We start from the raw sequence: 144,179 nt of genomic DNA on the forward strand, positions 1-144,179 counted from the left end.
ACTCCCAGATCGAATTGCCCACACTCGTGGTCGTACGTTTTTGAAGACAGATGTAGCAGTTGCCAGCCACACTTAAATTCGGAAGTCACTGCAACTTGGGCAAGACAGGGACGCCGCGAGGAACAGTCTCAGTTAGAAATTGTGGAGCAAGTTCAAGTTTATTTTTCTTTCTTTAAAACCACACTCCATTCCAGCTATGCAACACTGGTGAGTAAAAGATCAAATCGTCGCCAGTCAGCCAAGTGATTGACATCATGAGCATCGATATGCGCAGTTGGTTAGGCGATGACATGCATGACAACCTGCCCACCCGATCCTTTTAATAAACTGTATCATCTGTGATCTTCATCTCTGAAGATATCTGAAGTGGCTCGCACTTGTGAATAGATTTTGGAAGAGCAGTCACTCCTTCTGACTGAACATGCGGGTCATCCAAATGCCGTACCGCGGATAAAAACACTAACAATCACAAGAAAGTATACACATATGTCTGACGACTGACAGAAATGAAACAAACACTCTGTGCAATGGCAGTGTATGTCGAAATAATCCACATTGACCCGTCTGGACATTTATGTTGTGACATGCCGTTTACTTCCCCAGTTTAATTTGCATTGGTAGCTACACCCTTAACATACTGGACAAAAATAGTTAGGGATATATGTTAATTTTGAAATTATGAATAATGATCTATATATTCATTGTCATACTGTTGAAATATCAATCATAAAGCTACCAATATCCCTAACTTATTTTGTCCTGTGTAGTTTCAGTTTTAAAGTTACTATTTTTGCGCCAGCTATCGTTCATAATAAAGCTAAGTTTAACTTTAGAATGGGCATTTAAAAGTGTCATTTGTAATACAGTATCATCACATACTAATTTCCATAAAGTCATGATCTGACCCAAGTAAATCGCTTTGGACTTGCTCATTTCTGCAGTAATCTCCTCAGTAAAGTTCTTTTTCCACGTTGTCTGTCTCCCTACCACTCAGGACTGTAGTTGGGCGAACTTTGTTTAGCAGATAATTCACACTTTCACATATTAACATAACTTCTAGATATAAATGCGAAAAAAAGAAAAACGAAAACAGTTTTATTCTATTTCCGACAATACTTTATTTATTCTATGGTGTTGTACTGTATGTGATGTGCTCATCAAAAACTGGCGGATGTAACGAACTTGTGTCATATATTTTGGTCAAAATACGTAATGTCATGAACTATTAGGCTCTTTATAATATGGTGTAATATACATTAATCTATAGATATCATATGATGGATATTTTAGTATAAAGTGTAGTTCATTTTTCTTTTAAAAAATATTATCTGTAAGCGCTTGATATTTTCGATTTACAAGATTTATGTTTCCATACCTACCAGGTTCTGTTGCTAAATAATGGGAGCTGAGTCTGAATTTAGATAAGAACTTCCTTTAATGATATGGAGTAGATTTACATAAATAATATTGAAGCGTACACTGGCTGATGATATCATTTATGAAATGCACATTTTGATGAGTTGGATAACTGACGAAAGCTTAACTGAATAGCCTTATTATTTATCTTTGTTTTATAACTATTAGAAAATCTAGTTGTAATTCCTGTCTTAACCATAATTCGCTTTTCCCGCCAAAGACTCATTTTAGATTTCCCACGTGGGTACAAAGTGTGAAGCTCATTTCTGGTATCTCCTCCATGACATTGCTGGAATATTGATTAAAGTGGCGTTACGCTAAACTCACTCACTCACTAGTCCAAAGAAATAATATTAAGAACTAGGGAAATATGAAACTAAATATACTGAGCTTACATACACATGTAGACTACATACAGCTGTAGTTTACATACAGTTGTAGTGTACAAACTAGTGTGTTATACTGGTAGTAGATGTGTTTAACCGGAACTCGGATTCGAACCTGAGAAAAGCATTTTGGCCTAGTCCTATTACTTAATACAACTTATTGGATGACTGGCGTTCACGTGCCCATGGAAATAATGATACACCGTAAAACACCCTTGTGTCCAAGTTTCAAAATAGTGCGAGTTATCCAAGGTTCGACACATTCGAAACTGATCAATAATGAAACCACGCCATGTCGCCATGCTTCGAGACAACCCTCACTTAGACACAGCGACAGTGTCACTTTCGTTGAATGTTGTTTAACGACACTATGGTGTTTGGCAGCATCTTGTTTTTCAGTAGCCTGGCTGTTAAGTGTCACCCCTAGGACCCGGGTTACAATGTGTCCAGCCCATTTCTGTGCCCACGTTGCTGGAATATTGCTAAAACACTCCGTCGTAAGACTAAAATCACTCTCTCAGAGGAGTTCGTGTTCAGTCCATTACGACTGGAGATACACAGTCTCTCAAGATACTTCATCTAGGACTCTTTAACCACTGTACAGGAAAATATAAGTCGTCTTTTCAAGCTGAGTCACGAGTCAGCCAAAATCAGGCCCCAATACGCCATGAACTATTTTAACCATGTCAGTTACCGCGACAGGAGACAAAATTGAATCGCTGAGTGAGTGAGCTGGTCGGCCCTGCCTCCTTGACACGAGATGTGTAGGAAGATTTAGTAGCGAGCTCTGACAACTCATGCAAGGTTCAGATTTAGCAGAGTTCCGTTCTTCAAAACCGAGATCCATTAATTATCAGCTATTCATTCACGCCATCGGGACTACATTAAGAAAATTATCTGTATTGAGGAACCTGTCGGGTATGCTTTTATTATGCTATCACGGTCTGACAATATTAAACACTGAGTCGGACTTAAGTCAAATGCACACACAAAGTACATCAATAATGGTAAATGCCGGCTTACTTCAAATATATGTCTGCGAGAAAAATACGCTTTTGTCTGACCCATCCCCACAGAATGGGGATGAAGCTATTTATCTTCCATCGTAGCTTATCGGGGAATGTCAGAATGGCAAGTCATTAGTTACGCCAAGAATGAATTCTAGTTTCGTCAACAGATGTGTGGACATCTTTGAAAGAACAGTGAGTCTAGATAAGATGTGGAGGAACTTGTGGAAACAACAGAAAATCTAGACGAAATGTGGCGAGATTTCTAAATCGTCTGTGAACCACCACATTATTTATTCTACAATACTGAAAATCTATAACACACGCATCTTGTATTATTATCAGCCTGGAGAGAGACCGCTGTAACTACTAAGCTACCTCGGCGACCATGACAGCTGTTTCAGCATCGCAAGTTATCTTTTATTTACATTAAGATCAAATGTTTTGAATGACGTCCATACAGTTTGAACAGGAGCCTCTGTCACAAGACGCGCAGGCCTTTCTCAGAACAAATTACGACATCATCGACGGTAGTGTATCCGTACCCTCGGCCATCAAACATCGACGTGGTCACATAACGACTTCGCCATCAACAATGAGATTCTGATAAGCTCTCCGCTAACATGCATTGACGTGGTTGTTTTGGTTTCAAGCTGTCAACACAATTAATTGCAATTTGATTTTTCGATCACAGGAAGGCTTTACATCATCGATCTCATGTAAGGAGATCATGATGATTGATATGAGAAAGAAGTCCTCTTCTAGAGGTTTTGACTCCCAATTGCTCCTTGTCGAACAATAAAGAGAATAAGACAAAAAGCAAATAAAAAACGGGGAAAGATGCGACATTATGGGTTTTGTGCCTCCTTAACTTACAAAAACTTGAAGGTCAGACAAATTTGGATTCCTGTGTTGTACAAGTCCTTGACAGAGTGGCGGGATGATGACACTGAAGAATAGAACACAGTTGGTGCTGACAAACAAAAGGGAGAGTTCGAGAGAAGGGGAGGGCTGAGGGAGGTTTTAGAAGAATAGAGCACAGTTTCTGCCGATAGATAAGGGAGCGGGGTTGGGGCGGGGTACTCGGGAGAAGCTGAGCTGAGTTCAAAGAATACCATGTAGATGGTGAGGGGATGCAATTACAGACGTATATGATGTGTACTTGTCAAAGATCAGCTTGTGAATAGATGAATAGCAACATGACTGACGGAATGAGAGAGTTAGTTTAGTTTTACGCCTCACTCGGCAATATTCCAGCCACATTCGAGTCAGGACCTAACAATCCAGTGATCAACAACATTAACATCACTGTCACCCAGTCAGCGAGCCTGAGCACTCGATTATTTAGTCGCCTTTTATACATGGCGCATGATAGATTAATAGAAGAAAGGGTTAGATAAGTGTATAGGAGAAGAGGCATGGTAAATGAATAGCAGATGTGGCGTTAATGAACTAACAAACAAAAGAAATGGCAACACGGGTTGTGCGACTGACTTTGTGTGCAGGCGATTAGGTGCCTGACTCTGAGGGTATGGGTTCGAGTGCCAGATTGGACCAACACAAAATGGTACAAGATCGTGTACTCAACTAAGAAAGTGTATTTCCAAATATACCATTATGTTACACACCACAACGCTGCCATTCGGCTGAGAACACATGACATTCTTGGACATGACATGCCGACAAGACATGACACAACACGCTGGAGCCTTCTGACAATATTTCACCACCACCGTGACATCGCAAGGTAAATTTTCTAAACCCCCAGCGCTAACTCCAACTAATCGATTAATTTCGCAGATGACCACGGAATTCGACGCTTTGGACAGTGTGAAATAACAGCACTGGCGTGTACACGTACTTACCTCCCTTGTCCATCCCTTGGCCAGTCGCTAATTGGTCCCTTTCCGTGTCTGTCAACAGCTTCTCAAGAGACACTCGAAATAATACGAGCTAATACGGTCCAACATGACAGTGTTTAGCTAACACTCGTCTAGGCGAGAGGTCTTTGTAAGTGGAGACTTGGAGTGTTGGCTGAATGAAATAATCACTCAAGTTGAGCATCTGGTCGACAGAAATACCAATCATAATTAAGAAACCTGGACCCTCTGTCCCTGTAAGTAAATATTGAAAGAGTTTGTAATGTCACTTCGAGTGTCTGTTTTGGATGAATGGTGGCTGATGATGATATAGTTTTATAAGAGCGTTTGACGCAGATTTGGAAACGGTGGGTGGCCAGTTGGTATAAGCATTGGCTCGTCATGCCAAAGGTCCGGGTTCGATTCCAAACGTTGGTACAAGGTGGGAGGCCAGTAATGTGCGAAGCCGTATTGACCATCACGTAAACTGTTGGAGATGACATATGTAATTGGAACTTTCTAAATGTAAATTAAAGAAACACGAAGGTGAGAGACAAGGCTAAATTTGTGGCTCTTGTTCAAATAATATATTACATTCATTGTTGCCATTATGCAGTGATTTATACCGACTGTACCATCTGAACAACCAGGGTCCACGTGCACAAAGCGATCTTAGCGCTAAGACTATCTTAAGCTGTGTTGGAGAATGGGAGTTACAATCAATGTAGCGTTAAGATTGCTTTGTGCAAGTGGGCCCAGGACAACAGGACGCATACTCACGTGTTTGAAGACAGCTAAGTAATTGATAATATATGATATTTTATCCGCGCAACTAGAGCTTGCTCAAGGCGGTGGTATTTTTTCCTAAAGCGAAAACGAATATTTTAGGGCAATGTAGTTGATACGGGTACCACAGATATTTTACATGCATTACTATAGGCGATTGTTTTCGCCCATGTAACGATCGAGTTTGTAAGAGTTCCTTTTGCCCGTCAGTTTGGACCTAAACACCAGTGACAACAGAGAATAACATAATTCACTACCCAGCCAAGGCACCTAAGCCCATTTTATAGTGTGTCTTTACAAATACGTGAAACATGAAAATTACTTTGAAATACAGCAAGAACATGTTTTGGCAGCTATGTGTTTTGTGTGGGATATGGCACGACTCGGAGGTTATGGTAGGAAACGTAAGATCCAAAGAAGACGACGGGAAGAAGTAGGACGGAGAATGCAATGGTCGAGGGTTCACTTCCCTATCCACTGCAGGGGGGAGTTTTATTATGTATGTAAACCGTCATGAATAGATGAACATGTAATGAAGCAACATAACAGTAACAGAAGCGCTAAAGTGCTGAAGCGCTAGTAAAATCAAGTATATGACAGTAGGACGAACTTTAAATAGTTAATTCGATCCCTGCTTCTTCGTCGTCATGGTCGCCGTTATTTAATAAGCTGACACACGCGGTTCTATTCCCGCTCAGGGGAAACGTTTGCAGTTTCAAAGTGATCTTTGACGATAGTTTTCAACTGATTTCAAGCAGTCACATATCTGAACTGTGCGACACCCAGAATTTGTATGTAGTTTTGAATTTATTCCCGTGCGCTTAGAGCTTGGTAATGCACGGACTACAGCGCTATATAAAAACACTCACATACAATTATAGATTGGTTATGAGGTCTATTCCCATTTTATGGACCCGCAAAAATCAACACTGACCGAGGACGAAGTGCAAGTTGACCTAACATGGAAAACGTCTGAATATGCATCACTTTGATATTTCCCCAGCAAAAACCTTCAACGTCGTGATAGTACTTGAATACTGTTTAAACCGACGTTGGACCCATCTCGCTAAATTTAACATTTCATGCATTCATAAATGACAAGAGACAGAGGAAGTCAAATACTTTCAAATGTTCTGACATTACATAATTTTTGTAATAAAAAGCATGAATAAAATAACGACATACTGAAAACTGATCTCAGTGGGATGACCTTGACATTACAAATGTGTAGATTTATACATTTCAAGTTCATAATATGAAACTGATCGCCACGTCATGTCACTCTATGACCTTGATCTACACCATGTCCATGACCTCTTCCACAAGTTCCTGCAGCGCCTGTAGTTCCTCCGGTGTCGGCTCGTACGTCTCTGCGACCTTGCCCTTCTCATCGATAACCATCCCTGGCACGTAGCGGTTCATTTGACCTTGAACTATTTTTCCAGGGTCAAGGAACTTTTCAACACATTTCAAAATACAAGGGGAGATAATCAGACAGCATGGGCTTCCCGTTCCGAAGGCGATAATGCATTGTTTGGGGTTGACAAGGAAACAGAACGCTATGACGACAAACAAAAAGACTGCACCCAGTGTTATTCCAACATACATCAGAATGTTCTTCATGTAGAGGTGCTTGGCGCGAAGAATCTCCTCGCGGTTGATGACCTGTCAGGGAAATAACATAATAAAACTGCTTTGCGTGCCACATACAAAAACACAATTCTTACGTCATTGTATGAGTGTTGTTATAGGGGGGTAGCCTTGAATTTCAAGAGCTCGCTCATGCCGAAGACGTCCCGGGTTCGATTCCACCTTCGGTAATATACTAAACAGCAAAAGCAGCGCAAGTTTCGAAAAAGAACACGAAATCTCATAAAAGTAAGCGTTCATGTGTATGTCTTCTGATTAAAAACTTGACAGCGTTTAATTTGCTGTACGACATATGTGGGAAGGCCGATTTGGTGTTCACTTCCGATATTAAATGACTATTGCTGAAAGTGTCGTAAAACAATATTCAGGCACACACTTTAGAAATAGTTTTTGCCCTTTAAATAACAGATTCTTATATAAGACCAATATTCCAAAGGCAAGACATTTGTTTTCAAAAAATGATGTTTATAAATAGCCTAATTATTCCGTGTTTGGTTTATTGTAAACAGTCAGACAGATATGATATTTAAGTCTCACCAAAGTGTATCTATTATATACTTTTCAATATTAGACATAAGACTCAGACAGTTAGAAAATGATACAGCGCCACTCATATTAAGATAGGTAGTTGTAAGTACTCAAACGTTCGATGTTAATATTGGATCGTAATTCCTAGCATTTGACAAAGCGTGTTGACAAATTCGAACTGGTACCTGAAAGTCGTCAACATCGTAGGAGTCCGATGAAGCTTTCGGCGTCGGGGAAGTCCACGACACCTCCCAGTCTTTGTTAGCCAAGCCATGAAGGTGCGCACTTCTCCTACTACGCATGCTCCTTGGACGCTCTTTCGGTGACGTCTCATGTCTCGCTGATTGGTCTGTAAGTCCTCATAAAATAAACATCATCTAGAAATATTAACGTCGGGATTTATAGATCAATACATGCAACCTATGAGTGTTTCTTAAACCAGTTTGGCGTTTATCACAGCAGAATACGTCAGCTACGCTTGTGAAACATATTCATTACTCAAGATAATCAAGTGATCGATATCATGACCTTTGACGTAACTACGACACGAAGGCCGATGCCGATTAACGTGGCTCTTCGAGGCAACAATCAACCGTTATTAGACACGGGATCGCATACTGTTTTCTTTTAAGAGACTTGTACTGTGTAAACTTGACTGAATGGCGTTTTAGGTCACAGCAAATAACAAAGAAAACAACCGTTAAAGCGACTGAGCTGCCCGTCACAGACGATAATCAAGTGAAACAAGCGCTTTAAAATAATAAAACTTGTTACATTTAAAACACCTGCGTCAAATAAACTCGAACACAAATAACCTGTACCCACAAAAAGTGCACTCTTCTATATAAGGAGTTTGGGTGTGTCCCGTATGCTGTTTTGATACATGTCAACGTATCACAATTGCGAAGATCGATACTCATGCTGGTGATCACTGTATTGTCTGGTCCAGACGCCATGATTTATTGTGCTGCTTTATAGCTTGAATATTGCTGGTTCGGCGTTAAACAAACATGCTAACACGGCAACAAAACACAAACAAGAAATCACTTTGACGGGAATCGTTGGCACCCAGCCAAAAGGACCAGTGGAGCAGCAGAGCAAAACTAGGTCATCTTTATAGAAAAGAAGAGTCAGAGAGAAATAAACTTTCTCATTTTCTGTAATTTTCAATACGATATTTAATAAATATTTTCAAACTATTGAGAGCGATCCAAGGAGTAAGTTCATTGGGTCGCATTTAGAAGTTTGCCTATTGAACAACCGGCAGAGTTCCGTGGATAAACAACTTCTTCATTAAAATGTGCGCGACGTTTTGGTGTAAAGGTTTTGTATCCATATGTGGACCCCTCCCCGTTACACCCGGCCAAGCAATAAGCTACTAGTCAAGGAAGCCGTTGAAGCGTACGTACAATACACCCAGGCGATTTCCTTCACAAAGTGACTAGGGGTGATGAGTCCCTTATATTACTGAAATTGTGTGTCTCCTAGATCTGCAGGAATTCAAGCCGTCCTTAAACTAAACTTCATATTTATCTTAAATAGAATACATCTCATCGCCATAATACTACACTAGGCCAAACCAAACAACGCCGTTTTCCCCTATTTTAGGCTTAATAATACTTGTGTATTAGACGTTTGACATCGAAATAGCCATGGTATTCGAGTTATCCTGAGTTACCTATATTTCATCATTTAGACTGTCATCCCCTATGACATTTACTGCCTCAAAAGGATGGAAAAGTATATACCTGTGGCCATACAGAGTCACATTCCTTACCTCACCATGAACTGAAGCAGTTTCTTGTCTCACTTAAACAAATATATTAAACAGAAGATGCAAGACCTCAATTCCATAATAAAAACAAAACAATCCATCATAATGATCGGTGACCCAATTCTGAAGCTAAACCATTTAAAAAAACAGTAACTGTTTCCATCAAACAAAATGCTATTCAACATAAAGTACATTTCAGGCTGTTAAAGACTGTCCGAAATACTGATACGTTCTTATGAGAGATGCGTGAAGAAAATCTCCGTGCCTGTGTATGCTCTTAACCAACAAGGGGACGTGGCTGGGCACGTGGTGTCCGCTGACGGTTCGGATCCCTGGTAGCACCAGGCCGGAGGTCAACAAGGTGATAAACGTGAAAGGCAACCCGTTAGTATTCTATTTAAAGATATGCTAAACCTATTCTTCACTTACCATGCCAATTCGTCAGTGGTGTTCTAGTGTTGGCGAAGCAGAGAGAAATTCCTGTAAAGGAAATTTATGTTAAACAATTAACCTGAAAACAATATGTGTTAATATTGATTGCCAACTGTTTAATAGGCGTTAATATTGATTGCCTACTGTTTAATAGGCATCTGGACCCGTGAAGATCCGGGATAGAATGAGTCTTCAGCAATTCATGCATGCCACAAAAAGCGACTATGTCTGTCGTATGAGGCGACTACACGGGATCCGGTGGTCAGACTAGTTGACTTGTTCAACACGTCATCGGTTCCCAATTGCGCAGATTGATGCTCATGCTATTGATCATCAGATTGTATGGTCCATCCTTGATTATTTAAAGACCGCCGCCAGAATACTGTTGGGTGCAGCGTAACACTAAACTCACTCACTCACTCATAAGGCGTCTGTAACTAATCCAGTGACTGATATCACGAACAACGAACCTGACCACCCGGTTCATTTAGTTGCCTCTTATGTTATAATAATTTTGTATGTGTTTTTTCGACTTTGTGCAAGCTCGTGTTAATGGTCGCATGAATGAGATCCCTGTTTTGGCGGCAATTTCATGAAGCCAAAATTCTAAAATTGAAAGTCGTGTGATGAAGCCGGACAAAAATATTCTCAGGTAAGCCTTTTTTAAAAAGGGAAACAAAAAGCGATGGTCTCAGGTGAGAATTGGTGCCACCACGTCACAGAAGGATAGCAAATGGGTGTGTGAGTGAGTTTGGTTTCACGCCGCTTTTAGCAATATTCCAGCATGGCGAGGGACACCAGAAATGGACTTCATATTTTGTACACGTGAAGAATCGAACCCGGGCCTTCGGTGTGACGGGCGAATGCATAGAAACCACTAGGCTACCCCACCGCAGCGACTAAATGGATTGGGGGATCAGACCCATTGTTGACGCGTCATCATAAAGGGACTATTGCTCATGATATCGATCACTAGGCTTTCTGTGCCAGACTAAATTGATGCCAAGCCGCTGCCACATAGCAGTAATATTCGGTCAGCTAAACACAACAGTCAGTTGAATGAAATTATGAAATCTATTATGAAATTAAGATTTTACGGGGGTGAGTCAGTTTAGTTTTACCCCGCACTCCACAATATTCCGGCTATATTGTGGCTGTCTGTAAATAATCGAGTCTGCACCAGACAATCCAGTCATCAACAGCATGAGCATCGATCTGTGCAATTGGGGGCCAATGACACGTGTCAAACAAGTTAGCGAACCTGACCACCCGACCCTGTTAAGCATAGTCGCCTTTTGTGTTAAACATAGGTTGCTGGAGACTTACTTTACTCCGGATATATTTTAGGACAGCATTATGCAGTAACGCACGTAAACAGCTGGTTGTTGAAGCTATGCTTATATTTGTATACTTACCAGATGCAAAACAAACGACAGCCAGTAAACGCATATGGCACAATCGTCATTTGGCGGGAATGGTGAATCGGCCATGGACATGTGACGTCATCAACTAAAATAAATTAATTGCGATGAAATGTCAAAACGATTCTATTAACACTGATCTAAATTCGCTTCTATTCGGGAACAATAAATTATTTTCGAGTTCCATGCATTACTAGACCTACTTACGTAGCATTCAGAGGTAAAAGCTCCACAGTCAGTTGCGTATACCTTGAACATCTCCATATTATGACGTCAGTGGTACAATGACGTCATATCGATGCATTCTTTTAGAATGTTCGTTTACAAGTGCTTGGCGCTGTTTTGTTTTATCTTCCATCTTGTGTATTTAGCGGCGCATACAGGGTGAACGTTATAAATAAACGCATGTTCCACACACCTTTTTTATGGAATCGCAGAAACATAAGGTTCATTACGAAAGTTATGTTTCCACTGTACAGATAAAACCCACAGACGTCCCGACCAATTTAACAAAACAAACACAAAACGGACACAAATGTTTAAAACAGAACATCATCTTGTCATATAATCTGCATTAAAACTGAGATCTCATACTCGGAATAGTGTAGAATTTTTGTGTGTGTTTCACCTGTTTCTTTTGGGGTTTTTGTTGTTCTTGTTGTTTGAGTTTGTATTTCGTTTTCGTTTGTTTTTTGGTTTTTTTTGGTTTTTGTTGTTTTGGTTTTGTTTATGGGTGCCATTATCTATGTTTGGTTTGTTTGTTAGTATGTTTGGGTTTTGGCAGGGTTTTAAGTGTTTGTTGGTTTAGTTTTGTTCGGGTTTTTTTCTCTCTGTTGTTTTTTGTGTGGTGTTTGTTTGGGTGTTTTAATGTTTGGGTTTTTTTGGGTTTTTTAAAGAAAACTATTTGGTTGTTATTTTTCGCTTTGGTTTTATTTGAGGCAAGGGATAATTCTTACTTTTTCGGTTTCTATTTCTGATGTTGTATTCGTTATTCGTCTTTTAATGTTTGTTCTATGGGGAGCTAGGAAAATATTTAATCATCCTTTGCATTAACTTAAGATTAACTAATTTTGAACAATTGGTGCAAGCAATAAACATCCGAATGCTACGAAAATGTCGTAGTCACCCCCTTGTACACGTATTCGTTGCATCCCCAGTAAAATCCTCACGGCCAATGAAATCATTCATCGCGTTTTGGTGTAGGGGAACTAACTCTGAGTGAGTCGAGATTATCTTTCCTTGCAAGCTCATCAGAGGGCGCAGTGTTGACATAAACACCGGTATGGCGAAGTACGTGAGCCGTGGGTTGAGAGGTGAGTGTGTGAAATATAATTTTGAAAAAACATATTGCCTGATTTTAGCAGCAGGTTGCACGTATCATGATTTTGACTGCAAGCCGAAGCGATGTCATTCACCGCCTCGCTGTTTAATTTTGACGACATATCACCAGAGCGCAACGTCACATGCATGTCATGGTTGAGTTCACATGTTCCACAATATGACCTGCACTGAAAAAGGTAGTGAAGTGATATCGTCAGAATCTGATAGCGTTATATAGAAGAGTCCCTAATAACGACCCAAACAATCTGGACAACCTTTTACCTGACAAATTACAAGGTCATGCAACTGTCGTTTATTCAAGTTGAAATTTAGTTAGGAAGTAGGTATTGCACGACTGACAGGTACAGGGCCGTAGCTTTTGGTGTAGTAGAAACTGTTATATAACCGTTATGTAATGGATTAATAGTAATTCATTTCCATCCATTCGAAAGTATTTGAACATCTGTTCATGTTTTGTGGGTTTCCAGAGGAAATTAAGGCTTTAGGGTCATCCATGTTTGGCAGAGATATATAGAGATGAGTTAAAAAATGACAAACTATTAAAGGGGCACTGATGCGGAGTGAATAATGTTTCTCGCCAACGGTCTAATTACGAAACCAAACCGCAAATTGGTCAGCGCCCGCTCCTTCGACCGTGACGGACAAAGGAACTGGGCTCCTGTCCATATTAGCAGAATTTCTTCACCTAAACAGTCAGGAGGCCGGATGCCCATCATATGCCATTTGTTTAAAAATATCCATGGTATTCCTTGTCTGATCGTAACCAAATATCCCAGCAGTGTAGTTCTTTTCGGATGTTTGGATGGTATAGTTACTACTGATCCAATTTGATCCTATTTCTGTGTTTTTAACCTCGATATTTAATCATGTTACATGAAAATATTATGTCTACAGGCATGTAGCAAGCCATTTGTTTCAGTACGGAAGATTGCAAAGCTTTATATTTAGGTAGTTTTGTGTGTTGGTTCAGCTGTGATAGCAAATATCGTACGTAAATTTTGGTAGCTATGGTAGCTACAATGGTTTATTATTTATGATAATAAAACACACAGTTGATTTATTTGAATTCGTAAACAAAAACGATGACTTTGCCTTTGGTAGAGAAATCTGAAAATTTTCTTACGTGAAAAAACCCTTATTTCACCTATTTACCCAAGTACACAGCAAATGCCTGTGTGTATTCCTTATGTAACGAAATTCCGTTGGTATCCTCAAAACAGTTTCGGGCCATAAGTGTTTTCAGGCTGCATGCGACACAGAGATTACATCTTCCTTGCTGTAACTCGCGTTTGATGGTGTAAACCTACGTGTTATTTGTCATCATTCTCTGGATGGTCAATTAATGAATTTATAACAAGTATAATTAGTAGTAACACCACTTTGGTTACTCAACAAAGGTTCCCGTTTGGCATATCTTCTGTCTGCAGTAAATACTCAACATTATAAATTAAGGTCTGTAGTGGCAAATGTATTGTATGTTATGTAATATGTGCATGTAAGTGATGCATGAGGGTTTATCAGCTGAGTTACAAAAACAAACATCGATCAAAGGATTAACCGATAACACACTGATTGATTAATTACTTTTATCTTCTAGCGGATTTGTCAAAAGGCAGTGTGTGTAGATGACTACACCCTGTCCTAAAGTGTGAGTGCAAAATACAACATCCTCCCTTCAAAGAATTAATTAACCACCCTTGCGTTGATTGATTGCTCATTATTGGTTAACTAACTTACTTGAAATAGTGGACATCATACAATTAGTTTGCCAGGTGTCCTGTCTTGGGAGACCAATGAGAGGTTTATCAGGTTTTCACCAACGAAAGACGTGAAACGATGTGTTACTTTTTCGCAAATGAGACAGTTGTAAGACACGCGACACAGAGCAGGATTTTTTACCAGCTGCAGATGAATGGAATACGATTTCTTTTACGTGGATATTGATGGATACATTCCTGAACAAGGTAGTAGCCTGACATTGTTGCTATAAAATTAGTCTGTTTTACATTCATTTTTTGCATTTTGTTTTAATTTATTTGTTGTAGCATTCAGCAGAATCTGTATGACAGAAAACACACACTAGATCGCGTATGTGTGTGAAATAGGATCCACACTGGCAATCTATACAATGTATAAATGTTGCTGTTATGTTAGAAATTTACTATGAATATAAGCAGATCGCGTGTTCTTTTATTAATTTTCAAAATCATACAAATATGACAATAAACTAATTAGGGTTATGAGACAAAATATAGAGACGTACCTTGGCTTCGTTATTTTTCCGTCCTAATAGTTTTTTACCATTTCTACCACTGGCAGATGATTAACCTTCAAAGTGTTTCATTTGTTTTCATAATACATTTGTTATGAAGTAAAAATGACTTCACCTGAGTTGATCTGTCTATAATTAAACTATCAATTGCGCTTACGGACTGCGCAGCAGAGGTCACGAACCAGTCACGAATTCTGGGATATCATCCGGGTACTCACGGGAGAAAAACAATAACAAAAGTTTACACCAGTCCACGGAAACTGCTCCGCATCAGTGCCCCTTTAACTAAATCTGTGCAAGCATGAACCTATTCTGTACTGTCATCATGTTCAGAAAATCATTCTTTTCCATGAGGTGCATTTGGTTTTATTATGTAGAAAGTGAGCAGACATAATTACAAATATTTTGTACTTCATGGCATCATTATAACCTGGTAAACAGGAATGATAGCATGAACCATTGTCAGTTTTGGAGTGAGGATTAGACTGAAACGTATCACAGGTACCTACCTCTACGGCTCAAGTACCAATGCCATTCAGTGAAACTATGCTATTTGTTTGTTGTTTAGTGTTGCACTCGGCAATATTCCAGCTTTGTGCCAGCATTCTGTAAATAATCAAGTCAGGGCCGGACTATCCAGTGATCAACAGCATGAGCATCAATTTAAGCAATGTGTGAACTGATGATATGTCAACCAAGTCAGCGAGCCTGACCACCCAATCTCATTTGTCACCTTGTAGGACACACTTGGGTTACCGAATACCTATTCTGACCTGGATGTGTTTTCACGGGTTGAACTATGCAGCCTCATTGATTGCAAGTCAATGTACTGTGGAGGAGTGGATCAGGATGATACATGAATGTTTCATGTTTATACATGGATAGTCTGGTCTGGACTCCATCATTTATTGGTTGTGAACATGTAGAGCTTGGATATATCTGAGAACGAACTATTACAACCCAAAGCAAACCGTTCCTTGTATGTCAAAGGAGACAATCAGGATGATGCATGAATGTTTTCTGTATAACCAGGGCATTTTGTCATGACTTCTATTTGGTTAGTTGTCTGGTGAGTGGTGTGCGATTCTGGGCCCCACCGTTGACATGAGAATTTCTCTCTGTATATTGAGAGAATGGCTCAGATGAACTTATAGTATCACAATATTGTATGAGAAACCCACGAGTTCTCCCAGGACGTTGTAAACTAATGTTGTGCATAGAGCAGAAACTAGGAAATACCTGGGGACTTTTGTTTGTGAAAAACTATTCCAAAAATAAAAGGACTTGAACGCCATACTGGACTTATCCTTGAGTATTCCATCTAGCTACATCACCCCAGACAAAGACTTGAAAGAGTGGAGGAAATACAGATTGCCTAGGGAGAAGGGTATAACACCCCGACACCCTCAGGTAACACATGACATTTCCATATTGTCAACATCCCTTTTATATCAAATCTGTTTTGTGAACATTCAGATGTATACTGTCTGGTTATAGCAAGAGCTCTAAGGGTCCGGAAAACAACCAGTTACTCTCTCAGCAGTCCAGGGATATATCTTGACTTAAACACTGAGGTCAGCGAGAACACCCCCTACCCCAACAATAACCACGGTATTGTTAACTGAACCCTATTCCAGACTTCATAGTCTTAACAGGAGTGGTGGGGTAGCGTAGTGGTTAAACCTGTTCAGTCGTCATGATGTCGATTCCCCACAATTTCTTTGTGTCCCACGTCATGATATTGCTGGAATACTGCTAAAAACCTCTCTTAATAAAAATTAACTCTGGTGTCTATCAAATGGGCCAATACTAATGCATGAACTTAATGAATCATTTGTGTAGATCTGTCGTATATATTGTTGTAGAGAGTTTAATTATACATCGCCTTTAGCAGTGTTCCAACAATATCACACTAGAAATGGGTTTCAACCACAAGGCGACCTCACTGCCCTTGTTTGTTGTAATATATGCACAGTAACATGAAATGGGGATGTTCTTCAGGCCACCCAGGAAAGGTGCCAGATTATATTTATTTATATTTTTTTTGTTTATTATGTAGGTACTTATATAGTGCTCTAGTCCATCCCATCTACCAGCATGCTGAAAGCGCTTTGTGTTTTTCCCCCAAATCATTTGATGTCAGTCTCAACAGCACATCATACTTTCAATCTCCGCTCCCTGGGAATCGTGCAAGTTATGCCGCCATTTTGGTGCACCAAGTTAATCATAATGTGACTTTCCCATTCTTACGGGTACCCATTCACAGCTGAGTGGACTAGGACACATTGTCACAGCACCTTGTCCAAGTTTTACTGCACGTTGCTGTACCACCAACTAGGTGTTTACACATATTATTTCATGTGGCCATCATGTGGTCGTTTGCTAACAGATTTAGGGTTGTGTACTGTACACTAGGGGTTGTGACAACACGGAAAGTAGCACAGAATGTTTTTACATCCGGTCACCAAGTTATGTATCAATTAGTAAATGATACAGGTAACCTATTCAGAGACACAGAATTGTACAATATTGTGTGTTGTTTTGCCTGTCTTTGTGTGATTATTGATAAGTTACATGCTTTAATTCAAACCACAACCTGATAATCTGAACACATGTTTCAAATGGCCACAGAATGTTGCTTACTGCGTAGCTTTAATTTCACATCAATATTGTACAGATAGGGGTATTGTTTACTAAACGCCATACCTGACTTAATGAAGGGACCACAGTTGAACACATGTTTCATATCAAGTACAATGTATTGATTTTTAAAATCCATAATATATATCCATAATTACTTGGGGTTTCAATATCTTTCAGGCTCTGATATTAGTTCTATCAATGCTGTCTATTTTTCATTCAGGCAGATAAGATTTGGTATTACTATTAGCTGGAATAAAGATTTAATCAGGCAGTTTATCTTTACATTTCACGTCTGGGTTGTTTGTGCAGCAACACTGTGGGTGTATTGTTCATTGTATCACAGCCATAGCAGCTGTCGGCCATTGTTGATCATGTGTTGAAGTTTGAGTGACATATGTTTGTTAAATATATCACACATGTGAAAATTAATATCCTGATCTGAGACTTGCATATCTGTAAACCTGTCTCGCTTGAAATGTTTCTGTAATAGGCTGTGTTATGTGTGTCCTAGTTATTGCTCCCAATACTTAATTTTCCAGGGATTGGGAAGGGCAGGGGCTATGGTCCGTTTTGCACATTAGAATATAAAAAGGCCCATTGAAGTTTTGAAGTTTTGTTATTGACACAAGGGAGGTTGTCCATTATGAATTCAGAAAATGGTTGGTTATCTTGGAAATGGTCCATTGTCAAAGTTCTCTATCCCAATCCCTGGTTTTCACACCTGTGATGTACATTATCACTATTTAATGCTTGGAATACTTCAGTGCTTTTAAAAAGTATGGAAACAAAGAGATGTGTATGTAGAGTGTGGGAATCATTGTTAGATTTCGAGCAGCGCTTGTATTACTTGTATAACAAATTGTACAACAGGGGCTCCTTTCATGAGTCAACCTTTATTAAGGTTAACCTTAACTCCCATTCTTTAACATAGGACTGTAGTTGCCTTAGTGAGTTATGATCACCTTAAGTGCTTTGTGAAACACTGAAAGGAGGCCCTGTACTTCAGCTTTCGAAAAAATGACCTTTTTTCCATCATGAATTTTAACCATAGCCTAAAACTTTTGAACCATTAGATATGTGTAAATGTAAAGGAATCAACAGTGTCATGCAATCATATGCCTTTTTGTAGTATTGACAGTAGAAATAGTAAAATGTTCTTCTGTCTGTTTGTCCTTACATCCATCTGTTTGTCCATTCATTCATCTAGGGGCAGTGGGGTAGCCTAGTTGTTAAAGCGTCCGCTCGTCACGCTGAAGACCTGGTTTCGATTCCCCACATGGGTACAACGTGTGAAGCCCATTTTCTGGTGTCCCCCGCCATGATATTGCTGGAATATTGCTAGAAGCGGCATAAAACTAAACTCACTCATTCATTCATGTAGTAGTAGTAGTAGTAGTAGTAGTAGTAGTAGTAGTAGTAGTAGTAGTAGTAGTAGTAGTAGTAGTAGCTGTTACAACAGATCCCCTCTTTAAGCACATAAATATTCTGTCCATATGTTTTATTTTTTCCCCTTTAATGCAGAGACACCAGGTAGTCTAACAAGTGGCGGTGTTCGTACAAAAAAACCTGTGGACAAAAACCCCTAGCACAAAACCCCCACAGGACAGAAACCCCCACCAATTAGGACAAAAAGCACCAAATGAATACTGAAGGTACATAATGATACAATATATTAATTGTTAAAGTTACTGTCAAAGTTGTCTTCATAGACTCATGACATATTATGGTTGTACAACAGCTACAGAGTTCTTTGTATACATTTAACATGACACCACCTCTATTGTTCTGCAATATCTCCATGATGGACAGCTACTGCCTGCTTAGTTTATCAAACATATTTATACCAGTTGTAATGTGACTGTGAGCTGAAATACTTAATAATGTGTGCATATGTAAACACTAGTGGATTAGTTAAACCTTTTCAGTTAATCCTCATAAATAATGAATCTTCACCTTTGATAATGTTTACAAGCAAAATGCTAAGTAAATTAATGAAGTCTGTTAATCCCTGTCACTGATAATTTCTGTTACTGATTCAATCAAAATCACTCAATAGTCAAAACATGTTTTGGCGTTTTGTCCTAAAGGTTTTGTTTCTCCACAAGAGCTTTTGTCCATAGGGGGTTTCTTCTACAATCTAAGAAACAAAATGTATTTAGACTGGACTCGATTTAAAAGATGCTAACCTACTTGCACCAGGTGCAACATAAGATATGGACCTAGTTGCACCAGCCAAATTCCATGTGCACCTTAGAGTGTTAAATGTCAGAGGTTTCGGTGCACATAAACATATTTCTGTGATGTAGTACCCATGAAACCATAGCAACACAGTTAATCTCTGTTTACAAGAATTGTCATAGCCGAAACATGTCAATGAATAGCAAAGTTTCAGTGTCAAAACAATTCAAAGTTTGGATGAAAAATCAGCTGACATATTTATGCTTATGAGATAAGATTTATTGTTGATTTATTTCTCAAAAATTGACTTGCATCTTGTGCAAGTTAGACTCCAAATGAGGTTGCACTTTGTAATGTTAGGTTGCACCAGTGCAACTGACAAAGCACTTGAACGAATCCTGCAAGGGGTTTTAAAACGGTACTACTCCTTGTTCCTACATGTCAGAAGCTGACTCTAAAAGCGTGATGTTTAGGGCATTTAAATTATGGTTTGTTCACAGATGTATCTAATTTGCTGATCGTAGCTGACAGTGCAGAATTTTACTAGACAAGGGCTTGGGACCAGCATCTTTAACTGAAAACTAGGACTGTTACATACATATGTGTACTTGAGAGTTGATTTACAACAATCTCTCTGTCTTCCTGTGACAGTAGGCCTGATTCATGACCCCTACATGGACTCTCAGTCTGATCGCTGCTGTCCTTGGCACAGATTCTAGCCTCCCACTCAAGTAGAGACCTGCTGTTGGTGAAATATTTAGCCTTATGTTTGTAGTAAATAGCTAAAAAATTATTTAATTCTCATGAATTGCCTGCTTTGGGTCAAATATTTGTGTCAAATTCAGCATCAAATAACATAAAATGTTCCATGTTGAATCATACTATTTTCAAATTCCTTAGAGTTTGTGAAATTATGAAACATGATTAATTGAATTCATGTTAACCAGAAAATATTATTAAACTATATCAGGTAAGTTAATGTTAGTAGTTGAAAAAAACAGTATCAAGATAATTTTTGAGATTTGTCTGCAGACGCATTTTGTGTTCCTTGACGAGTCTAGTGAATATATATTCCATTACCTTCAGAACTGCAAAAGTACTGCACAGAAAAAATTATTGCAAGTGGCCAACAGTTGCCTTATGTATGTCCAAAAAGTTTTGTGTCACCAACTTGATGCTAATGATAGATTATAAGAAGTGAGTTTTGTGTGTGACACTTTTCAGGGAGAGGGAGTGAGTGTGGTTTTACGCCGCTTTTAGCAATGTTCCAGCAATATCATAGTGGGGTATAGCAGAAAAGGGCTTTACACATTGTGCAAATGTTCAAATCAAACCTGGATCCTCGGCATGATAAGCTGAATTTTTAATCAGCTAACCCACTGCCTCTCTTCAGTTGGAAGTGGTGTGATTGATATGCAACTGGATGTCAGTCAGTGGTTTTAGGCTGTAAATAAGGAAGACCTGAGTAGGGTGTTTATTACTCGCCCGTTGAAAATACTGCAGTGTAATATTTTAATGGCAGTATTGCACTAGTGTAATACGGCTTGACGTATGACGTCAAAATGGTTCAAAGTTGTGACGTCACAATGCTAATGCTGATGTCGCAATTCTTACTAGCCCTTGCTTGACTCGGAAAGCTGAGAGTCCTCACACTGTAGGGAATTTCGCAGCAGTTTCTGTCAATTTATGTTGGCGAGTAATAAACAGAATACTAAACTTGCTTCCATGAAATATCATTTTTATTAAACTCGTTAAAGATTTAGTATCAAACTCGCTTTCGCTCGTTTGATACCAAATCATTAACTCGTTTAATAAAAATGGTATTAGATGGAAGGTCGTTTTGTATCCTCAATGTATCTCGTCTGCTCAGTGTTATGTAAACAACTTTATCATTATTATTGTTTGTGCATATTTTGCAAATGTAAAGAGTTGTCCCTGAGAAACAAGTGGTGTTTCTGCTTTCCTGATGTTTTCATGAGCCACAAGTATAGAGAGTCCCAGGATAAATCATCCCAATTTTGAATATTTTGTTGGAGATAACATTGATCGGGTGTTCAAACTAATTTTAGACAGAAATAATCAACTTTAGAACTTGCAAAATACTATTAGGTTCATCTATGGTAATCTGTTCAGAGTAAATGACAAAATCATGAAATCCGAGAATAAAAAATGTTAATTCACAACTTTGATGTTCCATGTTTGGAAATTTTATGGGACTCTTTGATAACTCCAAGCCATGTTTGCACCCAATCAAATTGGTGGCATGGTGATTGAATGAACTGTGATGAAACACATCAGTTAGCACTGCAGAGTGCATTGTCTCATGTACATGAGACGATAGGCAGTCTCAGGTACATGTTACGTGTCGGACTGATTGTAGGATGTTTATACAGCACACATGTCCATGCAACTAGTACATGCTCAAGGCACTGGTGTTTTTTCTTGATCAACTGATTATTCTGACATACTTTCAATCAGCTCAACTCCCTGGGGAGTATTCACCTCATGCAGACTGTTAGGCACAGCTAGTTATCACACAGCCTGATCACAGCCTTGTACTCACTCGCAGCTGGGCGAACTTTGAAGTTGTGCAGATCTCGAACTTTCACTACTTTGATGAAATCCACAAGCATGGGGTATCAAGGCTCATATTTGGAAATTTATTTTGAATTCAAGTTAGTTGTGTTTTGTTGCAGGATGGCTTCAGAAGTGCGGGGGTGCCAGGAATATGGGCATCTCCCCACCTGTGTCTGTTGGCACCCTTCAAGTCAGTGACACCACGAGGCACTCCAGTTCACACAGGTAAAACACGTGATGGGAAGTTATTGGATTATTTTATCTCTGTTCATTGCTACAATTAATGGATTATATTTATCGACTACTCAGTATCTTGCAATATACAACCTGTGAACTTTTGGGGTAGGATAGGCCTTCAGCAACCCATGCTTGCCATAAAAGGCGACTGCTTGTCGTAAGAGGCGACTAACAGGATCGGGTGGTCAGACTTGCTGACTTGGTTGGCACCTGTCATCGGTTCCCAATTGCGCAGATCGATGCTCATGGTGTTGATCAATGGATTGTCTGGTCCAGACTCGATTATTTACAGACCGACGTCATATAGCTGGAATATTGCTGAGTATGACATAATTCTAGACTGACTCACTCACTCACTTGCTATACACCTTTACATCAGTTGGTCCTTCCTTCATTGTTGACTGTTTGTAGCAATATCTACATAAATCTAAAATGTGACGCTGAACATGAAACTAGTCTAATGCTTGGATTTATACTTTCTACCCTCTCATGATTTATCAGGGCTCTATTAAAGAGATATTAAACTACTTGCACCAGGTGCAACCTAAGATAAAAACCTACTTGCACCAACCAAATTCCAGCCGCACTGCTTTTATTGCAATATGTAGATGCAGATATTTAGATGTTTTATGCAGAGGTTTACAGACTCAAAAATTCATTTGCACCTGGCACAATTTAGACTGAAAACTAGGTCACACTTTGTAATATTAGGTTGCACCAGTGCAAGTTTGAGAGTACTAAATCCAGCCCTGTTTATTTTAGACAGTTGTCTTCATACATAACAAACATGCTCATTACAAATTGATTGATATATCAAACTGATGTCATTTTGCCTGTCAACTTGCTGTATATTTCATTCCGGATAACTTATTGACTTAACCCCCTGGAAGCCACAGGGACATATATGTCCTTCCTTTTCAACCCTCACTTTGAAGGCCCCAATAAAATTCTAAATATACCATGCACATATATATATATATTTCGCAGTTTTGAAAATTCCCTTTTCCTGATACCATCCACTATTATCTCAGACCAAACTAAAGCACTTAAAATTGTCTTTCAAACTAGGCTTCATCATAAATGTCGTCATTATTCTCACTATGCCAAATCGCAATTCAGAGCGATTTTTGCTCTAAGTTTTGAAACGTGAAAATCAGATAAATACTGTGAGTATTGAATTTCAAAAATAGCATATTAGTGATCACTGATATCAAGTTTTCATGTAACCAGTAATGATAATTCTGAAACGTCGCCAATGAACCTAGAATCGGTTGAGATGTTTTTAAAAATACACTTACACGAACGCCGAAGTGCACTTTCCGCCACATTGGAGAGTGTTTACAAAATCACGTTTCAAGAAGGTCGTTATTGAGACGTCTATTACATCATGTATATTTCACAGTGAGCTGCGACAAATGCTTCATTGAATTCCCCAAACATCTTAGAATCAAATTACAAATGGTCTTTGTCACCAATACCAACTGTCTTGATAAAACGAAACGAAAGATACTTGGTATGAAAATGAACTCTGTGCTTGAAAGACAGCGCTTGTTTGAAATGTAAACAAGGAAAAATTCTGATTTTACACTACCTAGCATTTTCGGAAATTTTTCCAACGTCCATATGTGTAATCATTGCTTACAATGGCTCAATATGCTTAGAATATTCAGGGGAAGATTATCATAGCAAGAAATAGCAAATTAAAAATAGATACAATGCACAAATTTGATAATTCATAAGAAACTGTCAAACTTTTAGTGTAGCATGATGCCATGACTGATGCAAAATCATGCAGAATGACGATGTACTTCTCAACATATCTGGCTTCTTCCGCCATTTACAATGTAAATGATAAAAACAGTACACAGATAGTCAGAATAATTCTGATTACTTACATCTCACATTTATGTACAAAAGATCCCTGAATCAAGGAAACAGTCCTAACAAAATCGTATGTACTCTTGTCAGCGAAGCAACCATCTTGAAAGAAATCGGTCATCAGTAGTGATATTCCACATCAACATTGTTGCACATAATAGGAAATTTCTTTAAAGTGAAGGTCGGTTGAACCAGAGTAAACACAATGGCCATATCATTCCGATTGCATTTTCAGTATTGTGATGTATATTTTGCGTATCGTCCAGATATTTTTTCATTTTCAGTATTGTGACGTAAATTTTGCGTATTGTCCAGATATTTTTTCACGAAACTGGTTTCAGTATCTACATATGTTCAACACCATATCATAGGTGGATATAAGCTATGCGTTTTTATTCTTTGATAGCTTTTGATTGTTTGAACAATATTTACATGGGAAATTGACTCAGTAAGTGTACTGTACCACATTTTAAGCCTATACACATGGGTTAGAAGATCACTCCCAGCCATTACTGCAACATGGGAACTGTGATGTACAGTATTCAATACGTTGGAATAAATATTGCAGTTTCATATGAACAGGTTAGTAAACAGCAATTTGAGTCCAACTTATAAGTACAACTGATAATTTTAATGAAAATGATTTGTACATTTTATGAAATGTAGAGGCACACATATTTAAAGGAATTTTCTTGTTCATTGTATTGGTTTGTGTCATTTTTATAGACAAAACAATTATGAATATTGATGGACCTGGTGCGAGTTTGACAAAAGAGTTTTATGATTCATTATCGTTCTTCTAGATAATAAAGTCATTTCAAATTCGATTTAAACATACTTGATGGCAGAATATCTAACTCAAACAATATTTGTATGAAAATTGTTTAAAAATATATACACCAGGTCATGTCTTAATTTGGACAAACCTTACGTCCATATTCTAATAGTTCCATACTGAAAAAGCGATCTCATTGTACCTTTCATTGCATACTTATGAAGTGAAATAATTACATAATCATAAGAAGAAAAGTCTATATCCTAAATGAATATTCAATGAATATTCAGGTATTGTGAAATTTTCATTTACGCTAAATTGATGCCAGACAGGTGCGCATGTTTCTCACAATAAGATACATAATTGTTGATATATTCAGTGCATTTTTTCAGTGGTAAAATCATTCATTTTATGTTTTGTCTAAAAAGTGTTGAATGCTAACATAAAAGCTGAGATTTTTTACACATTGAGTGGAAATTAGGTTAGATATATACTAATCAGCAAACCAGTGTGGTCTTTCTCTGACATCACATAGATTCACAAAATGCCATAACGTCAACTGAAATGTTACATTATTTTCAGTTTTTTCATTATATGTGAAGATGTGTCTCTTACTTTGTTAAGAGTGATGCAAAATTAATCAAAATGCATGTACACAAACAGGAGAATATGGGAATCTAAAAACTAAATTATGTATCAGATAGGTCCATCCAGATCGCTATTACCTGCTTTCTGATGTAGTACATTGGCATCTTTTCTTACAAACTGTGAAACTACCAAAAGGTATCCTCTCATATTGGATAACTTTGTATTAGAATAGTTTGGTTCACTGTGAACAAAACATAATGAAAATATACTGTCCATATCCACAACAAATTCTCGCCATGTGATCTGAGTTACACTGTGACTTAATGTAAGGCATAGCGGAGTTATGCCCCCTTATCTTTATATATGCATGACGTCTCTGTCGACGTTTGATGTCATAAAAGAAAATCGATGTTTTGACATTTATTGCGGGTCATTTTTGATTTTGTGCGTATGATGGTATGCATTAGCACATACATCCATTTCGTATACACTTATGTCGTTCAGATATCAAGCTTTATTTTCAAAAAGTTTTAGACAACGTTTAGCAGTGTCTATTTCTCAAACCCCTGAGATAGTCGCAGGTATATTTATACCACCAGATAGAAAAATTAAATATTCTACATTTTTGTGTAATTTTATAGCTGTACGCAGATCCAGGACCATGCGAGTGCAATTCTCGCACAACGTTCACTTTTCAAACCTTACAAAAATGTGCGCCTAAAAAAAACCTCGGCATCCAGGGGGATTGATGTTTGTGATGTTAGTCAGACCACCATAATATGTTTTAATGTTTATAGAAATCTTATTGTCAGTCAGGGTAGCCTAGAGGGTATACAATGGCTTTCGCTCTTCATGCCAAAGGCCCAGGTTCTATTCTCCCTTTGAGTGCAATGTGTGAAGCCCTTTTCTGGTGTTCCCCATTGAAGGAATATTGTTGAAAGTGGCATAAAACCATAATCACTCACTGAAGTATTATGAATTGTGTTTTAACGATCGTGCATGGAGTGATCGTTTAGTTTAGTATTGTTTCCACACTTTCAGTGGCAAACCCAAGACAGGTATACTCATGTTGAATCTGGGTGGCCCTGAGAAGACGGAAGATGTCCACGACTTTCTGCTGAGACTGTTCCTGGACAAGGATCTGATTCCCCTACCTGCACAGAGGTAATTAGTGCACTCAGTAATGTGCATCTCCTCCCCTCCAACACCCTTCCTACCCTTATGACAGATCCCCCTCCAACACCCTTTCCACCTTTATGACAGATTACCTTTCAACACCCTTCCCACCCTTATGACAGATCCCCTCTTCCCCCACCAACTCACACAAAGATACATCAATCAAGACTAACACACTCGTTCACACAGATATAACCATAACGCATGCAGGCATGCACGCACACACACAATCTTTCTCTCTCTCCCCCCTACCCCCTCTGCTCTTTTCCTTCCCCTCTCGTCTTTTCCTTCCCTCTCTCTCTCTCTCTCTCTCTCTCTCGCCTTTCTCACTTTCTTACTTCACCCTCTCTTTCACTTTCTCCCTCTCTCTTCTCTCTTCTCTTCTCTCCTCTTCTCTCCCTCCCTCTCTCTATCTCTCCTTTCTCTCACTTTCTCACTTCCGCCTCTCTTCTTTTCTCTCTCCTCTTTTCCTCTATCTTTCTTTCTCACTTCACCCTCTTTCTCACACTTTCTCCCTCTCCCTCTTCCCCTCTCTCCTCTCGCTCTCTATATCTCTCTCACTTTCTCATTTCACCCTATCTCTCTCCTCTCTCTCTCACAGGCACACACACAGACGCACACGCACAGACAGACAGTCAGACAGACAGACAGACAGACAGACAGACAGACAGATAGATACTAACACTTGCACCCACCCAAACACTCCCTCCTGCAGGCATCTGTGACAGTTTTACCCAGAATATTGGGGAAAAAACAAATTAACAACAAATGATTTCTAAAGGTTTCAGTAAATACTGGTTGTGTTTTACAGTAAACTGGCCCCGTACATCGCCAAGCGGAGGACGCCCAGCATTCAAACCCAGTACCGTAAGATTGGCGGCGGCTCACCCATCAAGCGATGGACCGAGACACAGGGACAAGGAATGGTAGAAATACTTGATAAAATCAGCCCAGAAACGGGTGAGTTTGTTTAGTGTTTAGTATTCTGAATCTCAGGAGCTTTAACTAAGGCCGAAACATTGCTCATATCCTATTAAAGAAGTTATCCATAGAACTGTCTTTGTTGTTCCCGACACCAACTTCGAAATGCCACTCAAGGAAGCATACCATGATGAAAGTGATTGTGGCACAATGGGTGAGTGAGTGAGTGAGTTCACTTCAGTGCCACATGCAGTCTGTAAATAATCAAGTCTGGACCAGACAATTCAACAACATGAGCATCGATCTGCTCAACTGGGAACCGATGACATATGTCAACCAAGTCAGGGAGCCTGACCACCCGATCCTCTTAATCAGCTCTTATGACAAGCATGGTATATAGGTTCGTTTCTGTCTGTCCTTAGAGGTATTTCAAATTACAGTGTTTGAAATTATTTCCACATTTTGCTAGCCAGTCAGGCCAGCTTTTGCTTTAAGCTACTTGGCCACGAAATAATTTGCAAGCCCAAAATTTAAATGTAGAGACTATGCAAAAGGTTACAAAAATAAATGAGAAGATATTGTTGGCATGGCAAAGGTTTCATCCTTAAGCTGCCAGTATTATATGCAGTATTTCAGGCCCTAATTTTAAATGATATAAAGTGCATTGGAAAGAGTATATATTTTGTAAGATGACCCTATAAACATTCACTAGCCAGTCGGGCTAGAGATTTACTTGCCAAACTTTTTTTTTTACTAGCCATGGATAAGCTGTGGTTGATTCGTACGCTGCTGAACTGAAATTTGTCATGTCTTTCAGCTCCTCACAAGTTCTATGTGGGCTTTCGATACGCCAACCCTCTGACAGAAGATGCCATTGAGCAGATGGAGGAGTAAGTGTCTATTGTTCAGAAATAATCTAACAAACACAGATAAGGCGCCAGATAAGGCGTGTATTTGCATATTTCACTCAATAAAATCCCATTTACTCAATGAAGTACAAATCTGGGAGTACAAAAAGCACATAAGAATCTCTTAAAACCCAATAGGTGTATTCTTGCGTATGATTCGTCATGACACCCAAACTCTACAATAGCATTAGCGATGCCCATATATGCATACATAATTATAGCAGTAGCCACAGTACTCTTAATAGTCACATGGAACTGTGCTAACATGTCTGGATATTTTTTTATACTATAATGTGATCCCAGTTAGTGGGATAAGTGCTCTTAAAATATGTTTAAGAGCAATTGTTATTTCGTTTGTGTCTTAAAGTTGCACTCTGCTTAGTACTCTTCAGTCCCCAAGTTACTGGGAATCCAGGAAAAGTCTTACTTCACTTGTTTTCAAGATTTTTAAATTCTAATTCCAAATATTTTTCATACTCCAGTTCCATGAATGTTCTGGTTCTGACTTGGCTGCATGCTCTTCCCACACATGGTACTTGTCATATCGTCCTACAAACCTCTGTTCTTATATGGCTCTCTCATGGTGTGAGTGTTCAGGATTTGTGATTATTCGCAATCAGATTTGGTCGTCCAGCCAGCAACGTTGTTTCCAAAATGATGATTTATAAGGCCTCGGTAATTCATGTATGCTTTGGGATAACTAGAAGTTCTTCGCTGGCACGATGTGCAAATGTTTCATTTAGACAGAACCCAGTAATGTTATGGCCGGATCAATGGGATCTCAATAGCCCTTGATGACAATAGACAAGCCAGCCATTAGATTCTCTTGTGTCAGCACATGTCCCTGGCAGATGAGGGATATTTGTGACCACATTTGCTAGTATTAGTCAAGTTGGATCTTAATACATGTAGCATATGTTCTCATTGGAATGGAATAAGGGAGGTAATTCCTGTTGCATTTTTATCCCCCGGCATATCATGAAGGAGGATATTGTCAATGCCTTGTCTGTCCGTTCGTCTGTAATCATTTTATCAAAAAACATTCAGTGTTTTTAGATCAGAATTGACGGATGTATTAAACTGAACTACAGTTGTGCCTTTTGCTATTTACAGATTTTTGGCATTTTTATTTTTATCCCCCCGTCTCTTACCAAACACCTGAATTTTAATTTTGAACTGTTTGAAGCACTTCTTTTGAATGCAAGGCAAATTATCATTTTGCAGACGACACAAGGAAAACATAATAATCTCAACCTATAGTTATGCCTTTTGTTGTTTACAGAGTTTGGGCATTTTTATTTTTGTGTGTGTTTTTCCATGGAACATTTAGGTGTTAGTCTAATGGTGGGATGAGCTTCCTTTTTGGAGAAGAACTATATTCGTACTTCGTAGATATATCAATCAGAACCTTTACAGGTTTTAGTGATTGATTATTTTCTCGGGATTCCATGGAAATATTTTGGACTTCGTCTCCAAATGTAGGGATGGACTTCGTTTCCGGAGCAGAACTCCAAAACCATTCAGTATTTTTTGCAAAGCTTGGTAGATATATCAATCAGAACCTAAAGTGGTGCCTTTTGCTATTTACAGGTTTTTGTGATTTATTATTTTCTCGGTTTTCAATGGAAACGTTTTGAACATTGTGTCAAAAGTGAGAGGTGTGTTTTCTTTCCAGAGCAGAACTCAAAAATTTTGTAATATCTGTCAGCAAAAGTTTGTAGATATGTGTGGCAGATCCCAAAGTGATGCCTTTTGCTCTTTACAGGTTTTTGTGATTTATTATTCTCTTGGTTTCCATGGAAACGTTTCAGACATAGTCTCAAAAGTGAGAGGTGTGTTTCGTTTCCGGAACAGAACTCAAAAACTTTGAAATATCTGTCAGCAAAAGTTGGTAAATATGTGTGGCAGATCCTAAAGTTCGGACTTCGTCTCAAAACTCAAAAACCGTTCAATATTTTTCTGCCAAACTTGGTAGATCTGTGCAGCAGACCCCAAAGTGGTGCCTTTTGCTATTTACAGGTTTTTGTGATTTCTTATTTTCTCGGATTCCATGGAAATGTTTTGGACTTCATCTCAAAATGGAGGGATGGGCTTCGTTTCCGAGCAGAACTCAAAATCTTTGTAATATCCTTCAGCAAAAGTTGGTAGATATGTGTGACAGATCCCAAAGTGATGCCTTTTGCTCTTTACAGGTTTTGGTGATTTATTTTTCTCTTGGTTTCCATGGAAACGTTTCAGACATAGTCTCAAAAGTGAGAGGTGTGTTTCGTTTCCGGAACAGAACTCAAAAACTTTGAAATATCTGTCAGCAAAAGTTGGTAAATATGTGTGGCAGATCCTAAAGTTCGGACTTCGTCTCAAAACTCAAAAACCGTTCAATATTTTTCTGCCAAACTTGGTAGATCTGTGCAGCAGACCCCAAAGTGGTGCCTTTTGCTATTTACAGGTTTTTGTGATTTCTTATTTTCTCGGATTCCATGGAAATGTTTTGGACTTCATCTCAAAATGGAGGGATGGGCTTCGTTTCCGGAGCAGAACTCAAAAACTTTGTAATATCCTTCAGCAAAAGTTGGTAGATATGTGTGACAGATCCCAAAGTGGTGCCTATTGCTGTTTACCGATATATGGCATTTGTATTTTCCATGACTTCCTTGGGAACGGTTCAGACTTCATCTGAGAAAACATAAAGTAACTGTCAGATGATTTGTCCTTTCAAATATGTGGGGTGCGGGAGGATATGTCGTGAGGGGTCCCTGGGCTCATGTACCCTTGAGGTGTGTTTATGTTCCCTGAGCCCGCAGGGTACGTAAGACTATGGCCCTCGAGGGACTAGTGAACAACGTATTTGTCTTATCGAACACCTGAATTTCAATTTTGAACTGCATTTCTGTTGAATGCATTTCGAATCACCATTTTGCAGACGACACAAGGTAAACAGATTTAGAGTTATCTACCTTCCATCGATTTTCAATCACAAAACATTGGTAATTTCCACGCTTCATGCATGATTCAATGTTATTCGAGGCAAAGAAGTACTACCATGAAGCACCAGGCTAGTTCGGAATTCCCAGCGGTGTACATTGAAAATAATACATTGCCTGTAAGCAGGGTACTTTTAAAAAATAGAATAGCGCTTAGCCATTCAGAAAGCGACTTTCGTGTGTGAGGTAAGATAATTGTTTTTGTCGCTGGGGATTTTATGAGAACGGAAACTATAGCCATATTAGAACAGAGGTGAGTTCTGGACCAGTGTGATGTGAACAGAAGGAACCAGCTTTATAGGGTGTCAGCCCCCCCCAAATACACCTATCACCAATCAATGTGCACGTCGCTTTGTAAATCTTGTTCTTTTCATGTTTTGTACCCAACAACAATGTTTGACAGCTTAACATAGTCACTTGAGCAGCAAAAATTTCTCCAGTCAGGAGTTAGGACTTTGAAATCTCTTCCATTATCGGGAATATTTTCATATCATTTTGATGACCATTCAGACTTTCAGTGGATACTGAAGGACACTTCAGAAGGAATTGTTTTATTGGTTTAAGATTTTATTCACCTTATTATTGTTGTGTTAAACATCAGACATCATGTTATGTTTTCATCAGGGATGGTATAGAACGAGCTGTTGCCTTCACCCAGTACCCACAATACAGCTGTTCTACAACAGGAAGTAGTCTAAATGCCATCTACCGCCACTACATGAAGCGACGAAGCCCCAGCAACCTGGTGTGGAGCGTCATTGACCGCTGGCCAACACACAAAGGGCTAGTTAAGGTACGCAGATTGATGTTTCTAGTGCTGACTTTGTGAATGGTGTGTTCAGATATCCAGGTTCACATCCTCATCAGGGACGGTGGGGTAGCGGTAGTGGATAAAGCGTTCACGCCAAAGTCCCGAGTTCGATTCCCCACATGGGCACAATGTGTGAAGCCCATTTTTTGGTGTCCCCCGCCGTGATTTCGCTGGAATATTGCTGAAAGCGGCGTAAACTAAACTCACTCCCATCCTCATCATATGACCCGAATTTCACTTCACTTCAAGCTTGAACTGAACCCTTCATGTTTGACAACACGAAATCTGTTCTCTTAGACTTCAGGAATAATGTGATATTGTTTTGTTCATATCTCGGCATTTCAGTTAGAGGATAAACATCATGTGTTGGCTAGTTTCCAGGTGTTATTATGTATTAGAAGCACAGGAATTCACTTGGAACAGGCAGGGTTAGCCAGAGGTTTCAAATAAAGTACACTTTTTAATGCTGCCTGTTCCAAATTAATTCCGCTGCTTCAAATAACACAGTTTTCATTGAAAACAAGGGAAGAATAATTTGGGATGATAAATAGAATCTCACCCTCGTGTCTACTGATATCAATTGTATCAACACTCATTGATAAAGGCAAGCCTCAGATATTTCTAACTTTATCAACTCGTGTTGGGAATTTGATATCAGTAGACACTTGGGTGAGATTTTCTGTATGTGGGTAAATTGTGTGAAGTACATTTCTGGTATCCCCCGCCATGATGGTGCTTATTCACATAAATAAATATGTTTAAATGATATTGCTCAAATTGGCTTAAACTAGCATAGAACCATCCTCACTCACTCACTCACCTCAGTCCTAGATTCTTAAAGTTTATCTCAACACTAGACTATCCACAACAAGTACACAATGTGAAAAATAAACTGGACAAATTTCTGGGTCTCGTGAAGAATGGCTCTGGTACTATGCCTCTCTAACTGCCCATTTACGTTAAGTTATAAAATACAGAATCAGACCCAATGTCTTGAATATTGTGATCAGGTTTTCTGAGACATTCTAGGTTTTTGTGCAGATAAGAGTGTTTGCCTTTGCAATAGTCACATATCTCTGCAGAGATAGTGAGTGAGTGTTGTTTTACACCGCTTTACATAATATTCAAGGTAGGGAACACAGTTGGAATAAAATAGCTGATTTCAAGTAATGTAAGGTAATGCTTGTGTTTATGATATTTTTTGTAAATATTTTCTTCTTTTTTCTCAGGCCTTTGCTCAAAATATTAGAGAGGAGATTGCCAGATTCCCAGAAGAAGATAGGGATGATATTGTCATTCTGTTCTCCGCCCACTCACTGCCGTTAAAGGTAAGGATTGTGTAGAGATAGTCACAACATTGTTCTCTTTTCTGTCTCATGTCATGTAACTAAGTCATCTTCATGTTACAAGAATAATTTAGATTTCAGTTGTTTCGTCTTTTTCATTGTCCTTCCACAAAGCAATTAAATGTTGATGCCAGTTTATCTGGCAGGCTGTTTTACATGATCAGAATTAGTTAAACCAGTGCATTTTGGACCCATGTCCCACATTCTCACCCTCCGAATCCAACACGTGTAACAGACTTTAAGTCACTCATTTGTCTTCATAATCTCAACAAAATCATCAGCTTATACCATGTTCATCTGAAACTGAATGAACAATTTATCTAGTGGCTTGACATTGACCCCTAAATAAAAGTGGTTGTGTGTAAAGTAGTTTTCCTACAGTTCCTTTCCTCATTCACAGAGAGTGAAAACTTCTTTCCTGTGTGTACTATATATAAGTAGTTTTGTGGAAAATAGTTTTCTTACAGTGCCTTGCCACATTCATAAGGTGGGAACACTTCTTTCCAGTGTGTACTATATATAAATAGTTGTGTGGAAAATAGTTTTTTTCACAGTGCCTTGCCTCATTCATAAGGTGGGAACACTTCTTTCCAGTGTGTACTATATATAAATAGTTGTGTGGAAAATAGTTTTTTTCACAGTGCCTTGCCTCATTCATAAGGTGGGAACACTTCCTTCCTGTGTGTACTATATTTAAGTAGTTGTATGGAAAGTAGGTTTTTTTCACAGTGCCTTGCCTCATTCATAACATGGCAAGACTTCTTTCCTGTGTGTACTAGAGTTGGCATCTTAATAAATTTTCTGTGTAGACCTGTCATGTGTTTGGTAATTATCTCATTTGAAAATGAATAAACAATTTATTTAGTGGCTTGACATTGGTCCCTAAATGTAAGTAGCTGTGTGGCAATTAATTTTCCTTCAGTCCCTTTCCTTTTTCACAAGGTGACAAAACTTCTTTCCGGTATGTACTGGAGCTAGCATCTTAATCAATTTTCTGAGTACACCTGCAGTAAGTTTGGTAGTGTTCAGTATTTATTGTTTATTGTTTTGTCAAGGCAAACAATTTTGGTGTGTTATTCAGGTTGTGAATCGTGGAGATCCATACAGCACTGAAGTAGCAGCCACGGTACAGAGCGTCATGGAAGAACTGGGTCACAGTCACGCCTACAGACTGGTGTGGCAGTCCAAGGTAGGCAATAGGCATATCGCAGTCATGCCTACTTACGTTGCAGTTCATGATTGGCAATAGGCATATCACAGGCATGCCTACTTACTTTGTAGTTCAAGATAGGCAGTAGGGATGTCACAGTATTATAACAGTATTAATAATAACATTTAAGTGTCTAGCACCCTCATTTTGTTGTTTAGGATCCTTGAAAATTATAAGCATGAGTCCCAGGGACCTTCAGATGTATGGTTTGGGGTAAATATCTGATTCCTGAAAGTAAATTTGATAAATCATGCTGACAAATGTGTTCACTCTGACACACCATAAATGGTAGATATGAAATCCTAATCTGCAGGTGGGTCCATTGCCGTGGCTGAGCCCTCAGACAGATGAGGCCATCAAGGGACTGGTGGCAAGGGGCAGGAAAAACCTGCTGCTCGTGCCCATCGCCTTCACCAGCGACCACATCGAGACCCTGTACGAGCTGGACCTGGAATATGCTCAGGAGCTGGGAGGAGAGGTAAGGGAGTAGATGGGGAATAGAATCTAAAGTTCAAACACATCGTACTGACTGAAGGTACAGTTTGCTAAGTTTATGCAGGTCCTATGGTCCCTGACTAGTAAAAATGCATCAGGACTACTAAATGATCCATCTTCAGTGGTCCAGGTGGCCAGTGCATTTTTTCCACATATAAATAATTAAAATCGTCTTTGAATAAAAAAATTCAGATCATATATTTAATCTAGAATTCAAATAGAGTATTCCTCACAAGCTGAAGCACATTGGAAAACAGGAAGCAGTTTTACATTCGCAATCACACCAGCAGACCAGTGAAGTACAGACAGTACACTAATGATTCGTGTCATCACATTTCAATAGCGTAGATTGGTGCTCATGATGTTGATCCCTCGACTTTCTGGCCCAGACTTAGGTGATAAGTCGTTTCCTGGCAGAAATATTTCTGAGTGCAGAGTTAAGCAACAAACAGACATAATAGTATTTTGGGAGTATGTATTTTGTTTGTCACTATTTTGACTAAGACACATTCTTTGATAATTAGATGGGTAGCCTAGTGGTTCAAGTGGTTGCTTATCATGTTGAAAACCTGGGTTCGATCCCCTACATGGGTACAATGTATAGAGCCCATTTCTTGTTTCCCCTACAAATTGGAATATTGCCAAAAGTGGCATAAAACTAAACTCAGTCGCTCTTGGTTAATTTCTATCCTTGCTTTAGTTATTGTTGTCATGGCGTTGGCCCTCCATGTGTTGCCAGGTGGGAGTGAAGAATATTCAACGGGCAGCATCCCTGAATGACAACCCCATCTTCATTGAGGTATGTAGATCTTTACCAACAGGTCATGTGTGAACAATTTGGTTGTATGTCGCTTCCACTATTGCCCATGAAGATCCAGGTTAGAACTGATCTTCTCCAGCCCAAGCTTGTCATAAGAGGCGACTAACGGGGGTCGAGTGGTCAGGCTCACTCACTTGGTTGACACGTCATCGGTTCCCAGTTGCGTAGATTGATGCTCATGCTGTTGATCACTGGATTGTTTGGTCCCGACTTGAATATTTATAGACCACCGCCATATAGCTGGAATATTGTCGAGTGCGGCACAAAACTACCCTCACTCACTCACTGACTCACTGTTTCAGGCAATAGCCGACATCGTGAAGAAGCACCTGTCATCCCAGAAGGTGTCCTCCCCACAGTTGTTACTACGCTGTCCCATGTGCACCAACGCCACCTGTGGTCTTGCAAAGGAGTTCTTCCACGATCAGCAAGGACTTCTGGATGCTCTCCGAGCTGAAGACGCACAACTGAAAGTCGGCGCCAAATCCTGATAGTTCATGTGTGTTGAGTGTGGGATATGGGTGACATTTGATCTGAACTAGAAGTAATAAGGTTGATGCTGTGAAATAATTGTTGTTCTCATTAGAATAATATCTATGTGCTCACTACTGATAAACAAAGGTCTGAGCACGTCCGGCTACAGGTTACATCTGAAAGACATTTCATCCGCCCAATCAGAACATTGTTTACAAGATTACGATCATGAATGTTAGAGTGTGTCTTCTGATCATGTGGCCCCAAATATATTTACTCTGTACATTCTGATGCACATACAAAGCAAGCACTTGTTTCAATAACCAGGTATGAAACTCCCAGCAATTTCAGCCAGGCCAGAAGGCTGGTTAGTTGTAAAGCTTGCCAGCCCTGACCGAAACTTACCTGCCGGCAAATAATTTGGTAAGTGACGTAGTTTATCAGTCTAGTTGGAATTCATCTTTTATTTTTACCAGTGAATTAGTAATCATTTATTCTTAAATATGATGAATATCTTCATATACGTGTCTAATTTTAACCTGATCTCTGGCAGATTGATTTGAGAATCTGTTGAAACTAAGCTGTCCTGAGCAGTCAGGCAGGCAGGTGTTTTGAACTCTGCATTTACCCTTGGTAAGTGCAGCTGTACCATCTCAGCTATGATATCAATTAAACATTCTAGAACTTTCTTTCCTTCATATTTTTAAAACTTTGGAATGGCCTTTGTCAAAATATAATATGTTAGGAACTAATGCTGAAAAACGTAACAAAGCTATTTCCTGTCGCATCGCAGTCCTTTCATTGGTCAGACGAGAGATTTCCACCACCTTTGTGAAGTTGTAGTGAGCATTTAGATTTTAGTTTTTGTTAACCTGAAAATATTTTATTTCCTACATGTACCTATGAAGACCCAGGTTCAAATCCCCACATGGTTACAGTGTGTGAACTGCCATGGTATTGCTGGAATGTTGCTAAAAGTGGCACAAAATTGGACTCATTCACTACAATATGTGAAGCCCATTTCTGGTTTCCCTGCTGTGATACTGATGGGACATTGCTAAAAGTGGCATAAAACTGTACTCACTGATTTAGCATATGGCTTCCTCCCCATAAGGTCATCGCTGTACTTTGTCCAGATAAGTATGGTCTACACTGATGAGGTATCACTGTAGCTGATTTCACTTCACAACTGGGAGACCCTAACTGTTGTCAACACTATAACGCTCAGATCGACACTATAACGCTGAATCACTAAAACCTGATATCAATGGTATAATGCGGATATCAACACTATAACCCTACACTGTAACGCTGATATCAACACTATAGCGCTATCAACACTATAATGCTGATATCAACACTAACGCCACACTATAATGCTGATATCAACACTATAATGCTGATATCAACACTATAACGCTGATATCAACACTGTAATGCTGATATCAAAACTATAACGCTGATATCAACACTATAACACTGATATCAACACTGTAATGCTGATATCAACACTATAGCACTGATATCAACACTATAACGCTGATATCAACACTATAACCTATCTGACACTGACGGGTAACCCAGATACCTGGGATAGGTGGGCAAGAATATGACTCAGCTACCCATCCCCATACCCAGACCCACTATTGCCATGTGACCAATAGATTAAACAATGTAATATATTATACTTTCATGATTAAAAAGTTATTGTCTTTGAAGATTTAGACATAATTACAGTCACCTCTTTTGAATAAAATACATGGGTAAGATATTGAAAGAAACCTCAAACTTAAAGCCTTCATGCTAAAAAATATATTGCCATTTGTTACAAATTTGTCAGGAATTAATTTAACGGGTATCCCAGTAGGGTAGGGTAGTAGGGGGTGGGGTACAAGGGTACAAAATTTGGACTCGTCCCAGTCATGATGTCATTGTCAGTGGAGGTATTACAGAAATGTTCTCCAGATGTATTTCCCTGTCCAAAAATGTACTTTAAATGAAATCAAAGTACAGAAATGTACCCAGTACCCAAAACGACGAATGAGATTATATTCCACAACTCAAAGTTGTAAATGTATACAGATATCGATCAACTTATTGCAACTGGTACTGTGCATCGCAAATTATATCTTATATGATCGTTACTGTGTATGTTTTTTATACAATGCATATAGTGCGAAGGTTTGGCAGTTCTGATAAAGAAGTTAGCACAGTGCGGAGTGAAATCGTCATAACATCTTTGTAAAAACTTGTAACTCTGCTCACATGACATCCAAATGCAATTGTGTGACTTCTATATGCGTGTTCTGAATTTGGCCTGGGTAGTTTCTGTTTTCAACACTGTAATCAAAACTTGTTTCACAGAAACCCTTGGATGTGTTTATACTGACATGTTACAAGAGTTGTGAAATTTTAACGGGTCTTTTTTTTGTGCCAGTATACTGGCAATGATGGCATTGAAGCACTCATTAGTCCTGTTGACCTTCAGTCTTTACTGTAAAGCCTATAGTCTCTAACCTGATGTGAAGAGGATGTGCAACGGGATCGGGTGGTCCGGCTCGCTGACTTGGTTGACACATGTCACCGGTTCCCAGTTGCGCAGATCAATGTTCATGCTGTTTATCACTGGATTGTCTGGTCTAGGCTCGATTATTTACAGACAGCTGCCATATGGTTCGGCTACTGCTGAGTGTGTCATAAAACTATACTCATTCTAACCCGATACTTCCTATGATTACACAATGCCATTTAGAAAGTGGTCAAATACAACATATGTCATATTTGGGATTTCACTTTGTTAGTAAAGTACAAATTCTACTTTTTCAGTTGAGTCCCATCCAGGATTCGAACCCGCACCCTCAGAGTCAGGCACCTAATTGCCAGCACACAAAGTCAGCCGCTTAATCCGCTGAGCCACCGCGACGTTTCATTTATTGTGCATGTCTCCTTGCGAAACAAATAAATTAGGCGATTTGAAACTATGATCGTTTGATAAACAACTGTTATCCGAAGTTGAATAAATTTCTAAGATTTAAATGTTGAGTGGGCAAGGTAAAACTATGAGCATTCACAATGTTAATTTTACTTTACTCCATTTACTTTATAGCTTAAAGTTAAATTCATTGGTACATAATTTCACTGCAAACAGACTATGAGATGATGTTTGTATTATATGTATGATACGGTTACCTTGTGGTCGGTCAGTAGATGATTATCTTGGGAATTATCATTGTGTTTAGGTAGCTGATGATTTGCTTTGGTACTCACTGTGTTTGCACTTTCTTGTTTGTTAAATATTTTTATACCAGTTAGTGAATCTTTCTTTAATATTTCTGATGATGCTGTTGCCGGTGATTTCCAGTATGTATCTAACCATGTGCTGCTCTGAGTACATCATGTGAGTCACATGTCACATGACATATGGGTGTCACATCTCACATGGGTGTCACATGTATGTCACATGGGTGTCAAATGTAATTATGTCACGTGTGTATCACATGTCACTTTTAAGTCACATGGACGTCTGTCACATGGGTGTCACATGGATGTCACATCTCACATGGGTGTCAAATGTATGTGTCACAAGTGTATCACATGTCAGGTGTAAGTCACATGATGTCTTTCACATGTGTGTCACATGTCATAGGGATGTCACATCTCACATGGGTGTCACATGGGTGTCACATGTCACATGGGTGTCAAATGTATGTCACATGTGTATCACATGTCACGTGGATGTCACACGTGTGTCACATGTATGTCACATGTGTATCACATGTCACATGTAAGTCACGTGGATGTCTGTCACATGTGTGTCACGTGTCATAGGGATGTCACATCTCACATGAGTGTCACATGTATGTCACATGGGTGTCACATGTCATATGGGTGTCACATCTCACATGGGTGTCAAATGTATGTCACGTGTGTCACATGTCATGTGGATGTCACATCTCACATGGGTGTCACATTGATGTCACATGTATGTTTGTCGTATGTATGTCATGTGTATGACATGGCACATGTGGATCACATACATCACGTTTCACATGGGTGTCCCATGTGTGTCACATGTCACTTGTGTGTATGTCACCTGTATCACACGTCACGTGTATCATGTACGTCACATGGGTGTCACGTGTATTACATCACATGAATGTCTGTTACATGTATGTCACATGACCGTCATATGTATGTGTCACATGGACATCACATGTATGTCACGTGTGTCATATATAATTATGTCTCTTGTATGTCTAATGAACAAAACACCTTTTCAATGCAGTGGTGTTCCAGCACATATGATGCTTAAACATACATCTGTAAAAGGGTTTGTAAGGATACATAAATAGGTAGTTGTAAGAAAGTTGTTTCACTATTTGGTGCCAGATTATTCATGCATAGCTGTATGCAAATACCTTTCAATTGCTTTGGATATGGCTATTTATTTTGCCTGTGTTATACCAATATGCAGCTGATCACGAGCTTTTATTCAAACACGCTGATGCAGGTTTTCTTCCATGGACTGACTCCACATGCACATTAACACTTAACATTGCTAAAAAAAGGTGTTAATCACCTGAATGTTGACCTACAAGTTTTCCATGTTTCACGCATACTTATATCTGTTACAATATTAATATAACCCAGGGATGTGCGTAGAATGTAGATTTGGGAGTGGTATGTATTGAGCACTTTACTGTCACATATATGTAGCACAGTACTTGCATAATATTCACATAACTAGCCAAGAATTATCAGGAACCAATTCTTCCAATCTCTCCATTTTGCTTTCAAAGAAAATGAGGTGTGGAAGAAATATTTCTCTGATGTTTCTGTTGGAGTTGCAGCAAATGCGCTTTGAGGCAACTGCATTTTGTTTTGTATATATATTTACAACTACATATATCTGTAGCTGAATAGTTTATATTTGATAACAAGAAGTGAAAATAACAAACTTGTCATGTAATAGCTAAAATCAAAATATTATATCTTTAAAAGCAAAAACATTATTGCAAACAATGCTGCTTAAAGCCCAATGAAAGTAACTATACTGCAAGGCTTTGATATATTCCATTTTGAATGTCTCACTTACTTGAAGAATAAATTAATTTAAATAAAAACTTGTTTTTTAAATATTCTTAAATATTCGATTCAGCTGACCACAAATAATAAATTGAAGTTATGAAAAGATGTGGTTCGATTCACTGAAGAATATATGAGTGAAAGTTACCCAGGATTCATTTCTGGCTTCAACCAACGCAAATTTTGATTGCAGAACTGCAGAACTTAATGACGTCATTTTCCAAATTATGAGTTCAAGTTAGAAATCGAATATTTCAAAACATATAGTCATTAAGCCCATTATAGACCATTCAACTTGGTTTATTCTGCTGCCAAGAGCATTGATGTAGTCTAGTTGTTAAAGTGTTGGTTCGTCACACCAAAAACTTGGGTTTGATTCCTCACATGGTACAATATGTGAATCCCATTTTGGTGTTAAGATATGCAAGTTACGATCATCTCAGCACTATGCCAATCAGAGGTCAATGTTATGGTTTGTGAGTTTACATCATCTTAGTGCTAAGACTACCTTAAGTCTGTGTTAAGCTCTGGGAGTCTCATATTCTTAGTGCTACACAAGTCCTAAGTCTATGTTAAATTATGGGAGGTAAGTGGCCTTAGCACTAAGATTACCTTAAGTTTGTGTGCAGGTATGGCAGTTACGATCATGTTAGTGCTACACCAGTGCCAGTCGTTAGTCTGTGTTCCGATATGGGAGTTACGATCATGTTTCTGTGTTCAGTTATGGGAGTTACGATCATGATAGTGCTACGCTAGTGCCGGTCGTTAGTCTATGTTCAGGTATGGGAGTTTCAATTCCATTCCATACAGCTCTACGATCACTCTGTACGAGGGCAGTCTGTCTATGTATCTACTGGATGTATAACTGACGTTTGATATCTGTGTGTAGATTGGCATCAAACTTGTTTGTGGAGATTCTCTGGCTTGATCATGTATGCATGCCTGATACTTAGACTGATTTGTTATTTCTATTTTGATGAGTGGTGTAAACTGTTTATGAATGGCAATAAAGACTGGTTTGTTTTCGCTTGTTCTGAGTCCTTGTTGACAGGTCTGACAATCTGACCCAAAGCATTTTACTCATGAAGATCGGATTAGAATATTGGCCTTCAGCAACCCATGCTTGTCATAACAGACGGATGGGTGGTCAGGCTCACTCCCATGGTTGACACATCATTGTATCCAAGTTACACAGACCAATGTTCATGACGTTGATTACTGGATTGTCTGGTCCACCAGATTTACTAATACATGTCTTCACACCCTGTCACATAGCTGTAATGTTTCTGAGCAGCCTTAATGTAAACAAGCTGAGGCAGTACTATGTTAGAATACCTTTTGTTAATACCTTGAAGTTTCTGGAGATATTTGATGTCTTGAAAAATAAGTGAATAATGGTCTAAAACAGGTTCTAAATTCATGAAAAATACGTATGAATTACAGTCGTAACAAAACGTGAAAAAAATGAATTTTGAAAACCTATTTCGCACAAGCTATTTCATGCCGAAGCCCAATATGTGGAGGACTGGATGTTGATGTCAAAACGATTGAAAAAAGAAACGCTGAACAAAACTGAAACGTTACACTCACGTCTGTAGTCATAAATGCACATGCATCATGAAACTGTATCACCTTGAGCTGAAGTCTATGACTTGACTTTAAAGCCACATTAATAGTTCTTCACATGGATTGCTTTAAGGCACTATAGACGAAAAGAACATGAAAAGACTGACAGAAGTTTAAGGACACAACACCATCGGTCGTTTATAAGGACTTCAAGCCTATGGACCCGACACAGCAATTGTGTTCATGACAGACCCAGGTCAGGTCGACTTTGAGTTACCCCCGCGGCCCAGGGTCGCTACATCCGGGTGATACATCTTTGTTCAAACAACACGGCCGCATCATCCACAACAATCTAAATCCCTGAACTGCGCCGAATCTCCAACCAGACAGTTGACAATTGACTATGTGAAGTCGGACTTTTTGCCAGAAGACAGTTAAATGTCACGTCGTTCCCCTTATCAGCGTCATTGGTTGATCTTTGGAGCATGACAATGCTCAGCCTTTCGTTGCAGGTGTTTGACAGTACCTCCTCCAGCAAAACAATGTTTAGGTCTTACCTTGGCATTCTCGATCACACGAATTGTCCCCCACTGAACATCTATGGGATACTCTTGATCGACTTTTGCGCCATCGCAATCCACCACCCAGACACTACACGATCTTCAGAAAAGGTATCAAAACAACATTCAGTATCTCCTTTCTTCAATGAGTCACCGACCCGTGAAGGTCCGAGGTAGAATAGACCTTCAGCAACCAACCCTTGCCATAAAGGGCGACTCTGCTTGTCGTAAGAGGCGACTAACGGGATCGGGTGGTCAGGCTCACTGACTTGGTTGACACATGTCATCGGCTCCCAATTGCGCAGATCGATGCTCTTCTTGCTGATCACTGGATTGTCTGGTCCAGACTCGATTATTTACAGATCTCTGCCCTATAGCTGGTATATTGCTGAGTGAGGCGTAAAACTCAACTCACTCATTAAATGGGTCACCGCTGCCAAGCTGTTGTCGGTGCTCGTGGTGGTTGAACCAGATACTGACATTGTACTCTGACAAAATAACCTTGATAACAATAATGATGTAACGATTATACCTGGGCCCCGTTTCACAAAACTCTCGTAAGCCTAAGATCTCGTAAGTTTTCTCGTAGCCATTGTGCCTCCTATACTGAAACATAGGAGCTACGGATGCTACGAGAAAAGTTACGAGATCTTAGGCTTACGAGAGTTTTGTGAAACGCGGCCCAGGTATACGCTCTCCTAAACAACATGTCAAGTTTCCTTTCTTTGGAAGACTATATAATACCATGTAAGACAACTTGCATATGTCATATATCATATTAGATCAAACAACGTAAAACAGTCTATAAATCACCAGCAACTGTGTGAGCTTAGTTTTGCGCCGCACTCAGCACAATATTCAGCTACTTGGCGGCGGTATGTGCATAATCGAAGCTGGACCAGGCAATCCAGTGATCAACAGCATGAGCATCGATCTGTTCAGTTGAGAACCGATGACATGTGTCAACCACGTCATCTAGCCGGTCCACCCGTTAGTCGCCACTTACGACAAGCATGGGTTCCTCACGATCAATATTCTAACCCGTCCCTTCACGAGCTGCTGGCAACTGAAGGTAGATCGCCGTACTATTGACCATGGGACCGTGCATGAACATTAGATGGATTTACACCAGCCCTTCAGCTGTTGGCGAATACTGCGAAATTTACGCGAACATTGAAATAACTAATGTTCTACTATTAAAACAATGGTAGATATGAAAATACTTTGACTGAATCGGGACTTGCGTGGGGAGAATAATTTTACTGTACTTCAACCCCCGTCGAATGCACACCCACAATCCATCTCTGTTAATCCTAACAAATTATAAAGGACATTGCTTTGTACATCAGCATGTACTAATTTAAGTTAGGTTTATATTCATGCATTTATCTCTTTCACAAAATCCAAGATAAAATAACAGGGAACCTGACTGAAAGAGGTGTTTTACTGTTTAAACTATATGATATTTATTCCTTGTGTGCGTGAGTCACAGAAAACTCATGCTACTCGGATATTTCTCCACCATCTGTCCAAGAGCGGTCGTCGTGGTCGTCGCTCTCGGGTGGTTGTTTAGGATGGTGGACATGAGACAGGGAGGACATGAGTCGGTGTTAGAGTTGAAGACAGCAGCAGCCATGTTTTATTATTGTTCTGTTGAATGACGGTAGAAATTGTATACACAGTAGTAAACATGTGACAGAACGCACATCGGGACTGAGTGGCCAATGATCCCGATGTGTAGACCCGCTCTGTCACTTACACACGTTCAGAAGTCCGACGGCGATTCTTCATCGTTGACGTAGTCGCAGATGGGGCGACGGCCTTGGCCGACACCCCGACTAGACGCACAATCCGCCCACTTCTGTCGATGATCTAGTCTCCATGGTTGGTCTTGCTGGTTGGTCTCGCTGGATGGTCTCCTGACTGACCATATCAGTCAGGTTTTTATACACAGGGCCATTACGCCACATTGTGCAAGGTCACTGGCCCATGCACATGTACATACGTAAGATTTGCCGACGTAGGGAGGTGTTAATCGACATGTATTGATAGCGTTTGAGAATTTAAGGTCCTGCCCGGAGGGGGTTATATGGTAAGAGTGGATACACCGAATATTTGCTGAATACATTACATAGACAAAGGGGGTAGAATTTCGGTGTACTTTGGACTTATATTGAAACAGATAGATTGTTTGAATAAATGAAGTTTTAAGGAATTTTATTGAAATGATTTAGTCTATGACATGTGGAAAAATCAAGCAGTCAAGCAGGACATGCTTGGCCGTGATTCTTTCTGCAGACTGGAAGTTCCTCATGCTTCACGATATTCGCGAGTATATCTTGTATATCTTGTATGGCCTCTTGAAATCTGGACTGACAACCCAAGTAGGTCTAATTGATAGTTGGTCATCCATAGCAGCAAAATCTGACATTGGGCCATTATGTTACCAGAAATACCAACATGGCCGGATAACCAACATAGGACTACGTCGCATTAGCCAGTAGCAAGATCACTATATGATTCAATTATCTCAGTCAAAAGTGGATGCCTTTGCCCGCAACCACCAGAATAGCTCTTCGCGAGTTCTCTTTAGAGAAAACCAAACGGGTTCAGTTTGATTGGTTGTTTATCTGGACATTACCAGAAACCGTTTCCAGGTGTCCGTTTGGTTGGATGACCTATCGCTTTTCTCCAAGGGGGTTTCAAAATCCATGTTGATGGATTACTTGTTATAATTACAGCCTCCCACCTCCCCATACCGACAGTGGTTAAATGAGTCAGTTTAGTTTTACGCCGCACTCAAAAAAAAAAAAAAATTCCAGCTATATGGCGGCGGTCTGTAACTAATCGAATCTCGACAGACAATCCAGTGAATGACAGCATGAGCATCGATCTGCGCAGTTGGGATCCGATGACAAGTGTCAAACAGGTCAGAAATTCTTGCGCCAAACTAGTCGATGTAAACCTAACCACCGATGTCGCTTTTAGGAGAACCATGTAATCACTGGCACAGGCTGGTTTGACATGCATAGAAGGCTAGGCCAACTAACGTCACCACACCACAGGAGAAGAATGCATCGTGGGGGTCGTGTTCGCGTGTTGCTTAAAAGAGCTTTTTATTTGAATGGGCCCGTTTTCCATACAGACTTGACCAAAAGTACATGTCGTTGAGGTGAGGAAATAATATGATGATTGCTTAAAATCTTAAATTTGAAAAGAAATGAAATTCATATCGTTTTTTTTCTTCAAAAACACCCAAAAAACAACAAAGCATGACGACGGCTACAGTGCAACTTGTATGCAATGTATGTACAACTTGACTGCAGATCAGTGGGTTGTTTTGACTTGGGAATCGAACCCGCACCGCAGGCACTATAACCACTGGGCTACCTCCCCGCCCATGGACGTAATTAATAAGTGAGGTAGCCTAGTGGTTATAGTGCCTGCGGCACGGGTTCGATTGCGCAAAGTGTAAAGCCCATGCGTTGTGATCCCCGTTATACTGCTGCTAAATCTGTACACTTTGTTGTGGAACGTGACGGTGCCAGAGTGACATTTGACGTGTAATAAATTTATGAAAACATTGCGTTTTTGTTTCTGTATTTCAATAACAGGGGTATTATTGTTCTGATTTCTGCTTTAGGACAGGGTCAGTAATAGGGCGCCAGTATGTGAAAGTGGGTCGCCAATAAACGAAAGATACTGGCCTCCTGTTCCGTCCTTATTGGAGAGATATGTTGTGTAATGGAGGCAGTTTTAGGTTTAATAGATACAGACCATCCCACCGGACAGTAGCAGGCTGGCTAAGGCCTATTAGATACAGACACTCCCACCGGACAGTAGCAGGCTGGCTAAGGCCTATTAGATAAAGACACTCCCACCGGAGAGTAACAGGCTGGCTAAGGCCTATTAGATACAGAGGTGCACATCACATGAATGTGCTGGAATATAGAAAGTATGAAATCAAAATTAAATGGAACATGTTAATTCATTCAATATCGTTGGTCTTGTGGATATTCCCAATTTCGGAAAATGAGGCGTAAATATTGTGATGCGAAATGGAACTTGGGAGGTCTTCTGTATTTGGTGAGAGATAACATGTGAATTTTGCTCAGGTCTACAGTCTGATTCTGAAAATGTTCCGTGGCTCACGTTCGAGACATCATGTGAAGCTGTATTACTTGTTTTGATAAATTATTCTCAACACAACTCTAATGTATATTCTCAGGAAGATATCTTAGAAATCCTCGAAAATGATGTCAATAATTATAAAACTGATTTTCCAAATTGGTATGTATTTTCTCAATGGTGACTCCAACGGTCGGACAGGTTGTGCACAGGATTATATTCAAAATGATGACACGACCCACTTACCTGTAGATGAGGATGTAGACTATGTAGAGGATAATAATTTCATCCAACGAGACTCACAAGACAACGTCATAAACAGTAGAGGACAATACTTACTTGATTTCTGTACAACTAATGGTCTCAGAATCTGAAATCACATCGTATGGGTAACGATGCTGGAGTAGACATGAACGCTTGTTTTGCTAACAACGACCAGAGTGTCACTGACTACGTTCTGACATGAAAGGTCATGACCGTTGATCTCTTCCTTCAAAGTAGGAGATCATGGTGAATCTACCCACCTGACAGTTACATTCTCTGTTTTCTCTGTTATTACCACTATTTCGCCCAGTGTAACATTTACTGACCCTCTATCAAGTAACACAAGATACTGATGGAAAGGGGAACGTAAATCGACGTATACTGACAACAGGAACAATCAATCGACAAAGGACATTTCAGCATTTGACGATGTTATATCCAAGAACAATGTGGTCAATGCAACTGCTCTGTTTGCAAATGTCACCGCGCGGTATATGTGCGTCGACTGGGGAATTAGCTCATGATTAAGATGAACAACATGTTGACGAAGACGAAGGCATAGTTGAGTTTAAACTTCTTTAGTTGGTTTCACAAGACATGACATGAACAAGTATACGATATATGAATGGGGTGAGCGCAGTTCCAGCTCAACCCCAAGGCGTTTCCTATGAGTGGCATTATTCTGCTCACAGTCGTCCCTACACAGACAGTCGGAATACCGGACTCTGCACACTCAATATAGATGTGAACATACATACATATACAATTTTGAACAACAATGGACAGGCAAAGATTCAGCTATGGGCAGATAGAGAAATAATAGCACAGTTGATGTGATGACAGACACAGCCAAAGCGGATCACCAATAAAGGCCATTACAGTCATATAGTGTTATTAATGGAAGTGACAAAGAGGAACAAGGTAGCTGACAAGACACTGTAAACTGTGGTAACGACAAAAATGAAGAATCCAGTTTAATGATAAATAATAACAAATAAAGTCTCGTGTGGCTTGGTTACATAATTTTGGGATTTTAGAAATACTTTGGCGACGGTTGTCCAGAATTAGATGTTGTAAACATGGTGTCAACCTGCGCGGGTCATTGTGAAATCAATCTCTCTACCTCAAGAGACAGTCTGTTAAACAAGGGATGTAACTGGTTCGGTCATGAATGTGAGAAAGCACGTGCGCATGCGCGATGATGGCTCTATGGATTTTATGATTGCAAGTAGAAATACTGAAATACACATCTGCGTGGAAGGAGTATAAAAACTTGTGCTCACACAAAGCCCACTACTATCAGAGTGACTGACTGAGTGAGTTTAAGTTTACGCCGTACTCAGCAATATTTCAGCTGTATGGCGGCAGTCTGTAAATAATCGAGTCCGGATCAGACAATCACTACGTACCATCATCAATACATGCCATCATCATTGCACACTATCATCACTACATGCCGTTATCAGCATACTGTCATCACTACATGCCGTTATCAGCATACTGTCATCACTACAAGCCGTTATCAGCATACTGTCATCACTACATACTGTCTTTAATACATACCATAATGACTACATAACGTCATCACTACATACCATCATCACTACATGTCATCGTCACTACATGCCATTATCACAGAACATACCATCATCACTACATATTATCATCACTACATGCCGTTATCACTACATACCATCAACACTACACACTGTCATCTCTACATACCATCATCACTTTTTAAAATCAGCACTACATACCATTATCACTACATACCAAGATCACTACATATCATTATCACAGAGCATACTATCATCACTAGGTAGCATCATCACTACATGCCATCGTCTCTACATAAAGTCATCACTACATACCGCCATCACTATAATGATAAACGAATCAGCTGTTGGCGATCTATAGCCCGTCTTTTATATTCCAAAATCATGACATACAATCATCACGATATACCGTCATCACTGAATGCTAAAATCATAACATATCATCATCACTCCATGCCAACATCATTACATACCGTATTCACAATGTAACACCATCACTACATACTATCATCAAAGAGCATACTATCACCACTGCATACAGTCATCACTACAAACCAGCATCACAGAACATACTATCATCACTACAAACCTTCGTCACTACATGCAGCCATTACAACATACAATCATCACTGCATACCTTCATCACCATTTACCGTAATCACAGAGCATGCTATTATCACGACATACCACCATAATATATATATATATATCAATTAGGAGATAAACATCATGTGTTGGCCAATTTCCGGGTGTTATTGAGTATTTGAATTCACATGCTTCAAATACTCAATAACACCCAGAAATTGGCCAACACATGATGTTTATCTCCTAAACATACCATAATCACTACATTTAATCACTACTCGCAGTCATCACGACACACCATCATCACTAAATACCATCATCTTTTAATATCATCATCACATACCTACCTTACAATATCACACCATCAAAGGCACACAACATTAGCACTGTATGCTATCATCACTACGTGTTATCACAGCCATATTCCACTGTCACACTTATAATCGTTATTACATATGTCAAGGGGCCATGTTGTAGCCTTGATTCAAAAGTGTCCTCGTCACGTCGATGTGTGAAGTCGATCTGTGGTGTCCCTCGCCGTGGCTTTGTTGGAATATTGCTAAACACTGCGTAATTCCCAACGTATTCACTCACTCACTCATCAATACTTACTACCATGACTGACCCGTGAAGGTTCCGGGGTAGTATTGGCCTTCAGCAAACCATGTTTGCCATAAAAGGCGACTATGCTTGTCGTAGGAGACGACTAATGGGATCGGGTGGTCAGGGCCGCTGACCTGGTTGACACATTCAGTGCGGCGTAAAACTAAACTCACTTACTTACTCACTACTACCATGACTGCGGTAGGCATCGGGAGAGTGTTAAGACGGTTATAGCAAATCCTTTTCTAGTACGCTGACAAGACGGATGTTTTACGACTTTGTTTACATCTTGGCTCTTTTGGTGTATTTCTTTGCATTTTCCAGGCCGATCACGCGTTCTCTCCAGTGCAGTATTGCATATTCCACATGCTCAATGCCAGTCTCTGTGATATTTATACCCTGGGTCACTGTCACCTATACACACTCAACTAACAGCTTGTCTTGTAGGTTATCACTGAATGTGTATCAATATATAAAGCACAGATTTTGAGTTATAGCAAATGACAGGTTTGTCAGAGAGGTGTCAGAAGTCTGTGCGCTACTTTTCACTTCGAAGCTGTTTGGCTTTGAACAAGTTTGAAAGTTTTATCAAATCAACATATTGACAATTTAAACACGGCAATTCCGAACAAGAAATGTGACCCCCATAATCTGTTTGACTAATGACAGCGGTGTCATGTTTAACGTAAAGTACATTGGAAACATTTAACACATGACATATATGGTGTACAAATACATATCATTCCACATTCAAACATCTCCCTCACCTTTGCCTGCTGAGTGGTTGTGATTGGACAGAGTGAACAGATCCCACGTCATATTGGATGCATAAGACAATGGGTGGTATGTGTCAACCGGACAAGTAGCAGATGTTGCGGGGAAAATTGCCTTTAATGTACAACAATGTATGACATCACTTCAGATAGCCGTTTTCTTACAAAATGGCGGCGTCGCTGACAAGGGTACACAGGATTTTTCGAGGACTCTTCCCATGATTTAGAGACTGTGTGTGCATAATTATTAGATGTAGGTTATCAGAATAACCGTCACTATCTGTGTATAGCTGTATGTTTTCATTCTTTTCATTGTAAGTGAGCGAGGAAGCCAGAAATAATTACCATCGTCGTTCAGCGTCTTTGTGTCAGTCAAGGCGTCACTCGGAACGTTAACACGGAAATTAGGCCACTGGTTTGTTATGTTTGGAAGCTGGAATCAAAAATGGTGCTCTTGTCTTTCAGCACCTTTGGCTTTCTTTGTTTTGACACTGTTTCATTTCACTCAACCTCAACGAATGTTTCATTGCACTCAACCTCGACGATTATTGAATCAACTGCTTCACTGCATGTTCTAACATGGCGTTTAAAGTATCCATAAAGCACACAAAACGTTGCATGTACCTTGTGCTATAAATGACCTCTCCACGTTCACATTGTATGTATGACTATAAAATTTTAGGTTGTTATCATACATTTAGGTTGTTATCATACATATTGGTTGTTATCATACATATTGGTTGTAGCATATTTAACATTTTATTGGACTTGGAAGTGAGGGTTGAAGTTTGGGGACAAACATGTATCTGTCCATCTGGTACCCAGGGCGTTAAGACCAATAATACAACAATCAGTGAATCAGGGACACTTTCCTGTAGTCAAGTGGTTGAAGTGTTCGCTCATCACACCGAAGGCCCCAGTTTGATTCCCCACATGGGTAGAATGTTTGGAGTCCACATTCTATAATATTGCTGCGATATTGCTAAAAGTGGTATAAACCTAAACTCACTCACTCACTAGTTCCTCTACACCGTGGTGTACAACATTCCAACTACACCCTGCAGTAGAGATGAGCTATGATCGAACATACACTGCACCAAAACTCACCACACGGTTCCGACTAGCCGTCCCACCTAGAAGAATTGATGTAATTTATCATGAACCTCAATATAAAACATACTAAATATACACTGTAGCAAATGTAGGCTGATCACTTTCATTAAAAGGAATCTGCTCAACCTCCTCCGATTTCTTCACGTCCACTGAAAGGGGATGAGGCGTCACTATTTGCTCAGTTTCAAACACATAAATTACTTCTTCAGCACCAACAAAGTAAAGTTTATAAAACTATATATTGCATTCATTCGGCTAAGTTAGTACCAGCTGTATGTTGCATACATTAAGTTCATACCAGCTACAGATTGCAAACATACAGTTAAGGTAATGGATCTGCATACTGTATGCATTCAGTTACGTTGATACCACCTACATATTGACAGATATAGGATATTCATATTGCACACATTCAGTTAAGTTGATATGAACTACATATTGCAAACATTCAGTTTATTTGATACCACATATGTGTTGCACATATTCAGCTTAATTAACACCACTTACATATTGCACACATTCAGTTTTTTTGACACCAGCTACATACTGCAAAAATTCAGTTTACTTATTACCACCTACACATTACACGTATTCAGGTCATTTGATACCAGCTACATGTTGCACATATTCAGTTTACTTGACACCAGGTATATATTACACAATTTCGGGGAAGAAATATGACATCTTCGTTTGTTTTGGCAGCTTCATGTAGTCAACCTGGAACATATGAAACACAATAAACCGTTGCAAGGGTAACAACCAAACCACTGACACGTGATCCATGAAGAAGTCATGGCATGTTCTTGGGACAGTGTCGAAATAGTTGAAGGGTCCCACGTGACCTGACGTCATGTAATTACTGACCAGAATCAGGCGAAAACATTGATGACATTGAGTTATACGTGGTTTACATTTCAACTCTTCGTGACTGACAGATCACATCTCTCACATTCACTTTCATCATCAGGATGGTGACTGAGTATTTTCGCAATATTCCAGCAGTATCACGGCGGAGTGGCACCGGAAATGGATTTCACACATTATACCCATGTGGGGAATAGAACCCGGCGCGAACGCTTTAACCACAAGGCTACCAAACCGCCCCTCATCGGGATAGACAAATAAGTCACTGTTTAGACTGACGTCTCAGAACTGTTATCATTAGACAGTTAATTTGCTTGAGTCTAAGAACTGTTAGCATTACACAGTTAGACAGTTTACCTGACTTCTCAGAACTGTTATCACTAGATAGTTTGAAAATTTTTGTTTATTGTTTTTATTTTTATTTTTTTTATTTTATTTATTTACTTTGTTTTTATAGTAAATTGTGTTCACTTTACTTGGTTACAGTCCAACAGGACATAAGGGTACAGTTGAATGTAACAAATTGCATAGTAGAGAGGCAGACAGTACGATATATTTCGTACTGGAAATGTCTGGATTAAACAGTACAGCTAATACATAGGTGATACAGCGAATGCAAGAGGCTCGTTTCTAGTTACAGCATTGCAGCAATGACATTCCATTTTCTATGAAAGTGTTTCGTGTTGACGTTTTTCTTATTGATAAATTTCTCTGTTTCATAAACGTCCTTTAATAATGCTCTGAAGCTGGGTTTGTATCCTCTTATATTCATAATGAAAATGTGGCGCTTTAAAAGAATCATGTGGCTGAATAAATGATTTCCACTGCAACAAAATAGAACATCGTGGTTAGACGTTTCGTACGTTTTACCAAGAAACTGGGTTATGAATTTGTTAAATTCTGCCCAAAACATTTGGACGATTCGGCACTCAAGATATACATGCTAAATATCCTCGCTAGCTGAGCCACATGATGTACATAGGTCATTATCTACCAATTTCATTCTTAGAAGCTATGGCTTAGTGTAAATGGGTCTGTGCAAAAAATTATATTGAAAATGTAATAGCTTCGTATCTTTAGTAGATTGTCTATACTGTGAAAATATGCTTTTCCAATTCATCAGCTCACTTAGTTCCCCGTTCCATTTGAGACACACGTTCGGAATGTTATAGTCAGAGATGAAATTATCGTAAAATATCCTTGAGCCTTTACTTGGTTTAATCAAATCGTTCCAAGGAGAACACACACACAACTTCAACATATTCAACTTGATTTTTGTCCGTGTAACGTATTTCCACTATTCGGGTATACTAAGGATAGCACGATTAAAGTCAAACACAGAACCTTTGACGCCAGATTTTCTTTTAAGTTCTGAAAAAGTTAGAAAGCCATGGTCTTTACATATATCTTTAATATAAACTACTCCACATAACTACATCCAGTTATAAAATGGTTTGAATGGTTACACTGGCGATTTAACCATAGTGTTTGCATGAGTATTTCATTAATGTCGTTATTATTACACGCATATCTTTTAACATATGTATGCTAAGCATCAAGAGAGTCCTTCCAAAATGGATTTTTGACTTTATAGTGTGTAGAAATATTGGCTAAAAGGAGAAGAAGGTTTTGCAAAGGAAAACCGGCAAGATCATAGTTCTTAGAATATGAGATGTATCTCTTCAAGCGTGCCAGTTTTAATGAGTCGACAAAGGTTTTCACATCGACCATTCTAAGGCCACCTTCTTCGTACGTTCGCACTAAATTAGTTCGTTTCATTTTGTCAGTTTTGTCATTCCATATAAACTTGAAAAATAATCTGTTTAATTCAGTAATAAATTATTTTGGGGGATTAGGGAGAGATGAGAAGATGTGGACCATCGTGGATAAAGCTAAAGTTTTAACGACGGTTATTTTCAAATCAACGTTAAATTACGTCTTCTCCAGTTTCAAAAAATTCTTTTTACATTCTCGAGTCTCTTCTTTGTACTGATTACCCATAGTTTTTCCAAATGAGCATTTAATTTGATTCCCAATACGTCAACATTCCCACTATGCCAATCTAGCTTATAATCGTGAGATAAATCTGTTTGACTACCTGCCACTGAATCTATCCATAGTGCTTTTAGATAGTTTACCTGACGTCTCAGAACTGTTATCATTAGACAGGTAGACAGTTTACCTGACGTCTCAGAAATGTTACATTAGACGGTTAGACAGATTACCTGACGTCTCAGAACTGTTGTTACTAGACAGTTATTTAGTTTACCTGACATCTCAGAACTGGTATCAATAAACAGTTTATCTCACGCCTCAGAAATGTTGTTATTATTCATTTAGACAACTTAGACGTGTCAGTCAACTTCAGTTAAGTTTCAACATCAAGATTGACATGTTAGTAAGTCTCCATTTCAATGTCAAGACCTGCATGTCAGTCAGTGCTAAACACAATTTCAATCTCAAGACTGACACAACAACTTCTAGTATTGTTAAACAGTTTACGTGTCAACCTGAACATTGATATGTCACCTTCAAGTATTGTAAATCAGGACCCGGTTGTTCAAAACTCGGTTATATTTCAACCACAGGTTAAATCCTCTTAAAGTTAACGTTAACCAAGTGTTAAAAGCGTTTCTCAAAACCCGGTTATCTTTAACCTGCCGTTATCTTGGCGTTAAATTTAACACACTTACCGACCGCCGCTAAATAGTGTTGTTGTGTTGTTTTCATCTTCTAAATGGCATTGGTCATTCAACCGAACGCTGCGTTCATGGTGCCGTTAAGGACCTAGAAAAAGAGAAAGTATATAGTACTTGCAGTTTACACATTGTAGACTATTCGGATAGTGAATTGTGTATGTAGGACAGGTTTGGAAGGAGATCTACCGAGTATGTGGTGGCCACTTTAAGAGACGATCTGAACCATACATTGACATTCACTTACGACTGAGAGACATGCATTCACTTCTCAGCGCTGAGAGAGCTACGAAAATGTTGGTCACACACGCACGCACACAGAGAGAGAGAGAGAGAGAGAGAGAGAGGGGGGGGGGGGAGAGAGAGGGGTCCTTCCTCTTCAACCCTCATTTCATCCAATAAAATTCTAAACATATCACGCACTCAAAAATGCTTCATGGTTTTGAATTCTTGGGGAATTCCCACATTTCTTGATACTCACGCAAAGTTAAAGTGCTAAAAATAACCTTTCCAAAATAGCCTTCATCGTAAATGTCGCCATTTTTGACACAATACGAAATCGTTACTCACAGCTTTATTTCCTGTGTGTTTTGATCATATTAGTGATCACTGATGTTAGGTTGTCATGAAATCACAAATGATAATCCTGAAACGTTTCCGATGAAAACAGAATTGGTTAGGATATTTTCGAAAATACACTTCAATGAACGCCGAAGTGCACTTTCCGCCATGTTGGGTCGTGTTTATGAATTGACGTTTTGCGGAGGCCGGCATTGAGACGCCAATTACATCACATATTTAGATCTATCATATTCAGCTGCGACAAACAGATAAATGAATTCCCTATATACTTTAGAATCAAATTACAAAAGGTCTTTGTCACTAATACCAACTGTCTAGATACAATGAAACGAAAGATACTGGGTGTGAAAACGAACGCTTGTTTGAAATGTTAACGAAGAAAAACTCCGATTTTACAGTTCGTTGCATGTTCTGAAATTTTCCGACATCCAGCCGTCTGTTCGTTGCTTGTACTGGCTAAATACCTTTAGATTATGCATAGCGAGATTATAGTAGCAAGGAAATGAAAAACAATAGATAGAATACAATGATTTGCTAATTCATATGAAATTGTCTAAGTTTCCGTGACGCCATGACTGATGTAAAATCATCAGAACAGCAATGGTACTTATCAACATTTCTGCTTTCTTCTCATACTTACAATGAAACCGATAAAAACATATAACAATACCCAGGTAGTCAGAATGAATCTGATTAAGTACATATCTTATTCATGTACAAACGATCCCTGAATCAAAGGAAGAGTCCTCGCAAAACCCTGTGCACCTATTGTCACCGAAGCCGCCATTTTGTAAGAATTCGGTCATCGGTACTGTACTGATGTCATGCGTCAACATTGTTGCACATATTAAGTAACTTCTTTTAAGTGAAGGTCGGTTGAACAAGAGTAAACACAATCGCCCTGTTATTCCGAGTACAATTTCAGTATTATGATGTAACTTTGGCGCACCGTTAATATTGTTGATGTATACTGGACACAATAAAGAAAAGCGTGAGATACAAAGTAATCTCGGACTTTCAGAACTGGGAATCTCAGAACTAACTTATGTATATCGGATAGGATCATCCAAATCGCTATTACCTACATCTCATGCAGTATATTGTTATCTTTTCTTAGAAAAAGAAACTACGTCGATAATATGACTAGTACTGTAAAAACGTTTTTTTCCAAGAGTGTGATCCTCCATCGAAAAATTCCTACTTCTTTTCTTTATTGGTTTTAGATTTTCAGGCGGTGATTTCTCGTTCGTGCCTCCATTGTTGACATTGACGGAAGTAAACAAACTATTGCATTATGGGATGGATAGAGCTTTAAACACGTCTATAAACACGACGTTAAAGATAGTCATGACGTTAGTAAACAGCAGTTAAACATGGACTGTGCAACGCTCTTTTACCGTCCGGTTAACTAACCGTGGGTTAATGGAGTTAACCGAGTGTTAAAATAACCTATCTTTGAACAACCGGGCCCAGTACGATATGTCAGTCTCGTGTAGCGTTAAACGCTAACCACATAACTCATGTTACAGTTGTGCATCTAAATAAGTGCCAATTTCGAATCCGATCCCACGAAATGAGAATCACGGCTAAGTGAGAAAATTCTACAACGCATAAAGACGCCTGATACAATTCGGTCTGTCAAGGTCGAAGCTCAAGGTGAGAGAAACCCGCAATTGGCCAACACAAAGATGTAAGAACGTGTATCGTGGCGCATCTGATCTTTGAAACAGTTTGTAAAAACAGCGGCGCAAATGCACAATAACATGTTCTTACAACATATTCTTTGGCACGATGTAGTTTCTGCTGCTAATCTATAAGCTAAGAATACAGCACAGTCTTTGCGGCACCCAGTCTGGTGTTTTCCTTTCCTACCTGAATTCTCTTGAGAAAACGTAAATTCCGAAGTCAGTGAGGATTCTTGAGCAATGTGAGTGGGTGATGTTGAGCATTGTGAGTGTGTGTTGCTGAGTGAAGTGATCGGGTCATATTGTGATTTACAAGTGTAATGTATGTTTAAATGAGTGTATTTGAATAAAGCAGGATTAAGTGTAAACCACCGGTTCAGGTAATAGAATAACACAGTGTTTTAAGTAAGCGAGCAATGAAGCATTGAAGAAGTGAAAGACATTTTTTATGAAGAGAGAAGTGCATCGCTGGGGAAGTGAGAGGGGGGTACTGTTTTAACTTTAGCTATCTTTGTTCAGTATTGCATGGTCATTTGTAAGTGAAGTGAGTTATGTTGTACTTCAACTGAACAGTGCTGCGAGAAAGAAGAGAGCAAGCACTACTTTGTTGTAAGTAAATAAGTAATTCAGTTTGAGCGCATCAGTATGTTAGTGTTACCATGTACGTAAGTAATGTAGTGATAAAGAAATGAGTGATTGTGTCTGTTTACAACATGTTAGTGTTACAAAGCACGTAAGACCTGGTGTCCCCACTGTGATTTATCACCTGCTCTCGTCACTGTGATTCATCATCTGCTGTCCTCACTGCTGTTCATCACATGGTGTCCCCACTGTGAGTCATCACATGCTGTCTTCACTGAGATTCATCACCTGCTCTCTTCACTGTGATTCATCACATTGTGTCGACACTGTGATTGATCATCTGGTGTCCCCACTGTAAATCATCACCTGGTGTCACCACTGTGAGTCATCACCTGCTGTCTTCATCGTGATTCTTCACACTGTGATTAATCACCTGGTGTCCCCACTGTGAATCATCACCTGGTGTCCATACTATGAGTCATCTTCTCCTGTCCCCACTGTGATTCATCACCTGGTGTCCCCACTGCGAGTCATCACCTGGTGTCTTCACTGTGAGTCATCACCTGGTGTCCACACTGTCATTCATGACCTTGTGTGCCCACTGGGAGTCATCACCTGGTGTTCCCACTGTGATTCATCACCTGCTCTCTTCACTGTGATTCATCACCTGGTGTCACCACTTTGATTCATCATCTGCTCTATTCACTGTGCTTCATCACCTTGTGTTGACACTGTGATTCATCACCTGGTGTCCACCCTGTGACTGATCACCTACTGTCCCCACTGTAAGGCATCACCTACTGTCTTCATTGTGATTCTTCACCTGGTGTCCACACTGTAATTCATCATCCGGTGTCCCCACTGTGACTCATCATCTGCTGTCTTCACTGTGATTCATCATCTGGTTTCACCACTGTGATTCATCACATGCTGTGTTCACTGGGATTCATCTTCTGCTGTCTTCATCACTTGTCATCATCACTCTGATTCATCACCCTGTGTCCCCACTGTGATTCATCACCTGGTGTCCCCACTTTGATTTATCACCTGGTGTCCCAGCTGTGATCCATCACCTGCTCCCTCACTGTGACTAATCACCTGGTGTCCCCAGTGTGAGTCATCACCTGGTGTCCCCACCGTGAGTCATCACCTGGTGTCACCACCTTGTTTCATCTCTGCGTGTTTTATGTGCTTGGACATATGTTTCCTTTTTGGCTTGAATCAAATTCTACAAACCACGTGTGTGTTTTCCCAGTTTTGTTCTTTGCACGGATCGATATCTATGGTGCTGTCAAAATGGTCAATATCCAGTTTTCACAGTTATCATATGTCACTGCGAAACTTTTTTTGCAAGCAAACATTCCTCATAAATACCTAATGAGGGACAGGATCTGCTGTCTGAGGAGATTTATATAAATCTGAAGATTTATATAAATCTGAGATTTATATAAATCTGTCCAAGAACTGGCCTGTGTTTGAGGATCCCTGCACAGTGACCAGAGCTGCTCAGATGGAACAGACTGTGAGTAGTGTACTGGCTCAGTATGAATCTTAAGTTTTAAAAGCGCAAGAACTGGTCTCCGCACAGTGACCTGAGCTTTTCCAATGGAATAGACTGTGAATAGTGTACCGTCCCAGTCTCGCCTACTGAAGGTAGACCAGAGGTACTGTCCTCACCTAGCCAGACATGTCTGGAGGTAACGTGGACACAACATTGGTCGTATCCCTGGATGTAGGTGCCAGATGTTGTGTTCCGTCTTCACCTAGCCAGACATGTCTGGAGGTAACGTGGACACTACATTGGTCGTATATCCCTGGATGTAGGTGCCAGATGTTGTGTTCCGTCAGCCACTGATGAACACTTCTCTCCGCGTGGCTATCTTGATGCATTCACACGTCGACACTCGCCCTGCTGCGTGTATTTCTTTGCTCACATCTTCAGAGATATCGATGATCAAACTCGGTGTACGCCATTCCAGTAAGCATGCTCATGGCATTCCAGAACGCCGTTTGTCAGCAATCTGTGCCACCGTTATAAACATATGTTGCATAAATATATAGTGCTGTAACTATGCATTGAATCCCTAAGACACACAAAAATAAGTTTTGTGTTGTTTTATATCACGGCATTTCGGGCGTGGCGTCTTCACTTAATATGTGTTCTATAACATGATACACAACAGAGACACTGTAATAGTAAGTGAGTGAGTTAGTATTTAACGTCACATCGGCAATATTTCCGCCAAATTGTGACGAGACATTGTAATATGACACGAAACATGTATGCTGGAACCAGAGATAAACGATATATCCTGTACAATAACAAGTATTATCTGTTGTAAAATAGCACGAAGCAAATGTCTTGTGACTTATCATAAAAGTTAGAGTGGCCATATCTGAGGTTCTCTTCTGCTTCATGACAGTAACATTCAAGTTTGGATGTGCAGCTCAGCATTTCAATCTAGTACACACACTACTGGTTCAGCGTGTGGTTCCCAGAGCTGGTGTTGTTCCAGACACTTAAGTCGAGCTATATAAAAGCCGTTTACCGAGCGGCGAGGCAGTTGCCTTCGTAGCTGCGCGTTGTTCTGTTGGAACTATGAAGCTATCAACAGTTGTATTCCTGAGTCTTGTATTGTGCGCTATGGGAGATGTACATGCTGGTGACAGTTTGGAACATCTGACTATACGTGTGGGGGTGGTTGAACAAGACCTTAGTCTTTGGAAATTTTCAAGTACTAAAACTGAGACTAAACTGACGAGCAAGTTTAAGGTTTGGAAGGAGACACTGAAAAGAGAACTGACTTCAACATTCGTTCCTTCATTGCTAAAAACTCTCGTCGAACAAGCGATTAGAAACATCCGAACGGAAGATGATATTGGGCATCCGACCAACGGAAAAGTTCTCGATGAAGTTCACAGCTTAAAGGACAACGTGCAATACATAAAGACACGACTTCGAGCAATAACACGAGACTTAAGGCATGTTGAGCGGGAAAGTGACACCTACAGAAAAAGCGTAAGAAAAGAACGTAGCGAGTTGACCAAAGACATCCGGGCTCTACAGATGCAGGTGAATCAGGCAGTAGTTCGTGCAACCTCATGTGCACGGATGCTGCCATCACAACCCAATCATACCATTGGTGACCTCCTTGAGACAAAAAGGACACTTTCTGACCTCACACAGGACTTCAGGACGCTGAATACCAGTTTTGTGGTGACGGAAAAAGAAATAAAATCATACCGGAAGGGCTTGCAGGAAATGCGGAAAAACGTTTCCACAGATATTCAGAGTTTAAACATTCAAGTGAATCAGACCATTAGTGACCTGTCTGACACAAACCAGACACTCGCTGGCCTCACACAGGACTTCACGATGCTGAATACCAGTTGCTGTGGGATGAGGAAAGAGATCAAGGAGCCTTCAACCACGACGTATGCTGGAACAACAGAAGGTGAGACTTTTAGCACATATTTTTTTTTAACATTTTATTTTAATATGGCAACCGAAATATGTAAGAATAACATTAATTTGTTTGCCAGCCTAGGGCTCACATGACAGGTCAAAGTAAGGTTCACATGACAGGACAACGTAGGATAGGCATGGCAGCAAACTATTTAATGTACACGTCAACATGGAGTTTGTGCATGAATAAATTAGCTTTATTTGATAACCTAGGGTTTACAAGACATGTAAACGTTAGCCAAACTAGGGCTTACAAGGCATGTAAGCGTTTATTTCACAGATAAAGACAACCTAGGTTATTACAAGGCATATTGACGTGCAGCTAGCAGTCATGATAAAGTTTATATAAAGGTTAACAAGGCATAATAAAGTGGAGTAAGCAGGCATGACCCAGTGTACACATAGGCTTACAAGGCATATTAACGTGGAGTTAGCAGTTATGACCCAGTGTATATGTATATACACCAAGGCATATTATATGGCTACTGAACATGCATGTAATAGATACTGGTTATATTGCCACCGTTTGTCGAGAAGAAATTTAATCCATGGCGCAATATAACCACATAAGACAGTTAGAGACCCTTTGGAAAAGAAAAGAAAACAAGTCATTACTTTCTTGATCGTTTTATACGTCGCAGTTGCATACACTTGCACATAAATACAACGTACATGATAACTATGGTGCACCCTTTCTTGGTATGTACTTCACACCTTGGCCCTTGATGCCGAGATCTTCACCTAAACGAAATTGCCTTATATGTGCAACAATGTTCACGCATGACATCACAATCGTTGACCTATTTCTTACAAAATGGCGGCTTCATAGACAAGGGGACGTATTATTTGCAGGGACTCAGGGACCGTTTGTACATAAACATGAGACATAAGTAATCAGAATGGTTCAGCCTATTTGTGTATTTATGTACATTTTCATCGTTTACATCGTAAGATAGATAAGAAGCCAGAAATGCTGATAATTACCGTTGTCGTTCTGCATAATTTAGCGTCAATCATGGCGTCACGCTGGACGGAAACTTTGATGATTTCTCATGATTTAAACATGCATAATATTTGGGATTACACTTTTTCAGTAAAGCAAAGATTCTAGTACTTTCTTGGTTGAGCCCCATCCGGGCACCTAATCGCCAGCACACAAAGTCAGCCGCCTAGCCCACTTAGCTTCCGCGACGTGGATCCATATCGTACTAGAATTTGTACTTTAATAACAAAGTGTAACATATTTTACGATATATGTTACGTTTGACCACTTTCTAAATGGCATTGTGCAATTCTTTTGGGTTTGCATTGCATTGTATCTGTTTGTCTTGCTACGATGCTCTGTTCATACATATTTTAAAGGTACTAACTAAGCCATGACAAGCAATGAATAGACGTCTGGATGTCGTAAAATTTCAGAACATGCCATGCAGTGGAAAATCGGAAGTTTTCATTGTTTACATTTGAAACAAGCACAGTCTTTCGAGCACAGCGTTCGTTTTCAAGTCAATTAGCTTCCGATTCATTTTATCGAGAGAGTTGGTATTGGTGACAAAGACCAGTTTTAGTTTAATTCTAAAACGTAAAGGAAATGGGGGATCCTGTTGAATGTCGTCCCTTCACAACCTTAAAATGACAGCGCATGTCGCATGTGCGATTTATGCCGTACGTCTTACTATTACCATTGATAATCTACAACTATATAGTCTCCCTGCTATAATTACATTTAGAGACAGTTGACAACTGTAGCTTTCACCTTCACTGGTAACGTTACGTTCACTCCTGTGCATTGACCGTATATCTATTCCCTCTCACGATGATACATCAGGTGTGAAAAATATATTCCATGATTCTGTGATACACCTGGGATGGTCATGACTGCTTACACTGCAACAATGAATGACGAAATAGTAGTTCGAAGCGAGGCGGTGGAATCAGCTGATCGTTTTCAGGTCATGTTTTGCAATCGGTAATTTAAGTCTGGCACTAGATGTCTCAGTATCACACATTTAAAACTGCAGTGTATTTTCATTGTATATGTACTCAAATCGCTTTAGTACTACGGCCGATATGGCTGCATTCATGTAATTCACTATGGCAGGGAGCTGATGTGCATGAAATGTGAAACACTGAAAGTCTTGTTATGTAAATTCCATGGGTTGTACAAGATGGGATAGAGATTTTTGACAACACAAATTTTTAGCAGGTGCAGAGAGAAGTAAGAGACAATGGTCAAACAGTTGTAAAATAACAGTAACGGACGAATTATGTCAATCATCGCCTACATGTAGCCAATTTTCAAATGCGATAAACATGGGCATAACTAAAATCAACCTTTTACGCCTGTAACCGTTTGTGATGCATGAAATATATAATCACTGTATGGATAAATAATGCATAAAAATACTGCAAGATTCTACCATGACTGCGTTTTAATTATTAACATTATTATTCCTGAATTACGGGTATAAATTAAAATGTTTGGATTTTATTAAGTTTCAACAGAAGGAAATAACATTAAAATATTAATTTATTTAATATACTATTTCAGACTCAGAAGAAGTAAAACCACCGGTAGGTTAAGTACACATTCAAGGGCACTTTCCTAATTCTATTTTTCATTACACAACTAAACAATACATATATTCATATTGGTAATAAATTTCAATCTCTAATATAAATGGTACTGTTCATTGTTGTCAGCACCAAATAGTTTACATTTCCCTGCAGTTTCTACATACATCTTGTCTTCACAATGAACAGATTATTACAATAGTTATGAAAAAGCTTTTTTTAAAATCTAGCTCTTCATGTCTTGCTGCAATACATTGAGCTTTTGATATTCTAACAAAAATATTTTAATAAAGTTAAAGTTTAATAAAGTGATTTCTGCACTGCACAATGTTGTAATTCTGAGTTTTTGTATGCTGGTGTATGTGTACTTTAATATTACACTACACATGCATGACTTTATTCAGTCATTGTACTTATTATCTTTTACATTTCTAATAAAAAAAATAAATGCATAAACATATCTTCATGGAATAATTGTGGGGTTAAATTCGAATGTATATGTTATCTAAATCACATATTTGATATTGAAAAGTATAATATCAAAGTAGAATACAAAGTATACAAAACATGGAGTCTGTCATGAAACATATTTGTCAACTTAATGATATCAAAACAAGAAACACAGGTGTAATGTAATTTTATCATACACATCAGCTTTGGTGGTCAGAATTCTATGTTGTTCATAGAGGCAATTCTGTGTAAATGACTATTTACATTAAGAGCTTTAAGTGGTGTTAAACTTTTGTCAGAAATAAATCAATAAATACACATATATAAAATGACTCGCAACACTGACTGATGGACATATTTTACAAAGGGTAAGTATTTTATTTCAAGCTATGATGACTGGTGTTTCTGATGCAACCAACTAATTGCTTGGATAATAAGTGTATGGCTTTAGATATAAGATATACAGTAGTGTCAGGTGTTTTGTGGGCGTTTTGCCCGTGCATTTATTTAACATAATCCTCGACCCTCACTACAAAAAGATCGCCCATTCATTGATGCTTTTGTAGCAGCTGACAATGAAATATACGTCATTTAATAGTTGTCTTAATATCGGCCTTCGCCAAACGTGGTTTTGTAAACACTATCCAAGATAGCGGAAAGCGCACTTCAGTGTTTTTGTAAATGTATTTCCGAAAACATCTGGGTTCATCGGCAACGGCAGTAGTGATTTCATGAAAACCTGATATCAGTGATCATTATTATCCTAATTTTTCTAAAATTCAATACACCCGCAAATTATCCTACTTTGACATTTCACAACACAGCAAATAACTCTGCGAATCGCGATTTTGTACTGTCAAAGGGCGATATTTACAATGAAGCCTGTTTTGAAAGGTAATTTTAATCACTTTATCTTTGCCTGAGATAATAGTAAATGGTATCACAGAACAGGAAATTACCCATAGAATTCCAAACTGTGAATTATATCTGCGTGCTTGATACGTTTAGAATTATATTGGTATTCAAAGTGAGGGTTGAGGTGGAAGGACATATATGTCCCTGTGGCATCCAGGGGGCTAGACCGAGCTGGGGAATGTGGCATCCAGGGGGCTAGACTGAGCTGGGGAATGTGGCATCCAGGGGGCTAGACTGAGCTGGGGAATGTGGCATCCAGGGGGCTAGACTGAGCTGGGGAATGTGGCATTCAGGGGGCTAGACTGAGCTGGGGAATGTCCGTCTACACGTTGCACAACATAAAATTTACATTATAACCAGCATACACCAATCTGGGTATCTTTATTTCATACCTAGCTTGAGTTGTGGAAAAGCGTCTATACTGAACGCAACAAACTCAGAAAACCAGTTAGTCTTTCAAGGTTATACTTAGGGGTATAAGCTCAATTCAAGTACCTCAATGTCCTTGTTTGACAGAGTGATCGCAGCTATTTACACCTAAGCCTTTGAGGTCTACTAATATCCACTTATGACCTATTTTGAAAGTGAACTTTTATATTTTTTAAACAAATAAATAAGGAATTAAGGGATATAAACAGTCGGTGAATTACACCTATCTCGGGAAGTATCCGATATGCTAATATATATTTGTCCATCTCATGCTACAGGTAACGCGAATTGTGTTGCAACATGCTGCTATCATAAAACGAAAACAAAACTAGAGAGCAAACATGGGACAATTGGCAATATTTGCATATAGAGTTGTTGATCGGTCCAAATCGTCGAGCGCCAGCTTATGATTTTAAACTGACTTATGAAACTAGATGAAATAGTGCAAATGTATATTGTATGACTGCTGTAAAGCAGCATGAATGTTGTAAGAGGCAAGTGTTTGCTTCACGCAATGTTTATACCCAGACCTGTGTTTAGACTGGTATGGTCGGGGACAATGGAAGGTCTGGGGGAAACATAACAACGCAGCGTTTCACCTGATAGACTTGCTATATTTAATCAAATTATGTACTCTTTCTTACCGTTATCCTTGACCTGATGGCATTTACCTCCTGAATCTGTCCAGTCCAAAATTTCATTTCAAAAGTACATTTGTATTCTGTTTTTTTTTCTTTACTCGGGGCTGCTGAATTGCATTGAAATACATCCCCGCTGTAGCACACGACACACGGCCAAAGGTATCCTTGTGCATTTCTGCAACATTTTATCAAAACTTCAATGGAAAGTAGATTATGGAAGGGCAATCGTGCTGTATTTTCGTTATTTCTAATAATGAAACAGACGGAGAATGTCGGACAACCGACATTTCGATCTGTACCACCCTAGTCGTTTATCAAGGCACACTGTTTCCATCGACAAGTACGGCTGTGTCAGCTGCAGTGTCTGCCTTGGTTATCAGTTGTTTGAGAATTGCTCTGTCTGCCACTGTAACTCGGTATTCTGATATTTTGTGAGAGTTCCACAGAGTTTGCCGGACACAAATTACAACTGTGTTGCACAAACACCGAGACAAGTTGCCCTGTTGTCCTTCACACTGTTTGATAAATACTGGTGTTAATGTGCTTCACTTTAGAATTTACGGAGTTGCCTAAAATACCAGGTGCACTAAACAGAGAGGTTAGGGTTAGGACATCAAGGACAGGCGTTGTTTTTAATATCCCAGTCATGGTTACTGAATTCAAACTAAAACGGTAGTCGTTCCATAAAGAGGAATTAAAAGTGCTGATGTAATTGTTTGTTTATCTATCAACAACAATGTGAAAATAACATATGCATATATATAAAGTCCCCGAAGAATATGCATCGCTAACCTACCATAGCCATGAGGGTGAACTGACTGTTTTGTTTACACCATTCATGTTTATATTTTTAGAAAAAGACAGACATCTATACAATTCAAACATTTCAACAAAGAGGACCTCAACTGTTATCAAACAGTCAGTGCGCAATGGACAGTTTATTAAATCTACTAAATCAAGCTGTGAAAACATATTGAGGAAATGAAATATCCATCAAATTAAACCATCTGTTATAACAGATGTATTTGGACATAATATTGAAAGGTAAAACATTTATGGAAAGCAGAACCTGAGGCCAGTAGTCATATAACTATTTTATGTACATTTATACTTTTCTGATTGAAATATTCCCTGTTTCAGCTTCGACTGACCCGAGCCGGAACAACACGTTTCCACCAGCGCCAGTAACGACACAAGACCTACAGGGTAGGTGGTAAAACCCAGCAGGCAGGAAGTGCAGTTGTTAATTCTCCCTGCATTTACCACACTGATGTATATGCCCGTGGTGATTTTGACTTGAGGGATGGATCTCACCCCGGTACCGATCGACGTTGTCAATCACAGAATTTCAAACTGTAAAAAATAATGCAAGGAAGGATCGCTTTTGTTCTTGCTATAAAGAATTATCTCAGTCAACTTGAAAGGTATATGATTAATACGTTTTTCCATAAGATATGTGGAAGTCGCGGTGGCTGAGCGGGCTAGGCGGCTGACTTTGTGTGCTGGCGATTAGGTGCCTGACTCTGAGGGTGCGGGTTCGAATCCCGGATGGGACTCAACCGAAAAAAAGTACTAGAATTTGTACTTTACTAAGAAAGTGAAATCCCAAATATGACATATGTTCCAGAAACCACATGTTGACATTCCCGTCATGTTGGATTGTTGTCAGCCATTGGAATTGTTTAAATGACGTAGCAATGTACGAGTCACGTATCAACATGATGTAAACATTGTAGATGTGTGACAAAGTTGTCTGGTGTACATAGTTTACTTTGTGTTACAGCGACTCCAGGCCGTGACCTCTACGACGCCAGCAGGCGTGGTGACCTGGGGAGAGCAAAGCGGATCCTGGACGAGGGTGACGTGGACATCGACTATAGAGGAAAGTCAGGCATGACACCGGTGATGCCGGCAGCAGGGAATGGACACAGGGATGTGGTGAAATTCCTGGTGGGTGTAGGGGCTGATGTGTCACTGGTGGACAGTGAGGGTAACAACGTCCTTCACTGGGCCTGTATTGGTGGGGACCTGGAGACCGTGAAGCTGATCGTGTCCATGAACGCGGTGGACATCAACAGTAGAGGATGGTACAGCAAGACACCGGTGATGGTGGCAGCACAGTTGGGACACAGGAATGTGGTGAAGTTCCTGGTGGGTACAGGGGCTGATGTGTCTCTGGGGGACAGTGACGGTGACAACGTCCTTCACTTGGCCTGTATTGGTGGGGACCTGGAGACCGTGAAGCTGATCGTGTCCATGAACGTGCTGGACATCAACAGTAGAGAACAGTACAACATGACACCAGTGATGATGGCAGCAGGGAAGGGATTCAGCGATATGGTGAAGTTCCTGGTAGGTAGAGGGGCTGATGTGTCTCTGGGGGACAGTGACGGTGACAACGTCCTCCACTATGCCTGTTTTGGTGGGGACCTGGAGATCGTGGAGTTGATCGTGTCCATGAACGTGCTGGACATCAACAGTAGAGGACGGTACAGCAGGACACCGGTGATGCGGGCAGCAGAGAAGGGAAACAGGGATGTGGTGGAGTTCCTGGTGGGTAGAGGGGCTGATTTGGCACTGGTGAGCAGCTACGGTAACAACATCCTTCACTTGGCCTCTAGAGAAGGACACCTAGAGACCGTGAAGCTGATACTGTCCATGAACGTGGTGGACATCAACGCCAGGAACAACAACGGGCAGACAGCGACCGACACAGCGAGAAGGGAGGGACATCAGCGAGTGGTGGGTCTCCTGGTGTCACGTGGTGCACACTGAGTCAATGTCGGTGTAGACAGAGACGGAGCACATGTCGTTACTGACACTGACGTGGTGTGTGCCGTTCACGTAGTCGTGGGTGACGATTCAGGTGATCTCCCTTTTTTCTTTGTGAATATAAATAAACGTTGTTGAATGTCAGACATTTTGTCATGTTTTGTGTTTGGAACCTCGCATGATCAGGTAGGAAAATTGTAAACTGAGTATAAACATAAACGGTGAGTGATTGTACATAAATGTCGCCCGTCTTAATCCCCTGGATGCCGAGTTTTTTTTCAGGCGCACATTTTCGTAAGGCTTGACGAGTGAACGTTGTGCGAGATTTTCGCTGGCGTGGTCCTGGATCTGCGTACGGCTATAAAATTGCACAGAAATGTAGAATATTTAATCTCCTATCCGTTCGTATGAAAATAACTGCGGCTACCTCAGGAGTTTGAGAAATAGACACTGCTAAAAGTTGTACAAAACTTTTGTGTGTTTCTGCTGCATATTTATGTTAATCTGTAAAACAAAATAATAATGGCCATTTATATTAAAAGGGGTCTCTATTTCTGACTCGTGCTTGCTCAAAGGGCTGACACATGATTACTCCAGATAACCCAAACTGCCTGTTAGACACTGGAAGGTTATAGTTACATGACATCCCGCCGGGTACCCATCATAATTAACTCTTACCATGGATTTTTGTGTGGAAAGTGCAGTCTTAAATTCAGTTGTTCTGTAATGTAAATACATTACCTCTTCTGATTATTTTGAATTTACTAAGGATATGTCAAAAACAAGTCTTGTCTCTCTACGGGATATGAGATTAAACCTTCCCTGCCTTCTTTGTATTTAGATAGTTTTGAAGTTACAGGGACACCCTGACAACATGTTTTTCATAGGTATATGATGTCAGCATCGGTAACATATTTGTTTAGTACCAACCTTCAGCTCGCGAGTTAGTTTAATTTCAGTTCGTGAGTTACTTTAATTTTACGTCGCACTCAGCAATATTCAAACTACATGACCGCAGTCTGTAAATAATTGGGTCAGCCAGTCCAGTGATCAACAGCATGAGCATCGATTTGCACAACTGGGAACCGATTTTACGTGCCGACCAAGTCAGCGAGCCTGACCACACGATCCACTTAGTCACTTCTTGCGACAAGCAAGGGTTATTGAACATCAATTTCACACCGGTCATTCACGGGTCAGCTCGCATCAAACTTAGACTGGTTGAAACTCATTGTCATCTGATTCCACCTCGCACACGAAAGGTCTTACTAATCCATTCCAAACAGTTGACATACATTTCCTCATACATAGCAACACGACACCACAGTCAAAAACATACTATTTTAGGACCTCGCAAAACAATATCCCCAGCCACGAGACGAGGAACGCACCTACAGTATCGCATTGCACTTGGGCACACTAACTCAGAGCACTGGCTGACGAAGGGAGGGTTATTTCTATACGAAATGCCACTAAACATTGAAGTTGTTACAACACCTACGGTTACAAAATATATACAAATGCAACACTAGAAAACTGGGACGAAAGAATGTGTTTCCGAAAACAGTAATTATGTGTAGGAGAAAACACGCTTCTGAGGTTGACGTAGACAATGTTAAACAGGATGACTGTCAATGATGGGTAATTACAATGTAGATGATCATTTAATGAAGCTACATAACAATAACTGAAGTGAGCGTAAAATCAATCTAGCGACATGAACTGTACATAGATATTTCTCTCCCACCACCCACCACCCACCACCCCCAACCCCCTACCACCACCCTAACTTTGGTCTGGCGGAGTGATAGAGTGTCTGCCTTCAAAGTTAAGAATTCTGAGAGATCCAATCTTGCTAAGGAAATCATTTTGCAATTTGAGCTTACTCTTGGGAGATATTTTTCAATTGAATTTGAATGTTATGTTCATACTGAGTTCGAAAGAGATGACTGCAGAAAGTAAAACCTGGGACGAGGTCTTTCTAGAGGAAAGTAAAACCTGGGACGAGGTCTTTCTAGAGGAAAGTAAAACCTGGGACGAGGTCTTTCTAGAGGAAAGTATAACCTGTCCCTGCGAAACAAAAACATGAAATGCAGTTATTCAGGAAAAGGGGTTATAAGGGTTAAAAAGTGATAAATCAAGACAAATCCAGCCACAGGCTATGACGCACATCCCATGATTAAAAGATGTGGTAGCTTTAATTTTATTGTGAATGTTTGGGGACTTTTGCGTTACTGTAACCCCCTTGAGGATACAGCCACTAACGATCCCGATTCCTAATTTAGGGTACTGCTGATAAAACATCATTCATCTATTTACAAAACATGTTGATCCAAATTTGTCAACCAAAATTAACAATAACATGGCAATTATCATTATAAAAAAGACCATTCGATGTTAACCGATAACTGATAGCTTCCTGAATGTCCCTACTGTACGGATATACGCTCTAAAATACTATCGGAAATAGAAAAACCTGCTGGTTTTTCGCATTTATATCTACAATTTATGTAGTGAATATGTAAGAGAGTAGAATATCGATGGAACTTCGACCTAACTTCAGTCTCAGTCTTACGGAGATAGGATTCTTAGGCAAATGTCTTTACTGAGGAGGGATTAGTGCAGAAGTGAATCCAAAGCGAGTTATTTGGAACAGAACATGACTTCATGGAATTTAGCGTGCGATAAAATTATATTACAGAGGACACTTTTTAAACACCTGTTTTTGAAATTAAACTTAGCTTAATCAGCTTACGTAAAAAATAATCATATCAATACTGAAACTACCGTAGAGTCTAACTATCACTTTAAAAAGAAACAAGTAGGAGGTGACGTCTTAAAAGCAAAACCAGGACGGATGTCGCTGTGTTTGAGGTCGGCCCGGGGATAGATAGGGAATGAGATGAGATAATTCTTTAGCGGAATTAAACTGGGTAAGCAAACGCCATGTTATAACTATTTACAAGTAATGTCCCAAAAAAGGAAGGATAACAATACAGGATGAACAACTTCTCTGTTGCTGTGAAGCAACTTTTCAGTGTAGGTTCGAACACCGTTATGCAGCAAGCGATGGTGTTAGAACCTACACCGAAACGTATCCTCACGGCAATGACGTAAATGTCACTGAAGAGGCTTTAACAGCCATACACGCCGCACTCTTCTTCTACCGTTTTGACGATTAGAGAGTCATCCACAGTCACTATCTACCTGGTACACAATCCATGAAAAGACTCATCCACAGTCACTACCTACCTGGTATACAATCCATGAAAAGACTCATCCACAGTCACTACCTACCTGGTATACAATCCATGAAAAGACTCATCCACAGTCACTACCTACCTGGTATACAATCCATGGCCTTAGATCAGGACCGACGAATTTTATTCTGATTCGACAAAAAATAATAATAATTGTGTTAACAGTTGGTTTTTATTTCGTCGAACACAGCAAAAATTACATAGTTTCCGTTTTCGCGGGGGTAATGAAATCAGTTCAGTCCTAAGTGAATACAAACCTTCCTCCATCGTTCTTCATTCGTCACGTGGTCGTTTCTTCATCGCCATTGGGTCGACGACAAAGTCTTTTGACTACACTGGTGTGGAAACTGAAGTGGGAAGTGTGTTAATACGTTTTAACCTTCAACCCACTGCAGAAGAACCTATATTATAGGGTCATTTATTTTTTATACAGTTTTTTGTGTGTAGGTTTCCTTTCTTGACCGAAAGAAAGAGAAAACCTACATCATTTACCTCTCCTCTGTCCAACCTTCTGTTCTATGACGAAACAGTCTACACGCTCAACCAAAAGGGTGATATCCTTTTCCTTGACTTAAAAGATGTAAGGAAGGTATCTGAAAAGCAGGTTCGAATCTTTGGGGAATTTACCTCTGTGGCCATTAGTTTGTTGCAGTAACATAGCAACATATTGTCAAAGAACTGAGCTGCCTGTCTGGCTAAAGACCGACCCCAACTAACTGAGCAACTATCAGACTTTGGTAAGAATGAGCGAGTGTGCTTGTCCTTCACTTTATCCCAGTATTATCACAGCGGGGTCCACAAGAAAAGGGCTTCACACTTTTTTGAGGAATCAAACCAGGCTCTTCAATGTGACGAACGGACGGTTTAACCATTGGGGTACCCTACTGCTCCTTACATGATAGGCTGGAGACTGGAGAACGCTAAATGGATAAGATGAAATATTAGACTCATTAAATCAGTATCTTTAATAAAGTTGTTCACCGTCACTATATACGTTTAGATGTTGAAACTGTCCATAAATAAGGCGACACTCGAGTCTTGAGGTCAAACTTTGTGGGCCACAATTTGATATTTCCAAAGTTTCGAGATCCACGGTTATGACATTAATAAAATCTGGCCCTAGTCTAAACCCGCACAGTACGACGAAATATTGACCAAAGTTATTTTCGTGATCCCGGAGCCATGTTCGAGTCTCTGAACTGATACACTATTTGAAAGAACTTCCTTATTTCCTTATCATTTTCATTTTGTCTTAATATGTAAGTGCCGGAATTTCGACAGTTAGGGGAATATCATGTCCTGCTTTGCACATGGTTCTGTCAGTAAATGTCATCCTGCACATGTTATGCTTGTTTATTGTATATTTAACCCCTCATCCAGCGAATGTTTCATGACTTGACTTGATTTATGAATCCGGCCATCCTCTTAAGATGCATTTATTTTCTGTTGGGGTAGATTTTCGGATTTTCATTAGGTAAATTATCAGCACACAAAAATACCCTGGTCATAAAGGTAATGAGAAAGGACAGGTTCGAGTCTCTGAACTGGGAAACCCTTTCATTATTTCCTTCAGTGTTTTGTCTCAATACTGATGGAATTTCGACAATGGAAAGAAAATCGTGTCCAGCGTTGCTGCTTTACGCATTTTCTGTCAATAATGTCACCCGGCATACTTTATGTTTGTTTATTTGTTTAGTTAACCCCTCACACAGGGAATATTTCATCTTTATCTTGACATGACAACAGCTTATAAATTACCCCGTCCAGACATTCCACTTTATAGGCACTGACCTATATTTCCTGTCAGGGTAAGATTTCGGAATTTCACTAAGTATAATCATTGCAGCAATCGAAAAGAATAACAGTTTAATAAGATAGCGGAAAATTACAATTTTTTTTAAATATGATGATTTTTCGATCTGGGGTAAAAACTGAATTTGAAACCAAATGACCCCATATCATTTTTCAAACGTTGTACATTTTGGTCAACAAAGGCAAATTTGCGTATTTAGAAGTACAACAGTTGTGCAATATTTAATATCTTGTCAGTTTTCAAAAGTTTTAAACAAAATATTTTTCACTGAAAGTATGGCACTGTAAAATTATTCACTGACTACTGACTAACAGAAAGTCTGTTACGATATGATAAGTTAAGGTATGTGCAAGTGAAAATTTAAGGTGAAAAAAATCACCAGAGAAGTAACATTTCTTTTATTTGTCAGTACAAAGATTTTATCCTACATAGCTTCAGTAAATACTGGATTGTGATTGGTTAACTAAAGTCATTCAGAGGTATATAAACCCGTTATATATCGCTGATTTTCCAGAGTGTATTTTGCTAAAATCTTAATAACGCGAAGAATGGAGATAAACATGCATAGTTTGAATATGATAAAATTGCAATAGCTCTAAATTTTACATTTAAAACACCAGACTGCGTGTTTGGTTTTAATTCATATTTAAGCTATTACAATTTCGTAAAATATCTGTGATTTTCCAAGACAGTAATATTACTATGTTTATCTGTCCCTAGAATATGATCTGTCTTCAGTTGTTGGTGATGTATAGCCCGTATTTCATATTGTATTGCCCAAATAGTGCTAAATTAACTTTCCACACTAGTTTTAATTGTAACTGTGATATATTCAAGCTGTTCTACTGTCCTTTGACGACAGGTTTTCATAATGTATACATATTTCATTTCAATATCAAACATGTTCTCGTCACGATGTGGCTGAAATATTGCCGATGTAACGTTAAATATTAACTCACTCACTCACTCACTCAGTATGTTTATCTCCTAGATATTCCATCGAGCAATCCTGGCAAACACGTCGAGGTAAACAAGGTAATACTGTAAACAACGCCTATCACGAAGCGACAGATATAACGAATTCTTTTCTGTCTCGTACCCATGACTATCTCAGGTAAAGTGCGTAGAACAAACATCGTTATAAACATACTAAAATCAGAGGGCCTTTTGAGTTCGTTATATCGTGGTTTACTACATGTCTTCACTGAAGCTTTGATGAAATAGTAGAAACCACTTATGGAACACTTGTTGTGACATCTGTGGGGCAATACCGCCATTAATGGTCCCAGATATTTATAACAGGTAAAGTATCTCATATAATCTAGAATTCCTCTAGTTGAGGCTTAGCCCCGGGGGAGAGAGCACACCTTAGTTCGTCATGAGCTCCAAGTACAGGATGAACGGAGATTCCTTCTCTTCATTTGAGGGAGGTGACGGGAACAGCCAAGGATGTCGCGTCTCCATAGCAACTGGATTTATTCTGCTCCTGCTGTCCCTCGCGATTTCTGTCGGGGTGGGGATCATTGTACATTTTGCAGGGTCCCGGGAAGTTGTGTGTCAGTGTGGGGGTGTAGGAACCACCCCTGCACCTGTCACTATGAGCCCGGAGGAGTTAAAAGCCTTGTGCATCGGTATCGTCCAAGATGGCGAGGGGGAGGAGATATGTAAGTATTATCATTTTCTGTGACGTCATAGTCTGGTCGAGTGGACTGAGAGTTTGGCAAGTGGACAGAATGATGGTGGTTCGATCCCCAGCCTCGTCATACAAACACAACTTTAAAACATTTGGTTTAATGTTCATTGTTTAAGGTTGCATTCAGTAACAGTCCTTTTACATGGCGTGGTCCTGAATAATCGAGTCTGAACCAGACAATCGAGTCTGAACCAGACAATCGAGTCATCAGCAAAAAAGACATTGATCCAAGCAACTGGGATGCGATGACATTTGTCAACCACGTCCACGAGCCTGACCACCCGATCCCGTTAGTCGCATCTTGCCCCAAGCATGACCTGAAGAAGAACATTTCTAACCCTGATCGTTACGAAGTAAAAACAGACATCCGTAAAGTTCGGACAAGGCCAGTAATAATCAGATGGTGTTTTTGACATTCAATGCATCATGTTCAATTTTTTTCAGTGTCAAGTTCGTAATTCTAATGTAAAAATATGCACTCAATATCATGATGAAATATTGCACATATCCAACATCGCATTAGGATAAAACCATCCATCCAAACCCCCTCCCCCACCCATCCATCCACCAACCTTACCCCCCACCCCGACACCGATTTGAATAAATGGACGTCCTTAAAAGTAAACTTGATTTCACATTTTTGTTTATTTGTATCGCAATTATTCGAAAATATGAATTCCTCTGATATAAACGTGAATCTTCCCTTTTGCTGGATGACATAACTATCACGATATTTTAGAACTAAAATGTCGGTATAAACAGACATTTGCATTGTTATCTTTGCGTGATCAAATATTTTGAAACACTTTTGAAAGAAATTATAATATTTGCATATGTCAATATAACGACGAGCAGTTATTCTGATCTATCATATATACGATTTTTTTTATAACGCGACGTATGTCTTGTTTGATAAAATGAGCGGTCTTTTAATTGTCATGACGTATGCTCAGTTCCTGTAAGGGCATTCTGGGTAATACACGCACTGAGACGCACATGAACATGTCCTAATTTGAGTGAGTGAGTGAGTTTAGTTTTAACAAGCGGGTAGCACCAGAAAAAGCTTCACACATTGTTCCATTGTGGGAAATCGAAACAGGGTCTTCAGCTTGACGAGCGCCGCCACCCGTAATAAAGTGAAAAGGGAGTTTTGATTCTGACAGTTACGGTACTGCTACGAGATGGTCCAGATTTGAGTAATGATTGTGAGAGGATGCTATAAAACGGAAGCCACCGGGCACCTCTGTGTGATATAAGTGTCAACTGTGAAAATAAAGATAGATATATCATCTATATTGACATGAAGACAAAGGGTTATAAATTACCGACCTGACCTGCACAAGTACAGGATAACATACCAATGAGACCGCATGATATAGCAGATTTTGTAAGACTCTTGTTTGCAAGTTTAGACTAGACTTTCTGTTGCTGGTGCTCGGATTTGGGTCGAAATATTACATACATAAACGAAACATATATCGCCATGGAAACGAATGCTTTCATTCTTTTCCAGTTTTTTTCAGTTTTTCCAGTTATTTTTTTTGCATTGTACAGTGGGTGAAATTCTTGAAACGAATAAAAACACACACCATATTTCCATGTGTATATTATCTTATTTCATTTTTGTTTCATTTAATTTTTTTCCTCTGAATTGTAAGTAGTTAGAATGAAAACTAGGAGCTGGAGTGAGTGAGTGAGTGAGTTTAGTTTTACGCAGCACTCAGCAATATTCCAGCTATATAGCGGTGATCTGTAAATAATCGAGTCTGGACTAGACAATCTAGTGATTACAGTATGAGCATCGAATTGCGCAATTGGGAACCCATGACGTGTGTTAACCATGTCAGCGAGTCTCACCACCTGACAAGCATAATCGCCTTTTATGGCAAGCATGGGTTCTAACCCGGACCTTCACGGGCCTGTTACTCGCCTCTTACGACAAGCATAGTCCCCTTTTATGGCAAGCATACGTCGTGATGATTCTGGAATGTTGCTAAAATGATCAACACTACTGTGAAAGAGCAAGATCGAAAGTACTTCGTGCTAATGTATAATGTATTCATGGTAAGGATCTAGGTGCCAGTTCTTGTAGCAATCTCTGTCTTGATGATCGTAACAGGACAACTGCCAAATGGGGATTTGGTGAAAACTGCGCTCTCTATCGTGAATTTTCAGCTCTAACACGTCCGTTATACTCTGATTTGTACCAAGTTGCCCCACTTCACCTTCCACCTTCACCGTAACGTCCCACCTTCACCTTCCTCTGATTCCTACTATCACTGGTGTATCGATAATATCGTAAATATCAACTCTAGTCAAGATCTTAGATCTCAGATAATTGAAGTTTAATAGTGGGCTAGGCCTAATTCATGTTTGTGCAAATATTTCCGAAGTTATCCAATCACGTATCATGCAATATCTTTATAATAACATACACTTATAGGTACTGCATGCTCCGAGAGTCACAGCAACACCACCGCGTCAACCCCATCTGAGTCCACACCAACACAAACGCCGACGCCGACCGTCGCACCAAGCAACTACCGTCTTCCAATCACCGTTCTACCATACCTCTATTCCGTTGAGCTCCAGCCTAACATCTACGGTACAAATGACTCTATGTTTGATTTCAACGGGTCGGTGGCAATACACACAGTTGCGCAGTCCGCCTCTGACTCTATTGTCCTCCATGCTCACCCAACCTTGGTGATCGACACGGCGTCAGTGACGGTGCTCAACGTCAACACAAGTGCCGGCATCGCCGTGGACGTGACGTATGAGGAACTGCGGCACTTTGTTACTCTTCATCTTGGTGAAGTGATGGAGGTTGGTCATCATTACTCGATCGGGATGACCTTCAGAGGACCTCTAACCCAGGACGGAACTGGGTTTTATCTCAGCTTCTACGAAGAAAACAATGAAAAAATGTAAGATACATTTTAGACATTTCTCGTATTCAGGCCCACACGAAATTTTGCCCATGGGCTTAAACGAGGCTTTCCCCCCGTTATTAAGACCATGGGCTTAAATTAAGATTTCATTTTTTTTGCTCATAGTGACGCCCTTTTGCAAAAGCACATGACCAACGTCAGCAAATAGATCTATAAAGTTTGTAGTGATGTTAGAGGGTGGCTCTTAGAAGGATTCAGCACAATATTTTCCAGACATGCTAGTTTAAATATTTTGCTTTCGTCTACCTATATAATCTCGTGAATATGGTAAATCGGAAATCTTCAAATTTAGTCAGTATTCCTCCAGACGATTCATGTATGCTGGGTAAGGTCACTGTGTCTAGTTTTACACGTTCATGCCAGTGATCTGACGGTAAGTGAGTGAGTGAGTGAGTTTAGTTTTACGCTGCACCCAGCAATATTCCAGCTATATGGCGGCGGTCTGTGAATAATCGGGTCTCAGCCTGTGCATCAATCTGCGCAGTTGGGAACCGATGACACGTCAGTGAGTCAGACCTCCCGATCCCGTTTGTCGCCCCTTACGACAAACATAGCCATCTTTTGTGGCAAGCATGGGTTGCTGAAGACGCGCGTCGTATCCATGGGTTGTGATATAAGTGACCATTATGTTATGATATAATTATTATGATATTATGACCAAATAGCAACCATTGTTCAGTTTCATGACCTTATTGCGGCTGAAACAGACAAGCCAGTAACTGATATGTGATGAGCCTGACCTTAACGTTGGTTACTGAAGATCTGTTCCAACTGGTTTGAACAGGAATGCGTTAGAAAGGTTGTGAATTTTGTTAACGCAGCATGGAACAGGATATCAGTATATCACGACCTGTGAGTGAGTGGGTGAGAGGGATTTAAGCTGTTTCCTGCAACGGTCAAACTCAATGGCACAGATATTGCGCACAGTGGCACCATCATCAAGCTACACGGTACCTGCAAGAAATAATCACAAGGTACCATACTACAACGGCAAGCTTCATCTCAACGAAATGTGAAGATCCGGGGTAGAATTGGTCTTCAGTTACCCTTGCTTGTCGTACAAGGCGACTTAGTGGGTCGAGAGGTCATGAAAATAATGTATATATTTGCTCATGCTGTTGATCACGGAATTGTCTGGTCCGCGCACTATTATTTCCAGACCATAAAGCTGGAATATTGCACAGAGTGCACAGTATAAGTGACCAAACAATGAAAACCCGACTGACCACTAAAGGATATATACTTTTTTTCAGCGGTTTCATCACTGGGTAATACCCGGTTCAACGAGGCATTTGCATTTCGATTATTTAAATAATTACACATACGGTTTATTTGTAGCTACCTGGCAACCACCCAGTTCCAAGCGCCCCACGCAAGAAAGGCGTTCCCATGTTTTGATGAACCTGCTCTAAAGGCCCAGTTTGACATCTCTCTGGTTGTGCAGGAGGACACCGGCAGAAACTACACCGCCCTGTCTAACAACAAACTTAAAACCAAGGAACCGACAGGGTAGGGTACTTGCATGTATATTTAAGGAATTCCGGAGTTGCTCTGTTAAACATATTCACCACTCCTACCTCGGTTGATATTCTGAAAGGCAAGAGAGGCGTGGTAATATTAGAAATGAGTGAGTGAGTGAGTTAATATTTAACGTCACATTGGCAATATCTCAGCCATATCGTGACGAGAACATTTAATACTAAAATGAAATATATATCTATTATAAAATCTGTCATCGAAGGACAGTAAAACAGCTAGGATATCACAGATTAGAATATAAAACTAGTAACTATACCTAAAACAATTTATCTATAAAGGACAATACAATGTAAAAATGGGCTATATATTGCTAACAGCTGAAGGTAGATCACCATACTAGGGACCATGGGGACTTACAGTACTTTTGCTACCTGCATGGACCCTAGCTGGATTTACATTATCCCCTCAGCCGTCAGCACTTTGTGAAATCTAGCCATACAATAACAAGACATTTATTCTACGATTAAAAACCTGGAAATTTAGAATTTACTTTCACTGTTTGTGGACTTACGTACCCTCTCAGGAGGACAATAATTTTACAATACTTCAACCCCCTTTGAGGGTACAGCCACTAACAATTCTAGTTACAAATCTAAACAACCAATAATTAAAATACATCTATTTACAGAACATGTTATTCAAAATTCAACCAAAAAATCAAGTTCTTTTAAAAAACCTATAGTTAAATGAGAATGAATGTTTGTAAAACGATCCTTCATTGTTTTTACTGTAAAATACTTATCCCTTGTGATGGAGAATTCAACACAGTCAAGCAGAATATGTTTGACCGTGACTCTCTCATCACAAGGGATACAAAATGGAGGATCCTCACCTTTTAAAAGGTATGCATGAGTGTATCGTGTATGGCCAATACGACATCGTCGCAAAATGACTTCCTCAAATCTGGACTGACAACCCAAGTATGTATAACCAATGTAGGGTTTTACTTCATGTAGTTTATTTATACATTGTACCTACTTGGATGTCCCACTTCTTCTGCATCAGATCACGAGTGTAAGCTCTAATGCTAGCTTTGTAGTCAGAATAAGGAATAAGAAGTGGTGTCACAGATTTGTTGAGTGCTGCCTTAGCAGCAAGATCGGATATTGCGTTACCGGAAATGCCTACGTGGCTGGGTAACCAACAGAAGACGATGTCGTACTGGCCAGTAGCAAGATCATTATATAATTCAAATATTTCAATTAAAAGTGGATGTTTACAAGAAAGATTTTTAATCGCCTGAAGGCAAGAAAGAGAGTCGGAATAGATAATATATTGTTTATGTTTATGGTGTCTTTGAATATATTTAAGAGCTGTTAATATGGCGTTAGCCTCTGCTGTAAAAATAGAACTGTTATCTGGTAATCTAGAAGATATTGTTCTGGATCCAATGACAGTGGCACAAGCTACTGCACCACCGTCCTTGGACCCATCTGTAAATAAGGATTTATAACTGCTATATTTATGTTTCAATTCATTATATTCTTGTTTATACTGTAATTCATTAGTTTCTGATTTTTTAAATGTGGTCAATGTTAGGTCCACTTGGGGCCTAACCAACTGCCAAGGAGGAGAAGAAAGAAGACGGGAAAGAGCTATATTTTCCAGCTCAATGCCCGCAGCAGCAAGGAATGGTTTAATTCTTAAACCAAGAGGCGGTACAAGTGAAGATTTCATATTGTATAAATCCTCACACAGAGGGCTGAAAACACAGTTATATGCAGGGTTTGACTCACTGGAATATAATTTTGTTACATACTGTAAAGCTAATTTGATACGTCACTGCTCAAGAGATGGCTCGTCGGCCTCAACGTACAGGCTGTCAACAGGTGAAGTTCGAAAGGAGCCAAGACAAAGTCTTAGACCTTGGTGATGGACAGGATCAAGAAGTTTAAGATTGTTTTTGCAGGCGCCACCATAGACGATGGAGCCGTAATCAAGTTTAGAACGAACGAGTGATCGATATAAATGGAGAAGGGTGGCCTGATCCCCTCCCCATTTTGAATTTGAAACCACTTTCAACAAGTCAAGAGCTTTCAGGCATTTAGTTTTAAGTGATTTAATATGCGGTAAAAACGTTAAGTGTGAATCAAAGATTAGACCCAAGAATTTGGCTTCCTTCACAACTTTAATGGGCGTCCCATCCAGAGACAGTTCAGGGTCTTTATGTGGTTTGTATTTACGACAAAAATGTATGCAGTTAGTTTTCGATTTAGAAAATTTAAAGCCGTTTTCAAGACACCATTTATTAATCCTGTTTAAACACAACTGCAATTGCCGTTCAATGGTATGCATATTTTTACCACGACAAGAAATATTAAAATCATCCACAAATAACGATCCATCAATTGAATCGTTTAAAACTTTAGATAAACTGTTGATCTTGATGCTAAAAAGAGTGACTGACGAAATACTGCCTTGTGGAACACCCTGATCCTGATTGTAATGATCAGACAGGGTAGAGCCCACGCGGACCTGGAATTGTCTGTTATTTAAAAACTTGGCAATAAATTCAGGCAAACGACCTCGCAACCCGAAGTCATGTAAATCTCGTAAAATGCCATATTTCCAAGTAGTGTCATATGCTTTTTCAAGATAAAAAAAGATAGACACAGCATATTGTTTGTTAATCAGTGCGTTTTTTACAAATGATTCTAAACGCACTAAGTGATCGACAGTACTTCTGTTTTTCCGGAAACCACATTGTATATCTGTGATAAGGTTATTAGTTTCCAAGTACCAAACAAGTCGATTATTTATCATGCGTTCCATGGTCTTGCAAACACAGCTAGTTAGTGAAATCGGACGATAATTGGACGGATCCGTATGATCACGTCCAGGTTTAGGTATTGGTACTACTATGGCGTCACGCCATGACGGAGGAAAGTTACCCGATGTCCAAATATCATCAAAAATATTTAGGAGAGTTTCTAGGCAGGATTCTGGTAAGTGCTTCAGGAGTTGATAATGTATGTTATCAGCTCCAGTAGCAGTGTCATGAGCCTGATCAGGAGCAGAATGGAGTTCATGAATAGAAAACGTTTCATTATAATCTTCCCCATTATCAGAATTGAAATTAATAGTTTTCTTTTCTTGTTGTTTTTGATACTGCTGGAATTTAGGTAAATAATTAGAAGAGGAAGAGTGTTTAGCAAGGGTTTCGCCCAGTTTATTTGCGATATCTGATTTATCAGTAAGTAATTGATCTTCATGTTTAAGATGATGGACAGTAGATTTAGTACCTTTACCTTTGATTTTCTGGACCATGTTCCATACCTTGGACATGGGTGTCCGAGAATTTATTTTAGATACATAATTTTGCCAAGATTGGCGTTTGTTCTGTTTAAAAGTACGCCGTGCTTTAGCATTTAAAATTTTAAATTTATTAAATTATGCACCATAGGATGGCGACGGAAATAATGGTCTGCTTTTTTCCTTGCCTTCCCAGCTTGTTTGCACTCATCGTTGAACCATGGTTTTCTTATGTGTGGAACTACAGAGGACTTTGGTATACACTCATCAGCTAGGAATTCAGTTCATCCGAAAAGCATTTAATAGCATCGGGAACGTCAGTAAAACGTTCAGGTTTAAGTTTTTCAGCACACAGTGTTTCATATAAAGCCCAGTTAGCCTTTTTAATATTTCGTCTTGATGATGGAGGAACATCGGATGGAGTTACAGCTTTTAACATAGTAGGAAAATGGTCACTTCCACAGAGGTCATCGTGGACTGACCATTCGAATTCATTTAGTAGTTCGGAAGTTGTCAGTGACAAGTCGAGAGCAGAATAAGTCCCTGTGCCAGGGTGTAAATATGTGTTGGAACCATCATTATAAATACATAAATCATTATCAGAACAAAAGTCCTCCAACAATTTCCCTTTAGTGTTTGTAGTCACACTACCCCAGAGTGGGTTGTGCCCATTTAAATCTCCCATTATAATACAGGGCTTCGGGAGCTGATCATATAGAGCTTGAAGATCAGTTTTAGCAAACGTCGAAGACGGAGAAATATAAAGAGAGCATAGCGTAAACGCTACATGTAACGTAATTCTCACTGCAACAGCCTGCATATTAGTATTAAGTGAAACAGGGCTTTGAATAACGTTTTGTTTCACTAGAATGGATGATCCGCCAGTGGCCCTATCACCCGGAGGTGCAAAACAATGATATGTATTAAACTGACGAAAATTAAATGTATCTGTTTGTTTTAAATATGTCTCTTGGAGACATATCGCTGAAGGTATAAAATCGTGGACTAATAGCTGCTAATAAAGCACACCTTGATCTTTCATTTCTGATCCTATGTCAATTTCGGACATATCAGCAAACAATCGATCACGATCTCTGATGATACCGTTACTAGTATTCAAGGTCTTGTGAGCAGAGACCGTGACGGGAATGCCCACGAAAGATTTCATGTTCATCAGGCTCGTTGCTTGTTGCTTTTTCCCGCATTCTACTAGCAGGGCACCCGAACGCAAGCGTCTAATGTTTTTCACCTCTCCTGCAACACCTTGAATACCCTTGGATACAGCAAAGGGGTTCAACTTTAACGGTGTCTTCTCAGGAGTCTCAATAACAACGAAACGCGGCCAATATTCAATCGATGCAGACGGTCTATGGTCAGTATCAACAGGGTCAATATCAAGTGGACGTTTTGTTTTTTTGGTTGGGGTTTCATACGCCATAGTTAGTGTAATATGGTTCATCATCCGAGCTCCCCACCCACCACAGAGTATCACAAGGACAATGCTAAAGCAAGCGGGCCTCCAGCTTGCAGCACCAAGGATACCCGGATGATATACTCCAGTAGAAGAATTACAAAGAATTAATCCACCAAATTGGCCCATGAGCCACCGCCTTCTGGGCATAAGACTCTAGGCAAAATTCAGAACTTCAAATACATTCCAAAACCAGAAAAGTCGATGAATAATTCAGCCAAGACCGAAATTAAAAGTCCAAATAAAATTTGTGCAATGACATATATATATAATTCATGCACAGGGCTTGGCATGACCAGCCGATTGGTTGAATCGGGCCAATTCAACCACCCGTCTAGGTGAAGTAAGGGCCAAAGTGGTGTGTTAGGCAAATGGAAAGTAGTTAAAAGCCCAAATGCCCTCAACCACCAGGTTCCCGTCCTCCACCGACACGGGACGCAACCCACGGCCAACAGGTTGCCCAATTTAGTCTTACGACAAGCAATGGGGTGCTGTGGACACATTCTATCCCGGGTCCACACGGGAGAAGAGCACTTAGCATTACCCAGCACCCACCACGAGGAGGTGGCTCTTCATGGGTGCCAATATTAGAAATGACATGTAAGTATCAATAGAGTATATTTGAACTTTTTTTAAAAAATACACAGTAATTTCGCGCAATCTGTAGCTAGGATAATGAGATGTTAACGGCAACAAGCCATTGGATGTCTGCACTATCTCCAGCGACGTTTCTTTTGCCTTTCAGTATATTTTGACTTGACTTTTTATCTGTTGATTTAAGATTGTGTAAATAGCGATACTCCGTGCATTTTATGATAGTGCTTAAGGAATAATGAGGACAATTTTATTGATGTACACCCTCTTTATTCTGTGTAAGCGACGTTGTAAAGTATAACAGGCGCTAGTTGGTCCGTTGACTGTTTTATGTATGTATGTATGTATGCATGTATGTATGTATGTATGTATGTATGTATGTATGTATGTATGTATGTATGTATGTATGCGTGTGTGTGTGTATGTGTGTGTTTGTGTTTGTGTGTGTTTGTGTGTGTTTGTGGTGTGGGTGGATGTGTGTAGTTGTGTGTAGGAGTGTGTGGGTGCGTGCGTGTGTGTGCGTGTCTCTGTGTATTCGTGTGTATGCGTGAACCATCGTGAACCATGCATCGCTAGACATTTGGAGAAATTTATGGAATCCGAGAAGGGACATTGTCGCGTTGTCGCATTGTCGCGTTGTCGCCCTCTCAAAAACAAGCAAAATGAGGCAAAAATTAACCAAAGCGCGACAATGCGACAATGCGACAACGCGACATTTCGCCTGTTTGTCGCATTGTCGCGATGTCGCGTGTCGCGTTTCGAATAATATTTTCTCTGTTCCTCCAAAGTGCGACACGCGACATAGCGACACTTTTCAAGGTCAAAATATGTCGCGTTGTCGCATTGTCGCCCTATCTACGATGTGTAAAAAAATCCCTAAACATTTACTAAAACGCGACACGCGACAATGCGACATATTGAAATGTCGCATTGTCGCGTTGTCGCCCTTTCCGATTACCGAAGCGCATGCGTAGAAAGAAAATTATAGTACGCATGCGCAGGAAAAGTTAAACTCTATTTCACACTTCAATGGTTCTTTTGCTACTTCCAATGGTTTTTAAAATGAAGTAGTGCTTGAAACGGCAGTTGGACTGCTTTTCTTGAACTTAATGCAAATCTTCATTGTTGGTTTGAAAATTATTTTATATATAAATGTATTTAGTGAATGAAGTGTGTTTTAGCAGCAAGACAAATATTTGATACTTTTCATTGTAATCAGGGCACTCGTTTGCCTTGTCATTCAAGGCGGGGCAATTTGCTGTGCAGATTAATGTCTCTTTGTCACACCAGATAGCTATTATCATAAGTTCGAATCCCAGCACCATACACACTAATCACTTTGAACATTTCGCCAATAGCCAGATGACAGGTTGGGAGAAACTGAAATATTGTTAAAATTCAAGCCACATCGGCAGAAACATCAGGTCATGTCCTCGAATGGGTCACTGTGTTCCACAATGTGGCTGCTGACACAGTTTCATGGTACAGTCCTGTCCGACGCTGATGAATTTGTTCGAGATCTGCCTCTGTTCAACCAGCAGTGGATGGATGGATACCAAGTAGAATGAGATATCTCGTAGCCACCCGACACCTCAAAGACAGTTTAGGTCGGCTTTGAACGTGATAATGGGAAGACGCCATGCGAATGGACTGTTATCATTGTGACATACTATCCGAAGAAATAAACGCATAGACGAGAAATCTGTTGAGAAAAGTTTCAAACGTGTATAACTCGTCCATAAATAGACTTTAGTGCATGAATTTTACATCAGTAATTGAGTGCATGTGCTTTAGAAGAAGATAATGTCTATAAAACAAATAAATAATAAGCGAAGACGTTGATGACGACGTAGCACGACCCTGACGTCGGGTTTTCTGGTTCTCAAACGAATCTCTTTCAGCCTGTTCCGTACAGTTTGACCTGACATCCTCTGAAGCCCGGGTGCCCTGGCTGTTGTGCTCTCACCCGTGGGAGTACCATCACGCAACTGTAGTACCCGCATGTATCTATTTGAGCAGCAGTGGTAACGCTAAGTCTGCCTGAAAGGGGGCGGTGGTTTCTTATATCTGTTTGGCTGCAACGAGTTGCAAATCATTATATCTTGCTCAGACTAACATTCAGACGCCTGGCAACAGAAGAGTTGTGAAAATACAAATCGCCTATGTGTTTCTTTTGGAGGAATGGTTTATAAGAAACGATGAAATAGCTTGGTAGTGTTGCGTACCCTTGAAGTGCCAGAAACCAACTCTCCCTCCCTCACTCCTCCTACTCTGCGAAGCTCCACTCTATTCCACACCACACCTCTCCTCTCCCCTCCTCCTCTTTCACTCCTCCGGCGCCCGGTTCTACTCCACTCCACCCTAGCCCACTCCTCTCCGCTTCGCTCCACACCACTCCTCACTCCTCCACCGCTGCACTCTCTCAATGTTTGTTAAGCTTCGCAAATTAGCCAGGTATTTCAATACAATAATGTGTTGTCATGTCTGTTTTTAGTTCTGTTTGAATCATGTCTTATTAACCCTGCACATGAGATAATTCACAATATATCTCATACTTTTCTCATATGGATACTTGATCAAGTGATACTTATGTACTACTTTCAAACATGCACCTACTGAATCATAATATTCTTCAGCAAAATGGACAGTTTGAATGCGCCATTAACCACGCACCCTTAACCCACACACTACACGGCAACATGGATGTTCATTTATCATTGTTCTGAGTTCGAATCACGGGTATCTCAGCTCTTAAAAAGCATATAAAAATGATCATGCTTGTGATAGTTTTTGGATTCCGCCGTAACTAATAAAACGCGACGCGCGACAATGCGACAACGCGACATTTTGACGAAATGTCGCGTTGTCGCATTGTCGCGCGTCGCGTTTTAGTAAATATCTTATAATACATACTGCAGTCGATATTTTAACAAAACGCGACGCGCGACAATGCGACATTTCATCAAAATGTCGCGTTGTCGCATTGTCGCGTGTCGCGTTTTAGTAAATATCTTATAATACATACTGTAGTCGATATTTTAACAAAACGCGACGCGCGGTAATGCGTGAATACATTTCATCAAAATTTTATTAGTTACGGCGGAATGTAAAAAAACAACTATGACAAGCATGATTATTTTTCGATGTTTTTAAAGGGTTCAGATAGCCAGGGATCGATATCAGAACAATGATAAATGAACGTACATCTAGTCGTGAAGTCCAGAGTGGTTGAGTGTCGTTGCTTAACGGAATGGTTCTATTCAGACTGACCCTTTTGCTGAATTTTTGTTTGATATAGCAGCCGTAGGTTTGAAAAGATACAAGTACATGTGTATCGCTGGATCTAGTATCCGTATGAAAAAATTATGTGGCATATTGTGAATCAGGCTATGTGCAGGATTAATAATATAGGATTTAAACAGAAATGAAAACGGGCATCACAATACATCATTGTAATGAAATACCGTGCTATTTATACCAATAAACCTTGGGTGAGTGGAGTGGAGCGGCGAGAAGAGTGAGAGGAGAGAGGGAGGGAAAGCTGGTTTCTGGCACTACAAGTGTACGCAACTCTACCAAGTGATGTCATTGTTTCTAATATCTTACTGTTAACATTCCATTCGTAAGGCGTTTTCCCACTATGACGTTCAAAGTCGACCTAAACTGTCATTGAGGTGACGGATTGTTAAGTGATATTTAATTCTACTTGGTATCCATCCACTGCTGGCTGAACAGAGGCAGATCTCAGACAAATTCATCAGCGTCGGACAGGACTGTACCACGAAACTGTCAGGAGCCACATTGTGGAACATAGTGACCTATTCGAGGACATCACCTGATGAATATGCCGATGTGGCTTGAATTTTAACAATATTTTAGTTTTTCACAACCTGTAATCACAACCTGTCATCAAAATCTCCAAAGTGATTAGTGTGTATGGTGCTGGTATTCGAACGTATGATAATAACTATCTGGTGTGACTAAGAGACTAACTCTGCACAGCAAATTGCCCCGCCTTGAATGACAGGGGTACAGTGCGCCGTGATTACAATGAATAGTTGCGCTACTAATTCGTTTTGCTGCTAGAACACACTTGACTGGCTAAATACATTTGCAATATGTAAAACAATAAAGAAAGATTTGCATTAAGTTCAAGAAGAGAAGGCCCACTGCCATTTCGAACACTACTTCATTTTAAAAAACCGTTGGAGGTAGCGAAAGACCAGTAAAGTCTGGAATAGAGTATAACATTTTCCGCGCATGCGTAGATTAATTGACTTTCTACACATGCGCACCGGTAACAAAAAGGGCGACAACGCGACAATGCGACATACATTTTGTCGCATTGTCGCGTGTCGCGTTTCAGTCAATTTGTTAAATGCATACTATGGTCAATATGTTAATAAAGCGCGACACGCGACAGTGCGACATCGCGACATTTTGATGAAATGTCGCGTTGTCGCATTGTCGCGTGTCGCGTTTTAGTGAATTCCTACATATCTTAGATAGGGCGACAACGCGACAACGCGACATATTTTGACCTTGAAAAGTGTCGCTATGTCGCGTGTCGCACTTTGGAGGAACAGAGAAAATATTATTCGAAACGCGACACGCGACATCGCGACAATGCGACAAACAGGCGAAATGTCGCGTTGTCGCATTGTCGCATTGTCGCGCTTTGGTTAATTTTTGCCTCATTTTGCTTGTTTTTGAGAGGGCGACAACGCGACAATGCGACAACGCGACAATGTCCCTTCTCGGATTCCATAGAAATTATCTCTCTTATACTCAATTCTTCTCTAAAACCGATTACACGCTGTAGTTCGTTTGTTTTCTTTGGGTTTTGTTGTTGTTTGCTTGCTTGTTTGCCTGGGTGTTTCGAAACACATTATGTTGTAGGAATTGTTCAAGCATAATCCTGCTCCAGATTTGCATGACAGCGTTGTCACAGTACAGAAAGTACTTCATCATGACGTCACATCATCGCATGTAGTGCCATACCATTAGACTGGTTTCCGTCACTCCTCTGTGAATTCCGTTAAACATTCCGTGGTATGAATAGACGGAGCCAGGTTTATCACATTTCTTGTGATTGCCAAAGAGTCGTTACTTTGGCCAGGGCTTTCAACGTCCCTGTGGTCATATGGATCTAACCTATAAATAATTCCAGTGACCACTTCCACAGGCTGAACTATATTCATGTCACCCGGTGCGCATAAAATCACATGTCCACACGTGTCCGATACTGTACAAAACGTACACTGTATAAATCGTCATGTTTTATTGTTCGATTACAGATTAGAAGCCCACGAGTAATGAAGAAAAACAAGTTCTATATTTTGTTATGATGGGACATTTCGGTACAGATTCTTATACTATTCCCCAGAATAACAGAAAAGTAGCATCATATTAGGGGCTGTGGGGTAGCCTAGTGATGGAACCGTTCGCTCTTCACACCGAAGGCCCGGGTTCGATTCCCCACATGGGATCAATATGTAAAGACCTTTTCTGCTGTCTCCAGCCATGATAATTTTGGAATATTGCTAAAACGGCGAAAAACTATATTCACTCACTCAAGCATGATAATATGTAAAGGAACTTGGCATTCTTAAAGTATCCTGCCTTCCATATTTGATGGGGTCTTTTCGTCTAGGGTTCCAGGAATGACGAGACACATATACGAGAGAACTGTTACCATGCCAACATACCTTCTGGCATTTATAGTGTGCGACTACGAGTATGTGGAAGACCTGGCCAGTAACGTCACGGTTAGTATGTAGACAACGCTATTACCTAATTAGTTGGCACCTCGACCCGTGAAGATCGGGGTTAGAATTGATCTTCATTTGCCAATGCTTGTTTTAAGAGGCGACATATGGGACAGGCTTGCTGACTTGAGGACACATGTCACTGTATCCTAGTTGCGTAGATCCAGGCTGATTTTGTTAATCACTGGATTGTTTGATACAGACAAGGCGATCTTCGAAGATCAGGACGATACGAGTAAGAATTGGTTTTCAGTGGCCCATGTTTGTCGTCGGGCTGCTAACGGTGTCGGGTAGTGAGACACATGTCACCGTATCCAAGTTCCGTAGATCAGTGTTCATGACGCTGATCATAGGATTGTCAGGTTTAAACTCGATTAATTACATATCGTCACATAGCTGGAATATTGCAGAGAGCGGCGTTAAACAAGAACCAAACCTGTCCCTCTAATACAAGAGCACAACATCTTATCAGATAACCAAAAGAGTAAGCCATTTTGGATATTTATCACTTTCTAGTATGGCGGTGGGGATAGGTTAGTGGATTAATGCGTTGTAGGCGCAGTGGCAATGCCCTACATGGGAACAATGCATGAAACCCATTTCTGGTGTCCCCCACCGTCACATTGCTGAAATATTGCTAAAAGCGGCGTAAAACCGTACACACTCACTCACTATCGTTTAGTGTCAGTGCATAGACTTGGACTTGGTTTGAATGCTGAGCATTTCTCTCTCTCTCTCTCTCTCTCTCTCTCTCTCTCTCTCTCACTATCGTCTAGTGTCAGTGCATAGACTTGGGCTTGGTTTGAATGCTGAGCATCTCTCTCTTTCTCTCTCTCCTTCTCTCTCTCTCGTAATATATAACTAAACTATTTCTTAAGGCAGCGTACAAATAGACTCACTCACTCACTCACTCGATACTGAATGGCGTTAATACATTGTTCACTACACAGTACCGGACATGGGCGTGGACGGAGAGGCTCGAGTTCACCGCCACAGCACAGGAGCATGGCGTCCGGATCTTTAACAGATACGCCGAGTACTTTACTCCTTCGTATGTTTACGACAAACTAGGTAAGTGACGTCATCCCACCAATCATTTCGTTAATTGACCAGCATGTGTACAAGCTAAATAAGTGACGTCATAGACAAGTGACGTCATTCCACCATCAAATCATTCATTGAGCAACTAGTGTTCAACAAGCCTGGTACGTGACGTCATTACCTAGCATTTCGTTGATTGCAGATATACATACAAAAAAAACCCGTCCAAACCACAATCATCACCACTGTTTAATACCGCAACAAATGTGACTTCAACTATTCTACAACATCTCCTACGACGGGCAACATGTACATTTCAGACAACATCGCCATCCCCGACTTCAACGCCGGAGCCATGGAGAACTGGGGTCTCATCACCTACAGGGAGACCTTGCTGTATGAACCCGGGGTTTCCTCAGCCTCTGATGAGAACTGGATCGGCGTCGTCGTGTCTCACGAAGTAGCTCATATGGTAAGTAACCAATGCTTCTTTCCCCTCAACAGTGTGACTTTACGATCAGTTAATGTGGGAGTGGTTGGTCAAAATGATTCTAAAAGCTGGCAGCGTCTTGACACAATGGGTGCGTTGCTAAATATGAATCATTATGAGTAATCAGATTAATTGCTTATCGTGGGCTTGCTCAGAGATCATACTTCCAAAATGGTGACGAGATTATAATGTTTGCTCGCATTGCTCTAAAGAAGAGTGAGCGAGTGAGTGAGTTTAGTTTTACGCTGCTTTTAGCAATATTCCAGTGATATCACAACGGGGAATATCAGAAATGGACTTCACACACAGTGCTCATTTTGGGAATCGAACCCGGGTCTTCAGTGTGAAGAGCGAACGCTTTAACCACTAGCCTACCCCACCGCCCCAAGTAGAGTCTCATTCCCCATGCGATGAATGTGTGACAGGATGTCCACTTTGAAGAACAAAGTAAGGATAATACAACACAACACAGCACAACAAAACATGGCACAATTCAGTTCAGTTCTATAATTGTATGAAAGGCCATACGCCTATGTACAAAAAGGGATACACCTTAACAATGGCATATATGATCAACTTTCTAGCTAATCAATTCTTTTCTTAACAAAATGCATTGTAAATAAATAGGGTTACATGGCGTTGTTTTGCCGGTTCTTTGCAGAAAGGTAAGGAAGGCAATAGTTGAGCATTGATCTGTGATAGAGACAGTTGTGGCAGATACTTGTTTCTTAGGTTCTCATACACAGGCTAAATAAACATAAAGTGGAATTCGTCTTCAATAATGTAACAGAATGGACATTATCTTCGGGTGTTCTCCACAGACACATACCTTCCACGGTTCATGAATAAATCAATGAGGCCTAATCTAAAACGTATAAATGCATTGCGAACATTTTTGTAGGGAAGATGAGCAAGATAACGCTCTGGCTCAAGCAAACGACTTAAATTGGCTACATGAATCACATTTAGAACATTCTTTAATAGTTGAGTGCCATTCCTGCTGAAACATATCAACAGCATGCATACGAAACTGTCTATTAAACATAGTCACGTTGTCTGTGATAACCAAATACAACCAAAACCATATCTAAATGGTAAGATGTGAATATGAGATGTCAAGTTATTCTTTCCAAGATAATCAAGATGTAGAAGCATATTGAAGGCTTTTTTGGGTAAACGAGGTTCAGACATATAAATTATTTTACACCAATATTTTAAACAGCGTCAATATGATGATATGTGCGAACCTCCCACATTCACCATATACCATAGCATTTGATGTTGACAAACAAACATTTAGAAACTTTTACAGGCAAGCAGACGATTTTTTCTATTGTATAATACTCTTTACAACCCCATACTTCAGATCCATACAGTAAACTCGAATGTATCTGAGAGTCAAACAGTCTGAAGTGAATAGTTAGTGGAATAACACAGAGCACAGGAACAACAGAGTGAAATTGTAGAAGAGCTTTCTTTGCTCTCTTCGCCAGGTTAAGTACTTATTCAGACTTAAGACGTATTTAGATTCAGTGTATGGGTAAACAATATGCCGAGGTATTTATAATTATTTACACCATCCATACGTTTACCTGTAAAAAAGCATTTCTCCCTGGCCGATAAAGGACCACCTCTGCGGGATAGAACAATGTTTGTTTTATCTAGATTCACACTCAACTGCCATTTATCTGCATACACAGAAGGTATATCTAGCTGTTTTGAAGAGCAGGTACAGTACTGGACATAAGAATGGTATCTTCAGCAAATCAAAAGTTCGATTAGATCGGGAGAAAGTTGGTTGCCATGTGTACCAGACCTTATGATATCAAAGTATAACTCTTTCATGGAAAAAGTGAAAACTAGAGCACTTAAAACACATTCTTGACGAAAGCAGACAGGACAATCGAAAATCAGTTACGCCATTTCTACAGCGGACACTGATTTTACATTGGAGGACATCGATCTTATGATACCATACATATTACCCCTCATGCCCCTATTTCTTAAACATTTGCACGTTCTACCTCTATCCACAGAATCAAAACCCTCTTTGAAATCTACGAAAGCAGCATACAAACTTCAGCTTGCTAAAGGATAAATATCTTTCAATAATAACATACAGTCTAAACATACAATCAAGTGTTGAGTAGTCCTTTTCTAAATCCTGCTTGAGATTCCGGTATCAAATCTCTCATATCCGACCACTGAGTTAACCTACTGTTGACAATAAACGTTTTGCCAACAATACTAGTCAGCGACATACCGCTATAATTGTCAGGATTTTTATATAACGGGATAACAACAGATTGCGCCCACACGGAGGGAAAACGACCTGCATCGAATGCTCGACTGAACATTTTAATCAGGAGGTGCATAATATCAGGTATTGAGTACTTCAGCATTTCAGTATTTCAGCATTATTTCAGCATTTCAGAAATACCACCATCAGTTCCAGCAGGTTTGCCAACTGTAAGACGAGACACAGCCCCCAGTATATCATATTCCGTAACAGCTGATTCCAGCACACGCCTACCGATATCATTACACTCTTCGCTTGAAACATCGCTGTCTGATAGCCATTTGTCAACATCGTAAACAATATGTTCCTTCGAAAACAGATTCTCAAAATGACATAACCATTCTGTTTGCGATATATTTCCTGTTGGGGTAGAGCGACTTTGTAGAGAACTTATATTTTTCCAAAATAGTTTTGGGCTGTTAAGGAGGTACGGAGTCGCCCACGTCTTGACGACTGGATATCATGTTTGAACTTTCTGCAAGAAGCTAAAAGTCTGCAGTAACCTATGCGATTATAGTCACTGCAATATCGTCTAAACTTTCTTAGGGTTTTCCAGCTATTTGTCCTCGCTTGTCTACAAGCTCTATTCAATTTACGTTTACTCGTGCCAGGATCAAAATGCTTCATTTGTCTTTAGATACTTGAAGCTCAATGAAGAAGACAATGTACACAATCTGAAATCCAATCTTCATTGGAATGTTCACGTTTACGTAAAGAGTGAGTGAGTTTAGTTTTACGCCGCACTCAGCAAGATTCCAGTCATATGGCGGTGGTCTTTAAATAATCGAGTCTGGACCAGACAATCCAGTGACCAACAGCATGGGCATCGACCTGCGCAATTCGGAACCGATGACATCTGACAACCAGGCCTGACCACCCGATCCCGTTAGTCGCCTCTTACGACAAGCACAGTCACCTTTTATGGCAAGCATGGGTTGCTGAAGGCCTATTCTACCCCGAGACCTTCACGGGTCACAGAATAAAGAATTATTATCGATGTGCAGCATCTGTCTCAATGATACTGTAAACAAGTCTGCCTTCAATTCAAACCTTTTATACAGGGCATTAATGTTCCATGACATGACAATATTGACAGTTTATTGTTACCGGTGCGCGGGTAGTTTCCATCATGTGAGAGAAGATCCTTGGCCTGACTGCACTGCTATCTCCTGTCACTGCGCCTCGTTTGTCACTGGTTCTCTCCGATCGTCCCGTGTCTTGGGGCTGCCCATCATTCATCATCAGCTTACCATTCTTAGCGTAACCAGGAAATGGACTTCACACATATGGGGAATTGAATCCGGGTCTTCGCGGTGAAGAGTAAACACTTTAACCACTAGGCTACCCCACCGTGATAAATGAGTGGCGTGGAACAAAGTGAGGGCAACACAATACAATACAACTTAACACAACAAAACATAACACTTGTTCATGGTATATGCCTGCTCATAGCGCACAGTTCATAGAAGATGCAGGAGGAAAAAGCTTGTATGAAAAGATGAGTTTCATTCGTAACCAACTCTTGTTATTCTGGGACAAGTCGAATAGCCACTGGTCATCACATTAGACGTGTCCACATTCAAATTACGACCCAGTGTATTATTTTGTTGGATAGCAACTTTCAGACGTAGCTAACCCGACTTGGTGGCAACGTTTAGAAACTATTTCGCACTCTGGTTCGCCCTGGTTGTTTGGTTCAAGGTTTGTAAACACTGAAACTTCCGCTTGGGGTTCACAGAAGCCAAGAGTTATTTCTAAGGGTTTCATTATAGTTACTATCTACAACACTCAGTACACCAAAGCATCCAAACCATAAGCTATCGACAGATACGTCAAATAGGGAAAGAAAAGTATTTGTTTCCAAACCAAAGGGACCAACAATTTGGGACATGGAATGAATGGTTTCGTTTCGTTTCCCCGCACTCAGCAATACTCCAGATATATGACGAGGGTATGCAAATAATCGAGTCTCGATCATCGATCTCGATTGCTGAAGATCATTTCTGACTCTGATCTACACTAGTGGACATGGATTGATACCGCAACCCAAATAATCACAATCATCGAGTGTGAAATATTTAACAATATCTCATCGGATGCTATCATCTTCCTGTTAATTAGTCTTTAAATTTTGCAGTGGTTCGGCAACCTTGTGTCTCCTAAATGGTGGAACTGGCTCTGGTTGAATGAAGCCTTCGCCTCGTTCTGGGATTATCACATCGTTGGAGAGTTGAACCCTTCCTGGAGATCGGTAGGTGGTTTGTAATCTGTACCAAAATATACTTACAGAAACATGAGTCTCATTAACCTACTCAGACTATGACCTCCTTTTCAGCCGGTCCGAATTTTCTTGTGTGAAGATGAAAATAGACATCAAAAACATCTCTGGTTATACTGAATTCAAATTTCTTGCTTCATAGGAAAATTGTATTTACAGATGAATTTTCATTTTAAACTTTAATAACACGGTATTTCGGCATTTTATGTCGAAGTTTAGACAGCATACCTTAAGAAATCACAGACTGTCCCTGTTTGATGAAGTGGCAAATGATTCACAATGCATCTGACTCACTGCTTACACCTGTTATGTGCTTTTGTGCTTGTTGACTGTATCTCTGTGACGCACAACGAGACTGATATAATATCAATTCCGTAGCATGCTGTACGTCAGAACATGCTGTACGACAGAGCATGCTGTACGACAGAGCATGCTGTACGTCACAACATGCTGTACGACAGAGCATGCTGTACGTCAGAACATGCTGTACGACAGAGCATGCTGTACGTCAAAACATGCTGTACGACAGAACATGCTGTACGACAGAGCATGCTGTACGAGTTTTGCAAGGATTAGAACAAGCGTAGTATTGTAATACACAAAGACGTAGACGTGTTATTGCACTCAGTTGCTCAGTAGGACGGAACCCAGTAAACAGGAAACGAAACTGTTCAGTAGCATACACAATGTTAAAGTATATCCAGTACACCAAGAATGGTAGTTCTTAATGATATGACCGATATCTAAATGCATAGTAAAACTCGATCTCCTTATCTCATATCTGCAGGTATATTCACTATGTAGTTGGATCTCCTTATCTCACGTCTACATGTATATTTCCCATGTAATTGGATCTCTTTACCTCTCGTCTTCATGTATATTCTCCATGCAGCTGGATCTGTTTGTCTCTGGGGACATGCACGGCGTTATGGTGCCCGATGCTGCAAGGTCATCCCACCCACTGACCACTAACGTCATGTCTCCTGGTGAGATCAGTGCCACATTTGACGCAGTCACGTATTCAAAGGTAAGGGCACTGTTGTTAAGACAAATGTTACCTCAGGTCGTTATCAAGTCATGTATGGAATGTCACCAAAGGAGGTAATATGTAATATATTTCTCATGATTTTTATGTCAGCTCCAGCTGTCGGTTTGCTAGAACAAAACGATGACGGTCACAATTGATCATCAGTAACCAATGCTTGTTAGAAGAGGATTGAATGGCCAGGTTCACTGACTGAGTAAACACATGTCATCGTATCTCAGTTGCTCATGATGTTAATCACTGGAACAAACAATGGAACATAGCCAGGGATCCTTTGGACAATGTAACTATGGTACCCAGTCTTTGGCATGATTACCCACACCATTTACCAATGATCCCATTACCCAAATAAACCTTAGACGGGTTAAGGAATGGTGGGTTAGCCAACCGTTACAGTGTTCTCTCGCCAACTCCCAGCACGTGCACAAAATTGAGCTGAAACCTGTTTTCATTGACACCACTTCCTTCAGGGTGAAATAGACGCAGGACATCAAACAGCTAACTCACTCCCTCGCTCACCCACCCACTCACTCACCCACACACTACAGGGCGATCAAACGGCTTCACACTACCGAGTTGTTGTCGTTATTCTTGTTTTTGGCTTTTGTTGGCTATTTGGTTTTTGTGCTTGTCAATCCAGTAAACGTTTATTTCAGGGCTCAGCTATAATACGGTTGATGCATCTGGCGATGGGACAAGAACTGTTCATCAAAGGATTAAATGTGAGTTCTTCGTGTGTAAATGGCGTCATTTTGCTGGACCAGGTGCCCGTGTCATACAATATTTACGACACGAGTGCATTAATGTTGGTATTTCCCGTGCAAGAGCAAGGGATATACCGTTATTTAGGCACGAGTGTCGTGAGCATAGTATGATGTGTGCACGAATATAATGTTTGGTTTATTACCGAAGTCGTCAACTTGAGGAAAATAACCCAAATGTACTTTCAAACATAGGCTGGCTATCCGACGTCGCCGCATGTAGAACACAACGTCACGGAAGAAACATGATGTCATATAACTGTTCATGACGTCACGTTACCATCGCAAAGTGATGTTTTGCCACAGGGCATCTTATGATAGATATGAACCCCGATTTGATCGCTATCGTAGGAAATATAACCTGTCCATGCATTGCATCATGACGTCAGTGTATTTGATGTGACGTCATTTCATTGTCAGTATTCCATTCAGCTTACACTATCAGTTAGCACATATTGTCATTGGTGACAAGATTCATTTGTAATCCATATTTCTCTGTTATTGTCTGTGCAATACATTCAGAATGGGGGATTTTAGAGCCCGAAGCTCCATGTACAACCTTCCACCTTGGTCATTTGATATCAACTCGATCACCCACTACTGGACGATAAATGTTCTAGATTTCGTTTGTATAAAGAAAGAGTTGTGTCAGTTAGATTTTATGTATGATATTTCTTACAATATACATTCGGGCAAATTTCAGCATGTGTGAGTTTTAGCATTAGTTTCCGTCATATAGGCGTTTTGCACTGTCACCCCTCCCTTAAGGTGTCATAGTATTGAAGGTATATGTTGTTAACAATGTTTACAAGAATTCATGCCTAATGACTTCTTCCTCCAAAACCTAAATGTTATCTTCAGCGCTACCTGGCGACGCATGCGTACGGGAACACAGACCAACAGGACCTGTGGGACGCACTGACGGAGGTAAAAACATTTATGGTTGTTTTTGCTGGGAGAGTTATTGGGTAATATTCTACTAAAAAACTGAAGCCTACGTAGTGGATGGTTGGCAAAGTGCTTGGATCGAGCGTCCAACGGTTTTGACTTGTCACAATCAAAATATTTACGCTGCTCTCTGTTTTTGTCTGTCCTTCGTCCTGATGATGCTGTAAAGTCAGACTACACTCACTCACTCACCCAATCAATCAATTAATCGATCGATCGATCGATCGACTCACACAGATTGTAGTGCATTCATATCGATTAGCCCTTCAGTCCACATGTGGCTCCGACCGTTGACGATTCAGGGTAGAAAATTTCTCCATGCCAACAACCTATGCTTGTCACAAAAAGGCAACTATGCTTTTTCGTAAAAGGCGACTAACTGGGTCGGGTGGTCAGGCTCGTTGACTTGGCTGACACATGTCATCGGTTCACAATTATGCACATCCATGCTCATGCTAATGATCACTGGATTGTCTGGTCCGGACTCGATTATTACAGTCGCCATATAACTAGAATATTGTTGAGTGCGGCGTAAAACTCATCTCACTCACTCACTCACTTACTCCAGCTCCTTTACAATGCATAGGAAATAAAAATTAAATGAAACGAAAATGTGAAACAGGATTACATACTCATGGAAAATAGAAATGTCCCTTTTTATTCTTTTCAACAATTTCACCCACTTTGCAATACAAAGCTTGTGAAGAGACTGCCAGGAAGGGCAACAAAAATTACCTTTTAAAGGTCCGTTGGTCGAAATCGATCGACTGACCTCTGTATGATATGATATCATGTATTTGTGTTTTATGCTACACAAAGCCACAGACGATATCAATTTTATGTTTCAGGAAGCAAGAGATAATTCCATTATGTTAAACATGACTGACATCATGGACCCGTGGGTTACTCAGATGAACTACCCTGTCGTCAACGTTACCGTGGAAACAGGGAAGATAACTCTCACTCAACAACGGTTTCTTGTTTCGGGGGCTGAAAACGCCTCCCAGGACACAGGCGCCTACGGGTAACTCATTTTTCTTTTAAATTTAGGTGGTGTTTTGTTTGTTATTTTTTAACTTTGCGGTTCACTCACGAAACCAGGTCTGGGTTCGAATCTTTTGTTGTGTATTAATGCTTCAATATTGATTATGACGGTTGGATAGCGAAGTGATTATTGTATTCGCGGGTCACGCCAAAGTTCGTTTTTGATCCCCGAAATTACCTTGCCTTATTTTCAGGATGACCGTAGCCGAGCGGTTAATACTTTCACCCGTGATGACGAAGTCAGGGTCTGCTTGCCGACACTACTTGATAGTTCCCTGTACTATCTACCCATTGTTTCTATAATTAAAAGATACGCTGGGGAGCCCTGAGGGTTCCCTTTCCGACATGAGAGTAATATTCGAAGCCAGATTCTGGTAAAGTGTTATAGCTGTAAACTGTTAAAAGCGTCAAAATGCTTTTTCATTCACCCGTAATTAAGGTACAAGTGGACCATCCCTATCACGTACACGTCGAGCGAGGACCCCCAGTTTGACACAGTCTACAACTATAGCAATCTACATTACATGAAGCATAATGAAGATTCACGTGAGTGTTGGCGGGGGCACCAAGTTGAGGGACTGATCATTTCATACAATGTGAAATATTCTCATTCATAGTAGTAGTAATCAATCCAAGCATATTTTCAAGAACATATATTATTTGTCAGACACTCGATACGAGATACTGTGCGTAAAATATGAGGACAAATAATTTGTAAAAAAATGTTTATTATTTGCAAATGTATACACTTGAAAATAGATATCGCAACACTTAAATGATTTTCAGCCCTCATGTAGCCAGTTATGTTCATATAATAATTATGATGTTTGTATGAATATTTTTACCCTTCCGGGTACATTGATAAAAGATATACACGCGCTACGATCAAAGGCGGGCGTCTCATGCAATAGGTCACGAGAAAAAGCTCGTATTAAGTGAGCGAGTGAGTTTAGTTTTACGAAGCAACCAGCAATATTATTCCAGCTATTTGGCGGCGCACTGTAAATGGTCGACTCTGGACCAGACAATCCAATGATCAATTTTCACCAGAGAATCCAGCATGAACATCGATCTGCGGAATTAGGAACCGATGACGTGTGTCAATCAAATCAGCCAGCTTGACCTCCCGATCCCGTTAGTCGCCTCTTCCGACAAGCTGAACGCCCATATTCTAAGCCGAGCCTTTATGGCCAACTCGGATTAAGCAATCACAGGTTTACAACCATTATGACTACATATGAATGTAGAAGAACTATTTTACAACGGATATATGTCAAAGTAAAAGAAAGCATGTATGATGTTATACCCAATGTCGGACATGAAAAGCATGAAGTATACTGAACAGCAAAAGAAACGCAATTTTCAAAGAATAAAATCTCATAAAACCCGATTCTGTTTTAAAACCCGATAAAAAACAGTTGTGTTTCTTTAGCTGTTCAGTATATTAAAATCTCTGCGATGCCTAAATGACAACGTCCTTTGTTCCGATGCCCTTAGTCGTCGTCGATCTAGATGTGACGTTGCCAGCTGATGGCTGGGTCATTGTGAACCTGAAAGAGTGTGGCTACTTCCGGGTCAACTATGACGTCAACACGTGGAACAACATCATCAACTTCCTGTCTAACGATAGCCACGAGGTCCGTATAACTGAAACGTTACATGCCTTTGGTTCCAGCCTGTCGCTTAATCGCGGAAATAGTCCACCTGTACGCTGGTTGTCTGTAATAAGCAAGTGATTAATATTATGAACAAAGGTCAGCCAGAGTAAGATGACAACCGAGCAATAAGTCAATATGGGAGTGAGTGGGTGAACTTAGTTTTATGTCGTACTCAGCAATATTCCTGCTATAAAATAAATAATCGAGTCTGGACCAGACAATCCAGTGACCAAAAGCATGAGCATCGATCTGCGCAATTGGGAACCGATGACATATGTCAACCAAGTCAGCGAGTCAGCGAGTCAGCGACTACCCAATCCCGTTAGTCGCCTCTTACGACAAGCTTAGTCGCCCTTTCTGGCAAGCATGGTTTGTGGAAAGCCTAATCTACCTCGGACTTTCACGGGTGTAATCAGTATGGTCGGCCACCTCATCCACAGAGTATGACAAGTGTATCAAAGGCCGTTAGCGGTTTTTTGGTGACTATGACTATGATCATACCGGGTAGTCAGAATTCAGAACGGACCCTTCTATCTCTCATTACTGCTTTGTTTGAATGTGAGGATACTTAGGGTTGGAGTTTTGAAGTCTTTGTTGAGGTGTAAGAGAAATCATCTGACGAGTAAGTTTACGATTAAAAAAACTTTACAGTTATTTTCGTGGTTATTTCTTAAGTACAACTTAAACGAAAAATATGCCGAAAACATTTAACGTATACTATGAGGCAAAAGTTACTGTGATCAACGACAAAAACATATCGAAGATAGACAAAATGTATTGAGTCTAAATAGTTGGATTACATGATCAGCTGGGTGACTTGACATCCCTTCGACATGCCTGGACTGATACAATGTGAACCTTTAAGGAGTGAAAACGGGCAGGGGTCATAAACCGAAATCACACGTTCAGTAAGGTGTATGTCCACCGCGTGTTGCAATGCATGCTTGACATCTGCGCCTCATAGAGCGAACCAAACGTCTGAGGAAGTCCTGGGGGATGTCATTCCATATCCGGGGAAGTGCTTGACGGAGTTCCCGTAACGCTGTGGGCGTTGGCTGTTGACGTCGTAATCGCCGTTCCATTTCGTCCCGCACGTTCTCTATGGGCGAAAGATCAGGGAATCTGGCTGGCCACAGCAACACATTCGCATTGTTCTGGACAATCACGAACAACTCTTGCAATGTGGGGTCTGGCATTATCCTGTTGAAAATGCAGATCTGGACCATGTTGATGCAAAAACGGAAGCACATGAACGTTCACGATTTCGTCTCTATACCTAGCTCCATTCAAGTTTCCATCGACAATGTGTAGTGGTGTCCACCCTGTGCTGGATATCCCACCCCATACCATCACTCCAACGCCGCCAAAACGGTCTCATTCCATAACACATAGCGTGATGTAGTGTTCACCTTGACGTCGGTACACGCGGCGTCTCCCATCAGAGCGATGCAAAAGGAAACGAGACTCATTTGTGAAAAGGACAGTTCCCCAGTCACGTGCTCTCCATCGCAGGTGCTGTTGACACCACTGAAGACGTAAACGTTGGTGCCGGGGTGTCAAAATCGGCCTTCTTGCCGGACGTCGTGCTCGCATCCCATGACGTGCTAGACGTCTCCTAATGGTCCGGACCGAGACTCCATTTGTTCCAGGAACTGTCAGAGCTGTAAGTGTTGCAGGTTGGAACCTAGCACGGTGATGGGTGTTGAAGATCCATCTGTCGTTTCTGGGCGTGGTCACTGGAGGACGTCCAGATCTGGGGCGGTCTCGAACGTTGGCATTTTGTTGGTAACGTTGCCATAAACTCCAGATTGTGTTTCTGTGAACGTTAAAACGTTGTGCAACGTCACGTTGAGATGTCCCAGCTTCAGTTAGACCAATCGCTCTCCATCGGTTATTTTCACTCAACCGTGGCATGTTGTTACGCAGTCAAAAGGCAAAGATGACTTGTTTTTTCTGACTATGGATTCAATTGACAACAACAGCAGTAAAAATGATTCGAGATCAAAAGTCATCAACTTTACTGAGAGCTTGTGCATGTTGTTTTCACAGATTTTCATACACACAAACAAAGCGTGCAAAATGCTTTTGGGTGTGTTCAGAATAAGTGTTCATTCATGTCTGTGAACTTTGGATCAAACTCTGACGATGTATGTCAAGGATGAAGAACAATGTCAATCACAATTTCTTTTGCCGCCTAGTATAATAGCAGACACTTCAGTGAACGTATTTATTTGCCAAGATATACAAGAATTCTGGTTATTGAATTTGGGAGTGTTTTTCTTCTGCTGTTGTTGTTGTTGTTGTCGTCGTCGTCGTCCACCACCTACACAGTGAGCATGATAACCCGTTACATATGGTCTCCCCTTACTAAAATAAACTATTTTAAGCCTACATTCCCAGGGACAAACTGACAAGTGAGGTAGAGCGGTGGGGTGCGGGTGGGTTGAGGGTGGGTTGGTGGGTAGGTGGGGGATCTCAGTTCAGAGAATCGGAGTTCGGATCAGAAGTTCAGAGGTTCGATTGGCGAAGTTTAATGACCGCTACACATGAAACTTTAAACCAGTGATCAATGCGACAACTACGGACTACCTTTTCACGAACAGATTCTGTTTGCAGCTAATTCATCCAATCAACAGAGCACAGATCATCAACGATGCATGGAATCTTGCAAAGTGAGTTGTTTGATAAGTGACTGATTAGTATAAGAGTACAACTTGCCTGTTTATAGTGAAACCCAGTTTATAACATCATCATCCTTATCATCGATAATCCCCCTTACATGTATACCACAGGTTATCCCCTGGTGTATTTTGCAGGCTTCATTTGTTATGCTTGTATCTAAGCCCACATGTTATAGTATCTGGCTTCCTGTTCTCTATTGTACTGAACAAACATCTCCTCTAACTTGCACATATGCTTCTGTCCTTATACTGTTCATCACTTCCATGATAGCGGTTTACACAGAAACGTCGTCTCACAGCGAGGGAAAAGTTTTTCATCCATGCATGGTTATCCTTCCGTCCTTCCTGAAACCCAGTTTATGCTCTTTGAATTCATACATATTCATAATATGTATTCCTTAATATCTCAAGAAAGGAATCTTGACATGCGTTCAACCTGAAAATCGCCTGTAAAGCAATTTATTACTCGTTGAAGGTATAGAAAATACTAAACTATGTCCCGTGTAATACCATATTTATGAAACGAGCGAAAGCGAGTTAGATACCGACACCATGCACTGGTTTCAAAAGTGTGGTGTTACACGGGAGACAGTTTAGTATTTCATTCATCACTCACCCAACATTTGCAAAATAACATCGAACTAAGTACTTCTTTCCTCAGAATTTTGAGTGTCACCAAAATCGTTGAATTATTATAAAGAAGTACTTAGCTCGGTAATATTTTGCTAATTTTATAGTAATGCACGGGACATGTGGTATTCTCGATGTATCAGGATTTAAGGAAATTTCACTTGATTGTGTAAACCGTTATGTGTGCATAAGCATTGTTTTTAGTTTATGTTTTACGGTTGCTTTTAGTTATGTGTTATCGTAATATAGCACATTATTAGTACAATTCGAAAGATACTTGGGAGCAAGAAGTAATTACCAGTGTTTGTTCATTTTTGCAATCTCAGTTTGTACTTTTACCGTAATCGCTGTGTTCTTGAAAGCGATTGTTATGAATGACAGGAAGTGACATCATCATCATCATGTCAGCTCTACGTCATCACAACGTGAGTCAGATTTAAACATCAAAATCCCCCACCTCCTTATACTCTAAAAGCACACCTGCGTTTCAGGGCTGGGCTGCTCGACCAGTCCATTGCTCTCAGAACTGTCAACTACCTGAGCAAAGATCTGGATTACGTCCCGTGGAGAGCGTTCATCCGGGAACTTGGCTACGTGGAGTCAATGTTGGAACGTACTCCTTTATATGGCATATTCCAGGTTAATGCGTTCATATTTTCGTCCAGTTATTCACTCACAATGTAAAAGTAGTACTAATTTGTTGCTGACCGCTAAGCATAACATTATTCGAGCCATGTGACGTATGTGGACCAGATAATCCAGTAATAACGATATGATGAATAGCTCCAAACGCCGTCGGGGTGCGTCCGACTGCCAGGTCCACAAAATCGCCCCTTTGTTTGCTGGTGACCCAGAATCAGGGGTACGTATTTAAAAAAATAGAACAACATAGACCAACTATGTGTGTTTTATTCAAATACCGCCACTGTTATGTGTCCTTGACCTTTGATGAGAGTCTTCAATTCCAGGTCTTCATACGGAACACTGTGAGTACTCCATTCGCCCGAATTGGAACAAACATTACAGAGACTATGGTGCCAATAGAAAAGTAAGTTCATCTAAAAAAAATAAATTGCATAAGAATTTGTTATTTTTCCCAAAAGGATTAAGTACCATTTCGAAAAATTAGTTTTATTAATTTTTCAAGGACATTCTTTTTTGATATGGTTTTCATAGAAAAATGTATCGGAAAATTAAAACTGAATCTGATTTTACCAAACCATTAAAAGTTCATAATCGATGTTTGCAAATAGGGTGTTTGTTACTCACTAAACTGTTTAGCTTTATACAGTTCCGGGAATAAAACCATTTTTTGTCTCCCGTAATTTTGTCTTACTATTTCGAGCCAATAAACATCTCTTGGATGGTATCTAGACGGCACTAAAGCAAAGGACAAAATGCTAACGTTAATATATCAATGTATTTTTTTTAAATTGTAGATGAACCATTGGTAGTGTTTTGATTGAACATTGTGGTGAAAAGAGTGTACAGAACACATAACGAGTTTGACAGACAGAGCTTCATGACGTTTGGACGCCGGTACTTTGGCCTTTTCAATTCTCTGTACCTTGTTCGATAGCTTTCATGGACTTTATACAAAATACGTCAAAGATGATAAAAGACACTGGTATACATCTCCCAGCTGCATGAATTTCGACATGTATCAACTTGTGTTTCCTAGATTCACAGTTTCCCAAATGGCGTCATTGGCATGTAAACATGACCTCCCTGAGTGTGTCCAGTTTGCTCAGGACCAGTTCCAGCGCTGGATGGGGAACCCAGGCAGCAACCCGTGAGTACTTCCGGTTTTTGTGTAAAATTATTCGTGACGGCTCTTGGCGGTTACGGTCTAAATATATCCTGATTGCCATTATCAAAGAAATGCCACAGGACACTGAAAGGACGCCTTGTTTCTCCAAACTGTTTCCAGAATCCACCCAGATCTGCAGAGCACTGTGTATTGCACGGCAGTCCGCCATGGCGGACACCAGGAGTGGGAGTTTGCCTATACACAGCTCCATGCAGCAGAGTCTAGCTCAGAAAAGTCGCGACTGAGAGGAGCTTTAGCATGCAGTCGGGAGCCAGGGCAATTACAGAGGTAGGCAGAATCAGATCTAGTCTTTATTCAGTGGAGTCATCGGTCGGGAGCCTGGGCAGTTACAGGGATGGGCAGCATCAGATCTAGGCTTTACTCAGTAGAGCCATCGGACGGGAACCAGGGCAGTTAAGAGGTAAGTAGAATCCCATCTAGTCTTTAATCAGAGGGGACATCGGTCGGGAGCCAGGGCATTCACACAGGTAGGCAGAATCTGTCTTCAGATGAGGCACATCACGACTGAAGTTCAAGACTTGATTCAGGTCTTGTATTGACGTCTTCCTATGTATCACAAACAAGGTAATGAAAACAAGATTCATAAAACAACTGTTCATCTATATATCAGACCCAGCAATATTGTAATATGTACCACTATGGTCCTCGCATAGATTACTTGAGATGTCGCTGAACCCTGAAGAGATTCGACCCCAGGACACGAGGACCACCATAACTGCCGTGGCTAACAACCGCTGGGGCAGAGATCTCGCCTGGAACTTCCTCAAGGACAGATTCACTGACTTGGGGGCAGCGTATGTATTCGTGTATTTAAAACAAAGAATGCGATTGAAATTATTTCCACCATCACCTGCTTCATGTTCTAAATACCCACGATTATCCGAAAAATAGGTTCTCTTCTTCAGCCCATGCATGTATTAAGAGGCGACCAGCTTGATCGGGTGGTCAGGTTCGCTGATTTCTGATGGCACATGTCTGATAACACATGTCATCTTATTCAGTTAGCGCAGATAGATGCAAATAATGTTTATCACTAAATAGTACATGTCCCAACTCGATTATTTACGGGAATAATCGTCATATAGCTGGAATATGGAACAACAACAAATGTTCCAGATTGAATGACGGTGCTTGTTGTTACCGAGCATGATGCGAGGCATTAAGAGAATGAATAGGACAAGTTGGCTCGGATGTGTCAGAGATAGTTTAAACGTCACTGCTCGGTTGTCTTGCTGACATCGAGGAAACGGACATTGGTCCGGAGATGTACAGACAGCTGCTACCCATCGATTTTAACTTATCGTGATTGATATCATGAACAATGTTCCACAAAGTCAGGTAACGGAGACATTTTGTCAACCCATCCACCGGATTCCCCAAGCTAGTGTAATGATCATGGTAACACAACTACTGCAGATCTACCCTGACCCCCATTCCTAAATGACAATCACTGCAAATTAATTCTAGAATTTTAATATAGCAATAACAAAATATTTTTAATCAACCGTTATAATGACATGGTATGCCACGAGGCATGTACCACAGATATCTGATCATACTGAAGGTGGGTCAACTCCCTGGCATCATCAATGTTCTCAACTTCTCCAAATTCAAACCAGTTATAACTCAGAATACACCTTGCAAATGACGTTTCTCGTGCGACATATGCCGTACTCTGAACATGACTTTGATACCATACATTGCAAACCGATAGTAGGGTTCGCACAGAGTCAGTGTAAGGAGAGTTGTAATTTTTATTTATTTATTATTTTTTTTCTTTTATTTTATTCTTTCATCACTTCTATTTCATTTCAAGGTGCATGTACAGGGTGGGCATTCACATCGTCAAGTTAGTGTATACACATTCGAGGGTGTACATATATAGACAGACAGGAGCTAGGTGAAAATATTATTTCTTTACTGGGCATATTAGTTAGGGTATGTTAAACTGTATATGTGCTAAATTAACAAGTCACAATATCGTATCTAAATGTTACCCTTTCCAAGTAAAACAATTACGTTTGTTATTTTTCATCGCGATCAATCTTTCGATGTATACAGTAATTTTAGAATTCAGCAAAGGACATATCCTGCTGTTTAAGGCTTGATGAATAGAGCAATCGTTTTGCAAGCAGAAAAAATGTGATTTTTGTATGAGGGCAGTCCAAACATGATGATCAATTTATATAGTTTCATACTGATTTAGAGGTTATCATTCAGGAACTCTTCAAGTTCAAGCCAAGCGTTCTGAACAAGCGATAAGCCTTTCCATCTATACTGATGACCTTCAGTAATTTGAGAATTCAGCAAAGGATATATCTTGTTGTTTAAGGCTTGATGAATAGTTTAATCTTTTTGCAAGTAGTGAAATGTGATTTATTTATTATTTCAGGGCAGTCCAAAATTCATAATTAATTTAGATTGTTTGATATTGATTTGTAGGTTACCATTCAGAAACTCTTCAACTTTAAGCTAAACGTTCTGAACAGGTTCACTTTCAAAGAAGACATTGATTCATCTTCTGAGGTAGTTTTACAAAATGTACATGTATCATCTTCAAAGAACTTCATTTTCAGTAGTTCTTTTTTGTATAAACTATTCTGTTTTGAAAGTCTAAGAGCTTGCTGTCATTTGTACATTTCCTATAATTCTAAAAACGTCTTTCCAGTCAATCTCGTGCTCAAAGACAGGCTTCCAGTATTCTAAGGACTTAGATGTATAATCATTCTTAATTAGGTCATCATAGAATATCCTTGAGACTTGAGATAATATTTTGTGTATATAATTAAATATGTGGTTGATCAAATGTAAGTTTTGCAATTTGTGTTTCTTATTTAATATCTCAATTTATCTGGAATATTGTTTAACAACTGTTGATAGTCTAAGAAAAGTCCATGTATTTTGTATCTCTGTTTTAAATTTTCAAAACTTAGAACGCTATTTTCATCACATATATTTTTTATGCTATGTATACCGTACCTAAATCAGTTGTTTATAATAAATGATGATTTAAAGAAATGGTTCAACCAAAGTGGTTGAACCAAGATTTGGCTAACATCATTCATGGAGTCATGTCAAGGACATTTCACGGTTACTCCACTCAGAGCTGACACTAATAGGTGTTTAAAACGGATGTGACGTTTTTTTCACGTGATTGTCGTATTTTCAGGGTCACCTCGTTCTCTGGGATGTCCCGCCTTGTGGGCGATGTAACAAGCAAATTCAACACTGAACTGGAATACAAACAGGTATGGCTATGTTTCAGCCTTGTGGTCAAAGTATCAATGGTCACTGGTGGTCAATGAATAAATAAAGTATTTTTCATAATTTCAAAATTTACATATATCCCCAACTATCTTTGTCCTGTATATCTTGTATATTACTGAGTGCGGCGTAAAACTGAATTCCCTCTCTCACTGAAACAGTATTCGAAGCAGCTTTCACCTCGCTCAGTCACTCACTCGACAACCAATTAAGATCCAGGTTACAATTGATCTTCAGCAACCAATGTTTGTCGTAAGAGGCGGGTGGTCAGCCCCAGGACTTGCAAGTTTGCTAAAATCGGTTTGAAACCAAACACACTCACCGATTTGCCAACTCAAACGCAAATTCCTTCACAGATCAAAGACTTCGTGAACAGTGGAGCGGATATCTCCCCGGCTGGGAACGCCTTCAATCAAGCCATGGACAGGACACGTGCTAACATTGAGTGGCTTCGAGACAACTACAGCATCTTTGAAGACTGGCTCAAACAGCAGAACGCAAACTCTCTTCTACAGTGACTGTAAACGAAACAAACTATCTGGGCCAAACACATAATGCTTGGATTTCAAGTAGAATATTTGCCTCTTCCTGGAAGGAACATCCAACATATAAATGATAACTATTCTCAAAGGATTTTAGTTCCAATTTTTGTGATATGTTCTCATACGAAAACCTATGTCCGTTTGCTTTTAGATCCGTTCCACAAAGCGATTCCATACTCCAACATAGACGTACGACTGTCGTAGCGATGAGTGGATCGTAAATCCCATGCTTTAACGTAGACTTACGACTGTCGTAGCGATGAGTTGATCGTAAATCCCATGCTTTAACGTAGACTTACGACTGTCGTAGCGATGAGGTGATCGTAAATCCCATGCTTTAACGTAGACTTACGACTGTCGTAGCGATGAGGTGATCGTAAATCCAATGCTGTAATGTAGACTTACGACTGTCGTAGGGATGAGTTGATCGTAAATCCCAATGCTTTAATGTAGATTTAAGTTAATGTTAATGAATGGTACATGGGACTATCTCAGCGATAAGAGAGCTTCGAAAATCTAGACCCTGGGTCCTGGAGTTGAAAACACTTTCGCCATTCCTGACAAACGAAAACATTTTAGGTGTTGGTAGTGAAGATATATACAAACATAATATATAATTTTGTAACAAATGCTTTTTGTGAAACTGTAAAATCATTTTTCCTGTAAGGCCAGTTTATGTATCTAGACTGAATAAAAACTACAGTAAAAAATATTGATAATTGTCAGAACATTTTGTGCTTTTTGGGTTCAAATGTTTATGTTATCTCGAGACCTGAGATACCGATATGTACTTTCCATAAGCATATCACATTTATTCGATCATTCCATGACATGAACATGTCTAAATCAATCGGAGAGGCAGTTATATGAATGAGTGAGTGAGTATGACTTTACTCCCATTTTAGCTATATTCGAGTAATATCACAACTATGGACACCAGAAATGGACTTCGCACATCGTACCCATGTGAGGAATCGAAACAAGGTCTTCAGCGGGACGAGCAAACGCTTTAACCACGAGGCCACCTCACAGCCCAATCTTACGTTGTCATATTGCGTTGTCATGTTGTCATGTTGAGTTGTCATGTTGCATTGTCATGTGAGAAATAAACCCGAATCGAATAGAATCAGCGTGCCTATCGAACGCAATAACCACAAGGCTACAAGCGTCCCTTTTGAACATGTCAAACTTTGTACATATCCAACTTCTAAAGCCGTGTACTGGAGACAAGATCATAAGGACACCGAAACGTGAAACAGTAACGTTGTCGCAGTTTGAAACAAATTCGATGACAGTGGACGAAAGGACGCCAGGGGCATCGCCCTCCGCTCTTACTCTTCACATCAAACACAAACCATTTGCTTACAGGAGCAGTTCCGTTTTGTGCACGACGCCATTCTGATCATGTCTCGTCCATTCTGTTTTTGAACCCCAAACAGGCCCCCTGTTGTGAGTGTCTTAGCGCTTGCTGTAATACATGAATACATGTGATATTTAAATTTGTGCCTCATCGGATTGGATTGTTCCAGTATGTTTCTTTTGTTTGGTTTCTCTGTGACCACGGGACTGCACTGTCCAAACCATCTGGAAAGGGACATTTTCGGCGTGACAAGCGAACGTTTGCTGTGTTTCACGTCGCGTTCGGCAATAGTCCAGCAATATGTGGCGGTGCAGACCAGAAATAAGCTTCACACATTGCAACCTATTTAGAGAATCGAACCCGCGACTTTGGCGTGACAAGCAAACGAGTAACCACTAGACTACCCCACACCCCCTGTTATTAAAGGACTTCAGAAAAAATGCTAAAACTTATCGCTTTCATTCTTTAAAAAAACAGATTGCAAGACAGGTAACAGCAACAGAATGAAGGAACCATGTGCTTTTGTTCACAGTATTTAAGCATACATATTGATTGTAATGTAACTGTAACCTTGTGGTCAAAATTTCAACCGTCATATGTTTTTGGGATTTTTTTATCAAGAAACGTAGAATATTTTTTACAATGGTGGGAAGGTCCAAACAAAACCAAGCATGTTGACCTAAAAACCAAACAGACCTAAGTATTAAGCGTAATACAGTGTTCTTCTGCTGTTCTGTTCAGTAATGAAACAACACTGTCTAGTATTGATTTTTGGATCAAAACGGCAAATCTCTGGAGCATTTACAACCTTATTGGAGGCAGAATATATTGACAGTCTGGTCAGTGAACGTTCACATTATCCCGTTTGATAAAAGAATTCCGTGATAAGTGATGGATTGAAACGAATATATACTCGCGGTTGTCTCACAATTCCACAGTAGACTCTGCTTTTAGCAGAGCTTTCAGATTTGGAAATTGTTTTGTCACTTCCAAATATTTAGTCTTATTTTGGAAATTCGATGGGCATTTTCCTACTTCGGGGTGGTCCATTTCCTCACATCCTCTGAGAAGCCGGTAGAGGACCCGCAAGCACCGACTCAGAAAAAAATAGAAAAGAATTTCAATATTCAATGTGTCCATGGCTGCTGACATTCTAAACGTTTCTTATCCAATATGAACCATTTGTAGTCTGTAATATACTCAGTCTGGTTCCCTGAATCTGGCCCGGCTGCGCAGCAGACCCAGGGAACCAGACTGGTAAGATAGTCCTTAATGTAACAGTATCCTTAATTATCAACGGATTGTATTGAATGAAACGATGCCATTGCTCAGAGTTCATGATAAATTGTCTAATATCTCCTTGAAATTCACTTATCAAAATATTTTAATCAATAACATAAGCCAGCACTGTAGGCATGCTAAAAAGTTACTTATGTAAAGTTATTTTTTCGAAAGGAGAAGCTACAAAGAGTGTATGCCTCTGATAGCAGTAAAATTAAATAGATCAGCAAATGAATCCTACTTTGGCATTGAATTGTTCACACTTACGAGATAATCGCGATTATAAGATGCACCTGTTTGACATGTCCTTCCGAATCTGTTTGGTCTTGCTAGTCGTCACAACGGCCAAGAGGGAGTTAAAACAAATCAACTGATGTTTGTGCATCTCATAAATCAGTCAGTCAATCTCGTTCCGTGTTGTTGACTTTCCTTGGTTTCTTTTATACGGTCGTCATCTCGCTTGAACCTGACATTTTGACGTCTGCTGGGGATTACCAGGCGGGTGTGACGTCATACGGGAATGCCCTTCACTTTTCTATCCCACCGACTGAAAACCTTACTGTCTTAGCAAGGATCGATAGCTGAAGTTAGGACAGGGATAGGATCGTCTCAAGAATGGGTTTTGTCCTAAATAATTAGGATCTGTCTTAGTTGGAGCACTAGAATAGGCATGCTGAAGATCAGAGCTGGACTAAGCAAACCATATCTGTTGTAGGAGGCGACTGACAAGATCGGCAGGTTAGGCTCGTTTGACATGCCATCCAATCCCAAATTGCGCACATAGAGGCTCATGGTGTTGCTAACTTGACTGTCTTGTCCATACGTCATCTTGACACACTATCGTCATATAACTGGATTGTTACGTCTGTCAGTGCATTGTTTGTGTCAGACTGGATCTATGAGACTGAGATCTGAAATGTTTTTGTTTGTGTAAAGGGAATAGTTCGCACATATACAACATTGAACTCGGGATGCGCATGCATCATGCATGCATTCAGGGATAACTTACCGTCCACATTTATCTGAACATATCAGCTATGGTTACGTAACGAGAGATCAACAAGAAGCCATGGGACGTCTTGGCAACGTGCTTGGGTCACTGCCAATGACTTCAATTGCAGGGTGTCTTAGACTGCGATACTTAGCCACCAACAACACTAGACGAGGCCTCGGTCTTGAAACGTCGATTACATCAGACAGATGAGCATAGAACCAATGTTGCCGACCCTCCCACATCTCACCTACCACCGCCTATATATCTTGCACACTCTTCCAGACTTTTCTAGCAGAGACCACGAGCATATAGAAATTACTCAAGAGCTAACAGCATCCACCGGAAGTAAACCATAAAGAAAATGGACGTAACTCTGAGTGTAGCTCCTCAGCTTACTCTTAACAAGTGGAATAACATAGCCTTTGAAGCTCAAAACCACATTTAGCGCTGTAAACATTTGTGACCCATAATAACTATCAATTAATGTGAAATTCCAATTAACTAAACTCATCATGAGTCTAAACATTTGATGGGTAGTCTCTTAACCTGCGTGCCTTACGTATATATGTTCAGTCTTAACCTGTTCTCGATTTGGCAAAGTAGTGCGTGTCTCGGATACATTACATTTTTCATATCTCGATTAGGCAAAATAACGCTCAAAATGCATGTTCAACAGTTCTCATGAAAAAAAAACATAATCAAAATTAAACAAAGTTGATCGCGGAAAAAATGAACATCATTGAAGGATACAGTTCCCCTCAACGAATGGAAACGACCTGACTGCCCTCATACCATTACATACAACACAGACATATTCAAACCAGAGTGAGTGAGTTGAGAACCAATGATACGTGCCAACCAATTCAAGGAATCTCATCACCCGATCCCGTTAGTCGTCTCTTAGAACAAACACAGTCGCCTTTTAAGGCAAGGATGGGTTGCTGAAGACCTATTCTACCCCGAACCTTCACGAGTCCATACAAAACGGAAACATTTCGAATCATTGTTAATGTTAAATACACATATGATAACTTATGTACTGAGCCTAAAATTTATTACCCTTTGCATTGCCTTCTATTGATTTTATGTATAATTTATTGCGTCCGGGTATAGAAAACCGCCTGTCCTTAAGCAACATTTTCACTTTGAGCATATTGGCGTAAAGAGGTGTTTTGTCAGTCAGGTGAATTTCTACAGAGCTGTGAGAAAACTGATGCCTCAATTTAGCAGCGGTATGTTAAGATAGCTTGTTGACCCATGGAGCTGTTATCATTGTTTAAACTGACCGTCTATTTTGTGAATCTTTCCCTACTGAGTTACATCGCTGCCTCCAAACCATACAAATTTTTGTATGCGCGTCGTCTGGGGGATTATGACGAGAAAACGCTGCTACAATCTCAAATACATACTTTTTCAAATATGACCAGGATCGAATGTTCCAGAGTATGTGGAAGAGAAAAACAATGTTTAAGTTTTCTCTTCTATTCTGATGCGGCAAAGTGTGTCACCTTGCGACAACGTTTTGAACATTTTACGGTGACCTCAACTGCTGTCTCTGGGTACGAGCTTTTCCAGACTGATAAACGTAAGTACGATTATTTTGTACTGGAGTCTTCTAAACATAAATAGCCATTTTGATCTCTCTGAACACTCTTTTGTAGTGCTTTCGTTCTTCATAGTTTGGTGACAAGATTTCGACAACGCTCCTTTCCTTGTTCTGCTAATAAAGAGTGGAATGATCTGCCTCACCCACATCCGTTCTTGCTCTGCTTATTTCAGATTAGGAAGTCTCCTGAAAACTCATGTCTTCCATCAAGATTTGAGAGAAGACAATTTAGGCGCCTTGAGCAGTTTATCTAGCCTGGAAAGGCGCTATACAAATGCTAAGTTATTATTATTATTAGTAGTAGTAGTATTAATTTATTATTATGATGGAGAGACACATGAAGAGGTTGCTATAACATAAACAAAGAATACGCAAGTGAGAAAATCCAGTCTCGACTTTCCTCAGGGGGTTTCCATTTGTTGTAAAATGCACCGGATATTTCGAAAAAGAGAGTAACCACGTTTGACAATACCGGTAGCACCTGTCATACACAACTAAATAGTGAAGAAACTTGAAAATCTGATTTTTTGTTGAGGGACCATTTGCTACTATTAACCGTAACAAAGGAACTTATCACCATCTTAGTTTCACATTCTATCTGGACAAAGTGACCGTCAAGATGTATTTAAACTTACAAACGCACACAAGATCACAAGATCAGGTTTGCATTCATGTGAGGGACACCCGAACACAGTCAATGAACACCTGTCATACAATACTTAGTCTAAGATATTCCAGTGTGCATATGCAGTGTTTCATTGACACAAAACACGATCTGGGCATCTGACATAAACTAAAGAAACTGATTTCTTATGGTGCGTTCCCCGTGATTCTGGCAACGGTGAACTTGACGCCAAGTTAGTCGTGTGCGATGTGCTCTTCGGACAGCAACGGATGTCTGACATGTTGTCTGACTCAGTGCAAATGGATAAGCCGCTGATATGGGACTTTCTGTTAAAGAAACGATGAGGTGGAGGCAGCTCTGATTTTCACAATCCACTTTAATGCAGGGAAATTTGTGACTTTGTGAAGGGCTTCATCTTCCATGTAGACTGTACGATCACGAGTACAATAACATATTCAATATTATGTCGATCCTGCCTACTTGTGTCAGAATGTGGATGACTGTTGGTAGATACTGAACTTTAAAAAACTATCATTTTATTATAACGTTAATTTCTAAAGCAGCGAACATTTACAAGGAACAATAAAATGCAAAATGGCCAACCTTTTTTAAAGAAGGCGATACACAGTTATGCACGTTTGTCAACATCTGACCTTGTTTTTACTCTCGTCAGTGTCCTTGTCAGCAACAACTCCAAAATTAGTCGGAGTCCTTGTCAAGAACAGTTTTCGTTCACTGTCAAAACGGTTTCAATGTCATCGTCAAAAACTGGAACAAACCTGTAAAAAGAGTGGGTTTTTTTGGGGTTTTTTGTTTTTTTTTTGATTGGGAGTAAATTCCAATCATCTTGCGGTTATCATTAATGACACTCTCTAGTAACATGGGACTGTGGCGAGACGCCGACTCGCTCGATATATATCGTTCCCGGCAACACTTTCAGTTTAGGCCTGGCAAGCTCCATTTCACCATGTTCAGTGTAAGGAATTAAGAGATCCTTGTTACGCGTTCTTTAATGTATCCATCAACCTTGACCATGTCATTGAAGTTGATTTCAGTTGCCTGGCTAACCATATTTGTTTGCAGAATATGATCAGAAGTTTTCTTTACAAAACATGTTAAGTTAGGTTACGTCATATTTTTATATTTTTAATGAAGAAGAAACCTATGCATTAGATAAGCATCAAAACCGAAATCACGTACAGTGAAAACTCTCTAAACCGCCATCTGTCCAATTCGGCAAGTTGTCATCACCGGCACATAATCTCAGTCCCATCCCCGACTTTTACATTTATCATCAGCTCTACAATCCGGCATGTTGTCTAAACCGGTTTATTTCTTCAGTCTCAATGAATGCCGGTTTAGACAACTTCCACTGTATATGAAACACTGTAGAGAAGGATAATAATCTCTGATGGGTTAGCGCATGTTTTGTTCTGCTTTCCAGCGCTGTGTGAATCAATACCTGGCTACACATTAGATGATGACACGAACATGTGCTACAGGATAGAAACAAGAGAGCAAAGAAACTGGGAAGATGCTGGACGGAGCTGCTCCAAAGAACAGGGACATCTAATCAAACCGGACACCCAGGCCAAGAATAGTAAACTGAGGGCACTTCTTAAACCAACTGGTTTACGTATGAATCATATTCTATCCTTTTGAGTTTATTTTTTGTTTTTGGTTTTTATTTTGTTATTTATAATAACACAACACAAACAACCGAGCAAACGAAAATACATTCAAATTGTGTCACTCTTGGTGGTGTATGAAGGTGTGAAATCACCCTGCGTCACTCTTGACGGTATACGAAGGCGTGAATACACAATGCGTCACTCTTGGTGGTCTCTGAACTCTTAAAAATCTCTGGAAACCCACAGGGCTGATAACTGTAAAATAGTGCTGGCACTGTCAACATGAACCCAGCCCGGTATTAAAAGTAGGAAATTGAGATATGGGATATGGAGTTAAAATAAAGTAATTAATGAATTACTTGCAGTGAGGAAAATTTAAAGATCACATATATTCAAGGAGAGTATAAATGCAGAAATCATTCATTGACATCGTTATAAACGAATCACCATCATTAAAACTATTCACTTCGACATGTAATTACCTTAAATCGACCTTTCTGACAACAGTGTACGATTCTCTCCCGCAAACGAAATTTCAGCAAATCAGAGGGGCGCTCCTCCGTGACGTATTATGAGGTATACTTGTGTTGGTTGCCGTAGTATTCATCTACATTTTCGATTGTTTATTATCTTGTTCATAGGTTTGAGTAAACCTACAATCGCGACAATCCTTTTGAAAAGTGAAAGCTCTATGGTTTCACAATCTACTGCCTTTTAATCTTGTCACCTGCTGCGCTTATTGTTTGAGATGGAACTTGTTTTCATAGACTATTCTGTCATAATCACTTGTTGGCATGCTTCATAAATTGTTCTTGAAGCTCTGTTACAAACGGTGTCATGCAAAATCTTGTTCCACAATCCTATTTAAGTACGAGTACTAAAGCAGTTTTGATGTTTTAACTTGATGATGCATGTGATGGTTAAAAGAGTAAAAAAATGTGAGTTTATTCCTTCTTTAAACATATGTAAAAACACACTCTACAAAGCATAACATGGTGGTAACTGTTGATTCATTTAGTGTCACTGCCATCTGAATCAGAGTGAGTGAGTGAGTGAGTGAGTGAGTTAATGTTTAACGTCACATCGGCAATATTGCAGCCATATCGTGACGAGAACCCATAATAATATACCTAATTGAGAATGGTATAAAACCTGTCAACGAAGGACAGTAAAACAACTAGACTATCACAGACAGACATATAAAACTAGTAATTAAATCTGAAAAAGTTAACTCTAGAGGACGATACAATATAAAAACAGGCTATAGACCGCCAACAACTGAAGGAAGATCACCATACCAGGGTCCATGGGGACTTACAGTACCTTTGCTACCTGCATGGACCCTAGCTGGATTTACACCATCCTTTCAGCCGTTGGCGATTGTGCGACAAATATACTACGTTTAAAATCGGGTAAGCAAAAATTAAATTGAGAAAAGTTTTGGGACTTACGTACCCTCTCAGGAGGACAATAATTTTACGATACTTTAACCCCCTTTGAGGATACAGCCACTAACAATACCAGTTACTAATTTGTAATACCGATAATTAAAATACATCTATTTACAACACAGTAATCAAAATTCAATCATGAAATCAATTTCTTTTAAAAAGCCAATAATTAAATGGACACTAACAGTGGTAAAAAGATCCTTAACGGTTTTGACATTGAAGTATTTACCCCTTGTGATGGAGAATTCGACACAGTCAAGCAAGGGATACAAAACGGAGGATCCTCACCTGTCAACAGGTATGCATGTGCATATCGTGTATGGCCAATACGACATCGTCGCATGATTACCTCCTCACATCTGGACTGACAACCCAAGTAGGTATAACCAATGTAAGGTTTTATCTCATGTAATGTATTGATACCCACTTGGGTGTCCCACTTCTTTTGCATCAGATCACGGATATAAGATCTAATGGTGGCTTTGTAATCACTATAAGGAATAAGAAGTGGTGTCACAGATTTGTTGAGTGCTGCTTTAGCAGCAAGGTCAGCCAATGTACTACCTGAAATGCCTACATGGCTGGGTAACCAACAAAAGACGATGTCGTGTTGGCCAGTAGCAAAATCATTATACAATTCAGTAATTTCTATTAAAAGTGGATGTTTGCAAGAAATATTTTCAATAGCCTGAAGGCAAGAAAGAGAATCCAAATCCAATCCCAAATCATCCACAAATAACGATCCATCAATTGAATCGTTTAAAACCTTGAATAAACTGTTGATCTTAATACTAAATAATGTGACAGACAAAATGCTGCCTTGTGGAACACCCTGATCCTGATTATAATGATCAGACAGGGTTGAACCTACTCGGACTTGAAATTGCCTGTCTTTTAAAAACTCTGATATAAAAAGAGGTAGACGGCCTCTCAAGCCAAAGTCATGTACATCCTTCAAAATACCATGCTTCCAGGTGGTATCATAAGCTTTTTCGAGATCAAAGAAAATCGATACTGCATGTTGTTTATTGACCATAGCATTTTTCACGAAGGATTCTAAACGTACCAAATGATCAATGGTACTTCGACTTTTTCTGAAACCACATTGAATATTTGTGATCAGGTTATTGGTTTCAAGATACAAGGTTAGTCTATCATTCACCATACGTTCCATGGTTTTACAGACACAGCTATACTACCGACAGAAAATAAGGGAACCAAGAAATTGAATGTGGATGACTTTGACTGTGACAGGGTCCGTTATCGTGGCGTATCTCCCAAACGCAACATCAAATGACAATGGAATTTCGCATAATGCATGCCCAGCACGTGCTACACGTGTATACAGAAGTTAACTCCTGTCAATGTACTGTAGAAGTCGCAATCACTAATGCAATAGAGATTGACACTTACTGACAGAAATGCCTCCGAGGCAGTATCTCGGTGAAGCAACAAAATGGAAAATTGTGGGGATGACAGTGGGGGGACATCATTATGTGAAGTTGCCCGGCAGATGGGTAAATCAAAAAGTGTAATTTCACGCCTGTGGGATAAGTACCGCCGTCAAACGGGTGGGGTTGCAACGAGACCTGGGCGTGGTAGACCAAAATCAACAACACCACGACAGGATCGTCTCATTACGTTAATTGCAGTTTCAAATTCGCTATTATTTCATTAGTTCCCTTATTTCTTGTCGGTAGTATAGTTAGAGATATCGGTCCATAATTCGATGGATCTGTATGATCCCAGCCAGGTTTTGGGATTGGGACTACAATGGCATTACGCCAAGAAGGCGGAAATTCCCCCGACGTCCATATTTGATCAAATATATCTAAAAGAGTCATCAAGCATGAGCTTGCTCAAGAGCAGTATGTAGCTCATGTAATGAAAACACTTCATTGTAGTCTTCACCGTTATTTGATTCGTAATTAAGTTTTGTCTTTTCCTGTTGTTTCTGATATCTCTGAAACTGAGGAACATAATTTGTCGATGATGAATTCTTGGCAATCGTTTCGCCGATTTTATTTGCAATGTTAGACTTATCAGTAATTAAATTATCACCATCTTTGAGATGGTGCACGGCAGATTTGGAATCTTTGCCTTTAATTCTTTGAACCATATTCCATACCTTGGATATTGGTCTGCGTGAAGTAAGTTTGGAGACATAATTTCTCCAAGATTGTCGTTTGGTTTGCTTGAAGGTACGACGCGTCTTTGCATTAAGTATCTTAAATTTATTTAAATTGTGGACAGTTGGATGACGGGGAAAATAATGTTCTGCCTTTTTCCACGCTTTTCTGGCCTGTCTACAGTGTGCATTGAACCATGGTTTTCGTACATGTGGAGTCGTAGAGGACTTTGGTATACACTCATCAGCTATTCTATTTAAAATGTCAGCAAAAGTCTGAATGGGATCAGTTATATCACTGAAATATTCAGGTCGCAGTTTTGATTCACACACAGTTTGATATAAAGACCAGTTAACCTTCGAAAAGTTCCATCTTGTAAACGTTGGAGAATCAGATGGAGTAACTTCTGAGAGGATAGTTGGGAAGTGGTCACTTCCACAAAGGTCATTATGAACAGTCCAATCAAATGCATTGAGGAGGTTAGAATCTGCAAGAGACATATCTAGAGAGGAATAAGTGCCAGTTGCAGGATGCAGATATGTGTTTGAATCATCATTAAATATGCACAGATCATTATTTGAAATGAAATCTTCCAGTATTTTGCCTTTAGTATTAGTGTTAGTACTGCCCCAGAGTGGGTTGTGACCGTTTAGGTCACCCATAATAACACATGGCTTCGGGAGTTGGTCATAGAGTGATTGGAGATCAGTCTGCTGAAGTGTTAAAGAAGGTGGAATATACAGAGAGCATAATGTAAATGCTACTCCCAGAGTCAGTCGCACTGCAACAGCTTGGAGATTAGTTTTAAGTGTAATAAGGCTGTGAATAACATCCCGTCGTATAAGGATAGTGGAACCTCCAGTAGCCCTATCACCTGGAGGGGCAAAATAGTGATACGCTTCAAACTGACGTAAATTGAAATTATCTGTCTGTTTAAGATATGTTTCTTGCAGTAGCTGTAATTCATTATAATTGGTTCTGAGACCTCTACAATTCCACTGCACGATATTACTAAAATGTCCTATCTTTTAGGTGGTTTAATAGGGGATCTGCCCCTCACTTTCTTCGAGGGCGACAAGCTATGTGCCCTGAGATTGATGTTTTCAGACACATCCATATCCTCCAGTGAACCATATTTATTAAATATCTGTATTTGATTTTCTGAACCCTTAGATGTTCTGCCACCTTTTTTCACGTTCTCCGTCCTTGGTTTGGCTGTATTTTTTACTACTGACTTTGAAACTGTTTCTGAACGAGTCTTCTGAGTGGACTGTGACAACAATTGCACTTCATCCTGAACATTGGCTAACATCTGACTGTTTACACATGACCCTGAAGTCTGAGTAGACTGTGCTTCTGGTATAAGAAGTTGAGGGGTATCGTTTGTAACCCATGTCAAATCTGTTTAACATTCAGTGGAACAACGGGATACTGGTAAATTTACTTTTGGCAAGCTTTCGGAGGGTGTCCTGACGACTGATGCATAGGAATCATTTCGTACTGTAGATTCAACAAGTTTTTTTAGCATCAGCGAAGCAAATGTTTTGAGTAAATTTGGTTTTGTTTATTTCCATTTGTTTTTTTCCAAATTGCACAGTCTTTAGAAAAGGATGAGTGATTACCTGAACAGTTTGTGCATTTTTTAACGGTACTTTCACAATCCTCAGTTACGTGTGAAGTCTCGCTACAGTGAGCACACGTTATTGGCTGTGTGCATGTGTTGACACCGTGACCATATTTTTGGCATCTGAAACACCGCAAGGGATTTGGGATGTAAACATTGACTGAACTATTACAATAACCAACCTTGAGAGATTTAGGAAGAACTGGCGAAGAGAATGAAAAAAGGTAAGTGTTTGTTGGAATGCTGTCCTTATTTCTGCGGGTGGTAAATCTCTTTACATATGTGACACCCTGATCTTTCATTTCGGAAGCGATGTCCAGTTCTGACATTTCCGCCAACAAACGATCTCTATCCCTTATAATACCTTTGCTGTTGTTCAGTGTTCTGTGCGCCTTAACTGAAACGTTGATACCAGCTAAACTTTCGGTATTCAACAGGTTGGTGACTTGTTGCTTCCTACTGCATTCGATCGACAAAGATCCTGAACTCAAGCGTTTTATGTTCTTCACTTCACCTGCGATGCCATATAGACCCTTCGATATTACAAAAGGGTTGAGCTTCAGTGGTGTCTCATCTACGGTGTCGAGAACTAGGAAACGCGGCCAGTTGTCTGTTACTTTGGACAGTGTTTGTTCATTATCGTTGTCGAGCTGACGTTTGGTTTTTCTGGTGGGAGTTTGGTAGTCGATATTGAGTTTGTTTTGATTCATCATCCAGGCTCCCCACCCACCACGGAGTATCACAAGGACAATGCTAATTGCAAGTGGGTTTCCAACTTGCAGCACCAAGGATACCTGAATGATATACTCAAGCAGAATAATCGAAAAGTAATTATTCCACAAGATTGGCCCATGAGCCACCGCCTTCTGGGCGTACAACTGTAGTCAAATTATGAAAGTTTATCCGTTCATTCAAAATTCCAAGGTAACATTTAACCAAGACTTTTGACAATTTTTTTTTTACGTGTCATCAAATATGTGCAAAACAATGTATACACACAGGGCTTGGCGTGACCATACGATTGGTCGAACCGGGCCCATTCGACCACCCGTCTAGGTGAAGTCAGGGCCAAAGTGGTGTGTTAGGCAATAGGAACACGGTTCCAGGCCCCTATTGCCCTCAACCATCAGGATCCCCTCCTCCACCGACACAGGGCCGGAACCCATGGCTAACGGGTTGGTGGACCAAATATACCCCCGGGTCCACAACGGGGCTGTTGGCGAGCTCTTGGCGTTACCCAGCACCCACCACGAGGAGGTGGCTCGCCACGTGTGCCATCCATCTGAATCAGAAAAACAGGTAAAGTCATAATGATCTGTATCTTTGGCAAGAATGGTCTCTACATGTACTCCATGCAAAGAGCACAGAGGATTTGTATCTCTCCTTGTGAAAAGTAAACATGAGCAACTACAAATTTGACAAATGCAGTTTGGTCACTGAAAACATTCTCTAGACCATTCACGTTTAGTGTTAGATAAAAGTGTAGGCTGATCTGTAGAAATTATGGTTTGATTGATCATGAACTATACACACAGACCTCGTCTAGCTACCGCAGTTATGAACTAATTTTGAAATATCACCCATAGTTAATGATATAGTCAAATATATACCGTTGCAAAATATATTGGCCCAGAGAGCTAGCTATAAAACAAAGCTATGCAACGGGCAAGAAGCGGGGCCGGGCGCACCCTATGTCAGACTTTGGACTCTTGGAGAGAGATTGTGAAGATACATTGACCAAGACAGCAAACAATCATTTCTGATATTACCAGTGAGTGAGTGAGTGAGTTTAGTTTTACGCTGCACTCAGCAATATCCTAGCTATTTGGCGGCGGTCTGTTAATAATAGTCTGGACCAGACAATTCAGTGATCAAAAGCATGACACGATTATTTACAGACCGCCGCCATATAGCTGGGATATTGCTGAGTGCAGGCGTATAACTAAACTCACTCACTCCCTTGTGTTACAGTCTCTGTTTGACCGGTATCTTTGCAAGAGAACTGTCCAGGGTTTTTTTTTTTTGTTTTTCTTTTTTGTTTTTGTTTTTTAGAGAGCTGTTATAGTGTCTACCTCAGGACAGCCCTGTCCAAATATTTCTACAGACCAAAAACTATGTAGCCAGGCTATATGATATTTAGTTAATATTATTCAATCTGCAATCTTGATCATTATCACTACCGCAGAGTGCATTGTTTTGTCAGCTACCTTGTTCCTCTTTGTTACTTGCAATAATTACTGTATATGATATTTATGCCCTTTATTGCTCATCCCCCTTGGCTGTGTCTGTCGTCACATCAGAAGGAAGTACTATTGTTTCTCTATCTGTCCATTGTTGAATCTTTACCTGCCTATTGTTGTTAAAAACTATATATATGTATGCTCACATATATACTGGACGTGAGATATGTGAGATGTGAAATGTGGGTGTGGAGAACGGCTTTCCTACTGTCTTTATGACTGTCTTTATATGGACGACCGCGAGCAGGATTATGCCGCTCGCAGGAATGGCCCAGGGGTTCAGCTGGAAGTCCGCTCACCTCATTCATGTACACTTGTTTGTCATGTCTTGTGAAACCAGCTAAAGAAGTTTGAACAACTAAACTATGCCTTCGTCTTCATCAACGTATTCATTTGTCTTCGTCAAAGTATTGCATGTATGTAATCACGTCGATCACATACTAACGCGTTGGCAACTGGTGTTAGAATCCGGATGGAGTAACTTTTTAGCTTACTCCCGATCTTGAAGCCTCTCCATGTGCCTACCATTAACATCATGTATCGAGGATGATTCCCCAAGTTTTACATCAAAATGATTGCAAGCGTCTTGATCAACATGGATCCTTGAATGGAGATCATACAGCAACATCATACAGCAACCACCTAATGGACAACCTACACGTTCAGGAAGAAGCAAGATATGACCAAGAAAGTAGGTGCGTCTCTCCCAAAGGGATCTTATCAGTCATCAACATGGAGATCGTGTATTCACCCAAAAGCCTCCTTATGACCATCTTCAACATGGACATTGTGTAGATCAGATCATTAGGACTTACATATCTGTGTGTACTTAAATGAACTGAGTGCAGGATATACAATGTGTTATTGTTGATAAGTGCAACCAGGTATGTTTGATCACAGACCAGTACATTACTACCTTCTTATGTCTATACCATATTGTATTTCGTGCATGTGAACAGTGATTACTTATATAGATATAGAATGAAGTCAGAATAGGAATATTCTTTTGTCCAGATACCCATAGCCACATTTTTATCATCTGTCAATATTGAGGCATTAATAGCAAAGCAATATTCAGCATTTTAGAATTTTGAAGTCAGAGTAGGGTTGTTAATAACACTTCTTTATTTGGCATAGCACCCACAATATATGGGCAAGCTCTGTCAACGACACAGGAATAGCCCCCATAGTAGGAGTATTATTATTTTTATTGAACATAGCACCCACACTATATGGGCAAGCTACGTCACAGACACGAGAAGAGCACCCATCATATTTAAAAGGGCAACAGTACCCACAAATACCGTCTGAGTTACGCGATAAAGCTAGACTCCTGGTTTCAACTTTCTTAATGTGAAATATTTGCTGAGATGTTTAATGTATATTTTTATGACACTAATCATTATCACCATTTGGTACTGAACCATATACAACGACATAAAAATTGGTTTACTGTGAATATATACTGATTCGCACTGTTGATATTTACATAGCTTCACTCCAATCAGTTTGGACTCAATTTATTTTAGCTTGGGCTGAAATGAAATATATGGATACTATAAAAACCTGTCAACGAGGGACAGTAAAACAACTAGAATATCACAACTGGGATTAAAACTAGTGTGGAAAGTTAAAACTAGTAGCACTATTCGGATAATACAACATAAAATCAGGCTATAGATTACCAACAACTGAAGGTAGATCACTTTACTAGGGGCCATGGGGACGTACATTACTTTTGCTACCTGCATGGACCCTAGTTGGATTTACATCATCCCCCAGCTGTTAGCAATTTAGTCACATCTTGCTAAAAATTAAAAATACACGTATACTAGGATTAAAAACAGTGGAAGTCTAAACGTACATGAAATCTTTTGGGACTTACGTACCCTCTCAGGAGGACAATAATTTTACGGTACTTCAACCCCCTTTGAGGGTACAGCCACTAACAGTTCAAGTTACTAATCTAAACTACCATGAATTAAAATGCAGCTATCTACAGAACATAATAATCAAAATTCAAAGATGAAATCAATTTCTTTTAAAAATCCAAGAATTAAATGAAAACTTACGGTGTTAAAAAGGTCCTTAATTGTTTTGACATTGAAATATTTATCCCTTATGATGGAGAATTCAACACAGTCAAGCAGGATATGCTTGGTCGTGGTTCTCTCATCACAAGGGATGCAAAACGGAGGATCCTCACCTTTCAATAGGTATGAATGAGTATATCTAGTATGGTCAATACGACATCGCCGCATGATTACCTTTTCAAATCTGGACTGACAACCCAAGTAGGAATAACCAACGTAAGGTTTTATTTAATGTAATTTATTGATGCCTACCTGGGTGTCCCACTTCTTCTGCATCAGATCACGGATATAAGATCTAATGTTAGCTTTATAATCTGAGTATGGGACAAGAAGTGGTGTCACAGATTTGTTGAGTGCTGCCTTGGCAGCAAGATCGGCCATTTTGTTACCTGAAATGCCTACATGGCTGGGTAACCAACAAAAGACGATGTCGTATTGGCCAGTAGCAAGATTGTTATATAATTCCATAATGTCAATTAAAAGTGGATGTTTACATGATAAAGTTTTAATCGCCTGAAGGCAAGAAAGAGAGTCTGAATAGATTATATATTGTTTACATTTAGGATGTCTTTGAATATAATTAAGAGCTGTTAATATGGCGTTAGCTTCTGCTGTAAAAATAGAACTATTATCTGGTATTCTAGAAGATACTGTTCTGGATCCAATGACAGTGGCACAAGCCACTGCGCCACCGTCCTTGGACCCATCTGTAAATAAGGATTTATAATTGCTATATTTATGTTTTAGTTGATTATATTCTTGTTTATATTGTAATTCATTCGTTTCTGATTTTTTAAATCTAGTTAATGTTAGGTCAACTTGTGGCCTAACCAATTGCCAAGGAGGAGAAGAAAGAAGACGGGATGGAACTATGTTTTCCAGCCGAAGAAAGAAATGTCGGCCGAAGAAAGAAAGGGTTTAATTCGGTGCCCTAGAGGTGGAACAAGAGAAGACTTCTTGCCATACAAATCCTCATAAAGGGGATTGAAAATACAGTTATATGCAGGGTTAGATTCATTAGCGTGTAATTTAGTAATGTATTGTAAGGATAGTTTAATACCACGTTGTGTAAGAGATGGTTCATCGGCCTCAACGTAGAGACTGTCAATAGGTGAAGTTCTGAAGGAACCAAGACAAAGTCTAAGACCTTGGTGATGGACAGAATCTAATAATTTCAGGTTGCTTTTGCAGACTCCACCATATACAATTGAGCCATAATCAAGTTTTGAGCGGATTAGTGATCTATATAAGTGTAGGAGGTTAGTCTGATCCCCTCCCCACTTTGAATTAGAAACAACCTTTAATAAATCGAGTCCCTTCAAGCATTTGGCTTTTAGGGATTTAATATGGGGCAAAAAGGTCAAATGTGAATCGAAAATAAGTCCCAAGAACTTAGCCTCCTTGACCACTTTCATAGGGGTGCCACTTAGAAATAGTTCTGGGTCTTTATGAGGTATATATTTACGGCTCAAATGTATGCAGTTGGTTTTTGATTTAGAAAATTTGACGCCATGTTCAAGACACCATTTATTTATTTTGTTCAAACACAGCTGCAGTTTCCGTTCAATAGTATGCATATTTCTACCACGACAAGAAATATTAAAATCATCCACAAATAACGACCCATCAATTGAATCGTGTACAAACTTTTGATAAACTAGTTATCTTTATACTAAAAAGTGTCACTGACAAAATACTGCCTTGTGGAACACCCTGATCCTGACTGTAATGATCAGACAGGGTAGAACCCACTCGGACTTGAAATTGTCTGTTATTTAAAAATTTGCCTATGAATTCAGGCAAACGACCTCGAAAACCGAAATCATGTAAATCTCTCAAAATGCCATATTTCCAGGTAGTGTCATATGCTTTTTCTAGATAAAAAGAGATAGACACAACATGTTGTTTATTAATCAGCGCGTTTTTCACAAATGATTCTAAACGCACTAAGTGATCGACAGTACTTCTATTTTTACGGAAACCACATTGTATATCTGTGATAAGGTTATTAGTTTCCAAGTACCAAACAAGTCGATTATTTATCATGCGTTCCATGGTCTTGCAAATACAGCTGGTTAATGAAATCGGACGATAATTGGATGGATCCGTATGATCACGTCCAGGTTTAGGTATTGGTACTACTATAGCATCACGACATGAAGAAGGAAATTTTCCGGAAGTCCAAATATTATCAAAAATTGATAAGAGCGTCTCTAAACAGGATTCTGGATTCTGGTAAGTGCTTCAGGAGTTGATAATGAATGTTGTCAGCTCCTGTAGCAGTGTCATGAGCTTGATCAAGAGCAGAATGGAGTTCATGAATAAAAACGTTTCATTATAATCTTCCCCATTATCGGAATTGAAATTAATAATTTTCCTTTCTTCCTGTTTTTTGATATTGCTGAAATTTAGGTATATAATTAGAAGAGGAAGAGTGTTTAGCGAGAGTTTCGCCCAGTTTATTCGCAATATCTGATTTATCAGTAAGTAATTGATCTCCATGTTTAAGATGATGGACACTAGATTTAGTACCTTTACCTTTAATTTTCTGGACCATGTTCCATACCTTGGACATGGGTGTCCGAGAATTTATTTTGGATACATAGTTTTGCCAAGATTGGCGTTTGTTCTGTTTAAAAGTACGCCGTGCTTTAGCATTTAGAATTTTAAATTTATTTAAATTATGCACCATAGGATGGCGACAGAAATAATGTTCTGCTTTTTTCCTGGCCTTCCTAGCTTGTTTGCATTCATCGTTGAACCGTGGTTTTCGAATATGTGGAACTGCAGAGGACGTTGGTATACACTCATCAGCTATGGAATTCAGTTCATCAGAAAAGCATTTAATAGCATCAGGAACGTCAATAAAACGTTCAGGTTTAAGTTTCTCCGCACACAGTGTTTCATATAAAGCCCAGTTAGACTTTTTAAAATTTCGCCTTGACGATGGAGGAACATCAGATGGAGTTACAATTACGTTTAATACAGTAGGAAAATGGTCACTTCCACAGAGGTCATCGTGGACTGACCATTCGAATTCATTTAGTAGTTCTGAATTTGTCAACGACAAGTGAAGAGCCGAATAAGTCCCTGTACCAGGGTGTAATTATGTGTTGGAACCATCATTATAAATACATAAATCATTGTCAGAACAAAAATCCTCCAATAACTTACCATTAGTGGTTGTAGTTACACTACCCCAGAGTGGGTTGTGCCCATTTAAATCTCCCGTTATAATACAGGGCTTCGGGAGTTGGTCATATAGAGCTTGAAGATCAGTTTTGGCAAACGTCAAAGACGGCGAAATATAAAGAGAGCATAGCGTAAACGCTACATGTAAAGTAATTCTCACTGCAACAGCCTGCATATTAGTATTAAGTGAAACAGGGCTTTGAATAACGTTTTGTCTGATTAGAATGGATGATCCACCAGTGGCCCTATCACCCGGAGGTGCAAAACAATGATATGCATTAAAATGACGAAGGTCAAATGTATCTGTTTGTTTTAAATATGTCTCTTGGAGACATAACGCTGAAGGTGTAAAATCTTGGACTAATAGCTGTAATTCATGTAAATTAGTCCTCAATCCTCTGCAGTTCCGCTGTACAATATTATTGGAATAGACTATCTTTTGGGGGAATTTATTGGGGATCTACCCCGCACTCTTTTGGAGGGCGACAAGCTATGTGTCCTAGAATGGACGTTTTCAGAAACGTCCATGTCTTCAAGAGACCCATATTTATTAAACAATTGAATTTTGTTCTGTGACCCTTTAGGAGCTCTGCCACTTTGTTGTTTTGAAGCATCAGGCTTTGGCTTCGGTTTACTTTTCACCGTTTGTTGACTATCAGCTGTAGATTGAGACTTTGAGTGTGACTGACATGCTGATTTGTGATCAGAAGAAGACTTTGAGGTATTAGGAAGTGATTCCTCAGTCTGTGATGATATAGCAGTGCACAAAGGCTGTGGAGAGTCGCAATTTACCCAAGTCAAGGTAGTTTGGCAGCCTGTGGTTGATGTTGTTTTAGAACTTGACCCCGATGATGTTTGTGCTACGTACTTTCTGTAAGTTCAGATCTCTTTACCAGTTTTTTGGCCTCAGAAAAGGGGATATTTTGTGTAAATTTTATTTTATTGATCTCCATTTGCTCTTTCCAAATAGGACACTGTTTAGAAAATGAAGAATGGTCGCCTGAGCAATTGGTGCATTTTTTTTTATAATCACTGTCACAATCTTCCGTTGTGTGTGTCTTCTCACCACAGTGAGCACACACAACAGACAATGTGCAAGTATTTACACCTTGTCCATATTTCTGGCATTTAAAACACCTGAGCGGGTTGGGGATGTAGATGTCAACTTGTATGTTACAATAGCCTGCCTTCACTGATTTTGGAGCATTTGGCCATGAGAAAGTAAACAGATATGTATTTGTTTGGAATGTTTCATTGTTTCTTCGAGTTGAAAAGCGCTTGACATACAGCACACCTTAACCTTTCATTTCTGATCCTGTGTCAATTTCGGACATATCAGCAAACAATCGATCTCGATCTCTGATGATACCTTTACTAGTGTTTAAGGACTTGTGAGCAGAGACCGTGACCGGCATGCCCACGAAAGATTTCATGTTCATCAAGTTGGTTGCTTGCTGCTTTTTCCCGCACTCAACTAGCAGGGCACCCGAACGTAAACGTCTGATATTCTTCACATCCCCAGCAATACCTTGAATAACCTTGGATACTGTAGAGGGGTTCAACTTTAACGGTGTCTTGGCAGGAGTCTCAATGACAACGAAACGCGGCCAATACTCAATCGATACAGACGGTCTATGGTCAGTATGAACAGAGTCAATATCAAGTGGACATTTTGTTTTTTTGGTTGGGGTTTCATACGCCATAGTTAGTATAATATGGTTCATCATCCGAGCTCCCCACCCACCACGGAGTATCACAAGGACAATGCTAATGCAAGCGGGCCTCCAGCTTACAGCACCAAGGATACCCGGATGATATACTCCAGTAGAAGAATTATAAATAACTCATCCACACCAGATGAAGTGGTGTGTTTGGCAAATGGAACGCAGTTAAAAGCCCAACTGCCCTCAACCACCAGGATCCCGTTCTCCACCGACACAGGACGCAACCCACAGCTAACAGGTTGCCCAATTTAGTCGTCTCGTACGACAAGCAATGGGGTGCTGTGGACACATTCTGTCCAAAAACTATGCCTTCGTCTTCATCAACGTATTCATTTGTCTTCGTCAACGTGATGTTCATCTAATACCGAACTAATTCTCCAGTCATCAAAATCATGAGCTAATTCACCCGAGAAGATGACCACAGGCCCGCGTTGACAGAGCTTTTGCAAAGAATTACTTAGGCTCTTTGCAGAAGCAATTTGTCATCGAAGATGTATGGGACTCTATATATAATTGTATTAAAGCTGACGTCAAAACAAGGAAACTATTTATCAGAACAGTTTTATTGTGGCACAGATGTAAAGATGCATATTGAATCCTGTTTATATATATATATATATATATATATATATATATATATATATATATATATATATATATATATATATATATATATATATCTTTCTAAGGATATGATTGCAGACGATGTAATATTAATAGCTGCTTCAGATGTCGTGCTCCAGATAAGAAATGCCTTAGATACGTATTGTATTCAATATCATTTAACAGTAAATTTAAATAAAACGAAGATAGTAGTTTTTTTTAAATGGAGGAATTATATCTAAGATGGAAAAGTGGCATTTGTCGTATATTGATTAGAATCTGCATTGGAGGTGAAAAAGTCTCTTTATGTTTTATTCAAATCTATGCATAATTTAAAGCCGTTAGCATTTGATGTTTCAATTTTTTTTTAAGACTTCCGATCTGGGGCTTTGCTAACAAAAATGAGACAGAAGCGGTTCATCTAGAATTATGATTATGAGGAACAAAAAGGAATTCTTCAAATCATGTTGTAAATGGAGAATGTGGACGCTAACCTTTTAGTACTCTTATTCATCAACGATTAATTAAATTGTGGGTACGAAGCGTATCTCTAGAAGAAAATAGATATGGAAAGTTAGCATATCTTATGTTATTAAAATTAGCATATGCTGGTAAAGTAAACTGGGTTAAATATCTGATTTAATTTGTAGGTTCTGGGTATATAAGAGAACGGTTAACATTGGTAACAAACAAAATGTCTTTTCAGAGTTCGATTCAAGAGTAAAATTTTGCTGTCAACACAACTGAAATAGTAAATAAAATTCTGAACTTATGAGGCATATTTTATTGTGAAATCCGATTAACATGACATTTAATCAACACATTTTGTGAAAAAAATGATTATTTTAACTTTGATAGTATTTCAGGGAAAGCCATTAGACGAACGGAGCTGTTGAATATTTGCCAAAGGAGAAAACTCCATCGTATCGCGATAAACATTAAAATTAATTCCCAATGAGATAAACATAGCTCATGACATCACTTCCACTATATTTTTGACAACAAGGATATACAGACGTCGACGTTCAGATGAAGTGGGAAGCGTCAAATATGAAACGTAAATGGTACTTCATGGATGGGGGTGAGGCAGATTCCAGATTTTTAATGTTAATAATTCTGCTGGATATAACTTACGGGGATTCGATACATCCTGGTGGTTTCAAAAAAGTTAATGTTGTGTATGTAGAAGAAAAGGACTAACATCTTTTCAGTCCGTTAGGTCACACACGTGGTTCCCTTTTTCTCTGTTTTCACAAAAACAAGCCTTCCGGCTACAGAAACGAAACGCGTATTATTGGTTACACGTAAAAGTACAACTTGGAAGCGGAATGCGGAATGCGAATTTCATGGATACCCATTGTGTTCAAACAATCGTCAAAATTTATAACGAAAGTGTTGATCGCATTTACACAATTGCCCAAGTAGAAAATCGATTTTACCTGAAAGTGTTGATTCTGACGAGATTTCTTACAAGAATTAGAAAGGCTCGACACAACGCCACAGAAATCACCTTCCAGTTGAAATTGTGCAGCAAGGAGCATTCACTGTCTTTCAATAAAAATACAGAGTACCTTCAGAAACTGACATTTGTTTTTCAAGTTTCAAGGTCAAATCATTACGCCACATCTCAGCGATATGGAACATCGCTAATGAAAGAAAGCATTCTGGAGATTACCAATCGTCTGAATGTTAGTCTGAGCAAGATATCATGGCTTGCAGTTTGTTACAAGTGTATATTTTCTGTATAATTTGTTATTAACTAAGTGATAATTATTATTGGGTCACAGCATTTTGTGTTTGGAATAGTAATTATGATGGATCACATCTCGTTTAATAGCTGGTCAACACTTTCAGGATTCTGGTTTTCCGGAATTTATCTGCTCTTTGTTTTCTATGTGTTTACTTCCGGGAGACTTATTCGAGGGCATTCTACAGTGTTGACGATTGTCGTATGTGCCCGAATTTTTGGGAAATGGCTGTATATACATGAAAAAGGCCGGTTGCCATGTTGCGACTGACTCATTCATCGTTACATTACATCGCCAACAATCAACAACGCCTTATCTACATCATCCGCTGTCAGACCGAACGCTGTGTTTCTATTCTGCATAGTTCATTTTCTCTCGCACTCAGACTTTGTTGAGTTTTCTGTACTTTATATTTTGTCATCCATGGCCTTATATTTTGTCTCACTTGTATTGAATTTGTAATCAGCATTGATAAATTGACTTGTGACTTTGTATACCTTGCTCTTGTTGCATAATAATACAATATTTGAACATTTAAGACTTGTCTTTGTTCTGTTTTTGCCGGTTCATGAGGGATTTCTTACATCTTTTGTCACTGTAAATTCTTAACCGTAACAGTATAACAAATGACTGTCCCGTACACGCAGACCGCGAGTTATCACTGCAGTCCAAGATCGTTGTATCCGGGTACAACAGTTGCGTGATCGTACTGCCACGGGTGAAAGCACAGGAGCCAGGGTGCGTGGTCTTCAGAGGATATCCGGTTCAACTGTACGGAACAGGATGAAAGAGATTGGTTTGAGAGCCAGGATACCCCACGTTGGGGTCGTGCTACATCGTCACCATCGCGCTCAGCGTCTACATTATCTAAAAGTATCCACTTGGTTGTATAGGCATTACCTTCATCTAAACTGGTTTAAAATTTCATGGACGAAAGTCTGTTTGGGGACGAGTTATACATGTTTGAAAACAGAACATTTCGCGGCAGATTTCTTGTCTATACGTGTCTTCTTTGGATAGTATATGCTCCTTTATGCCTTGTTTCGTGTGAGAATTTTGTGTAAGGTATGTGCAAACAAACAGGTCCAGGAAACCGTGACATGATTTAGATGCGGATCTCATAACCTTAGGATTTGAACTGCAAGATACAGTAAAAAGCCTCCTGAGTCTGTAAGTTATTGAATTTGTAAGTAACCGTGAGTGTGAGTAATCGAGTCTTTAAGTAATCACATCTTTACCAAAAATCAAGTCTGTGAGTAATCGAGTCTTTACCAGTTATCGAGTCTGTACCAGACACCGAGCCTTTAAGTATTTGCGTTTTAAGTAAATGTAGCAACTGAGTATGTAAGTATTCGAATCTGTACGTAAATGTAAGTAATCCAATCCGTAAGCAATTGCGGCTGTAACAGTAACCAAACCTGTACCAGTAATCGAATCTGTAATTAAGCGAGTCTTTACCAGAAATCAAGTCTGTAAGTAAATGAATCCTTAAGTAATCGAATTTGTAAATAATCGAGTATGTGAGTAATCGAATCTGTAAGTAATCGAATCTGTAAGTAATCGTGGCTGTACCACTAATTACGTCTGTACCAGCCATTGAGTCTGTTAGTATTCAAGTCTGTTCGTGAGCACATCTGCAAGCAATCGAGTTTGAAACTAATCAGTCTTTACGTACTCGTGTCTGTATGAATAATAGAGTCTGTAAGTAATCGAGTCTGTAAGTAATCGTGTATGTGAGTAATCGAGTTTGCACCAGTATGGGAGTTTGTACCTTTAATCGAGTCTGTATGAGCATTCGAGTCTGTATGATTAATCGCGTGTGTACCAGTAATCACGTCTGTACCAGTAATATAGATTGTAAGTATTCGAGTCTGTACCAGTAATCACGTCTGTACTAGCAATCACGTCTGTAAGCAATGGGGTCTGTACTAGTAATCCCGTCTGTACCAGTAATCGAATCTGTAGTTATTGATGTAGTGATATTATCTACATCACTAGTATGCGACGTTATTTATCAACCTGAGCCTCCTTTCACAAAGCAGTAAGGTAACTTTAGTCCAACGTTAAAGAACTGTAATCTTAGTGCAGTGTTAACGAATGACAGTTAAGGTTAACCTTAAAGTAAAGGATGCTCCGTGACAGGAGCCTCTGGTCAATAAGCCTGACCATTCAATCCAGTCAGTCGCCTCTCACACCAAGCTGTTCGATGCCACTGTTTTGCTTCTGGTACGACACAGTAACAAACAGTCCTCATACACATAATGCGTTGGTGGAAGCCAACCAGCGAAGTGTGATACAGTCTTGATAACTTTCATTTTTTTTTATTGCAGTGGCATTTTGGATTGGAGCCAAAAGGTTTTATGAGTGGGAGTGGTTGTGGCTTAACCAGACTGCCGTCACATCGCCTGCTTGGGGACGAAACGAACCCAACTGGGATGGCAGATGCGTCCAACTGTTACGAAATCATCAGTACTGGTGGAACGATGCAGCGTGTTCAAGTTTTGCAAATTATATTTGTGAAATTCCACTCAATTGAATTTCACGACTTTCACGATATAAAGTAAGGCTAATATAAGGCTTTTGCACACCCTCTCGATCTCCACTCAATTCAGCAAACATGTAGCCATTCACGACGAGACGTGTGCAAAGCTCTTAGGAGTTTTCGATGTACACGCTCAGAGACCACCAGAAATTATGTTTCTAAAATGAGAAAGAAATACAAAGCTTCATGCAGAAAATTCAAATCTAACCTACGTAATGAAAGATTGAACATATTAAATGATTCTACTCACAATCTTGCTATGCTCTGAATACAAAATGGTTCATTTAGAAAGATATCAATCCCAAAATTAATATTTCAAAAAGTGAATTGATAACACCTTTTTCCTAATAATGTTGTTTTTTCAAAATGATGGTTATTCCTTCGATGATGATATTATCTTTCCGAATGACTATGACACGGTTGATCAAATGATTTTGGAAACACAAATTTCAGTAGATGAGATTAATAATGCTATAAATAACTGCATGACCGGAAAAGCAGCAGGTCCCGACAATATTATTATCGAAATGGTTAAGTGTGTTCAAGCCGAGTTAATGCCCTTTGTCCATTTCGCTCTTGAGTTATCTTGCAGGGTTCCTTTAAGCAATCATGCTAAGCGTACTGTAGACTGTGATGACCATGAGACAGCATGAAAATAAACTCACTCACTCACGTTAAAGGCATGTTGTCATAATTTATAATTTTGTTTAGTGTTACATTGTTTTAAGATAACAGTTCACACTACATGTACCAATGTATGGACTTAAATGTTGATGAGAGATTTTTGTTATACATTTTGTGGACTAGATTTCATTGTTCATATGCACTTATGATCCGTTTTCGTCACAGCTTTTTATCTTACTCAACGCCAATCTCTACCACGTCTGTTAGTCACAAGTCCATAATGTACCATCAGCCATACAAATTGTGTGCATGTCACCGATGTAACTGTAACTTGTACCATGAATAAAAGTGATGAATTGAAGTGGATTTCGTGTTCGCTATGCAGCATAATATAAACAACTTGAAAGGACCAGGGGTGCCGTGAATTAGACAGGATGAGGAGGGTGAGGAAAATAATTGAAATGAACGATGTTTGAAATGTATTCTACAGGAACAGAGATTTATCTGAGATAAATGAATCTTGGAATAGTCTTGACTTAAGATCAGCTGTGATGTTGACATTCAGTCCCTTCCCCTCTAATGAGGAGAACTGACCATTTCTACACGTTATGCACTGCTTATCACTTATTTCTAGGAACAATACTTCTTTGAGTAGGAATGACTTACAATGCCACCCAGAAGCAGTTAGAAACAGTAAGTATCTGATCACGTGAAGAGGGAACAGATGAGTGTTACAGGCAGCAAGCGATCACCAGCATCGTCTACGTCTGTACGTCTGTACGTTGCCTGACCAGATCTAGAGTGAGTGAATGAGTAAGTTAAATGTATCGTCATATCGGCAATATTTTAGAGACAAGAACAGGCAATTTTAAACATAGTAATGAATGGTAATGGAAGGACAGGTTTTACTTTTTGCTAGAAAGACCTCTTCCCAGGTTTTACTTTTCCTAACTTTATGTGAACACCAACATGCAAACGATACATTAGTGTTTGAAATATATTAAATGCACACATAGGAAATTTTAAACATATGATATTATCTATCTGTGTGTTAAGTTGAGAGCACTGATTTACTATTTCTTGTCTCGCACAAACACACACACCACCAGAAGATATACCTAATGAAGATAGTTTCACTGCTGGGGCAAAGTATGTCTGATATCCAGGTAGCCAGTTTCAATTTCGCAAAATCAGTGATAAAATGTCTTCGTCAAGTACACAATATCAAATGTCTTCAGGTAAGCTATACAGTCAAGGTCAACAAACCTTTTACACAAGCCACTAATTTTTCATGACATAATAATATTGACAGGTTATTGTTACCGGTGCGCGAGTAGTTTCCATCCTGTGAGAGAAGATCTTTGGCCTGACTGCACAGCATCTAAAGATATGAATGTCACTGTCCCTCGTTTGCCACTGGTTCTCTCCGATCGTCTTGTGTCTTGGGGCTGCCCATCATTCATCATCAGCTTACCATTCTTAACGCAACACAACCCAACACAACATAACACTTGTTCATGCTATATGCCTGCTCAAAGCGCACAGTTCACAGAAGATGCAGTGGGGGAAAAGCTTGTGTGAAAAGATAGGTTTCATTTGTAATCAACTCGTGTTATTCTGAGACAGGCCGAATAGCAACTGATCATCATATTAGACGTTAAATGATGAACCCGTGTCCAAATGTTGACCCAGTGTCAAATTATTTTGTTGGATTGTAACTTTCAGGCATGGTGGTAACGTTTAGAAACTATTTCGCACTCTGGTTCGCCCTGGTTGTTTTGTTCAAGGTTTGTAAACACTAAAACGTCCGCTTGGGGTTCACAGAAGCCAAGAGTTATTTCTAAGGGTTTCATTATAGTTACTATCTACAACACTCAGTACACCAAAGCATCCATACCATAAGCTATCGACAGATACGTCAAATAGGGAAAGAAAAATATTTGTTTCCAAACCAAAGGGACCAACAATTTAGGACATGGAATGAATTGTTTCGTTTGGTTTCCCCGCACTCAGCAATATTCCAGCCACATGGCGACGGTATGTAAATAATCGAGTCTGGACCAGACAATCCGGTGATCGACCTTGATTGCCGAAGATCAATTCTGACACTGATCTACACGGGTGGACATGGAGAGAGACTTCAACCCAAATAATCACAATCATTGAGAGTGATATATTTAACAATATCTCATCGCATGCTATCACCTAACTGTTAATTAGTTCTTAAATTTTGCAGTGGTTCGGCAACCTTGTGTCTCCTAAATGGTGGAACTGGCTCTGGTTGAATGAAGCCTGCGACTCGTTCTGGGATTATCACATCGTTGGAGAGTTCAACCCTTCCTGGGGATCGGTAAGTGGTTTATAATCTAAACCAAAATATACATACAGAAACATGAGTCTCGTTAACCCATTCAGAAACGAAATTCCTCATGTAAAAATAAAAATAGACACCACAAACAACTCTGGTTGTACTGAATTTTAATTTTAAACTTTAAAAACACAGTATTTCGGCATTTTATGTTGAGGTTTTCATAGCATACCTTAAGAAATCACATATTGCCCCTGTTTAATGAGGTCGTAAAATGATTCACAAGACTTACAACTGAGGTGACTTTAGGATGTGCATATATGTGTGTTTGTTATTCAACCTATATCACTCCAGTCTGTAAATATTTGAGTCTAAACCAGACAATCCAGTGATCAAGACCATTAGCATTGATTGATGGTTCATTCATGAAAGTTTGATAGGTGTTCGGGCAAGTAGGCCCATTTACACCTTGCCCATCATAAAGGTTTGCTAAGTTAATTAACATTTTTACACTAGCAAAGCTGTCACAAGCTTTAATATTTTTAAGAATGAAATTCTGAACTACATGTCTCGAACGGTATTCCTTAAGAACATTCGCCCAGCCAATGAGATGTCGGTATTGCTAAGTATAGGAAAAAACGCGCCTCCGACGTTTTGGTAGAACATGTAAATCCGGAGGGGGAGAGACTTCCCCACCCCGATGGTTTTACATTGTCTACCACAACCAAGGAGAAGTGTTTTGTCTAACATCTATACCGTCAATTATGGAGAA

General features: G+C 39.8%; 5 protein-coding genes across 7 annotated transcripts; 4 read left to right on the plus strand and 1 right to left on the minus strand.

The window, feature by feature from the left end:
- Nucleotides 1-6,750: 6,750 nt before the first annotated feature.
- Nucleotides 6,751-8,588, minus strand: LOC137259375 (uncharacterized). Its single transcript, XM_067797048.1, has 3 exons — nucleotides 8,531-8,588; nucleotides 7,818-7,981; nucleotides 6,751-7,119 (listed from the first exon to the last, which is right to left on the minus strand). Exons 1-3 carry the CDS (start codon nucleotides 8,586-8,588, stop codon nucleotides 6,751-6,753), a joined length of 591 nt encoding a protein of 196 aa, XP_067653149.1.
- Nucleotides 8,589-12,507: 3,919 nt separating this feature from the next.
- LOC137260470 (ferrochelatase, mitochondrial-like) lies at nucleotides 12,508-42,998 on the plus strand. Of its 3 annotated transcripts, XM_067798134.1 has the most exons (12): nucleotides 12,508-12,572; nucleotides 22,390-22,495; nucleotides 26,790-26,912; nucleotides 27,736-27,884; nucleotides 28,663-28,735; nucleotides 32,359-32,527; nucleotides 33,775-33,873; nucleotides 34,973-35,080; nucleotides 35,415-35,579; nucleotides 36,336-36,395; nucleotides 36,719-38,323; nucleotides 38,555-42,998. In XM_067798134.1, the coding sequence occupies exons 1-11, from the start codon at nucleotides 12,542-12,544 to the stop codon at nucleotides 36,905-36,907; spliced, it is 1,272 nt and encodes a 423-aa protein (XP_067654235.1). In that variant the 5' UTR covers nucleotides 12,508-12,541; the 3' UTR covers nucleotides 36,908-38,323; nucleotides 38,555-42,998. The 3 variants fall into 3 exon arrangements, with proteins under 3 accessions (XP_067654235.1, XP_067654236.1, XP_067654237.1); XM_067798135.1 differs by lacking the exons at nucleotides 12,508-12,572; nucleotides 38,555-42,998 and adding an exon at nucleotides 12,834-12,876 and having other exon boundaries at nucleotides 36,719-36,990; XM_067798136.1 differs by lacking the exons at nucleotides 12,508-12,572; nucleotides 22,390-22,495; nucleotides 38,555-42,998 and adding an exon at nucleotides 24,935-24,967 and having other exon boundaries at nucleotides 36,719-36,990.
- A 19,178-nt stretch (nucleotides 42,999-62,176) lies between these two features.
- On the plus strand, nucleotides 62,177-70,782 carry LOC137259376 (putative ankyrin repeat protein RF_0381). Its single transcript, XM_067797049.1, has 4 exons — nucleotides 62,177-62,614; nucleotides 62,690-62,987; nucleotides 69,148-69,213; nucleotides 69,791-70,782. The coding sequence occupies exons 1-4, from the start codon at nucleotides 62,177-62,179 to the stop codon at nucleotides 70,780-70,782; spliced, it is 1,794 nt and encodes a 597-aa protein (XP_067653150.1).
- Nucleotides 70,783-74,000: 3,218 nt separating this feature from the next.
- On the plus strand, nucleotides 74,001-74,694 carry LOC137259377 (uncharacterized). The gene is made up of 3 exons (XM_067797050.1): nucleotides 74,001-74,164; nucleotides 74,208-74,391; nucleotides 74,473-74,694. Exons 1-3 carry the CDS (start codon nucleotides 74,001-74,003, stop codon nucleotides 74,692-74,694), a joined length of 570 nt encoding a protein of 189 aa, XP_067653151.1.
- A 2,496-nt stretch (nucleotides 74,695-77,190) lies between these two features.
- LOC137260466 (aminopeptidase N-like) lies at nucleotides 77,191-114,342 on the plus strand. The gene is made up of 21 exons (XM_067798131.1): nucleotides 77,191-77,516; nucleotides 79,989-80,472; nucleotides 81,835-82,005; nucleotides 93,006-93,120; nucleotides 94,071-94,191; nucleotides 94,482-94,633; nucleotides 99,088-99,201; nucleotides 100,121-100,255; nucleotides 100,930-100,995; nucleotides 101,896-101,961; nucleotides 102,831-103,006; nucleotides 103,466-103,572; nucleotides 104,524-104,663; nucleotides 107,301-107,356; nucleotides 108,487-108,634; nucleotides 108,964-109,043; nucleotides 109,677-109,787; nucleotides 109,926-110,093; nucleotides 110,480-110,620; nucleotides 112,996-113,074; nucleotides 113,447-114,342. The coding sequence occupies exons 1-21, from the start codon at nucleotides 77,231-77,233 to the stop codon at nucleotides 113,606-113,608; spliced, it is 3,078 nt and encodes a 1,025-aa protein (XP_067654232.1). The 5' UTR covers nucleotides 77,191-77,230; the 3' UTR covers nucleotides 113,609-114,342.
- Nucleotides 114,343-144,179: the final 29,837 nt, after the last annotated feature.

Source organism: Haliotis asinina, chromosome 13 (genome assembly GCF_037392515.1).
Source record: "Haliotis asinina isolate JCU_RB_2024 chromosome 13, JCU_Hal_asi_v2, whole genome shotgun sequence".
Classification (NCBI taxonomy): Eukaryota; Metazoa; Mollusca; class Gastropoda; order Lepetellida; family Haliotidae; genus Haliotis; species Haliotis asinina.

What these genes read in the sequence shown, in the direction of transcription:
- LOC137259375 (XM_067797048.1), bottom strand. Translation starts at nt 8,588, where the DNA reads ATGGCGTCTGGACCAGACAATACAGTGATCACCAGCATGAGTATCGAT. An exon ending in GAGTATCGATCTTCGCAATT is followed by an intron (nt 7,982 to 8,530) that starts GTGATACGTTGA and finishes GAGGACTTACAG; the next exon opens with ACCAATCAGCGAGACATGAG. An exon ending in ACGATGTTGACGACTTTCAG is followed by an intron (nt 7,120 to 7,817) that starts GTACCAGTTCGA and finishes TTTCCCTGACAG; the next exon opens with GTCATCAACCGCGAGGAGAT.
- LOC137260470 (XM_067798134.1), top strand. Translation starts at nt 12,542, where the DNA reads ATGGCGAAGTACGTGAGCCGTGGGTTGAGAG. An exon ending in ATTCCCCTACCTGCACAGAG is followed by an intron (nt 26,913 to 27,735) that starts GTAATTAGTGCA and finishes TGTGTTTTACAG; the next exon opens with TAAACTGGCCCCGTACATCG. An exon ending in GCCATTGAGCAGATGGAGGA is followed by an intron (nt 28,736 to 32,358) that starts GTAAGTGTCTAT and finishes TGTTTTCATCAG; the next exon opens with GGATGGTATAGAACGAGCTG.
- LOC137259376 (XM_067797049.1), top strand. Translation starts at nt 62,177, where the DNA reads ATGGGAGATGTACATGCTGGTGACAGTTTGGAACATCTGACTATACGT. An exon ending in TACAGATGCAGGTGAATCAG is followed by an intron (nt 62,615 to 62,689) that starts GCAGTAGTTCGT and finishes GACCTCCTTGAG; the next exon opens with ACAAAAAGGACACTTTCTGA. An exon ending in AACGACACAAGACCTACAGG is followed by an intron (nt 69,214 to 69,790) that starts GTAGGTGGTAAA and finishes TTTGTGTTACAG; the next exon opens with CGACTCCAGGCCGTGACCTC.
- LOC137259377 (XM_067797050.1), top strand. Translation starts at nt 74,001, where the DNA reads ATGAAAAGACTCATCCACAGTCACTACCTACCTGGTATACAATCCATG. An exon ending in GATCAGGACCGACGAATTTT is followed by an intron (nt 74,165 to 74,207) that starts ATTCTGATTCGA and finishes TGTTAACAGTTG; the next exon opens with GTTTTTATTTCGTCGAACAC. An exon ending in ACACTGGTGTGGAAACTGAA is followed by an intron (nt 74,392 to 74,472) that starts GTGGGAAGTGTG and finishes TTTTTTATACAG; the next exon opens with TTTTTTGTGTGTAGGTTTCC.
- LOC137260466 (XM_067798131.1), top strand. Translation starts at nt 77,231, where the DNA reads ATGAGCTCCAAGTACAGGATGAACGGAGATTCCTTCTCTTCATTTGAG. An exon ending in TGTGGGACGCACTGACGGAG is followed by an intron (nt 101,962 to 102,830) that starts GTAAAAACATTT and finishes TTTATGTTTCAG; the next exon opens with GAAGCAAGAGATAATTCCAT. An exon ending in GAAGCATAATGAAGATTCAC is followed by an intron (nt 103,573 to 104,523) that starts GTGAGTGTTGGC and finishes CGATGCCCTTAG; the next exon opens with TCGTCGTCGATCTAGATGTG.